Source organism: Lepidochelys kempii, chromosome 6, assembly GCF_965140285.1.
Source record: "Lepidochelys kempii isolate rLepKem1 chromosome 6, rLepKem1.hap1, whole genome shotgun sequence".
Classification (NCBI taxonomy): Eukaryota; Metazoa; Chordata; order Testudines; family Cheloniidae; genus Lepidochelys; species Lepidochelys kempii.
In genome coordinates this window covers 5245992-5363549 of record NC_136385.1, presented here as the reverse complement: position 1 = coordinate 5363549, position 117558 = coordinate 5245992, and the positions used below count along the sequence as shown (strand labels likewise).

The window sequence follows — 117558 nt, the reverse complement described above, 5'->3', positions numbered from 1 at the left end:
ACTGCTAGGATGGCATCTCCTCCTGGTCATTCTGGGAAATAGCTCACTGGATCCACACCCGTTCCTGCAGTTGCTTGCCATCTCTGCACCTTTCTCTCTGGATTTGAAGCGCCTCTGTTGCTCCACGAGCTGCTGCCTCTTTGCAACTCAGCCCTCCAGCCAGATAGCTAGATGCATCTTCCAAAGACTCCTTCAGCGACCCCAAGCGATATTCCTGTTCACTGCCTTATAGTACCAGTCCTGCAGTGGCTGGCAGGGGAACCTCAGCCCACCTGTACTCTGGCTCACTCTAGCCAGCAGTCAAGGTTTGTTCCTTTCTAGACCTTACTGCCTTTCCCTGAGCTCTGTCCTACTTTCCTGGCTTCTCTCCTCCCAGGCTAAATGCACCTCCCTTCTCCCAGGATGTGACTGTAGACTCTCCCAGCAACCCCCTTCTGCTCCCAATTTCCTGCCTTTATAGTCCCAGCCCAGCATCCTCCTTCTGAGCTGGGCTCCCTTAGCCCCCTGATTCCCCTCAGCTGTGGCTTGTTGGGTTAATTAGCTCCCTACTCACTCTACATTAACCCTGCCCCTCAAGACCCCAACCCTCAGGTGGGCAGGTACCTTCTCCCCTGGAGCAGTCACGGCTAGGCCCACAGGTCATCCCGTTCATTCTCCCCGTCTCCTACCATGAGAAGCAACTTGCTGTTTTCCTCCCTGGCATCCCCTGAATTTCTCTCTCAGGAACTCTGCGTCTTCTCACGATACTCGCAAGGCCAAGTTGGCTTTCACTTTCTTCTGTAGCCCTGGCCCTAGCTCTGTGGGCTCTCTCTGCACCCCTTCTCCCAGGGTCTGAGTTCCTGTCTTGCCCCAGTTAGTCTCCGTATTGGTCCCTATATCCTTCAGCTTGGCCTCTGAGGGACTCTTTCGAGTTTCTCCTCTCCAATTACAAGTTTCTCTTCTCCTTTTCGTGCCCTTCGGCCTTCACCACCACCTCAGTGCACCCTCTCTGGGTATCTGGCACTTCCTTCTGGAAAGCTTACACCCAAATAAATTTGTTAGTCTTTAAGGTGCCACAGTGACTTCTCGTTTTTTAAAAAAATTACTGGGGTTTTTACTCGGCAATATGTGTGTTGTGTGTGTTTTAAAATGGTTTAAAAGGGTGGTTTTAATGTTTAAAATGTTGTTTGTGATTTAGGGGCATATGCAGGAGATAGACATGGGTATAGTGAGAAATATTTGTTCTAATGACTTTGAGTTGTGAGAAAGTATGATCCATAGTGTTCTACAAACTCCTGAGGTTTTATTTAATTTAATATTAACTATAGCTCATCATCCCCACCCACCCCTCTTACTGTGGGTGAATGTCCATCTTGACTGGCTCTTTTCATAGAATCATAGAAGATTAGGGTTGGAAGGGACCTCAGGAGGTCACCTAGTCCAACCCCCTGCTCATAACAGGACCAACACCAGCTAAATCATCCCAGCCAGGGCTTCGTCAAGCCGGGCCTTACAAACCTCTGAGGATGGAGATTCCCCCACCTCCCTAGGGAACCCCCAGAACACACAGATTCACAGACAGATTCTTGAGCTGGAGAAGCAGGTTGTTTATTTGCTTCTTCAGTGACTGATCAGTCCACCCAAACAGGGCACAGAATAGGGTTAAATGCAAGCAAGCCCCTGCCTTCAGGTGTGGGCCTTAAATACCTTGTTACAAAGTTATTCATGATATGTTGTACAAACACTTTTCTGCAGAACACTAAGATTAGTTGGCTGACTTAGTTGTTTACCTGATTGTAGTGCTGACCCAGGTGTTCACCTGATCAGGTTGCTGGCTGAGCTTTTCCCCTGGCTGTTCTCCCACCCTGCCAGACAAGCAAGCATCTTTTCACATGTCCCATCACCTAATGTATACATTCTACATATCGCATATCCTACAGCCCATCACACCTATTTACTGATCATTTTTCTAACCCCAACAGGATCAAATATCTAACCCTGATGGAACGTTAAGAAAACATGGGGGTATGGTTTCATCGGGCCTTAATTTTTTCAGTAGGTTATGGTTATACCATGCAGTGCAACAGGGCTGAGTCCGCTCTCTTGTATTCAAACGTGCCTCAAACATTCATATTTTATGCAGCCTATAGGAGCTTTCTTGTTTATTTTAAACACGGTTTTGTTTTATTTCCCCCGGATTTTACTACACTCATTTCAGCTTTTTGCTGTAAATAGGTCTCTGGTCTCAAAGACACAATAGCTGGGTTTTCACTAACTGTTTTTATCTAAGTGTTTTCCTTTTTCAATATTTTCTCATGAACTGGTTCTGGAGGTTAGCACGTAACACCCATAAGCAGTACACGTAAGTTCTCTACTAGTACAATTTCCCCTTGCCTTTAGGATGTTTACAATAACCGATTTTTACTTGTCTTTGATTAAACAGTTTAGCGACGTCATGCATACTTTTCAGAGTAGCAGCCGTGTTAGGCTGCATCCGCAAAAAGAACAGGAGGACTTGTGGCACCTTAGAGACGAACCAATTTATTTGAGCACAAGCTTTCGTGAGCTACAGCTCACTTCATCATGCATACTGTAAGTGGGACACCGTTTCTCAGTAGCCAGGCCCTCACTGCCATGGTTCAGAGATGGTTTCCGCTGTCTGGTGGTGTAAATGGTTAATGTGCTTTTAATATATGTACTTACCATGCAATAGGAACCAAGTTACTTGTAACACAATCTATGCTTTTGTTCTCATTTTCCCCAATTCTTTAGAACAAATCGACCTGCTTTTGCAAAGACATTTATTTTTACTTCCTTATCTTGTGCATTACTAGTTTTCCATAGTAAAAATAACGCTTCACTGCTAAAACAGACGCTCAACAAAATCTTCTGTGGTGTAATGCTCTCACCCACTGAGCACTCGGTGTTAGCCAAACAGTAACAGCCTTTGTATCCAAGCTTTTCAAAGTTAATTGGTTTGTGGTAGCAAATCAACGTTTGTTCAATATTTGAAAGCACACCGTTAATGGCCATTCCTTTTTTTTTTTTTTAACAGAACACAAAAGAAAGGAATGTACAAAATGAAGTTTAAATGCAGTTTGTTGGGGGTGTGCTCCCACCCTGTCCTTGAGGGGGGAAATTAGGCCCCAGGAACCTATAGGCAGCACCTGGAGGAGGAGCAAGGGAGCAGGGATTGATTAATCAGCCATGAGGGTCAGGTGGACAGGACCGGGGAGGGGCCTGTACAAAGCCAGGTAGCTGACAGCAGAAAGAGGCTGCAGGGAGCTGGTCTGCAGACATTCCCTGGGTGTTGGGACTCTAGAGGGTAGCCCACTGTTACTTCCTGGGAGTGAGCTGGGAAGCTGGTAAACGCAGAGAGAGGAAGCCAGAAAGGTAGGAGATGGCTCAGGGGATAAGCAGCAGTGAACAGGAGTGCAGTCCTTCGCTGCTGATTAGAGGGCCCCTGAGCTGGAACCTGGTGGAGAGGGTGGGCCCAGGTTGCCCTGTCAGCCACTGGGGACATGGTAGAGACCAGGCAAGGGACAGTGGACTGCCTGAGACTATTTGCATGAAAAGACTCTGTTACACTCCCCCCGCCCCCAAAGGGGAACCATGTAGTGACCTGGCCATAGGGCGAAGTCACAAAGAGGAGGGTGCGGTTCCTGGAGCGAGAAAGGTCTGCGGAATGAGAGGGCAACAGGAGAGACACCAGAGCAACCAGAAGGAGGTGCCGGCTGTGGCGAGTGCTCCCTGTGACTTGCAGGCTGATGTAAACACTGTGAGGGTATAAAGAATGAGGAGTCCTTGTGGCACCTTAGAGACTAACACATTTACTTGGGCATAAGCTTTCATGGGCTAGAACCCACTTCGTCAGATGCATGGAGTGGAAAATACAGGAGCAGGTATAGATTCATGAAAGGATGGGGGTTGCCTTACCAAGGGTGAGGTCAGTCTAATGAGAGAAATCGATTAACAGCAGGATACCAAGGGAGGAAAAATAACTTTTGAAGTGGTAATGAGAGTGGCCCATTACAGACAGTTGATAAGAAGGTGTGAGTAACAGTACGGAGAAATTAGTATTGTATAGTTCCCATTGACATCCGTGGTACTACTCAGCGTAAAGGTGATGAAATCAGGCCCTGCTATATCTTCTGCGAAGTGCCTGGCTCATTTGGGGGCACTATAAAAAGAGTAAATTCTCCCCCCCAAAAAACTGTATTAAGGTTAAGAAAACAACCTGCTGGCTGATTGTGCTACGTCCCTCTCTAGACGCAGGGTCAAAGAGAGAGTACCAGCCTGCTCCTGCTGCTAGTTAATGAAGTTGCTCCTTTACCTCACGTGGTAGAGCGCTGTGCTGTGGGTTCAGAGGTCTGGAGTTCAAAAGCTGCTGGATGAGCCATGTTAGCAGTTGTTAAAAAGGATAACCACTGCTGAGCCATCCTCCCTGCAGCACAGCACCCCCTAGGGGCGCACTGGGGTCAGCACTGACTGAGAGGGGAGAAAGAGTAACCCCCTACTGAGCCTCCCACAGCACAGCACCCCCTAGGGACCAGAACTGATTGTGTGGGAGAGCATCCCCTACTGAGCCCTCCCGGCAGCACCCCCTTGTGCACCATTAGGCTCGGCTCCCTGTACTTCTAACAGGATCCAAACGTTCCTTAGGGTCACTCATCCAAGCCTTGCAGCCATTTCGCTCATGAGACAGACCCACCATCCTAGGTGCTGTAAGAGGAGAGCACCACAGCTGGGACTTTCACCGGAGCCCAGCCAAATCTCCGACACACCATTGAACCTGCCGGCTGAAAAGATCAAGGAAAACACCCACACAGCTGATGGACGAGTTCTCTGTATGAAAACCAGGCAATTGTTTTATTGACCGAAAACATGGAATGCAATATCCTGGCCAGTTGGTACGACGCTGAAAAGGCTCCAGGTTTCCTTGGCCATTGGGAGCTGGTAATGCTGCAGGGCAGTCTTCATTCCAGCATTAGCCATCTCTTTCACTGCGTCACATCAATTGTGAAGGCTTGAGCTCAGCACCTGATGTTACCGAAGGTCCATCTCGTCTCCTGGAAACAGGGGAGTGAGTCAGAAACAGCTGCATAAAGGAACGGAGTTCAGGTGGCTTTTATGCTACTTGATCTGGAAGTTCTCTGGTGTCTTTCACCCCAAGGATCTCAAAGTGGCTATTCCATCCATCTTTGGGTCTCCATCCCTTGAGCTTGCCATCAACAGATATCACAATGATTAACAAGGAGGTCGGTGTCTTTATCCCCATCTAAAGATGGGGTGATTCTGGCACAGAGGGCACAAGTGATTTTCCCAAGGTGACCCCTCAGGACAGTGGCAAAGTTGGGAATAGAGCCTGCGCCCTCATCCTCTGCATGATCCACTAAGCCACGCTAGCCTATTGTATTGCTAACCCCTAGAGACCAGGATGCCAGTCTATGTACCTCTCTGCTCTTCAGCCAAATCTTGCCGTTAAGTATGGGTTGTGATGAAGTAGGAAGTTTTGGTAATATTTTTTATGAAGCAGATGTGTGCCTCAGTTTCCCCTCTCTGCTGCATTGTTACCTAGTGGGTGAAAAGGGACTGTTTGCTCTCAGGGCAGGCTCAGATCCAGGTGTGAATGGTGCCTCGCTGGCTGGGGCCTTAGGTCCCACATGAATGCAGCTCTTCAGAAGACAATGGCAGATCCAATCCCAGGGACATTGAAACCTGGCTATCAATGACCCAGAGAGATATGGACTTCCTGCATCTCCACGGCGGGGGGGCTGAGCTGTATCTCCCCAGCTTGGGAACAGAGGACTGGGGGGGGGGGGGCAAGAGCGAGGAGAAAGTTAAATGTGGGCTGCGGGAAGCAGTCGGGGGCACTGCCTGGAGTCTGACAAAGGAGATTAGAGTCAGGGACAGACAGAGCTTGAACAATGAGGGTTCACTACAGCTTGGCTGGGCTCTGGCTACCCAGAAGGGCCTATGCTTCAACCTTCATTTCTCTGTGCTAACCAAGGACTTCCTAGGCTGTGCCCCAGCTGACTAGTAAACCCTACTGTGACAAGGCTGGCTGAGTGTCACTGCAGGTGGTGGGGTGCACTGCTCCCTAATACTGTACAAGTCTCCCTCAGGGGTCCGTCTCAGTGGGACCGGCTGAATGGAGCTCGCGGTGCTGAACGACCAGAGGTCCAGTCTATGGAGGCGGTGAAGCCACATGGTGGCTCGCCCTGGAGATGGATTTAGACTGTTCTCAGTGGTACCAGATGACAGAACAAGGAGTCATGGTCTCAAGTTGCAAGGGGGAGGGGAGGTTAGGTTGGATATTAGGAAAAACTTTTTCACTAGGAGAGCGATGACGCACCGGAATGCGTTACCTAGGGAGGTGGTGGAATCTCCTTCCTTTGAAGTTTTTAAGGTCAGGCTTGACAAAGCCCTGGCTGGGATGATTGAGTTGGGGATTGGTCCTGCTTTGAGCAGGGGGTTGGACGAGATGACCTCCTGAGGTCCCTTCCAACCCTGATATTCTATGATTCTCTGACCTCTGCGGGGTCTGGCTCACTGAACAGGTCCTCCTAGAGACTGTTCCAAAGTGAGGGCCATAGCACCGACCCTGTGGATCCATGACAGGGGTGCCATTTTTTAAAGCATGAAAAAGACTTCTGAGTAAACATTCTGTTGAAAAATCAGTGGGATTCCTAAATCACGCCAGTATTTTCAAAAGCCCCCATCCACCCACCCATCCATCTCCATACACATCCCTCCCTCTATCCTCCTATACAACTATCCATCCACCTGTCTATCCCCATACGCACCCCTCTCTCTGTCTAGCTGTGCTGGGGTGACACGTTCGTTGGGTATTTATGTAGATATACACACAATCTATTACATGCACAACTGTTATTATTATAAGATAAAATGTAAGTTGTTATTATGAGACACTCCCAGAAAATCGATTGTGATCTCGGTGACCCCAGTGTAAATCCGCGGTGACCCCGCCGAGGCCAGTGGCGTCAGGGCTGGATTCTGATCTCAGTTGTAAAGAGAAACGCAATGCAAGCTGGAACCTGCTCCAACCCAGTTCCAGTCGCTATGTGGACAGTAGCGTAACCATGCTGGGAACTGGAGCGCTAGCGAACGGGGTTAGTAGGAACCATTCGGCCGTCTGCACGGCAGAGGCCAGAGTTAACCCAGCTGTGGCGCGACAAGACCGGGGAGCCTACGATGAGTGAGCTGAATAAGCAGCTTCAAAACAGCCGCCACCCGCCGGCTGTGGAAGGCTGGGCTGGGTGGCAGCACCTCCCCTGACATCAGAAGCTGGAGGGCCAAAGCGCTGAGTGTGGTCGGGGGGCCTGTGTCGGGCCTCAGGCCTGACCTGAGTCAAGGGTTACTGTGTGTCAAGTTTTCAAAAAGGGGAACTGAGGGAGGAAGGTGGAGGGGGGACAGGTTGGGGGTACTGGAGGGGGCACCTGCAGTGAGGGTATTCACTGGAGGGGTGGGCAGTGTTGCTCCCTGTCATGGGGGCAGGACGGCTGGCGCAAGTCCAGCGTGCAGCGAAAGCCACCAGATAGCACCTCCCTGCGGGAACCCGCTCCCCGGGGCTGGGAGCCGGGGCCTGGGTGGGCCCCAGAATCGGTGGTTGCACCGATCAGCTGCAGATGCAGGGGTGGGACCAGTCAGGAAGTGGACCAACTGGGGCTCTTGCTGAGCTCCAGCATCTGCTCTGCAAAACACCTGGACATTTCCTGTTATCTGAAAAATCTGCCCGGACAGAGGAAGGAGCCTCAAAGGCAATGTGCAGGAAAACCCGGACGTCTGGTCACCCTACCTGAGTCTCCAGCCCTGGACGAGTCTGGCCTGTGCTCCCTGGGCATGGGGGCAGCTATACCTGCTTGGAGACAACAGGGAGCTCACTCAGAAAGGAATCGGAGCAGCCTCTGCCCCTCCTTCATCCCTGCTGGGATCCCGCCTGACGCTCTCCACGTCACCCGGCTATCTGTTGGATTCCCCCCCACACCCCTAGCCTGCACGCCCCATGCCACCCGCCTCCCCCGCTGCCCAGATCACTCCCCCATCCTCCCATCCCAGCCTGCCCTCCCCACACTGCCCACCTCCCTCGCTGCCGGGATCCTTCCCTTCCACAGGAGAAACCCCTCAGTCTTTGGCCAGTTCCCCATAGCACAATCTCAGCTTTCTACGGCAGCTGGGAGCTCGTGGACAGCCAGCCTCTCCGTGCAGTGAACCCAGAGGGATTTTAGGGCGCTCCATAAATGACATAATGCACTGGGGTTGGGGGTGGGGTCTTGAACATGACCAAAAACCCGTGTTACTGTCCCATCCCCGACACAGCTGGACAAATGTCAGCCCACCTGTGACTCTGGTCCGGATGGTGCTGGTCGGAGCTGGGGTCTGCTGGGCACCGCCTGTAGCTGCAGCAGAGAAGGAGGAGAGAGGTTCGTCTCTCAGGGGTGCACCCCGAGCGAGCCGTTCCCCCACAGGGACGGGGATTTGGGAGCTGGCAGGAGAAGGTTTGGGGTGACCCATAGCTGAGTCGGGGAATGTTGCCATGAGGAATCAGTGGCGGGGAAGGGGAACAGAAAAAAAACTCCCCCATAGAAAGAAGAATGTTTGGTTCCTTGTTGGACTGATGAAGCAAGAAAAATAACCATTTCTTGGACGCAGGACTCCTCCCTCCAGGTGTGAGCAATTCCACATCCATGTATTTATCCCCCATCCCTCCTTCTCTTCCTTTCCAGCACCCCTATCTTTTCCTATCTCCATATGAACAGATCTTCCCCTCTGTGTCTCTCACCCCCCCCCTACACAATTCCCCACTGTGGAGCCGTGATCCCCACTGGGTGTTGGGGGGTTCATTTCCCGTTTGGGAAAGGAGAAGGAAGAGATGGGGGCTGGGCTGGTACAAGCGAACCGTCAACTACTGGCCTGGCCCTGTCTGGATCGAGTTGCCTCCGTGATACAGTGGAAGACCCTAACTCCCTTTGTGGACCTAGAACAGGAAGTTAGGTGTCTAAACCAGGGGTGAAAGTAACTGAAAGGTGTTTCTGGTATGAGGGCCTGGCTCCGGAAGGGCAGGGTCTCGGGCAGAAGGGGCGGGACTGGGGGTCAGCCTCCCCCAACCAGCTCTTCAGTGCTGCCTGGCCAGTGCTGCCCGGGGATTTAAAGGGCCCGGGGCCCTGGCTGCTGACATGATAGCAGCGGTGGTGGCCGGGAGCCCTGGGCCCTATTAAATTGCTGGGCCCCAGGGAAGCTGCCCCGTTTGCCCCCTCCCCCCTCCCACATCGCTGCCCCCTCCCTTGGCGGCCTTGGGCTTTAACATCCGCTGTGTACGGGCCTGTACCGGTGACCATTTTTTACCGGTACACCGTACCAGCTCACTTTCCCCTCTGGTCTCAAGCCCTTTGGATCTGTGATACCCGGTGGCAGCCTGGCCTGAGAAGGGGCTGCACAATTCTGCCCCTGGGGGGGGTTGTGCTAAGGAAGCCAGCAGCATTGCTCATTTTTCTGCTTGGCAGGCCGATAAGCAGGCAGCTCCTGTACTTGGAGACCCATCAAGACAAGATCCCCCTTAGGGAGGGGGCGATCCCCCCTTAAAAGCCCCTCACTCACCCTGCCCTGTGGCCTGGAACAGGTTGTGTGTCAGGTTCTTCTTGTCCATGTCCTCCAGCACCTTCCCGGCCACTTCCACCGCGTAATCCTCCTCGTAGTAGCTGACGAGCAGGCGAGTGATTTCTACAGTGTCTGCTTTTTCAAGCTCTCCCCATCTGATGGGGTTATAACCTTCCTTGGGCTGGAAATTGTTCAGCTTGTCTTTAAATGTCTTCAAGTCCGACTTGCCCAGTTCTCTAATGGTGTCGAACAGGTGGTCTCTCAGGGTCTTTCCCATGCTGGCTCTTTCCCCCGAGACAGCAGTGTCCCAAAAAGGAAAGTGAAACAAATTTCACCACTTCCACCCTTCATCCAGCCCACCCTCTTCTTTTCTGTGACACTGGGCTGTGCTCAGTTGGAAGATTAACAGTTTTGATCTGGCTCCCGATTTTTGTGACCCTTTTGTGCGGTCAGGGGTTTTGCTCCTCTGGGGGGCACCAGGGGGCTCAGCCTCAGATTCACTCCTGTTGTCTTGTGTTATTCAAACACTCCTGGGCACGGAGATTGGGAGGGCAAAGGGCATCTGTGCCCTGGCTGGGAAGGAAAGCGGAGTTGGGGTGAGGGGCGGAAATTTGGCAGGAAGAGTGGCAAGAACAATGCACACACACACCTCCCTCCAGAGAAAGTTGCACACACAGAATAACACACAGACACACCACACCACACTCAGTTACATACAAACACAACACACAGGGACACGTACACAGTTACACCACAGACATACCACACAGAGACACACATGCATCCTGACGCACACACACTGACAGATACACACACTGTACTCACACTTGCCACAGACACTCACACATGCACACAGACTTGCATGCACAATTCTGCACAGACACACCCAAATACCAACACAGATACACACTGACCGATACACCCCCTCCCCCGAATCCCCATTTACAGATCAGAAGAAAGTGGAACATCCCATTCCTCCAGCAACAGGAAATGGGGTGTGCCAATAAAATCTTGAAGCTAGTCTTAGTCACTTATGTAAGGGTAGATGTGGCCTATTCCCAACAGTTGACAAGAAGGGGTGAATACCAACAGAGGGAAAATTACTTTTTGGAGTGCTAACGAGACTAACAAATTTATCTGGGCATAATCGCATCTTCTTGTCAACTGTTAGGAATAGGCCACATCTACCCTGATTGAATTGGCCTCATTAGCACTGACCCCCACCCCCCACACACTTGGTAAGGCAACTCCCATCTTTTCATGTGCTGTATATTTATACCTGCCTATTGTATTTTTCACTCCATGCATCTGATGAAGTGGGTTTTAGCCCATGAAAGCTTATGCCCAAATGAATGTGTTCGTCTCTAAGGTGCCACAAGGACTCCTAATCCTTGATGAAACGTACAAAGCCTCAGCTAAGAAAAGGAGCAAAGAAATTTGTTATACACTGGTGCCATCTACTGGATATTGAAGGAATGAGCGATCCAAAATCTGAGAGCCAACAGCCAAGCAGAAAATACCTCCATTGAACCCCGAAACAGGATCTAAAAACCATCAGAAGTTGCTGACTCCAACAAAGAAGCTGCCGTAACGTGGACACACTCCTCCTATCCAGGGTGACCAGCAGTTTGGGGAAACCATGAGATTTCATTTCAGAGATTGTTCTTTCTTTTTATGGCCCAGGCGAGGTCTACACTAAAAAGTTAGGTCGACCCTGCTACATCACTCAGGGGGTTGAAACATCCATATCCCCGAGTGATGTCGTTAAATTGGCCTAACCGCCAGTGTAGAAAGCACTAGGTAGCGACTACCTCTTGGGAATGTGTGTGTGTGGATTAACCCCTCCCATCTGTGTAGTGAGTGTCTACACTGAAGTGGTAACTGCTAGTTCCCTTTTTGCGGCTGCACTCTCTCTAGTGAGGCCTTGAGGAACTGTATTTTGGCTTCTCCTCCTTGGTACACCCAAGTCAATTGAACTAAGACTCTCACAGAAAATGTTTAAGCATCTGCTTTTGATGCTTTAAACAAGTCCCTTTCAAAGCCAACATGAGAAACAGCAAATGCCAGACTCCTCAAGGTGCAGCCTGTGAGACATAACTTTACTCCTTGGAGAATTACTTTAGGTGCAGAAAGTGTGTTAGAAATACTGGAGAACTGATAACTGTTGATTATAGATCTGGGTCATTCATGGTGAATTAATAAACTGGTTGGCTGGTTAAGAATAACCCAGTGTCCTCATTTGAGACATTCTGACCGAGGTCGAAGTAGATCTGAGAAGGACCCAACTTTAAAATCAGAAAGCCAGTACTCCCAGGATGCAGTAAAAAAAGGGTGAGCCAAACTAAATTCCAGCCCTAAACTGGCAATACTGTTTATCCAGTAGGAAAATCTAGTTTGTTAGATTTTCAGATGAAATCTAACTGGCACTTTGGCAAATTCAAAAAATTGACCCCCATGCCCCATTCACACTTACACATCTCCCTGCTATCCTGGCCCAGACCCATGGCCCATCTAGGCCAGTATCCCACCCCTCCCTGCTTGGCTGTGGGTGATGATCCCTAATAATAATTTTCCCTCCGACCCTTTGTTGTTCAGTCTATAAGCTCTTCAGGGCAGGGACCGACTCTCACTGTGACTCTGTGCAACATCTGACCCACTGGGGGCCCTAATTTCGGTTGGGGTCTGTGCAGCACCAGGAACAACGGGGTCCTGATCTTGGTCGGGGTCTGTACAGCGCCAGGCACAACTGATCTTAGGCTGATCTTAGTTGCAACCTCCAACTGCTACCATAACAACCAATAATAATGAGATTCCTGTAATGCACTCACATGGGTGTGTGCCAGAAGAATAAATTCACTAATGCTGGTACAGTGCCCAGTAAATAAGGTGTCCGGGCCCTTATAAAGATTTAGCTGATCCCTCACAGATTGTTTGGGGGCCATATGGCAGATAGAAGCCCAGACACACACGTGCACACAGGAGGCAGAGGGGACACAACCATGTTTTATTGGAGACCGTATCTGGGTGGATGCGAACATGCTCAGATCCCAGCACTGCCTGTACAGATCCCGGAGGCTTGGAACCATGTCGGGTCACTGCCCGTCCCAGGGAGCTTGGAGCTGGGCCACATGGGCTCCGAATGTCTGGAGGAGCAGTGATGGCATGGGGTATGGCTGCGGCACTTCCAGCTACGTGGGCATGGCCAGGGAGTCTGTGGTAATGGACACATGCTTGGGCATGATTGAGATGCTTTTGGTAATGGAAGCATGAACCTCTGGTGATGGGGGGCCATGATAATGGGACTTCTGTTGATGGTAGCATGACAAGACATTGTTACAGAGCTTCTGGAGATGTAGCACGTGGTTAGCTGTGGTTACAGAGCGTCTGACAACATAGTTATAGTGACGTTGGCCATGGTTGAGGCACCTCCTGCTCTGGTGATGTCAGGCATAGCGAGGCGTGGCAGGGCACGGCTTCTCTGGGGTGTGGCCGGCCGTGGTTTCAGCACCGCCGACCAGGTGACATGGTTGGGAGTGCCTGTGGCTCACCTGGCGACATGGGCATGGTTGGGTGTGGCCGTGATGCTGTGGGGTGAGGTTATGGCACAGCTGGTGAAGTAGGGCCGGCTGGGCATGGTCATGGCTCTTCTGGTGATGTGGGGTGGGGTTGGGTGTGGTTGGGGCACCTCCTGCTCTGGCATCTTGGGTCAAGGTTGGGTATGGCTGTGGCACATCTGGAAGCATGGAGCATAGCTGGGCGTGGCTACAGCACCTTTGGCAACATGGTTACGGCACTCCCGGCTCCGTGGGGAGAGGCTGGGCGTGGCTACAGCACCTCCGGCTCTGCAGGGCGCTGTTAGGAGGCCTCCGGCTCCGGCGCGTAGATGACCAGTGGCTGGCTGTTCTTGCCCTTGTCGTGCCAGCAGACGTCGAAGAAGGGGTAGACGGTGGTGGTGAAGCGCGTGTGGAAGGCGAAGAGCTGCGCCAGGTTGTCCTCGTCGCTGGCGTCGTAGAACCCCAGCATCCCGTCCTCGAAGCTGAGATACAGCCCAATCCGGCTGGGCTTGGTCTCCACCCGCAGCAGCCGCGGCTCCTTGTGCTCCACGTGGGCCTCGTAGTTCTTGCCTTCCTTGCAGCCCACCAGCCAGAAGCCGCTGGAGGGCAGGGCCTGGAGCCGACCCTTTCGCCCCGTGTCAGCCGAGATGATGCCCAGCGCCCAGCGCGGCTTGTCACCCACTGTCACCTCCCAGTAGTGCTCGCCACCAGAGAAGCTCTGGCGGCTCACCACACAGTTGGACTTGTCGAAGCGGCCTGGGTCATCAGAGCTCACTGGCTGCTTGTGTTCCACGCACTCCACCCGCTTGCCGTCCTCCGACACCACCAGGTTGGGGTGGGCCGTGTCTGGGTCAAAGGTCAGGTTCTCCAGAGCTGTTGGGAGGGGAGAGGGAGAAAGGAATGGGGCACCACGTGGGATCCTGGAAAGTTGGCCCAAAATTCCACCCCTTGTCACCTCCCACCATCCCCATTTTTCCTAATTCTTCTTTCCCACACAGCACCCCAAGCATCCCCCTCAAGGGAGGCCAGAATCTCAGGTGGAGTCAGAGGGTGCCCGGCACACTGGGGCCTAGTGAATAGAGCACTGCACTGGGCCCTGGACTCCTGGGTTCTATTCCCGGCTCTGCCACAGGTCTGTTGAGCTGATCATGTCACTCAGGGTCTGTTTAGCACCTGGCACAACTGGTGATTGCTGTGCAGGGTAAATGAGAATCAAATATGTCCTTGGATATATACAGGGATCCCTCACCCGATGCTGAGATGCAGCTACCTCTGGGGTGGGGCACACGGGTTTGTTTAGCAGCCATACTGCAATCCTGCACTGAAAGTGAAGGTAGAATTTAGAGAACAGAATAGAGTCACCATAGCTGGGATTTTGCCAGGACATTGTGGTTAACTCGCTGACTCTTGGAAAAATGCCAGGGACATTTAAAAACCATGAATGGCCAGAGCATTGGTACGAAGTCTCATTTGAAATGCAGCACAGCTCCCCCATGCACCGTGCTGGGGCCCTGGGGCCAGCCCTGACAGCCAGGGGAGAGCGCTCCCTACTGAGCCACCAACCTGCTCTCTGCAGCACAGCGCCCCCTAGAGCTGCACTGAGGCAGTGGGGCCAGCAATGACAGAGCACCCCTTACTGATCCATCTCGTGCAGATGCCCTACCTGGCATCAGTGAGCGGAACATCTTCCTCCACACCTGGAACTTGAAATCATCTGTGATGATTGGTAGCTGGATGTCCATCCGGGCAACCGGCGGGGACTCTCCCAGAATCTTCTGCAGCCTGCGGGGAAGGAAGAGCCAGTCAGGGGGCCATGTGCTCAGGGACGGGAACCAGGAGGGATGAGCGGTCGGTGTATGGAGTTCAGAGTGGGAGGATAAGAAGCAATGGGGAGGTCAAGACTGTGTGACTCAGTTCTTGGATCCATTCATCTGGCAGGGAATGTTGTCTTCCCGAGACCTGGGTGTGTGAGGCTCGTGTGCAAGGGGAGGGGTGGGAGCAGACCTGGTTTGAGCACACAGTAAGAGAGGCACTCTGGATTTGTGCAATAGGAGAGGCAGGCTGGCCTCATGGTTAAGACACTGGCCTGGATCTCAGGACACTTGGGTTCAATTCCTAGTGCTGCCACAAACCCACTCATGCAAGTCACTGAATGGCTCTGGGCCTCAGTTTTCCCATCTGTAAATGGGGCTAATAATCCCTTCTTTGCCTAGCATGTGAGCTCACTGAGTGTCTGAGCAGCACCTGCCATAAGCAGGGCCCCCGATTTTGGTTGGCGGGGGGAGGGGGAAGTCTGTGCAGGACCTGACACAAAGGGGGCCTTGATCTTGGTTGGGGGGTTTGTGCAGCACCTGGCACAACGGCGCCCCCTGATGTTGGTTGGGGGGTCATGCAGCTCCTGGCACAGTGGGGGCCTCCATCTCAAGTGAGGTCTGCGCACTGCCCGGCATAATGGGGCCCTGATGTTGGTTGGATTGTGGAAGTGTTACCCTAATGTGAGGCACTGTACGGAGGGGGAACGTGGGGCGGGAAGGAGTGTGCCAGAAATACTGACACTGCAGTATGAGGCAAGGGATGAGCTAGTGTGCAAAGGGAAGGCGGGGAAAAGGGTGAGTGTGCAAGAAGGCCTGAGTATGGCCAGGAGTGCGTGTGCAAGGGGAGAGGGGTGTGTGAGAAGAGTGAGCCAGAGCACAGGCGTGTGAGAGGAAGCCGGTGAGCGAGCAAGGCCTGGGGCAGAGGCTCCCAAGGAGACAGCTGTGGGCAAGTGTGTCTAGAATGCGGTTTCCAGTTCCAGGCATCCTGTTCAAGCACAATGAAGCCAGAGTGGACCAGGTGCAGCGACGGGCAATGGGGGCCTGCAGGGCCGACGGGAGGAGAGGAGACCGGATGCGCTTGGCTGGGTCAGCCTGGCGAAATGCTGGCTGAGGGGGTCTGATCGCTCCCTACTGACGCGTTGCGGGAGGGAGCAGAGCTCTAAGCGATGCTGGTGCCAGAGGATATGGGGACACACTGGGCAGGAAGCAAGGGAAGCTGGACAGGAGAAGAAGGTTTCTGGCCATCGGAGGAGGGAGGGTCTGGATCGGCCTCCCAGCAGCAGCTCAGGAACTGAGCTGGTTTGAGGATGGAGCTTGATCTGTTTCTGGCTGAGCTGACAAGGGGGTTTCAGAGAGGCTGCGAGAGCAGCGACTGGACTTGGTGACCCAGTAGGGCCCTTCCGGTCCAATGTCTCCAGCCCTGTGGGGCGGACTGGGGGGCGGGGTAGGGGGAGGAGCTGAAGGAGAGCAGCAGAGGAGTGGGAGCGCTCACCTGCTGGCCACCAGGCAGTATTTCTGTGGAGAGGAAGACGAGGGTGAAGATTAGCACCTGGCCCACAGTATCTCCCCATTCCCAACCCACGCACCCACCCCACTTCTAACCCAGCCCCCGTGAACCACAGAGGCGACGGCATCACGTTAAAAAGACAGACAGAGTCGGGGGTGGGTCTGACAGACACAGAGAGCTGTGGGTCAGAGAACTGCATGTGTGGGCGGGGGTCACCCCCAGACCCAGAGGAGCATGCGTGTGTTGGGGAGGGGAACAGACACAGGGACCTGGTGCGTATGTAAGGGGGACAGAGGCACAGGGATGTTTGGGGTCACAAAAGACAGACACAGGGATGTTGAGGTTGGGGGGTGGCAGACAGACACAGAGACGTTTGGAGGGGAAACAGACAGACAGACAAAGGGATGTTGCGGGGAGGGCAGGGTCACAGACAGACACAAGGAGTGTGGTGCAGAGCCCTGGACTCTAAGGGCTTGTCTACACTTAAAAGGCTGCGCCACCGTCGTGCTTGAGTGACGATGCTATCTACCCAAAGGGGAGGGCGTCTCCCATCAGCGTAGGCAATCCGCCTCCCCGAGAGGTGTAGCTGTCTCGGTGGGAGAAGCTCTCCCGTCAGCAGAGCGCTGTCTACACCAGGACTTTATGTGGTATAACTGCGTGGCTCAGGGTGTGGATTTTCCACACCGCTGAAGGACACAGTTACATCGGTATAAATTGCTAGTGTGGACCAAGCCTGAATTTTCCCAGGTAACAACAGTCCAGCGCAAAGGGGGATAGAAAATAGTTTAGAAAACACAAAAGACAGATTGCATTCAAATCTGCTGACCACCCCCCCCCCCCCCCCGCCCTGCTGGCCCACCAAGGGCGTGGTTCAGGTCACACCTGGTAATCAAGGGGAGAAAGGAACTGGAAATCAATGAACCAAAATTGGTGGCTTGGAAATTAGGCCTAACTGGAGGCCAGAATAATGAAGGGAGGTGCTGTTTCACCCACCGCTCCCATCTGGTGGGGTGGTGGTGTTGTCAAAACGGGATGGGTGGCCTAGAAGGAAGAACCAAGTTTCCCCATCATGGTTGCCACCTACATCATCTGCTGCAACCCAGGGGTCCACTGTATCACCATCCTGTCCTGATCCTGAGGGAGGTTCTGGCCAGACAGAGGGACCCAGATGACATTGTCACCTCTGCTGGCTAAATTCTGAACACCAGCTGGGATGTGAAACTAAGGTGCCAGGTGTCACCTCCCTTGTGGGGCTTTTTCCTTCTTCCACCTTAGTCAGGTGGTAACAGACAGACAGACACAGGGAGCGGGGTCACAGACAAATTGAGGGAGGGGTGGGATCACAGAGACAGAGACACAGGAGGTGGGGGGTAACAGACAGACACAGGAAGGCAGGGGTGGGGTCCCAGAGACAGGGGTCCCAGACTGACACAGGGGGCAGGGTTACAGACACAGGAGGTGGGGTCCCAGGCAGACAGACAAGCCTGGGGTGGGGGTCAATAGGAGGGTGGTGAAGCACTGGAATGGGTTACCTAGGGAGGTGGTGGAATCTTCTTCCTTTGAAGTTTTTAAGGTCAGGCTTGACAAAGCCCTGGCTGGGATGATTGAGTTGGGGATTGGTCCTGCTTTGAGCAAGGGGTTGGACTAGATGACCTCCTGAGGTCCCTTCCAACCCTGATATTCTATGATTCTATGAGTCACAGACAGAGGAAGACAGGGGTGGGGTCACAGAGACAGCCAAAGACAGGGGTTAGGGGGTCACAGACTGACAGACACTGCAGATGGAGTCCCAGACAGAGGCAGGGGTTGGGGTCCCAGACAGACAGACGAATAAAGGGGCAGAGTCCCAGACAGACAGAAGCGGGGCGGAGAGGGGGGTCTCTCCTCACCCTCAGGAACTCGGTCTGGCTCTCCTCCTGCACCTCGCCCAGCACGGCCTCCATCTGCTTGAGCTGGTCTAGGTAGTGGCCCATGGTCTTGTGCTCATCCTGCAGCACAGCCGTGGCCTGCTTCTGCACCCGCTCTGCCTCCCGGCCCAGGGAGGCCTCCAGCACCTCTAGGTAGGTGCGTATCACCCCCAGCTGCTCCGACACCTGCTGCTTGAACCGCACCACCGTGTCCTGCAGCCGGGGAGGGATGGATGGTCACTGCCTTGTCACGCCCCCACTATTGCCCCAATTCCCCCTGGGGTCAGAGCCCCCCTGTAACTACCCCCAATAGCACCTCCCCTCCAGGATCTGCTCCCATCCCTGGGGTGGGAGTCCACCAGCAACCTCCTCCCCACATATGTCTTCATGAACATGGAGGATGCACAGATTGCTTTGTTTCTGTAGGGTCTCCTGACATTGCTAGATCTACACATGGTTTGTTGCTGTGAATTTCTCATGGACACTTGGGTTGCACACACTGCTTTGTTATTGTAGGGTCTCTAGTGAGGACTTAACTTTTGGGAGCAGCTTGTCTGAAAGGAGAAGAGAGTGTAACTCCCGGGTGCTGGCAGGTAGGCCAGTGGGATCCCTTTGAACTAACAATGCATTCACCCACTGTTTCAGACACATCACAGATCCCCTTCCACAGCACTCATCCGAATCTCCTGAACGTGTGTACACACACACACACCCCCAAAGGGCCCCTGCTGTCTCACCTCCACCTCTGCTATCTGTCTGTTCAGCAGAGTGATTGTTTTCTCCTTACGCACTTGCGCCTCCTGCAGCTGAATTTGCTGCTGGGGAAGTTGTTTCTGAAAGAGCAAGAGAAAAAGATGAATCGAGTGGTCTGATCCAGGGTGGCAGGGAGGGGGCGGGACACCGGGCTGGATGGGCCCATGAATCTGATCCATGGGGGGAGCAAAGGGGCAGGATACCGGGCTAGATGGGCCCATGGGTCTGATCCAGGGTGGCAGGGAGGGGGCGGGATACTGGGCTGGATGAGCCCATGAATCTGATCCATGGGGGGAGCAAAGGGGCAGGATACCGGGTTAGATGGGCCCACGGGTCTGATCCAGGGTGGCAGGGAGGGGGCGGGATACTGGGCTGGATGGGCCCATGAATCTGATCCATGGGGGGACCAAGGGGGCAGGATACCGGGCTAGATGGGCCCATGGGTCTGATCCATGGGGGGACCAAGGGGGCAGGATACCGGGCTAGATGGCCCATGGGTCTGATCCATGGGGGGAACAAGGGGGCAGGATACCGGGTTAGATGGGCCCATGGGTCTGTTACCTTCATCCTCTGGTGGGCCTCGGCGGCCGTGATGATGTTGTGTCCCTTGTGCTTGCCCAGCGAGGCGCACACCCCGCAGATGACCTGCTGGTCCTGCTCGCAGTAGACGCTCAGGGGGTCCATGTGCTCCTCGCAGTGGTCGTGGGGCACCTGCCGAAAGCACTGCACCAGGTGCTCCATCTGCTGGTTGATGCGCAGCTGCTCCACCTTGGTGGGGGCCTGGCAGGTGGGGCAGGCCGCAGCCCGGGACAGGCACTCCAGGCAGAAGGTGTGGCCGCACTCAGCCGTCACGGGGGCCTTGAACAGCTTCAGGCAGCTGGGGCAGCTCAGGTCCTGGTGCATGCCCTGCATCAGGAGCTGCTTGGAGTTTGACATGGCTGGGCGGTGGGGTGGGCTGGCAGAGAGGGGACAGAAGGTAACTCATGTATCCCATTCCCCTCCCCTGAGCCAGCCAGTCCTGGAGGCAAAGGGGGGAGGGATAGCTCAACGGTTTGAGCATTGGCCTGCTAAACCCAGGGTTGTGAGTTCAATCCTTGAGGGGGCCATTTGGGATCTGGGGCAAAAATTGGGGATTGGCCCTGCTTTGAGCAGGGGGTTGGACTAGATGACCTCCTGAGGTCCCTTCCCACCCTGGTATTTCTATGATTCAAAGCCCCCTAGAGGCACCAAGTCCCATTCCCTGCCCTCCCCCCTGCTTGGGATAAAGTAGTCATTTCCCTTCCCCCTGGGCTGCCTCCTCCTGTGTCTGGCCTATGCAGCCTGACCTACTGGAGGAATGTTAACCCTGCGTGGTATCTGCTGGGCCCATGGCTGCAGGGTGACCAAATACCTATAAATAGCTGGCTTGGAACGGATATCGCAATGGGAGCCGAGCTCTGGGGCCGGCAGATTCTCCAGCTGTGGATCACTGCCTCTCCCTGGGAGCCGTGTCTGATTGTGTTGCACAGCCCTGATTTTTTTGTCTTGATGCCGTTTTGCTACAGTGTATTCCACGGCACCCAGGCATGGCAGTGAATTGCACGGGATTTACGGCTTTGCAGCTGTGTGCTGTGTGGCCGCGAGTGTGCATGGCATTCTGTTCCCTCTGCTGCAGTGTGCCGTGCGTGGCCGGGCATTGCCCTGTCGTCTCATTAAGCACAAACTATTTACCGCAGGGAATTCCACGTGCATTGATTGGCACTGCATTGCATGGTGTTTTGGTGCAGTGAGGTGCATTGTGTTGCAGTCATTGCCCTGTTGTGATGGAGTGCAGGTAGGACAAGAAGTAGTTGGCTTAAGCTGCAGCACGTGTGTGGAGGGGGGTTACATATGGGCAGTTCTCTGGCCTGTGTTATCCAGGGGTTCAGACTCGATGGTCCCGTATGGAGTCTATGAATCTCATGCTTTGCTGTTGCTATGATGGGGAGCAGCCTGCAGGGCTGAGCCCTCCCCAGACCGTGCTGCGTGCCAATGTCAGGACCACATCTGAGGACCAGTACAGGCCATTTCCCGAGTGGGATGAGGGGGTTAGGCCAGCCTGGCTTTCCGCATGTCCTGCCCCACAGGCCCACATTGCGGCTGGGAACAAGGGGCTAGAGAGGCACTGGGAGGGGGTGAAGTAGAAGGGAGGGAATAGACTGATCCCCAATGGGTAGAGATGGGCGAGACCCATTCCGGAGGGGCCTGACACGCAGCAAAGGGGGCCTGGATGGCTTCTCCATGCATTGGACACGGCGGGGGCGGAGGGGAAGGGAGTGAGACAGACGCACAAACAGAAGAGAAGAGATACTAACACACACACAGAGAGAGAGAGACACTGAGGAACATTTTTAGCCTCTGCCCAGAGAGATTTGGGTTAAATAACCAGCCCCCTCCCCAGCCAGCTCCCTTCTCTGGCCTGCCCCCCTCTTTCCCTGCCACATGCTCTTCCCGCATACAAGCTGTCCCTCTGCTACCATCCGGGCTCAATGTCAGCACCATGGGGTTAAAACGACGGGCAGGAGAGAGAAGAAAAAAAGACGAGACAGGGAGACAGACTCAAGGCAGACGGACAGATGGATGCAGACAGAGGTCTCACTCTGAGTATTTCTGATCCCTGCCCAGAGCTAAGTAACTCCAGCTTGCGCCAGCTAAACCCCGGTGCTCTCCTAGAGGGCAGCGGCTGAGCCCACGTCCCCGTCAGATCCTCTGGCCTTGCCCACGCAGCCTGCCCCGTTCTACACCGTTTAGAAAGACAATGCCTCCCTTCAAGTTTTCCCAACCACCCTCTAAGCCTGGACCCTGGCACCCTGGTCGCATTAGGCTGCATCCAGCCCAAGGGGCACTGAAATATACCCACAGCCACCGCTCCGGGTGGGAGAGAAAGAAAGCAGCATCTTACTGAGATCGGAGGAGACGGATTGGGGAGCAGGGTCTGGCTGGAGGGCGATGAGGTGCAGAGATCGGATGGGCACCGAGGAGCAGCTGACTGCTGGGATGGGCTCAGCTGCAACGCGACTGCCCCACAGCCCCTCCCCACCTCTATATATAGATCAATAACCGGCTGCTGTTCTGGGAAGCACAGGACACTGGCCAGTTTTTGTCTGCAGAGCAGGAGGGGGAGGGAAGGGTGACAGGTGACTGGCTCAGGCAGCTGTTGGCATGGCTCTCATTCCCCAGCACAGTCTCTCTGCTAAGGGCGAGCACCCTGCACTGCCCGTCCGGATGCCTGGGTCCCATTCTGCATCCCGGTCTTCCCCTGCACCCCAGGGCCTGGGTGTGCTAAACTGTCATCCAGGATGCCTGGATCCCATTCTCCATTCCATTCCCTTCCCCCTGGGAACCAGGGGCTATGGGGGAGCACCCTGCACTGCTGTTTCAGACACCTGGGGACCCTCATGCCTTCTGGCTCTGGGGGCATGGATCAACTGTGATTTGGGGTGGGGCGGATCTAGCAGTCCAGCTCAGTCCAGCCAGCTGCCACGATCGGATTTCCCAACCAAGATATTGCAGAGAGTCATGGCAGCTGCTGACCGTGCCTGGTGTGTGAGCTTTGGTGGACACCCTGAGATCAGCGCAGGAGTGGTGGGGGTGAATGGAGCTGTCTGTACTTGGGTGTAAGGTTGCTTACTTTCTAATTTCTGAAAGCCGGACACTACAGCAGGAGTGCTGGAACATCCCCCTGCCCCACCTGTTCCCCTGAGGCCCCGCGCCCTGCCTGCCCAGCCTCTCTCCCAGGCCCTGCCCCTTGCTCCACCTCTTCCCCCAAAGGACAGTGCAACTGAGGCCAGGGGGAAGCAGGAGCTTTGAATGCGTCTCCATGACTAAGTGAGGTCTTGGGGAGGAATTGATAGTGCAGCCTGGCGAGGACGGAAGGATCAGAACTGGAGTCCTGAGCTCCCTGTAATGACCCTGGATGCAGCCCCTCTGACAGCCTGCATCTATCTCCCCTAAAACTCTTTCACCTGGTTTTTGTGGCTGTCCTCCAGCGCCTGGTAGAGCCACCCTGCAGTCCCTGTTCCAGCTCAGGACGAGTTCACACAGCTTCCGCATCGTCTCTGGATTTGTACTCCCAGATTTAACGTTTGAGTATTGCTAGTCATCTAGAGTGCCGCCGTATAATTTATTCAGAACACTGCCTGCTGCAGTCACCCGCTGGCTCAGCTGTTCTTAGTGCCTGTGAACAAAATGCATATCTGAGGAGAAGAGAGAGAATGAACTGGGGTTTTTTAACATGTTTGCTAATATAAAATCTTCCCTAATGAGTTTCACCACAGCACCTTGCAGTCTGGATATTGAGAGATTGCTCATCCAGTGTCAAAATGCAGCCACCTCTGGGGTGAGGTATGGCAGCAGTACTGTACAACATGTGGACTAGAGAAGACATTAATAGCGATTTCACCATCTGATTTCTTTGCTTCTGAGAGGAGAAACTGGCCTGTGTGACAGAAGAACTGGATTTAAAAACTGGCGTCTCAGACAGAGCCCCCAGTTTTAAGAGAAAAGGAAGTGTCAAAGCTGCTGAACTGGGAGAATTCACTCCACACTGAGGTGTCCTAAAGATGTTAATGGAGCCTGTTCCCACCCTGTGATCTGCTCCTGAGAAAATCCATGATCAAGAGAGAGCAAGGAAGATCTTATAATGAGGCTCGGAAGGATTAGATTTTCATTCAATAAAAGTGGATTTCATTGCACACATACAAACTGACAAAAACCTGTTTCCATTGATGATAATAGAAATTTACAGGCAGGGAAAGTAAGAAAATGCTGCTTGAGAACGTATTAGGGTCCGAATCCAGTGATTCAGACTTCTGAATGGGCCTGGTCTCAAATGGACTAGCAAATGAACAGTAAAAAACAGGGATGTCAGACTATTTACTTTGTATCTTTTGATGTGTGATATTGACAATTTGTGTTTTAACACTCTGAAAAGCTTTCCCTTTTCAAATCTCAGCGTCTCTTGTCACTAAATAATTGTCCAACCCCTCCCCCGTAATTTCATGCAACTGAAGGACAAGGACAAGGAGTAATGGTCTCAAGTTGCAGTGGGGGAGGTTTAGGTTGGATATTAGGAAAAACTTTTTCACTAGGAGGGTGGTGAAACACTGGAATGCGTTGCCTAGGGAGGTGGTGGAATCTCCTTCCTTACAAGTTTTTAAGGTCAGGCTTGACAAAGCCCTGGCTGGGATGATTTAATTGCTTAATTGTCCTGCTTTTGAGCAGGGGGTTGGACTAGATGACCTCCTGAGGTCCCTTCCAACCCTGATATTCTATGATTCTATGAAAATTTAAGTCAGTAAAAACCTAAAAAAGTTTAAAAGAAAACCGATATCTGTTGAAATGATAAAAGAAATAAAAACTGGATTCTGCCAAGCCTATTCATAACACACTGGGTAATGTGTGTCTGTGCTCTCCTGCCCTCTGCTGGTAGGAATCAGAGCTGCTCAAATGTGTACCATAGACTCTGTACACTTTACAGCTAGTTGGGGGAGGGGGGGCTTTACTCCAGGGGTTCAGGGCCTGGGTTTTGGTAGCAGGAGGATGTGAGCTCTATCCCTGTGGGCATTGTACAGTTTCAAGCAGAAGGCTAGCAGGGATGTTGTGGTTGGCCACAGCTTTATGGCAATAATCTTGAGTTCCAAGCTCTTAGAGGATATTTCCAATCTTGCTCCTCTCCTCTCCCACCTAATTGCCAGACCCCTCACATGGTTCCTGCCTCATGACAGGTGCTGGCTCGGGGCTGCCTGCACAAACATCTCCCTTCGCCGGGCTGAGTCTGCTCTGACATCATCATCATCATCGTGACAAATCCCAAAGGGACGCAGCCTCCCCACGGATCGAGCGCCATCTGGATCAGCCATGCAGGATACCAGAACCACCCTTTTGCAAGGTTTCATTGGTCATTTTCACCTCAGTGGCACAGAAACCCTTACCTGGTCTGATGACAACCTCCCAGATCAGCTTCCCATCGTTTTTCTCCATCAGGCTGAGCTCCAGCTCCTCCTAGACATCCTTGGTGTGGGTTTCTTGGCCGGCCAAGGAGCTTCTGCATGTGTATTCAGACATGGTAGTTCCCACAGGGAAAACAGAGACCATATGAGGAAGGACCCCTCCTGAGCAAGCAGGGCTGGGTAAGGGGGTAAGGCATGTTAGTCAGAGCTAATAGGGGATGTTTGGGTCCCGCAAAGATTCTCCAGCCAGCCCCCATCTATGTGAATATATTGAAATGTTCGTCCTCCATCACTTCCTCCTCCTCCAGTACTAGAAGTATTATTTATTGTTTGCATTACCAACCACCTCCTGGGAAGGCACGGCCAGGGCAACACACAGACCCCTTTGCCCCTCCTCCCCCAGGTCCCCCTTCCCAGAGCGGCGCGGGGGCAGGGCAGGCAGGCAGGCAGGGAGCCTGCCCTGCCCCTGGTGCATGCCGGGACGGAGCCGCTCTAGGTAAATGCTGGGGGGGGGCCTACGGGGAGCTGACGGGCCACAGAAAATAACCCCGCAGGCCGCGTGTTTGAGACCTCTGGGTTAAAGCCTGCTTATTGCTTTGCCCCACCCAGAGGGTCAGAGTCCAGACTGTTGATTGCTGTTTGCCCAAGCCAGGCTGTCTGGACCAATGACTGCTTGCTGTTCTTTCCGATGATTGCAATCAGCTGTGAAGAGACAGCAAGGCCTCCCTCTGAGCCTGAGAGGGAAAGGACCATTACAAGCACCCATTAACCCTTAACCAGGGGGCAGGGCTACTCAGGGAGAACAGGGGTTTAAGAAACCAGCTCTTAAGCGACCAGAGGAGCTAGCAAATACAGAGCTTTGCAAGGGAGTTTAGAGAACCAAATGCATCTGATTAACATTCTCTAAACTTAGGCCAATAAACTCTCCCACCCCCCAAAAACCCACACAAAACAAAAGCAAAAAAAGCGGCAGGAGTAAAAAGCATGCAGGCAGAAGTCTAGCAGCGGAGTGGGGGCTATGCAGTTTATTGTACTGAATGCAGCATATGCCTTGTAGGCAGATGGCATGTGTGTTCAGGGAGCTGATGGCCTTCAGGCTCTTGAGACCAGAGTGGCTGAATTGGAGGAGCTAAGGGCAACAGAGAGGTGCGTAGATGAGACTTTGTGGGACACAATAGAACGGTCCCACCCCCAAGTCTGACAGCTTCTGTGCTGTTGAGGAGGATGAAAGTCTTGGGGAAAGAGAACATCAAACTGGAGCGGAGGGAAATGATCCCACAGTTGAGACCCTCCTTCACATGATGTCAGGGTATCCTCTTGCACTAAGAGGGGAGGGAATCCCAGTTATGAGGAAGAGACAGGTAATAGTAATGGGGGATTGGATTGTAAGCAGTGTCAGGATGAGCTCCACCCTGACATCTGGTGGTGAGGTGTGGCAAGTTGTGGAAAAGAACTTCAGGGGCCGATCTCATTTGCATAGGCACACCCACCACGCCTAGAATGAGACCATAGCTGCCCAAATGGTCACTTTGGCTGCTGTGGGATCCCCAGTGTCTCTGTTATTGGGGCAGGAAGAATAAATTGTTATTACCCTGATTATGGGAACTGTGCTTGGAACTGTACGTGGCCTTTTGTTACGATGGAGGGATTCACCATCATCTAAGTAGCACTCGCTAGGCAAGGGTCATGGGTTCCAAAACTGTGTGAATGGAGAGAGGCTGGGGACAAGTATTAATACTTGGTGGCATGGGCCCCTTGGTGAGGGCCTTACATGCTAATTGCACTTCCTCCTCTCTCCACTGTGGAATATCAGAGCTAATTTTGATTTCATTAGAAGTCTAGTTATAGGCTGCTGAGCTCACTTTGGGCTGACAGTGCACCAGCACTGGGGCTCCCCTATTATAAGCTGAATTCACCTAAGTGCTGAAATCACTGAGTGTTGTGTTAAGTAGTGGGGGAGCCTGAAGATATATTGTGGAGCAGTTTGCGGGATGGCTGGCGAAGCAGTTCGACACGGCGCAGTGTGTGGATGGCAGGAGCTGCTTGTGGGCCGTGGAGCTGAGCGAAGGAGTTCGTGGGGCGGCTGGCGGAGCGGAGCGCAGCTGAGCGAAGGAGTTCGTGGGGCGGCTGGCGGAGCGGAGCGCAGCTGAGCGAAGGAGTTCGTGGGGCGGCTGGTGGAGCGGAGTGCAGCTGCGCGAAGGAGTTTTGTGGGGCGGCTGGCGGAGCGGAGTGCAGCTGCGCGAAGGAGTTTTGTGGGGCGGCTGGCGGAGCGGAGCGCCGCTATGGAGCGGTCAGCTTCAGATCACGTAAGGTGCCTCTTACCCCCGTCCCATTTCCACCCAGGTTGGGAGGTAAAGCTCCGCCGATAAACTTTCAAACTCTGGGGCTGCCCTGACCAGGGACAGAGACTTTTGGGGCATTGGACTTTTGGGGTTGCTGGACTCAAGAACCAAAGGGAAAAGGGCATGCCCCAATTTGCCTGGGGTGGGGTTGTTTTTGCTCATGGGTTGTGTTATGAATCCTGTTGGTGGTGTTTCCCCAACATAATGCCACATTGTTTCTCTCTGTTATTAAAAGACTTTTGCTACACTCAGACTATGTGCTTGCGAGAGGGGAAGTATTGCCTCTTGGAGGCGCCCAGCGGGGGTGGTATATATTTGTCCCAGGTCACTGGGTGGGGGCTCGAGCCGGTTTGCATTGTGTTATTGGAATGGAACCCCTAGATATTGAACCCGGCCCTTGTTGCTGCCAACTCTGACGGGCAGAAGGGTTACAGGATCATTAGAAATATAGATTTCTGGGTTTGTGATGATTGGGACAACTGCATGGTGAATTACCGGTGGGTGTGAAGGTTGCAGCTCTCTTAAGACATCTAGACAGTCTTTTGTGCAGTGCTGGGGAAGAGCTGGTGGTCATGGTACATGTAGGTTCCAGTGGCTTAGGGAATGGTAGGAGAGAAATTCTGGAGGCCAAATTTAGGCTGCTAGTGTTAGGGGCAAATTCCTAAAGCTATGTTTGTAAGGCTATTAGTATTATGATTTATTATGTTTGCATGGAACCCATTTTGTTATCTAAAATGGAGGACTTGGTCATGTGATCAGGAGGGCAGTTGGAGTGTTTTCATAGAATCATAGAATATCAGGGTTGGAAGGGACCCCAGAAGGTCATCTAGTCCAACCCCCTGCTCGAAGCAGGATCAATTCCCAGTTAAATCATCCCAGCCAGGGCTTTGTCAAGCCTGACCTTAAAAACCTCTAAGGAAGGAGATTCTACCACCTCCCTAGGTAACGCATTCCAGTGTTTCACCACCCTCTTAGTGAAAAAGTTTTTCCTAATATCCAATCTAAACCTCCCCTACTGCAACTTGAGACCATTACTCCTCGTTCTGTCATCTGCTACCATTGAGAACAGTCTAGAGCCATCCTCTTTGGAACCCCCTTTCAGGTAGTTGAAAGCAGCTATCAAATCCCCCCTCGTTCTTCTCTTCTGCAGGCTAAACAATCCCAGCTCCCTCAGCCTCTCCTCATAACTCATGTGTTCTAGACCCCTAATCATTTTTGTTGCCCTTCGCTGGACTCTCTCCAATTTATCCACATCCTTCTTGAAGTCCAATGGTCAGTAGTGGCCCAAGCAGTAAACAAGTTCCAGTTTTCACTGGATTTTCCCATGGATTCTGTGGAACACCCTGCTGTCCTCTCGTCAGCCTGCCGCCCTGTCATCTGGAGCCAGTGAGAAGGACAAGTCATCGAGGGGTCTCCTCTGAGTCCCTCTCCTGAGGCTCTGTACGAGCCAAAGGATCGAGGTCCTGAGTGACCATCAGAAGGGTTTCAGAGTAGCAGCCATCAGAAGGGTGACATTGTATGTTTACTTACCTTGTGTGCTCCATGGGGGTCTAGTTTGGGTCTTGGCTTCAGGCCACAGATGTTCTGAGTTACTGTACCTATAGAGAGAATAAGTTTCTGTTATTGTTTTATGCATTTTTCCGGTTCCTATCTAGGTACCTCAGTTTCCCCCAAATAAACCCAATTTCTTTGGTTTCTATACACCTGATTCCACTTGCCTCATCCCAGCAGAGGGAGGGGAAGGGAGGTTACATCAGGAGGACTAGCTTGGCTGCCAACCAGGTGATCGATACTGGAGCTCGCAGTAAAGGACTGTGGACCTATATTTTAGTGGGGGGTTCCCTGCAGCCTTTCTCTATTTTATTCCTTGACCTAACACTAGGTAAGAGATTGAAGTCCAGGACCTCCAAGGTAGCGTTCTCGGAGATGCTCCCAGTCCCACGCGCAGGGCCGGTTAGACGGGCAGAGCCACGTGGTCTCAATGCCAGGATGAGACGATGGTGTAGGGAGGAGGGGTTTAGGTTTAACACCTTCCTTCTTCACTTTTTCCACACCAGTCATGATTTTACAGCCCCCAGGCCAGCCCCTGATTGGACAATCCAGCCTCCCGTTATGCAAATAAGCCCCCCCATCTTCTGAGGCTAACGAGGGCCCAGGTGACCCCGTGGGGCGAGGGACCTCAGAATGTCCCTGAGGTGACAGTTAAACTGACACAACGGACTCACCCCGGGGAGCTGAGCTGGGCGGGGTGGGGGGTTGAGAGGAGCCAGGAAGGGATTTTTTTGGGGGGGGGACCCCCAGGGGAGTGGCAGTTCTAAAGGGTCCAGGAGGAGGGTCAGCTGAGAAGGGCAATGGGGACGGTGGAGGGATTCAAGCACAAGATTGGTGGGGTGGGTTATTTGGTTGGGGGGCACAGGGGGACAGTTCAGGGGGGCTGAGGGGCAGGACTCCAGGGGAGTGAGGGGCTGGAGGGGGCAGTTTGGGAGGTCTGAGAGGCAGTTTGGGGGCAATTTAGAGGCAGCTCAGGGGGGCTGAGGGGCAAGATTCCAGAGGGGAGTGAGGGGCTGGAGGGGGCAATGGGGGGGGGATTGAGGGGCAGGAGGGGAGCAGAGTGTGTTTGAGAGGCTCATGTGGGGGAGTCAGGAGAGGCCAGGAGATGGGAGGGGGCAGAGTTTGAGGATCACTGAGGAGATTTGGGGGGGGGGGTCACAGTTCAGGGGGTTGGTGGGGGAGGGGCAGTTCTGGGTGTCTCTCCCCCCAGGTGGGGCTGTGGGACACAAAGAGGCATCACTAACCAGCAGGGACTTTCCCGGCTGCTGGGAGGCTTCCCAGCCCCAAATCCTGGGGGCGGGAATGGACACAGGGGTTGGACATTTTCCTCTCTCCCCTGAGATGGAGATGGGGCCTTTCCCTGGCCGGGCTGGGCTCCTTGGGGCTCCAGCGGGGCTCCAGCAGGGCCCAGCTCAAGCCTTTCCCAGGCCCCCGGCCCTGGGGGCTGCCACTGCCCCCTGCAGCCTGTCCCATCAGCCCAGCAGGGCCCCTCTGCCTCGGGTGTGTGAGGGGGGGACTCTCATAACGGGGCTGTTTACTCTGCAGCCTCAGCCCCTGCTGAGTCCCTGCCCCAGGGGAGCTGCTGCCCCACACCCCTCAGGCCGAGCTGCGGGGGGAGCCCTGAGCAGCCGGCGAGAGGGAGCCGGCTGAGACCGTAGGCGAGATGGAGCTCCCAGGTGAGATGCAGGCGGGGCATGAGTGCGGGAGGGAGGGAGGAATTAATGGATACCTAGGAAGAGACAATCAGCTTGCACAAAAATCGATAGAAGCGGTACTAGGAAAAGGCACTTGTATTCTGGGGAAAGAGTTTCCAGATAGGGAGTTACACAAGTATTGCCAAAGGGGGGTGAATTCACACCTTGCCTTATGCTGGTATAACTTCCCATAAATATATATATATATATAAGCCCTTAGAGAGGTGTGTCTGCCTGGCACAAAATATTGAAACATGGAGGCAGGTATCTTGGCATCTTTCTCAGTGCTGGTCCCCCTAGATCCAGAGAAGGCGCTGGCATTGGGAAGGGCCCCACAGCCCTTTACTTCCTGTGCTTTCACAGGCAGAGCATCAGGGAGGAACAGGCGTTTCCTGGTGGGGGCTGTAGGGGAGCCAGGTGCACATTGCATAGCTGACCTGGGTGGATGCTGGGGCCTTGGGGGTATCTGGTCTCTCAAGCCCTTCTTCTCAGCATGTATCACACACAGGGGGCGCTGTGTGCCGGGGCAGTGCGTGTGGCGGCACTGCGGCCCCTACAGTTGTCATTGTATTTAAAAGCCCCGTGTAGGTCACTATCCGGCACTCTGAGCTGCCCTGTGTATATGGCCAGGGCCTATTGACCTGGGCAAGGGAAGATCAAGCAGTCGGCACAGATTAGGCCCTTATGGGGTAAATGGCCAGTTTATTCCTCCCCCCGCAGGCTAAGAAGCTCTGGGCTGATGGGACAAAGGGGGAAATGAGGAACAAGCAGCCACCAAAGGGCCAGTTCCTTCCCTTGGGGAAATTGCAGCCATGGGGGGAGGGCGGAGAATGGGGAAGTGACATCAGTCCCGTTTCCACCCTGTGTCCCAGTCACACAGAATGCTCAAGGGATAGGTAATAAGACTGAAAATATCATCTTGCCTCTATATAAATCCATGGGACGCCCGTATCTTGAATACTGCGTGCAGATGTGGTCGCCCCATCTCAAAAAATGTATTGGAATTGGAAACGGTTCAGAAAAGGGAAACAAAAATTATTAGGGGTCTGGAATGGCTGCCATATGAGGATAGATTAATAAGACTGGGACTTTTTAGTTTGGAAAAAAGACGACTAAGGGGGGATATGATAGAGGTCTATAAAATCATGACTGCTGTGGAGACAGTAAATAAGGAAGTGTTATTTACTCCTTCTCATAACATAAGAACTGGGCAGCAGGTTTAAAACAAAAAAAGGAAGTATTTTTTCCACACAACGCACAGTCAACCTGTGGAACTCCTTGTGAAAGCCAAGACTATAACAGGGTTCAAAAAAGAACTAGATAAATTCATGGAGGATAGGTCCATCAATGGCTATTAGCCAGGATGGACAGGGATTGTGTCCCTAGCCTCTTTTTGCCAGAAGCTGGGAATGGATGACAGGGGATGGGTCACTTAATGATTACTTGTTCTGTTCATTCCCTCTGGGGCATCTGATATTAGCCACTGTTGGAAGATGGGATACTGGGCTAGATGGACCTTTGGTGTGACCCAGTATGGCTATTCCCAGAGCTGGAATGACTGGGGATTAATAGGGATAACAGCTTTTCTAGTGCCCCCTTCCCCAAAGCTGAGGGAGGGAGGGATTCCAGCTCTGTGAACAACAGATGGGCAGGGGTATTGGAAGTTGAAATCCCTGTTGGAACAGAGTTAAGGATGTAATGTGGTCTGTGCTGTATGGTGTCAGGGTTGGTGGTGAAGTGTGTCTCGTGGTACAGGAGTCTGTTAGATGCCATGGCTTTTCATGTCCTTGATTTGGAGGTTTTGTGTTAGGCCTGGTACATCATCAGCTAGCTTAACTGATACGCAACATAGTGCTTTTCTGTATGACTGTGTGTGTGTGTTGTGTCTGTAGATGGGTAACATAAAGAGCACCAATATGCAGTATAGTTCATAAATGTGCAGATTCAAGCAGGTGCACTGCAAAAAGATTCCTGTTTGCAGCTCAACATGCCCTAAAATATCTACCAAAACCTCCAGCTTCCTCCTGACAACTTTTGCAGTGCTGCTGTGTGTGTCAATACCAAACTGGAGGCAGTGGGAGCAGGATATGATTGAATTAAATATTACAATATGTAACCTGAGGGGTGTTGTTCCGACCGGGTTAGTTGTTTTCATATTTATTAACAGTAAAAACCTCTATTTTTGAAATTCCCCTGAGGCTGCTGCAGAATCCCCAGTCCCCTGTACCAGACAGCCTCAGAAACCATGGTGCCTTGCTAGAGAATTTAGGCTGAGCTCGCTGAGGAGAACACGTGGCCGTGATCGGAATCAACACATTGGGAAGAGAGCAGATTGACAAAAGAAGTAACTCTGCCACGTTTGCTCCTGGAGGAAAAGGGCAGTTTTAGGGGATTTTTTAGTGCATTAAATACAAAAACAAAGAATCCAGTCAGTACAGATTTTTCCACTGACCCCTGCCTTATTCAACATACTGGCTGCACAATGGGGTGCTCTGACATAGATCCCAAGGGTCAGATTTTGCCCTTCCAAGGGGCACAGCCCAGAAGTCACAGTCCTTGGGGTGATAGGGCAATGACGGCTTAAACAAATTTTGCACCCTCCCAATTCTGGGCTGCCCAGGGGCTGAAACAGCTTATGGCATAATTTAGGTCCATGGAGCTGCTCTAAGTTATGGCCTCCCCAGCCTTGATTCCAGCATGACCCCTACTCAGCTTTTATGAATTTACTATATTCTCCCCTGGCCAGCTAAGGGGTTTATGGTCCCCAGACACTCGTAGGGTGACCAGATGTCCTGATATTAACAGGACCGCCCTGATATTAGGGGCTTTGTCTTATGCACTCAACTATCTCCCCCACCTTGCCCCAAAAATCAGGTGTCCCAATTTTTCACACCTGCTATCTGGTCACCCTATACACTGGTGGCAGCATATAGGGGCCCACAGAAACCTTCTCCAGCACTTAAGTCCTTCCTTAATATACAGTCTAGGGCCCAGACTCTCAAAGGTATTTAGGCACCTAACTCTCATTGAAATCAGTAGGAACTAGGCACTTAAATGCCTTTGTGAATCTCCTACCTTACCAAGTGCCATTCGAGAAGATGCCATGTTAAACTGGCCCATGGATTTTAATATTTGGGTGTCTCAGATTAATGGGAATAACGACTCAGATCCCGACATTAAACACAGAGTTCGCAAACACATTCTCGGGCCACATAGAGCAATAACCAGGAAGTGCAGGAGGCAGGATAGGGCAGGGTGAAGGGAGTGTACTGTTACTGTGCACGGAAGCTGGATTCTCAAGCCCTTCCTGCTTCTCTGACGAGCAAGCGCTTCCTGCTCCCTGTCCTATGTGCAGCAGCAGTTTTCTGACTCTGTCTCTGCTGTTCTTGGCAGTTTGATGTGCCTTTGTCTGAGGTGGTAGCATGGCGAGGAAAGCCCTGGAAGAGCTGGAAAAGGCACAGCTGCAGAGTGTCAAGGGCAAATGGAGTGGAATCCAGCGGCAGGCGGGATATTACAAGCCCACCGACCAGAGCAGACGAGAGAAAGCAGATGCCAGCGCCCCCACTGACCTGAAGATCAGCTCCTACGGGAAGGACTATGGAGCAGAGGTGCTGAGAATCGAGGCACAGGGACCCACGTCGGAGATACTCATTCCCACACCGACAGCTGGTACGGAAGGAGCCAGAGAGAGAATAGCTCCCAGCAGGGTCAGAGGTACTGGAACAATTTGTATAGTGGGGGTACTGAGAGCCACTGAACCAAACTGTAAACCCTGGATAGAATGGAAGCCACAAGCCATGGGGTGTAGCAGCACCTCCAGCACCCTTAGTTCCAGCACCTATGAGCAGGGTCCCTGCAGCCTCCCTGCTTTCTGTTACACCCATCCACCTAGCTTGAGAAATAGATTCTTAGATATTAAGGTCAGAAGGGACCATTATGATCATCTAGTCTGACCTCCTGCACAATGCAGGCCACAGAATCTCACCCACCCACTCCTGCGATAAACCTCTCACCTATGTCTGATCTATTGAAGTCCTCAAATCGTGGTTTAAAGACTTCAAGGTGCAGAGAAGCCTCCAGCAAGTGACCCGTGCCCCATGCTACAGAGGAAGGCGAAAAATCTCCAGGGCCTCTTCCAATCTGCCCTGGAGGAAAATTCCTTCCTGACCCCAAATATGGCAATCAGCTGAACCCTGAGCATATGGGCAATATTCACCAGCCAGATACCCAGGAAAGAATTCTCTGTAGCAACTCAGATCCCACCCCATCTAACATCCCATCACAGGCCATTGGGCCTATTTACCGTAAATATTTAAAGATCAATTAATTGCCAAAATCATATTATCCCATCATACCATCTCCTCCATAAATTTATCAAGTTTAATCTTAAAGCCAGATAGATCTTTTGCCCCCACTGCTTCCCTTGGAAGGCTATTCCAAAACTTTACTCCTCTGATGGTTAGAAATCTTCATCTAATTTCAAGTCTAAACTTCCCGATGACCAGTTTATATCCATTTGTTCTTGTGTCCACACTGGTGCTGAGCTTAAATAATTCCTCTCCCTCTCCGGTATTTATCCCTCTGATATATTTATAGAAAGTATCATATCTCCCTCAACCTTCTTTTGGTTAGGCTGAACAAGCCAAGCTCCTTGAGTCTCCTTTCATAAGACAGGTTTTCCACTCCTCAGGTCATCCTAGTAACCCTTCTCTGTACCTGTTCCAGTTTGAATTAATCCTTCTTAAACATGGGAGACCAGAACTGCACACAGTATTCCAGGTGAGGTCTCACCAGTGCCTTGTATAATGGTACTAAAACCTAGAAGTCTATTTCCTTCCCTACTCAGATGAAGTCCATCCTGAGAGAACTGTCCTCTGTCCATGAATGCCCCCCAGTGGCCATACATCCCAAAGCCCTCCTTATAGCACCACTGCCTGAGCCATCTGTTGATAGTCATAATCTTGTCACACCTTTGTTGCCCTTCTCTAGGAACAGGCAGAACCCCACTAAAGATCACCTGAGCCTCGATTTCCTTAAGCGTCTTCCCCAGCCTAGCATAGTCTCCCTTGATATGTTCCAGCGAGAATCTAGCCGTATCATTTGTTCCCACATGAAGGATAATTAGGGGATTCTTTCCTGCTCCCTTTAGGATCCTTTTCAACCTCAGGTCTACATCCCGTATCTTAGCACCTGGCAGACAGCACACCCTTCTATTTTCTGGATCAGCTCTGGTTACAGGCCTGTCTATTCTTCTCAGTAAAGAGTCCCCGATCATGTAGACCTGCCTTTTCCTGGTGACCATGCTATTCTCCAGTCTATCCCCTGTTCCCTCTGGCTGCAAGTTCTTTCTATTCCTATTCTCTCTTGTAATGCTCTTCAACCCATCCTGTATCCTCCTGGGACTCATATTTAGTGTAGCTTCCATTGACTCTTCCCCTTTTCCTATAGGACTAGTTGCTCTTCTCTTCTTCCTCGCCCTGCCACCCTCAGTGATCACCTGCTGAGCCCCTTCTTCATTTTCCAACTCTGCAAACCTATTCTTGAGCTCTTTTTCTCCTTCACTAGCCCGTCTGTTCCTCTGCCTGGTTCTCTTAGTCACATGCTTCCACTGTCCACTTTTCCTCACCCAACAGTCTCCCCTCAGAATTCTTCAGTCCTGCTTCTATCTGCAAGTCTGAGCTTTTCCCTTCAGCTGCCTCATGTCTTTGCTCCATAATCCACTCGAACCCCCTTCTAAACTCAACCAGATTTTCCACCTGCATCTCCAATCCTCGGATCTTTTCCTCCATCAGCTCTATCAGACGGCATTTGATGCAGACAAAACTCTTACCAGGTAGCCCCTCGAGGATCATATACATACCGCAGCTTCCACATCCAGTCATCTTCATTGTGTCTTCCACTACATGGGTCACTCCCTCTGCTGCCTCTGTATCTGTCATAGCCTTCCCACCTAAATCCTGTTAATCTGGGAAACACAAACCACCGCAAAACACCACCACTCACAGCAAAAACAAACCCCACACAAGTACCACAATACGAACTCCCCTTTCAAACTCCCACTGAAACGCCCCTGTTTACAGCTCTGTTTGCTGGCTCCTGTGCCGGTGCAGCTGTCTGAATGAAAGGTTTCAGAGTAACAGCCGTATTAGTCTGTATTTGCAAAAAGAAAAGGAGTACGACCTTTCCCCTCTACTGGGAAGCGTTAGAAGTGCTTGGAGTTGGCAGCAGGGAGCCAGGAGATTACATCTGGGGGAAACCTGATTTCACACATTCTAGTAAATATCACAGAAGATGAGAGATTGGCCCAAATGAGATTCTGTGAGTGAATCTAAATCCTGACATCCCATCTCAGTTATTCCTCAGTCCTTACTTAGGCAAAGCTCACAGTGAGGTCACTAAGTAACAGCTGAATAAACCTCTCTGGCCTGGACCCCATGTGTTTAAAATACTTCCTCATCCACCCACCCCTGCTGAGGAGACAGCTTTCACATTAATTTTCTCTGCTTCCCTCGGATCCTCCCATGGAGCCCAGTTTACCTGCTGCTGATTTGCTCTTGTTTAAGAGCTTGTGACAGCTCCCCTCTGTAGAGCCAGGTTCCCTCTCCCTTCTATAGGGAACTACTGATTTATTTTAATAACATTTTGCAGAGCACGAACAGTGAAGCGACAATGCCAGAGCACAGTGCACTAGGGACTCCCTCCTTGCCACCAATCCACCCTCCCTCAGGTCTGGATTAATCACAGTAAAAACCAAAGGAGGAAAGAGAATGGATTCTGGATCCCAGAGCAAGGGGGAGGGTCCCCCTGGGCAGGTTACCTTGGAATTTGTTTACATGCAAACTTGCAGGAGTTTAACTAAACTGATTTATTTAAACCACTTGGCTGCCCCACTTCCCAGACAGCAGTTCTAAGGCTCTGTCTACACAGTCCATGGCAGTGCTTTAATGTGGGCTGTGTAGTTGGGATCTATCACTGGGAAAGAGCTCTCCCGGTGGTATAAAAATCCCCACCACCGTGAGGATAGCTCTCCCAGCGATCGAGCGCTGTCTATACTGCCACTTTGCAGCACTGAAGCTTTTATCGCTCAGGGGGATATTTTTTCACACCCCTGAGCGACAAACATTTCAGCGCTGAAAGTGGCTGTGAAGACGTACCCTAAGAAACCATAACCCGATGAGCCTGTGTTACGCTGGGTGTTTTGTGTTGATCGGTGCAGATGATGAATGAGGGGTGTGCGCTATGGTGAGGGAGGGGCTGTGTGTTTGGGGTTATTTTGCATGCTGGTTGTGTTGCTGTGTGAGAGGTGGTGTTGTTTTGTGTCTGGGGTTTGTGCTGGGGAATCTGTGCTGCGATTGCTCTGTGGAGTTTATGTTGATCTGAGCATGTGTTGAATGAGAAGGGGTGTGTGTATGGCGCTGGGCTTTGGGTGGGCTACAGTTCTCTTCATTGCCGTTCTCCAGTGCCTTAAAAAATCCCAACTCCCATAGAAAAGCAGCTTGAGACCCAGAATTAAGTCTTTAAGGATTTTCAGCAAGGATTGCACTGGGTTAACTTCCCCACCTTGAAATCCCCAAATATCCCAAAAGGAATGAATTTAAGTACCCCCTTTATAAAATCTTTATGATAAAGAAACATAAATAATAAAACAAATAATAACTTAGTTTTTATAACATAACATGGCTATTTGATAATCCACATACATTATCTTCACAGTTATACATAAACATAAATAAAGAAAACAAATTAAATCGAAACAGGCCAGTGCTCACAGAAACACAGCGAGGAGAAACTCCGAGTTCCCAAAACTTAGGTTGAGTTCACCTGAGCCTTAGGCTAAGTCTACACTGCAGAGTTCAAGGGCTCCCACAGCAGTGCTTTGATGTGTGAGAGTGGTCCCAGGCAAGCACTGGGAGAGAGCTCTCCCAGCGCTCCTGGTAATCCACCTCCACGAGGGGAATAGCTCAGACCACTGGGAGTGCGGCTCCCAGCACTCTGAGCCTGTCCACGCTGGCGCTTTACAGTGCTCAGGGGGGTGATCTTTCACACCTCTGAGCCTGCAAGCTAGAGCCCTATAAAATGTAAGTGCAGACAAGCCCTTAGATCACCAAATGTATACAATCTGCTGAGTCAAAAACATCTTCCCTCCATCTGCTTGTAGCAATCTTCTCCTGGAATCCATGCAGCCTCTTCCTCTTCTGAAATCACTGTTAGCCAGTCAGCAAACTGCAACTTATGTGTGCAGACCAGGCCTAGATACTTACAAAGCACAAGCCACTTGTAAGGTGGTTGAGGGTCTCTCCCCGTCCATCAGGGTGGGCTACAATCCCTCCGGGAGCAACTCAGTTCAGGGGGAAATTAGTAAGCGGTTAATGGCTCTGGCCTGTAGCCAAGCTGAGCAACACAGCAGTTCAGGGGAAATCAGCTCTCTGGTGGGAGCAACAGCCAAACCCGTCTGGAATCCTAGCTCAGGCGGGCGCCAGACAAATGCAGGCCTCCTGGCCTAAAGATGTGGAAGCGGCCAACCCTAGGGGTGGGGTGACCGGGGCAGGGGGACACATGCCCGCCCACTCCACTGTGTCCCAGCACAGGGATCTAACAGTGGCGGAGCTGTCCGCCACTGGGTCAGTGGGGAATTCTGGCCACAACATGCTGGCCAGCCTGTAGACAGTAACAAAGCTGAACCCTATTCGGCTTCCCTGGGCTTCTTCCTACACTCCCAGTCAGGGGGTACCTGGGTTCCAGGGTCATCGTTCATTTCGCTGGGGTTCATCTCATAGATGGCAAGTGGCAGCTCCTCAGGTCCCCAGTGCCTGGCAGTTGCAATGGTCTCTCTAGGTCTCTGGCGCTGTGGCAGTCTCCGTCAGCTCCAAACTCCAGCAGTGGGGAAGAGACGTCCTGCTCTTCTGTTAGCTCTCCTCCAACTGAGCTAGAGGGCCTATCCTTTATAGTTCCAGTTCCTGTCCCGCCCTGCTGGAAGCAGTGTGGTGGCCACAGGTGTCCCAACTCTACCCACCAGGGGGTGGTCACGGGTCTCTCCCCATCTGTCAGGGTGGGAGAACATGCCACCTTGCTACACCCCACCCTCAAGTCCAGCCCCTACTCTCTTGGGCTGGTATGGTCCCCCTCCCCCATCTACCTTTGCATTCTCCTTAACTGCACTATGTTACACGGTAAATGCAAACAGTTGAAGGGCGAGGTACCACCTCATTAGCCTCGCATTAGTGTCTTTCATAGTCTGCAGCCACTTGAGGGGGGCATGATCCATGACCACAACAAAGGAGACCCCCAGGAGGTAATACCGAAAGGCCTCCCCAGCCCATTTAATTGCCAGGGCCTCCTTCTTGATGGTTGAATAGTTGCGTTCCCGGGGAAAGAGCTTCTGACTAATGTAAAAGGACGGGGTGTTCCCTTCCATTGCGGGTCTGAGAGAGGACAGCCTCGTGCCCCACTGCCAAGGCATCGGTCTGAACCACACATCTATGAGAGAAATCATGGCTATAACTCACTGGTTCATGGCAGAGATGGTCCTTTAGCATCTGGAATGCTTTGGCACACTCGGGAAGCAGCTGACACATTGTGCCTGGTTGTTAGGATTTCTGTTGGGGGGTGGGGAGAGAACAATCGAGGTGAAGTTGGGGATGAAGTGGTGGTAACAGCCCACCAGCCCCCAAAATTGCCTCACTTGTTTCTTTTGTGGTCATTGTTCTTGAATGGTCTGGACCTTTCCAACTAGAGGACGAACCTTCCCCCGTCCCAGGACGTATCCCAAATAGATGATCTCCTGGTAGGCAATTTGACATTTCTTGGGGTTAGCCATCTGTCTTGTGGATCAGAGGGTCTGTAGGGGTGCTGGTTTGGGTGCTCTTCCCAGTAACAGTTATAGATCATTACATCATCCAGGTAGGCTGAGGCATATTCAAGGTGTGACTAGAGTGGGCGATCCATCAACCACTGGAAGGCTGCAGGGGCCCCATGGAGTCCGAAAGGCATGCGGGTGAACTGGTAGAGCCTGGTGGGGGCAGCCAATAGGGTCTTTTCCTTCGAGATCAGGTCCAGTGGGATCTGTCTGTATCCCTTTGTCAGGTCCAGGGTGGTAATAGAGCGTGCTTCGCCCATATGGTCAAGTTGGTCTATCCGGGGCATTGGGTAGGTTTCAAATTTAGAAATGGCACTAATTCTCTGGAAATCAATGCAAACCTGGTAGGTCCCATCTGGTTTAGGGACCAGAACAATGGGGCTGTGCCACTAGCTTTGTGTCATTTCTGTGATCCCTAGCTCCAGCATTGCCTGCACCGCTTGTTCCATCACATCCTGCCGGTGGCGTGGGACGGGTGGTTTCACAAACTACCTCCCGAAGTGTGTGTGTGCAGGTGATGTGCTGGGCCTGCAGGATCTGCCCTGGTGTTGCCATGAATGTTCAGGAGAAGGCCTCCAGTAGACATCCTGCTTGCTTTTGCTGCTCAGGAGTGAGGGTTTCTCTGAGGAGGGGTTCCCCTTGTTTCATCGGAGTGGGGCCCTGGGGCCCTAACTCTGGGTCAGGGGGATATGGGGTTATTAGCAGACTTTCCTGCTCATGCCAGGCCTTCAAGAGGTTTACGTGATAGACCTGGCATTTCTACCGTTGCTCCGGAGTTTGAGGAGTTCAAACTGTCAGCCTGGTGACAAGGCCATGACGAAGTCATCCGCCAAGTGGGACCCGTTAATTATGGCAACGTTCTTCACGTTTATCTTTCTTAAAACATTCTCACTCTCATTCGCACAAACAAAGTATTACCTAGCTGCAGCATGGCATAAAAATCACTTTTAGTACCAGCTACTTCTAACACTAAAACTTTTTATCTCGTACAAGGTCTTTCATAGCATTCCATTCCTTTTAATTTACCTTTATCCTAACATCAGAAACTACAGCTAACCTTCGTGGCCAGTCTGAGGCCCACACATTAGCATTTTAATCAAAGGACTTACACTTAAACTAAATTAATCTTAAAACTTCATTCTATTACAATATTCATAATTCTTATACTAATCATTAGTATTATTCTTGAGTGGGTCATATCTTACATAATTATTTTAAAGCAATATACTGATAGGCAATTTGATCTTGTGGTTGTAGTTTAACAAACATTTTCTTTATCCAGCAACACATACGACACATTCCCACCAGCCAAATGCAACATAATATTAATACATCAGCAATGGATGAAACATAATAGACAAAATGCCCTTAGAAGTAGGGGACCAGCCTGTAAAGATATCGTACCAGTGATAGGCTGTTATTTTCTTTTTAGGTTTGGCAATTTTTAACATATCTCCATTTGCATGTAATATTTGAACAACGCGTTTCCCTGTGTCTTTTTGTCTTTGCTGTAAAAACCGAGTCACTTCTGTTTCTGCAAATAAGTGGCATGATTTTACTGATCAATCTAGGCCAAGGGTAACAGAAAAATTAATCAAAGCAGCAGTTACTGTGCTTTGTACCTTTTTATCTTTGGTAAATAGTAAGTATGGTTGCTAGTATATAGTCCGCTGGCATTGCATCTACATTCAGCCACTGGGGGTTGGCTAATGCTTCCATCTTCCCAAAACACATTTTCCCAGGATGCAACCTATACACATTGTCCATTTTATAACACACGCGTTACATTTTCAATTCATCCCAAACACATCTTCCTAATGATGTATTTATGCTACATGGTTCTGTAGTGACAAGCAAGAAAAAGCATACCCATTTTTGAGGGCTCCATTCTGTACACCCTCGAGTGTCTCATAATTTCTTCTTCTTCCCAACCCACTGACCTACAACCCGGGGTTACCAAAAAAATCCCATGGTTAATTTTGGAAGTGGGCTTACTTTCCATATTTCTGCCTCTACAGACTGTTGGTGAGCAATTTTAATAATTGCACCCAATAGCAAATTAGATTTTACCATACTAGAAACGTATTGCATCCATTCATATCTATAGATATTGAATGACAATCTTTTGCATTGTTTTAAAAGATGTGCTAGTACGCTAACATTTCCAGATACTACCCAAAACATTTCATGTTCAAGTGTTGCTAAGCTAAGAATTCGCATTTCGGTACACCCTATGGCCAAGGCAGTTTTATTTTCTAGTTCTACTTGTATTATGTCTCGCTTTGCTCAGCCACCTGAGGGCTGATGTGTTTTTATCCATGCTTTCAAAATAGGAAGGGAGTAGGGTATACCTTCATCTTCTATTTCTGACACGTTTAGCCATGTCCAATCCATACCAATTTTTATTTCTACCAACAGGGGGTTTAACAGTACCTTTACTAGATTAATTTGGGTGATAAACAGTTTAGGTTTCTTTATTTTAACTGGGGTGCCCTTTTTAAATGTGTAGTCCCTGGTCCAGGTTTTAGTACATGTGTCCAGGAACCATAAATTTAAATTACCATTGGACAGTAGCCCGCAATTGCCGTTAACCTTGTTCCTGATTTAATGAGCCTGTCCCACTCGTATGGTAATTGTGGGTAGCTGGTGATCCACCTAGTATCCCCCAAAAAAACTTTTATCTCAACCCCTATTTTCCAGTGATTTTGTATTCCTGTAATATTTAGAAGGTGGACCTTAAGTCCCACCTCACCTTTCCAGGTGTACACACTGCTACTTCCTAGTGGTTTTAGAACCTGACTGGTGTTTTTATTATACAATTTTATAAGTATTACCGGATCACTTGGGGACCCATGACTGGTTAATAGAGAGTGAATTATTCCTTGCATATTGGTTCATGAGGAGGGCTGCATCTTCTCTCATGAACACTAGAGCTATCTTGGCACTGAAAATCTTCAAAAGCAGACAGAGCCAGATCTTACACTGCAATCTTATTTTCTGTGGAGTAAAATTGTGGTGGTTAAGCAGTGCCTTGTGTTTTAATTTCAGGGAGTTCTTTTCTGTAAAGAGAGTTCAAATGTGATTTATTATTTATGCAAACAGTTTAATTTGTGCAACACGTACCCATTTTGGCGTTCCGTCCTTCTTAATGTGGTATATCAGTGGGCAGAGGCGATCCACTATGGAATATGGTCCTGTCCATTTTGATTTTAATTAGTGGCCCCTTTTTTCCAGCTTCAGGTTCATTACTTGATTTCCTGTCTCCCACAATGCTGATTCACATGTTTCTGTTCTTGGATTTTATTATTCCTTTGTTTAACAGCCTGATTGACTCTGTACCGTAATGTAGTTTTATTTTCCTGTAGCTGTTTAAGCCATTGGAAGTAGTCATGCTGAGTAGCATTAAGAGGCTCCCCTGGACCCTTGTCTAGGTGACTGGGGTCGATCATTAGGCGTGTAGGTTGCCCAAACAGAATTTGGAATGGGTGTATTTTTGTTCGTAGTCTATTGCTAATGCGTATGGCCCCAAGAATTACTGGCAGTTTATCAGGCCAATCTTTACCTGTGTGGTTTAGTACTTTGCACAGTACCTCTTTAATAGTTTGGTTCATACGTTCCACCTGGCCTGATGACTGGGGTCGGTAAGGTATGTGGAACTTTTGTTTAACTCCTAATGCCTATATCATGGTTGTAAAAACTGCCCCTACGAAGGTTTCCCCATTGTCTGAGTCTCTGACTTCCAGGGTTTCGTATCTGCAAACTACTTCATTTAAAAAAACAAACAAACAAAACTTTTTGGCTACCGTATATGGGCAGATCTTTTCCTCCTCTCTCAGCTGGGTAATTTGCATCAACACAGATGTTGCTTTTTGGATCCAAAGCAATCACTAGCTCAGGGACTGGATTCTGTTTTAAAAGCATTAATTTCCACCAGCAAGTCAGAACTAGAGTTCTGATTATTTTCCACTTTCAACTTCTGCTTCAGGACACCCAGCAATCTGAAAAAGAAAACATAACCTATTGTAAAAAGAAAAGGAGTACTTGTGGCACTACAGAGACTGCTCAAATAAATTGGTTAGTCTCTAAGGTACCACAAGTCCTCCTTTTCTTTTTGCGGATACAGACCAACACGGCTGCTACTCTATAACCTATTGTGGCTCTTTTTGGAGCCCTAATAGGATTTTAATTAAGTAATATGTTTTATTGACATTTCTCTTACCCCTTATACGGTGTATATGGTAAATTTCATGGGTGGGGGGGGAATGCACATTTCTTCCATAGTTAACTTCTATAACATTATATTAGCCATATTAATTTTAAAGTGTAACTGTTTAAAATTTTTATGTATCCTTATTCAAGTGACAGTGTGACTACTTAGAGCCATGTTAAGACTTAGTGTTTTTAACATTGCTTCCTTTGTACATTCCACCCATGCCCTTGCATCAGAGATGCACTGTCTTTTAACTTTTTATTCTTCTCCTGCAGTTCTTAGCTGCTATTTATTATTTAAAAAGGATCCAGAATCTCTCCCCATTCTTCGGGTTCTGGCTGCTTTGCCCACATCTTCTGGTCCTTATTTAAAAAGACTAAACTTTATAATATGTCCCCAAAGGATTAAGTGCAAAATACTAAAGGCAAACCACACTAGTTGCCTGTGTCCAGCAAAAGGGTCTGTCAGTGTAGCAACTTTGAATAAAATATTCAAATGGATTTTTAATGGCATTATTAAATAAAAAAAAACCCAATTCATCTTAAACCTACAAAACAGACTTTTACAAACCAGGAATGTTGGTTTAGGTCCTTAGAACCTTACATAATTACACAATATATTTACTTTTACATGACTGGGTTTTATTATTGAACCCAGAATTTTCTTCTTATAACACTACAACTGTTGTTCTTTCATATTTTTACAATTCCCACCTGTCTATTTTTTTTCCTAACTTCATACTATTAATTTCTGCAAAAGCTATTGTTATCTCTTTACTTTTTCTTTAAATCACTTACTTCTGCATCCAGTTTATTATATCTTAGCTTCATTATATTATTCTCTGCTGCCACAGCTTTTAAAGTTTTACTGGCAACATAGTTTTGTAATTTTATCTCAGGGGCCTGAAGTACCCCTTGTATCTGTACCTACTCCTCCTGCTGCTACAATGCCCCTCTGGGCATCCAGTTTATATTTCAGCTTTTAATCTGTTGCCTGCAAGCAGAATGATTGCTGCTTGCCTGGGCCTGATCCTGTTTTTCCTGCAGGATTGTTCTGACAACTGCCTGAGTGTTTCGCCTACTCCTCCTGCTTCTTGCTTTCTTTTTCTTAAACATTTTGCCAGTAATGCTTCAGAAACCAAGGCTTCTTTATGGTTCCTTTTTCCCTGCCTAGCAGGTGGGATAGAAAACACTAAGCTTCTCTCCCCATCTCAGGAATCTATAGCCGAAGGTATCTCCACCAATATAAATCACACCTGTGAATTACACATCCTAAATGGGTCAGGGGAGGGATCCTAAACCTTTCCTGTTAGCTAGAAGTTAATGGCTCTGACCTGTAGCCAGGCGGAACAGCAGTGAGTCTATCTGCCCAGGGCACTCAATCCGGGCAGGGTTCCTCTGGTAAGCTCTCCAACTGAGCTACAGGGCCTGTCTTTTATAGTTCCGGTTCTTGTTCTGCCCTTCTGCTTCCAGTGGAGCAGCTGTGTGTGTCCCAGTTCTGCCCACCAGAGGGCAGTCAGGGTCTCTCCCTGTTTGTCAGGGCGGGAAACCATGCTCCCTTGCTACCCTCTCTAGGATATCGGTGCTATTTCGGTTTCTCTTTCTCCACACCCACTTATCACTCCTTCATTCCCACTGCCCTTTATTCCCATCTGTCTCAATCTCCCCTCCCCTAACCTCAATCTTTCTCCTCCCCTTCCCCCCAACAGCCATTCCCTTGTAGTTCACCCCTCTGACCACCTACCTAATAGCTTTGCCCTGTTCACTTGGTTTCCCCACAAATTTTCTTCCCCTCTTCAATCAAACATCATGATACACAACCCCCAAAAGGGACAGTGCAGCTGGCATATCCCCCCGGCACAATGGAGAGGGGAATGTGATTTCTGAGGCACAATCTGTCCCAGCCCCTACTCAGGCCTCTGGCTAAACAGCGCCGGGGAACATAGGTGCAATCGCCAAAAAAATGTTGGGTGCGGACAGGAGAGTCATTTTTGGATGGAAAGATTGGGGCGGAGGATTCAACGTGGAACTAGTTCTACAGATGAACTCATTCCCCCTCCTCCTGAAAGTTTCCCCTTAAAAATATCTGTATGTCTGCATGTCCATGCCTGTATTTGTGTGCAGAGCTCTGTTTTCCCAGTGTCCCCCGTCTCTGTCCTATGCGCCTTGTCCCTCAGCTCTTTCTCTGCTGCCTCCCCCCAGGAGAAGGCAGCATCTGGGCTTCCTCCTTTACCTGCATTAACCCAAGGGTCAACATTAACGGGGTGTGTGGGGCCGGGAGAGGGAATCGTCTGGTTCAGGAGAGCATTAATTGACGATTAACAGCAGGAGGAGTAATATTTACTTTTTCCCCTCCAGCCACTGGGCCAGCAGAATTGGGGGGGAGGAGGCTGGGGAAATAAACTGGGGAGGATGTGACCATGCCAGTGGTTGCCCGTGTGGCACAAACATAATATATAATCATGACAATTATTAATTTGGTATTTTTTTAAATGACTTCTCAGGGGAACATTTTGCCAACCAGCAGAAAGGATTTTTTGCCTATGCCGCGAGTAGCGATGTCTTGCCTCAGCTGCCCATTCAGGCACCAGAGAACAAGCCACACCAAATGATCACAGTTGAGAGAACTGACCCAGAGAAGATGCGGAAGCTGTATGAGTTGATTCCAAACTGGGACTCATGGTTCAAGGGCATGTTCTACTGGGCACTGAAATTAACAAACAGAGCCCTCGTCGAAGAGCTGGAGGGTAAGTAAATGACATCTGGGAAATCAGCTCCCTGTGTGACCCAAGAGGGTTCACCCCAACCCCATCCCAATGGGGACACTAGCTTGTCTCGCTGGCTTTTATCCCTTGCCCATCACTGGTATCTGAGCTGGACAGTGGATATTTAAGCAGCTCCCACAATACTGGTGTAGCCCCTCCCCAAGCCTCCTCCCTCCTGTTCGCTAATTGGAGCGGTTTCTCCCTCCACCTCGCATGGGTTGGGTCCTGGGTTCTTTACTTTAGCACCTGGTGCCTCCACCCTAGGTGACTCCTCTCCATGCCTGAGACACAAGGGGTGCTGCTGTCCTTCGGGAAAATAACTCATACTTCTTTTCTATTCCCAAGGAATACAACCCCGTACATGAACAACACATTAATACAAACCCCAACAAATGCAATACCACACTCAAAAAAGAAAAATATAACACAGGGGACTGTATTGGGGAGAAGAAACAAAGGCATTAGAGGAGGAAGGATTAAAGTTAACTGAAATACTAAACATCAACACTATAACAAATTCCCCACCTCCCTGCCTTCCCATTGCACACAACCCTCAGCTCCCTCCCTAGCACCTTTCCAGGCAGACAGCATGCGCAAAATCAGTTCTGCGATGAGTGCTGTAAGTGAGGGCTGGGATGAATAAAAGAAAATGCATCCGATGAAGTGAACTGTATGCTTATGCTCAAATAAATTTGTTAGTCTCTAAGGTGCCACAAGTCCTCCTTTTCTTTTTGCGAATACAGACTAACACGGCTGCTACTCTGAAACCTAAAAGAAAAGGGTTTCCTTATAGTGTTTTCCCCCCTGAGCGGATCAGAGTCCTCTCCTGGCTCCCTGGGCTAGAGTCCTGGGGAGATTTCCACTGGCTCTAGGTAGCCAGTGCCAGGTTGGTTCTGTGCTAGTCCCTGCACGGCTGGCATGCCCAATCACATATTAAATCCCCAAATAATTCAAAGTCCCCTTTGTGTGTGGGAAGTGGGGAGTTGAGTAGAGACTCCAGATGCAGGCTGTGCTGCTCCTCCTCTCCCACCTCCAAACTCAAACAGCCCAAACATGAATCAAAAACAACTCCCTTTGTCTCTGAGTCAGGCTGTCCCTTCCCACTGAGGGATTGAACAGTCCTGGCTTCTCATTGGCCCAGCAGACTATTTACATGAATCACTTGATCTCTTGCTCCCCACTGGCTTTTGAAGGAGTTTTGTCTATTCTGTCCCTGCCCTGGACCCTAAGCAGGGTGAGAAATGGTGCCCAGAGGCTCTGGAGCCATTGTTGCTGTAATCCAGAGGGCAGGACCCCCTAGAGGCTCAGTTTGGTGTTCCAGGAGCTAGCAAACGCCAAAGTGGGTTACTCTGGATGGCGTACAGTGTAGGAGCATTTGCTTCATGCGGGAGATTCTTTCAATATGTGGTGCTGTCAGGTCCGTTCCAGACAGAGCCTTCTCCAGCCGTGCAATCCAGGGCTTGGCTTCACACGAAGGGCCAGGGCTCAGTTCTGCAGGCAGCTCCTCATTCACATCCCTTCGAATTATGCATGGGGTGATTAGGCCCCAGGGGGTTGCTTTGGCCTGTTGTTCAGGTTAGGGATATTTGTAACATTCACTTAGATTTCAAACCTCTCCCTGGTACTTGCTATCCATCTCCTCATGTGGGCTGGGTCCGGGGTTATTTTTCTTGGCTCTTAGATGCCTCCAATCAGGGTGACTCCTTGCTGTGCCGTATACACAGGGGTGCTGCCCATTGAGAAATCAGTGACCATGCTCCGAGCAGCAAGGACCATAAAGCTCAGTACACAAGGGACAACAAGGCAATTGAAACAAACCCAGCAAAGGAATGACACAGCAACAATACCAGTGGCACAGAGCGGGGACTGTACTGGAGACATGAACATAGGATCTGGGCAAGGAAGGGGCTAAGGGTAGCTAATAATTAATAAATAAGCCATTTCTTCACCTCCTAACCACAAACTCCTCTAACCTAACTCCCTCTCTGTACTATCCTGAGGCGGGGGGGGGGATACCTAGGGTTGCCAACTTTCTAATCGCACCAATCTGAACACCCTTGCCCTGCCTCTGCCCCTTCCCCAAGGTCCTGCCCCCTGCACACTACATTCCACCTTCCTCGGTGGCTCACTCTCCCCCACCCTCACTCACTTTCACTAGGCTGGGACAGGGGTTTGAGGTGCAGAAGGGGACTCCAGGCTGGGGCCGAGGGATTCAGAATGTGGGAGGGGGTTGCGGGTTGAAGCAGGGAGTTGGGATGTAGGAGGGGGTAAGGGCTCTGTGGTGGGGCTGGGGGTGAGGGATTTGGAGTGCAGGAGGGGGCTGTAGGCTGGGGGGATGGGGCCGAGGGATTTGGAGTTCAGGAGGGGGCTGTGAGTTGAGGCAGGGAGTTGGGGTGTGGGAGAAGGTGAGGGCTCTGGGTTAGGGTCAGGAATGAGGGCTTTGGGGTGCAGAAGGGGGGTCTAGGTTTGGGGGGCTCAGAGTTGGGGCAGGGGGTTGGGGTGCAGGAGGGGATACAGGGTGTGGGTGTGGGTTCTGGGGTGGGGCCAGGGATGAGGGCTTTGGAGTGAAGGAGGGGGTTTTGGGTTTGGGGGGGCTCAGGGCTGGGGCAGAGGGTTGGGGCGCAGGCTTACCTCTGGTGGGTCCCACTCAGCAGTGCAGCGGGGCTAAGGCAGGATAATCCCTGCCTATCCTGAAACCGCATTGCGCAGGTGCACCCCGGAAGCAGCCAGCAGGTCCGGCGCTAGTAGGTGGGGTGGGAAGGATGAGGCTCCGCTTGCTGCTCTTGCCTGCAGGCCCTGCCCCCCAGCTCCTATTGGCCGGTTCCCAGCCAATAGGAGTGTGGAGCCACTGCTTGGGGTGGGGGCAATGTGCACAGCCTCTTGCCCCCCACACTAGCGCCGGACCTGCTGGTCGTTTCCGGGGCGCAGTGCAGTGCAGTGCCAGGACAGGTAGGAACTAGCCTGCCTTAGTGTTGCAGCACCGCTGACGGGACTTCTAACTTCCTGGTCAGCGATGCCGACCAGAGCAGCCAGGATCCCTTTCTGACCAGGTGTTCCAGTCCCTAAGGATGCCATGTGTCCTGTGATGCAGCGTCGCAGTGCTATGGCACTGGCCAGCTTAAACAAATGGTCCCCTTACTTTTTCTTCACCGTGGGTTGAGGCAGGGTCCTCTCCTGACTCCAACCGGGCTTGCTGCTTCCCTGGGCTGAAATCCTCCTGGAGTCTGGATTGGCTGTTGGTAGCTGGTGCTGGGTGGGATATCCCTCTGGATGCTGGTCATTGCAGATCTGGAGCCGCCTGATCTCTGCAGCCCCAGTCTCAAGCAGCACAAGAACGCCCTTAAGGGGAAGGGGAAATTCAGCAGGGACTCCTGAGCCACACCATCTCTCTCCCAGGATGCAGACTCAAACTGACCTTTCTCTCCTTTGTGTAAAGTCAGGCTGCCCCTCCCTGGCTAGTTTGCTGGGGGCTGTGCTTTGTCATTGTTCCAGGGGTTGCTCCTGAAGACACCTCCCTAACTTGCCCCAGCAGGGATTTCTAGTTTCTTCTGTCCCCACCCCTGACTCCAGGCATGCTGGGAATGGGCTCAGAGGCCTCTGGTAGTCATTGTAGTCCTTTGGGTAGTGGTCCCTCCATGTGTAGGCTGGGGCTCCAGGAGCTGGGAAACTCATGGGAGGCTCCATACCAAAGGGACCGTCTCCATCCCAAAGAGCTCACAGTCTCAATACAGAGCACAACCAGGGCTGTGGGAAGGACCAGAACACACAGGCCGAGTGGTGGGTGACACACACATGTTAGTGCCACAGGCTTTCCTTTTGGGTTAGTTTTTGGGTAGGGGAGGAAAAGGGAGCTGGGGGGGGGGGAACAGAGTGAGGGTAGAAAGAGTAAGACTGAAGGGAAATGACTGGGAAGGAGGGGGTAGGAGCAAATTGCCAGTCAGCAAGGGGGAGAGCATGTCCACAGTAAAAACTGGAGGAGGGGGAGTCTGATGACATCACCACTGTATGAAGTTCTGTGTTGTTGAAACTGATGCTGTAGTTTCTCCTGCCATCAGGGGTAGCCCTGACTGAATCAATTTTCCCCTCTCTTACCCAAAGGTGCTGCTGACAATAGTCCTTTTCAAAGAACTCTCCCATGACACAGGTACTGGGAGCTGTCAGATCAAGGGCAAGAGTTAGTGCAGGCCCTGGAAGAGCAGTTACCACTAATAGCCTTAACTCTGCCCCTTCTCTCACACATCCATCCCCATTCACTGAAGGCAAGGGCATGTCTATAGGAGAATCACAGTCAGGAGATTGCCTAATTGCTGTTCTCTGCTGATTCGGTCTGGAATTCCATGAGTTGTCTGCCACACTCCCCGTCCCAGCAGCCAGCATCTGCCCCCTGCATTTCCTGTCCTGAACTCTAGCTTAACACTGTTGTGCAACTGTTAAATGGCTGTTAAACACCACCCCAGAGATGGCTGCATGTCGGTGCTGTGTGAGGGTAGCAGATGGCTGGATTCAGTGGAGAGCAGGTGGCCCTATTCAATGCAGCTGGCATGTCCCCCTGCATGATGGGAAGCTGAGGGAGGGATTGCAGTTCTGAGGCATGATCCATCCTGGGGCAGAGAAGCTTTGTCCCAACCCCTTCTCAGAGCTGTGGCTAAGGGTATGTCTACACAGGGATAAAAATTTCATGGCTGACTTGGCTTTGTGGGGCTCTGGCTCCATGGCTGAGCAATAGTTGTGTAGACATTTGGGCCAGGGTAGAGTGTCCCAGAGCTCAGCCTGGAGCCCAAATATCTACACAGCAATTTTTAGCCTCACAGCCTGAGCCCCATAAGCGTGAGTCAGGTGACCTAGGGCAACCGCATCCGATATCCTGTGTAGACCTACCCTAAGTGGCCCCTGGACCAGCCCTGAATAGTCTGGCCACTAAACCCAGTGATTCAGTAGGGTTTTTCATGTCTTTTTACTCAGGGGGACATTTTGTTGAGTGGCACCAAGAGCAGCTGATCAAACGAGCCTCCTTGGTGGATGAAGTTCTCGCTCTGCTGTATGGAGATGTACTGGACAATGAGCAATACATGGAAATCTGTACTGAGCCGGGGAAGATGCGGAAGCTGTACGAGCTGGTGCCAAACTGGGACACAGAGCGCAAGGACCGGCTCTACCAGGCACTGAAGGAAACAAACCGAGCCCTCATCGACAAACTGGAGGGTAAATAAATGGAATCAAGAAAATAATCGTCCCTGGCACCTCCAGGGCACGACACCCCAAACCCATCCCAGAGGGGACACCAGCTTGTCTCTCTGGGGTTTTATTCCTTGCCCATCACTGTGCTATTGGGACTTGTCCAAGTATCCTGCCTGGGCATGAGTATCAGGTAGTCCCGATAGTGTTAGCCCTTAGTTGAGTGCCTTAGTGACAGTAGGCCCAGATCCTCAAAGGCATTTGGGCTCCTAACTCCCATTGAAATCAGCAGACTTTAGAAGACTAAATACCTTTGTGGATCTGGGCCACGAGTCTGTTTATAGAAAGGAGCATTTCTAAAAACTCCAGCTGTTCCCTGACCCAGCCGCCTCCCAACTGTTTCACTTACCTCTACATCCCTTTGCTGAAATCACCCCAACCTGACTAACCCCTTCCATTGGCTCATCTCATTACAGAGGTGCTGACAGCGACTGTTGCATTAACGAAACAGGATAATGGAGAAAATAATGTTAAAACAAAATTTTTATAGAATGATTGTGATGTTTTGGGATTCACCATATGCCTTGTAACCTGGGTGTCTTGTAGCTGTGTAAAGCTCTGACACCAATAGCCTGCCAGCAGCCCACAAGCCTCACCCTGGCTTTGCCCAAGACGGTTATTCCTTGCAGGCTGATTTTAGTATCCTTTCATTCCCAAATTTTCTCCGAAATTATCCTACTGCAGGAACCAGTCCCTCTCACTGGGCCCTCACAGAGAAAGTGTGAGGGTCACTGCCTCCACAGAGAAAATAGAACACTCCCAGTTGCACACACTGTATTGGACTTACCCAGCACTGATGATTTATAACAAAAGCAAGCCAAGTTTATTAACAAAAGGTCATGGATTAAGTGATACCAAGTAAAAGGGATAAGGTAATCTTGAGGGAATTCTGTGCCAAAAATTAAAAATTCTGCTCACATTTTAAAATTCTGCATATTTTATTAGTCAAAATAACACAATATAATTACACCCTTTTCAATTATTTGCTGACAAGTATTTTGAAATAAATTACCACAATAATTGAAAAGGGTGTGATTATATTGTTGTTGTGTTACTGTGTTCTTTTGACAAATATTCAGAAGTTTGCAGAATTTTAATTTTTTTAATTTTTTGGTGCAGAATTTTCTCAAGAGTAGCAGAGTTCCGTGTGGCACAATCTGGGTGTCGGCAGCTTGGTGTGGGTCCAGGCGGGATCTGGATGTACAGGAGCTTGTTGGGGTGTTCTGGGTGCAGGGGGAGTGGGACTTGGCAGGGGAGTCCAGATGAAGGTGGTTAAGTCTCAATGGGGGGCGTCTAGGTGCCGGGGGAGTGGGGCTTGGTGTAGGGGGGCTCAGGGTGCAGCTGGTGGGGGCTCAGCTGTTGGGAGTCTGGGTGCGGTGAGCTGCTGATGCAGGGGGTGAGGCTTGGAGGAGTGGGGGTTTGGGGAGCTCGCTGTGGGGGTGTTTCTGCGTGCTACTGATGCAGAGGGGGCTTGGTGGGGGGGGTTCCGGGTGCAGGGGTGGGAAGAAGGGTCACTCTATGGAGAGTTGCTCCCCCTGTCCATCCAACTCCCCCCACACCTAAAACCTGCTGCTGAGCCTCACCCCCACACCAGGAACCCCAAACCCACCTCACCTCACCACACCTCTCCTCCTGCACCCAAGCTCCCCGTCCACCTTTCCCAGTACTCTGGAACCTCACACATGCTCTGTGACTTCTCAAAGATAATGGTTTGTAGGTTGCTTCAGCTAGTTCCTTAAGTACCCTAGGATCAATTTCATCAGGCCCTGCCAACTTGACTTTATCTAACTTATCTAAATATTCTTTATTCTCTTCTCTCCCTATTTTGGCTTGTGCTCCTTCCCCCTTGTTGTTAATATTAATTGTGTTGAGTAACTAGTCACCATTAACCTTTTAGTGAAGACTGAAGCAAAATAGGCATTAAACACCTCACCCTTTTTGATGTCATCCGTTATTAGCTCTCCTTCTCTACTAAGTAGAGGAGCTATACTTTCCTTTGTCTTTCTCTTTCTCCTAATACATTTAAAGAACTTCTTCTTATTGCCTTTTATGTCCCTTGCCAGGTGTAACTCATTTTGTGCCTTAGTCTTTCTGATTTTGTCCCTGCACATTTGTGCTATTCTCTTGTACTCCTCCTTAGCAATTTGTCCATGTTTCCTTTTTTTTGTAAAATTCCCTTTTGATTTTCAGGCCATTAAAGAGCTTCTGATGGAGGCATATTGGCCTCCTATTATTCTTTTTATCTTTCCTTCACCTTGGGATAGTTTGCAGTTGTGCCTTTAATATTGTCTGCTGCCACATAGAGACTGCCAGCTCTCCTATACCCCTTTGTCCTCCGTTATATTCATTATTGTCTGGGGAACACATTGGGGAAAAGAGAAATTGAAAAGCCTTGTATTGTTTCCCATATAGAGGACACAAATAAGAGGGGTGTCATATGGAGGCACTACGTGGAGCATCCTCCTGCTACAGGCTACAGCACAAGTGCATCTTCCTCAGTTTCCCTTTTGCAGAGTTCCCAGTAACTCCACACCAGGTTCTCTTGCCTCATTAATACCCCTCCTTTGGGCTAGTTTATTCCAAACACATTGTGCAAATAGTCTGAAATATAAGTCCCAAAATATAGTCAATTTATCACCCCAGTGCAAATAGTCCTTAAAATCCCAAGACATCGCTTCCACTGACATGACACATACCACATTCCAGCATTTTCCCCCACACCCAGGCTCTGTCCATTCTCTTCTGTCCCTCTTCTGGGACACTCACATGGCCCTTCCAGTTGAAGTGCAACACCACTTCCCCCAGTGGAAACCCCCATAGCCTGTCTGCTGGGAGATCATACTCACCAGGGAAGCATCGGTTAATGCCCTGGCCCTCTCACACTTCCCCTGGGTCCAGATCAGAGATGTCAATGGGTAAGCCCCTCTGCCTCTCCCCTGCCTTCAGCCATCTCTGACCTTGGCTCTGGCTCTTCAAATTAGATCCAGCAGGCAACCCCCTCTGCTGCTCTCCTGCCTTCAGCCCTCCATCTCTGGCTCTCTGTCTTGGGAAAGTCACCCAGCAAACCCTCTTGCAGCTCTTGTGACAGATTTCTGTTACCAATCTGCCTGAGGTGTCAGGTGATCAGGCTGAGGCCGCAGAATTGTGGGGAAGGGGATGAAGGAGCACACCAAGTGTCTAAGTTTTAAAGCTTTATTAATGAAAATAATAAAATAACAGCGGAGAGTGCAGGGTGTTCCCCACATCACTCAAAGGAAGGAAGAAGCGTTAGTGTCCCAAGCCCTAACCCACTTTCATACTCACACACGCACTACCTGAGGCTGGCCAAGCCTGGATGTAACGTAAGAAGAAGGGGTGGGGGGAGGGTGGACAACTTGCTTTGGCTCTCAGGAGGGTTTTTAAGTCCTGGGTTCTTTTGGGGGTGGCTCATTCAGGGACCTCTGTTCCACCTCTGTTCCTGGTGCTCTTTGTACCAGTCCAAACAGGCTTTCTGTGGCCTCCTCAGTTTTCCCAAAACACACCGGCCCCAGGGACAAGAAAACAGTTGTTTTCCCCCTGCTGGCCTTCACTGTCTCACTCATTTTGGTTGCCTCTGCAGTCCTGTTCAGCTGAATCCTCCTTTCTCACGGCTGGTCGAGGTGGAATAGGCACCGGTCTTTCTTGGCAGGCAGCCGAGAGTCAGATGTGTGCTGCGGCCTTGAGTTGGAGTCAGCGTGTTATCTTTGAGCCCAGCAGAAGTGTGGAGTTAACCCATTCTCTTCTCTCTTCCTTCTTTCCCCTCCCGCTTCAGCCTCTCGTAACCTGCAAAGGAATCTTCCACTCCACACTCACACCTTTAACCCTTCCCAACATGCCTTGCGATGTTTGCAACAGCATTCACAACATACAATGCTGATCTGCCTCCCCAGGGGACTCCCTGAGGGAGGGGGCCATTGGGTTGTGACACTCTCCTGCCTTCAACCTTCTCCAGGAACCATGAATAATCTCCTGGTTCTGGCACTTTTCCTTTTCCTCACTGACTCACCCCAGATCTCCAGCTTATACAGACTACCCCTCTCTCAGATTCTCCCTGATCCTTTATAGCTTCAGGTTCTGCTCTGCCCTCTTAATTGACCCTACTGGGAGCACCTGATCTGGCATAAGGTAGATGGACCTTCTTTGTTTACATGGGGCAGCCACTCTATGACAGGGGACTTAATAAAGTCTGTAAAATAACTCCTGAGATGGAGGCGGATATTCCTGGCCCTAACAACAGAACAAGGGTTGTTGTAGCCATGTCGGTCCCATATATCCAATAAAAGATATTACCTCACCCACCTTGTCTCTCTAAAAGAACAAGGGGACAGTCAACGAATAAAGGATGGCAAATTGATAACAAATAGAAGGAAATCATTCTTCACACCAGGTGTAATTATACTCTGGAACTCCTTGCCACAAAGAGCCATTGAGGCCAAGAACTTAGCAAGGTTCTCCAAAGGGCTGGACATTTCTATTGATAACAAGAACATTCAGACATATTAATGCTAACATATTTTGGGAGGGATGTCAAACCTCATGCTTAGGACCTAAGACAATCTCTGGCTATAAGTGTATGTCTACACAGAAAGTAGAAACCCCTGGCAGCGAGTCTCAGAGCCTGAGACTACAGACTCATGCTCATGCTACGGCTCTATAAATAGCTGTGTAGATGTTTGGGCTCTGAAGCCAACTGCCTATGCTTCACACTCCAAGTCAGAACGTCTGCAAGCTACGCAAGCCCCATGAGCCCAAATCTGTAGACCCAGGATCTGAGACTCACTGCTGTGGGTTTCTGCTTGCTGCATAGACATAACCTTAGATATCAGGATGAGACTTGGGGTACAGGGCTAATTACCCCACATCTGATACTGCAGGGCTTTCACACCTTGCTCTGAAGCATCTGGTTCTGGCCACTGTCAGGGACAGGACACTGGGCTAGATGGACTAGATCCAGCCTGGTGGTTCCTACATTCCTCCTGGCCTGTCCCATTACACAGGCTGTGGCAGTTGCTGCTGTGTTACCTGAAGAAAGGCATGGCCCAGGAGGTTAAATGAATGACACTGTCAGAACATTAAACAGCCAGTTGTGGCCTGGGGGTCTGTCAGCACAGAGAGTTTAGTTTTTTATGGTGACTTACCTGGAGCAATTGTGTGAAGCACTGTACAGATAGAGGGGAAGAGACAGTCCCTCTTCTGAAGAGATTGCATCAGCACAGACAGGAGGTGGGAGAAGGGAAGGATTATTCTCTCCATTGAACGGGACGAGAACTGAGGCCCTGAGGGGTGGAAAGACTTGCTTGAGGTCACATAAGAAGCTTGTATTAAAACCAGGAACTGACCCCAGGTATCATGTGTCCCAGGGGAGTGCCTTAACCACAAGGCCACCCTTCCAGAGCTGGGTAGATGCTCTCCTCCTGCCGTACTGGTGCTGGTTGGGACAGTTAGCATTAGTCACCTGACATAATACTGGAGAAGGCTGAGATAGAGGGAGGCTGGAGAGGGGTGAAAAGGGGAATGTGAGGTAAGGGGAAAAGAGCAGGAACCTATCACTGCACATCTCGGAGGCTGGCAGATCTGGCCAGTCCGACACCAATGGTCCAATGTCCTCACTGCTTGTGTTGAGGCCTGGATGTCTTTGAGTCCACAAAGCAAAGATCAGTCCTCAGTGCGGTTTGGGGGAGAGAAATGAGAGAGAATTGTTCTTAATGGATGGTAGCATTCTTTGGGGGCGGGGAACACAAACCTCAGGCATGGCCCCCTGCGTGCTGGGGAGTTGCGGGAGGGACGGTGACACCTGAGGCATGATCCATCCTCGAGCTCCCCTGTTCAGGGCTGAGGCTAACTGGCTCCAGGGAACAGCCTGAAATGGCCTGAACAGCTTGAAATTGTTTTTTAGTGCCGCTCTCTCCAGAGGAACATTTTGTGAAGCGGCACCGAGAACAACTAATTCAACGAGTCTCCTCAGTGGACAAAGTCCTGGGCCTGCTACGTGGGGATGTGCTGAACTATAAGCAATACCAGAGCATCTCATCTGAGAGATCTGACCTGGAGAGAATGCGGAAGCTGTTCGAGCTGGTGCCAAGCTGGGACACACTACACAAGGATCGGCTTTACCAGGCACTGACCAGAACAAATCGAGCCCTCATTGAAGAGCTAGAAGGTAAATAAATGGAGTAAGAAAATAACCTCCCTCTCCATCCCCATGGGAACTGCCCCCTGAGCCCAGCCCAGAGGAGCACTAGCTCATCTTTCTGGGTTTTTCTTTGAGTAGATGCAGCCAGGTATTCCACTTAAGTGTGTGCACACCAAGCATGCCGGAGCAGGAGAGTTTTGTCTAGCAGTACTCATAGAGGGGTGGCACTCACACCTCATGGCCATAGTCCCTCTCTAGTTATATGAGGTGACACTGCCCTGACCCACCTCAGTTCCTTCTTACCACCCATAGCGGGAGTCGGCACTCTTTGTGATTTCAAGCCTCACAATCCTCTATTCAGTGACTTTTTTCTAGCTGACTGTAGTTCATTAGTATCCTAGCGTAGTGCTATTTGGACTTAGTGTTAGTTGTACTTTAAGTGTTCCCTGCTGATGCTTTCACCAGGATTTAAACATTGTCCGTCGTGTGTGGGGGTGATCCCCAATAACGATCCCCACACCTGGTGCTTGTTGTGTCTACGTGAAGCCCATGTCAAGGAGCAGCTTTCAATCTGCAGATCGTTCATGAAACAGACTCGTGAGATACCGCTTTTCAAGCATTTTCACTTTCTGCTTGTGTTGGGAGCTGTGGAGGAGGTTCCATGGGGTCACTGAGTTCTGAGTTTCTAGTCTCTGTATTTTCTGGTGCCCAAATCCAAGGGAGGGGTAAGACCTGTTCTCAACCTTCGTGGCCTTAACAAATAGATAGATTATAGGACAGAAAATATCAATTTGCCTCTATATAAATTGATGGTACACCCACATCTTGAATACCATGTGCAGATGTGGTCGCCCCATCTCAAAAAAGATACATTGTGATTGGAAAAGGTTCAGAAAAGGGCAACAAAAATTATTAGGGGTATGGAACAGCTTCCTTATGAGGAAAGATTAATAAGACAGGGACTTTTCAGCTTGGAAAAGAGACAGCTAAGGGGAGATATGATTGAAGTCTATAAAATCATGACGGATGTGGAGAAAGTAGATAAGGAAGTGTTGTTTACTACTTCTCATAACTAGAGATCACCAAATGAAATTAATAGGCAGCAGGTTTAAAACAAATAAAAGGATGTATTTCTTTACACAATGCACAGTCAATCCGTGGAACTCCTTGCCAGAGGATGCTGTGAAGGCCAAGACCATAACAGGGTTCAAAAAAGAACTAGATAAATTCATGGAGGAAAGGTCCATCAATGGCTATTAGCCAGGGTGGGTAGGGATAGTGTCCCTAGCCTCTGTTTGCCAGAACCTGGGAATGAGTGAGAGGGGATGGATCACCTGATGATTACCTGTTCTGTTCATTCCCTCTGGGGCATTTGTCACTGGCCATTGTTGGAAGACAGGATATTGTGCCAATGGACCTTTGGTCTGACCCAGTATGGCCGTTCTTATGTTCTTAGGTAAATATATCAGGTACATGAGGTTCCTAATGGTCACTCTATCAACTGTCCTCCCAACATTGTCTGAGAATGGCTGGTTTTGCTGTCTTGGACCTTCAGGGCACCTACTTTCATGTGGCAATTTTGCGAAACCACAGAAAATTCTTTGAGTCATCTTAGCGGAGCACCATTTCCAGTACACGATGCTTCCCTTTGGCCTCGCTTGTGTTCCTTGGGTTTTTACCAAGTGGATGGCCATTGTTATGGCATGTCTTAGAAAGAAAGGGATCCACATCTTCCTGGATTTGGATGACTGGTTACAGAGGAGCAGATCCAGTGAGGAAGTCTTTTCTCATGTCAACGTCACACTGCACCTATTTGACCATCTGGGTCTCGTCCTAAACACCAAGAAGCCAGCTTCGGTTCTCACTCAGAAAATAGAGTTCATTGGAGCTCTATTAGACTCTATATGAGTTTGAGAGCGTTTCTGCCAAGCAACCGTTTTCAGGAGTTTTGCCACCTCTGTTTCAATCTGCAATCTCAGCTTTTCATGACAGTTCAGATGTGTCTGAGGCTCTTGGGCCATATGTCTGCTTGCACGAAGGTGATCCAGTTCGCAAGGCTGCATCTTCACCCAGTGGTGAGCTGGAGCCGGTTCGCACCGGTTCACGTGAACTGGTTGTTAAATTTTGAAGCAGTTTTGGAACCGATTGTTAAAAATTGTTACGGCTCCCTGAGCTCCCGGCCGGGGAGGCTCCCCCGGCCCCTCCCCCGCCTCCCCCCCTCTCGCAGAGCCTCAGCGTGCCGCTCCACTGCTGCCAGCGCTCTGGAGCGCTCCTGGGCAGCTCGGCAGCTCCTGCCGCTTTCAGCAGCCTGGTAAGGGGGTGGGGCTGCGAGCTCCAGCAGGCGCGCGGCATCCATACACGCTGCCCTGAGCAGCACGGTAAGGGGGCTGGGCCGGGGCTGGGAGGAGGGGTTGGGTAAGCGGAAGGGAGTGGTTGGAGGGGGCGGAGGTTCTGTGGGGACAGTCAGGGGACAGGGAACTGGGAGGGCTGGGTAGGTGTGGGAGTTCTGGGGGTCTGTCGGGGTGGTGGTGGTGGATGGGGTCGGGGCAGTCAGGGGACAGGGAGCGGGGCAAGTTGGGTAGGGGGTGGGGTCCTGGGGGGCAGTTAGGGTGGGGGGGTCTCTGGAGGGGGTGGTCAGGGGACAAGGAGCGGGGGGGGTTGATGGGTTGCAGGTTCTGAGGGGGGCAGTCGGGGGCAGGAAGTGGGTGGGGTTGGATAGGGGGCGGGGACAGGCTGTTTTGGGAGCCACAGTCTTCCTTACCCAGCCCCCGATACAATTTTGCAACCCCGATATGGCCCTCGGGCCAAAAAGTTTGCCCACCCCTGGTCTAGTTTATTATTTTATTAACAGGGGTCGCATTTGCCTCATTCGTTATGTTGATATGCGTTTAATAAAGCAATACTTTGTTTCTATTGCAATAAACATGTACAAATGTTTTTTTTTTTATTGTTAAGTATGACTCCCAATGACTCAATGCATTGCCACTTCTTATGGAGAAAGGTACAAAAAATACATACAGTGGCACGTCCTTTAAATCAGAACTTTTTATAGGGAACTGGTTGTTAAGATTTTGGCAGCTCATCACTGTCTTCACCCCCTCTAAATGTGGCTCAGGGCAGTTTACCATCTGACTCTTCACTTCTTGGACACATTGGTCCATCTTCCTTCACTGGCTCTGGATTCCTTACACTGGAGCTGGTACTTATAGAGAATGTTTGTTTGTCAGGGCATTCCTTTCATCTGGCCCTTACCAATCAGGACTGTTGTCACTGATGCCTTCCTGAGAGGGAGCACATCTGGGGTTGCTGAAAATCCAAGGTCTGTGGTCAGAGCTGAAGTCCTCTCTGCATATCAACATGCTGGAGCTTTGGACCATTTACAATGCATGTCGTATTTTTTAGGTCCCTGTCAGGGGCTCAGTGTTTCACGTATTTACCAGCAATACCACTGTGGCAATGTATTAAGTGAACAAACAAGGAGGAACACACTCCAGGGTGCTCTGCCAAGAGGCAATCCGATTGTGGCAGTTTTTCATCAAGGAGAGTGTCACTCCAATAGGTGACAACTTCCCTGGGGTTCAGAATCATCTTATGGACCATCTCAGCAGGAATTTTTTGCTGAGTCACAAGTGGCCTCTGGATTATCTTTGTAACCTGGGACATTCCAGTGATCAACCTGTTTGCTATAACAGGAAATGTCACTTGTTCTACTCTCAAGGTAGCCTCAGTCTGGGATCCCTGTCCTATGCCTTCCATCTCAGTGGTTGAGTGATGCTCTTCTACACCTTTCCCTCAATTCTGATCATCCCACGGGTCATCCTCAAATTGATGGTGGATCAGGCTAAGCTCATCCTTGTTGTGCCCAGCATATCTGAAGCAGTGCTGGTTCTCTGACCTTCTTGCGCTGTCAGTTCAGCCTCCCATACTGCTTCCTGTCAATCCTGACCTACTCGTTCAGAATCATGGTAGCATCTTGTACCTCGCATCTCATGGCATGGCTGCTGCATGGTTGAATGAGGAAGAAGAGTGATGTTTGGCAGCTGTTCAGCAGATTCCACTCAACAGTAGAAAGCCCTCTATCAGGATGGCCTATTCAGCAAAATGAAAACAATTTTCTATGTGGTCATTAGCCTGCAGAATTCAACTGATGCTGGCTTCCATCCAGGACATCATGGAATACCTGCTGTTCCTTCAGTCATCGGGACACGTGCTGAATTTGTTGAAAATGCAGTGATATTGGCGTTTGATCCCCCTATTCAGGAAAGATCAGTCTTCTCCAATCCCATGGTAGCAAGATTCTTAAAAGGGGCTTCTTTGTCTACATTCTCCAGTCTGAAAGCCGGTTCCTCTGTGGGACCTTAACATGGGCTTTACAGTGCTGATGGGACCTCCATTTGAGCCCCTAGCAACTTGTCCCTTTCCTCTCTTGCGTCAGAAAACTGCATTCCTGATAATGATAACACCCGCAAGGAGAGTGTGTGTGAGTTGCAGGCTCTGATGGCAGGGCCTCCTTACATGCAGTGCTCCACGGGCAAGAGGACTTCATCCCATTTTTTTGCCTAAAGTGGTTTCTAAGTTTCATTTGAATCAGGCTGTGTACTTACCTGTATTCTTTCCTAAGCCATATTCATCTCCAGAGGAGCAGCATCTCCATACATTAGACACCAGGTAATGTCTAGCCTTCTATCGAGACAGGACTTCTTTGTGTCTTGCCTGGCCTGTTTATGTCATATGCAGATCATATGAAGGATCAAGCAGTACATTCACAGACGATTTCTAGATGAATAACACCCTGCATCAAGACTGTATATGAAATAGTTTGGCTATTCCCCCTCAGTGGGTGCAAGCTCATTCAACGAGAGCACGTCAAAAGCTTTCCTCTGTGATGTTTTCATATCGGACATTTGCAGAGTTCCTACATGGTCATCCATACATATATTTACCAACTCTTATGCCATTACCACATCTTCCAGGATGGATGCAAGCTTCAGAAAGGGGGGTCCTGGTAGACTCCAAGCCCCACCTCCTGAGGAGGGTATTGCTTGTGAGTCACCTAAGCAAAATACAGAGCTGCATCTACTCAAAGAGGAAGAAATGGTTACTTACTGTAACTGCTCTTCAAACCATGATGCATACGTGTATTTCACAACCCACCATCCATCCCCTCTGCATCAGGGTCTCATTTCTGAGTGTTCGGTGCGTAGGAAATGATGTGGGTTGGGTCTGCACCGCCTCAGGTAGGCAGAGGAGGGGCGAGAGGCATGATGTGCAAGCACCACCCCCCTACTGACACTGCTAGGCAAAGTTCTCCAGATCTGGCATGCTAGGTGTGCTCACACTTAAGTGCAATACACCTCTGCATCACATCTCAAAGAACTATGGTTACAGTAAGTAACTGTTCCTTTGTACACCTCGGCCCTCACTGGTTTCAGGACTGAGCAAGGATTTTAAAGCAACCCCGTAGGGCCAGGGCAGGAGCTGCAGCTAAATTACAAATCACCCAAGGGGGTTAATCCCTAGTTTAACTGCATTAGTAACCACAAATGTATTTACAGAATGGCACCACTTCTGCAATTTCCAGCTGGCCCCCAAGCTGGCCTCCTCACCTCTCTCTGTAGCCCTTCCCAGAAATCACCCCAGCCTGCCCCGCCTCCAGTATTCCCCCTGGCTCATCCCTTTACACTGTGCTGGGAGCTGCTGGAACAATTAGTGCTGAACCTAGCAATGTGGTTAGCCCAGACAGCCTTAACTCTGCCCCATCTCCCCCCACTCTTCACTGAAGCCAGTGACATTTAAGAATGAACTTCACAGTCTTGTCCTTAGGGGAGAGAGAGATTAAAAAGTCATTGGCTGATTCACTTAGGATTCTGTGAAAGGTCCTGCCCATAACCTTCCTCCCCAATAGCTAAAACTGTTCACTGCTGTTTTAAATTGTGCTGTGTTGTTGTGCGGTTGTTAGAGTTGTCAGGTCCTGTCCCAGAAGTGGCTGCATGTCAGTGCAGGGAAGTGATCCCCATCTGTACTTCCTGTGAAGCACTTTGAGATTCCCCTGGGTAAGAGGAACTGGAAAAATAAAGAAGCTTTGTTACCAAGGACCAGATTGTGTCCTGTCCCTGCAGTGTGTGTGTGTTTGGGGGGAAAAGAGAAACTTTCAGTCATGTGCCCTGCACTGGGAACAGTAAGCCCCTGCGCTTAGTAGAGCAGAGAAACTATTCACACCATGTGCTCCAATGGAGGGACCATGAACCCTGAGCCACCATCTGTCCTGGGGGCAGGGCAGCTTTGCCTCAATCCCTGCTCAGGGCTCTGGTAACTGTCTGAAATAACATGGTGGTTCAATTCAGCAATTCCAGACTGTTTAATTTTGGAATGTCTTTCTCTTCAGGGGAACATTTTGTCAAGCAGCACCGAAAGCAGCTGATACAGCAAGTCTCTCGGGTGGACGAGGTCCTGGCTCTGCTCCACGGAGACGTACTGGATGATGAGCAGTACCGGAGCATCAGAACTGACCCAGGGAGAATGCGGAAGCTGTACAAGCTGGTGCCCAGCTGGGACTCATGGCGCGAGGACCACCTCTACCAGGCACTGAAAGCAACAGACGGAGCCCTCATCGAGGAGCTGGAAGGTAAGGAGCTGTAATGAAGATAACAACCTCCCCCAGCTCTCCCAGAGGGTGGCACTGGTGCATCTCTCTGCATCTTTATCCCTTGCCCATCATTATGGTATCAGGGATGGACAAGGATTCTAAAGTAGTTCCTTAGTGCAGGGCAGGAGCTTTGAGTGAGCTGTTAATGACCCAATCTGATTAACTCTTCATTAACTGTTCTGGGGCCCCAGAGAGAGGGGGAGAGTTCCCCCATGGGTGGGTGACTGTGGGAGCTGGATCGGGGCTTTCATGGGCTGGGGAAGGAGGCCACCAGGATGGGGGTGGTTCCTATGGCTGGGGGAGAATCATGCCCAGTTTCGCATGCCCACTCTGGCTCTGAGATCTCTGTTCCACTAACCCAATCCTCACTCTCTGTACCCCACTTGCTCTCTTTCCTGCAGGCGCTGATGGCTGGGACCAGGAGTTATCTGCACTAAAAACCAGTGCAGGAGCTACCGGTGAGTCAAATCACCTAGCAGGATTAACCCTTGGTTAACTACATGGAGGGGCTGAGCATATTCACCCACAGAGCAACACAGCTTCTATAACCTACCAACAAGAGACCAGGCCTCCTCCCTGCTGCCCTGTCACCCTAAATCCTCCCCACTACATCCACCCAGTCCTGCCAGGGAAACACAAGGAAGGCAGCATGGGCAATTTCAGGGACAATTTCAGGGGCACAGAGGGGCTGTTTCCTCCATGCAACCCTGAGGCACAAGAAACACCAATGTGGTGTTTGGAGGAGGTCAGGCTCTGGCCTTGTCCCCACTGCCCCATGGAGCTGGCTGGGTTCAACAGAGAATCGGATAGCCCCATCCAAAGGGATCATGCAGCTGGCATGTCCCCCTGTGTGCCAGGAAGCTGGGGGAGGGGCTGTGACTCCTGAGGCATGATCTGTCCTGGAGCTCCCCCGGGGCAGGGACAGCCCCCAATAGCTTTGCCATTAAATTGAGTTATTCATAGGTTTTTGTGCCCTTTTCCTAGGGGAACATTTTGTTGAACGGCACCAAAAGCAGCTGATCGAACGAGTCTCCTCGGTGGACAAAGTCCTGGATCTGCTCCGCAGGGATGTACTGGAGCCTGAGATGTACCGGAGCCTCAGAACCAACCCGGAGACCATGCGGAGGCTGTATGAACTGGTGCAGACCAGGGACAGAAGGTTCAAGGACAGGCTGTACCAGACACTGAAGAAAAGAAACAGAGCCCTGGTTGAAGAGCTAGAGGGTAAATATATTGAGTAAATAAAATAATCTGTCCCTGTGCTCCTGGGGACAAAAAAACAAAACACCATAAGCAGCATAGCATACTGGAATAAATAGGATGCACAGACTATATATGACAGGTTTCAGAGTAACAGCCGTGTTAGTCTGTATTCGCAAAAAGAAAAGGAGTACTTGTGGCACCTTAGAGACTAACCAATTTATTTGAGCATGAGCTTTCGTGAGCTACAGCTCACTACATCGGATGCATGCCGTGGAAACTGTAGCAGACTTTATATATACACAGAGAATATGAAAAAATACCTCCTCCCACCCCACTGTCCAGCTGGTAATAGCTTATCTAAAGTGATCACCAGGTGGGCCATTTCCAGCACAAATCCAGGTTTTCTCACCCCCCCCCACAGATTCACTCTCCTGCTGGTGATAGCCCATCCAAAGTGACAACTCTTTACACAATGTGCATGATAATAAAGTTGGGCCATTTCCTGCACAAATCCAGGTTCTCTCACCCCCCTCCCAAAAACCACACACACAAACTCACTATCCTGCTGGTAATAGCTTATCCAAAGTGACCATTCTCCCTACAATGTGCATAATTAAGGTGGGCCATTTCCAGCACAAATCCAGGTTTTCTCACATCCCCCCCACCCCCATACACACACAAACTCACTCTCCTGCTGGTAAAACCCCTTCAAAACTGACCACTCTCCAAGTTTAAATCCAAGTTAAACCAGAACATCTGGGGGGGGGGGGGGTAGGAAAAAACAAGAGGAAATAGGCTACCTTGCATAATGACTTAGCCACTCCCAGTCTCTATTTAAGCCTAAATTAATAGTATCCAATTTGCAAATGAATTCCAATTCAGCAGTTTCTCGCTGGAGTCTGGATTTGAAGTTTTTTTGTTTTAAGATAGCGACCTTCACGTCTGTGATTGCGTGACCAGAGAGATTGAAGTGTTCTCCGACTGGTTTATGAATGTTATAATTCTTGACATCTGATTTGTGTCCATTTATTCTTTTACGTAGAGACTGTCCAGTTTGACCAATGTACATGGCAGAGGGGCATTGCTGGCACATGATGGCATATATCACATTGGTGGATGTGCAGGTATACGAGCCTCTGATAGTGTGGCTGATGTTATTAGGCCCTGTGATGGTGTCCCCCGAATAGATATGTGGGCACAATTGGCAACAGGCTTTGTTGCAAGGATAAGTTCCTGGGTTAGTGGTTCTGTTGTGTGGTATGTGGTTGTTGGTGAGTATTTGCTTCAGGTTGCGGGGCTGTCTGTAGGCAAGGACTGGCCTGTCTCCCAAGATTTGTGAGAGTGTTGGGTCATCCTTTAGGATAGGTTGCAGATCCTTAATAATGCGTTGGAGGGGTTTTAGTTGGGGGCTGAAGGTGACGGCTAGTGGTGTTCTGTTATTTTCTTTGTTAGGCCTGTCCTGTAGTAGGTAACTTCTGGGAACTCTTCTGGCTCTATCAATCTGTTTCTTTACTTCTGCAGGTAGGTATTGTAGTTGTAAGAAAGCTTGACAGAGCTTTCTGACAGAGGCATGCAGGTAGGAATAGCGGTCAGTAGGTTTCCGGTATAGGGTGGTGTTTATGTGACCATTGTTTATTAGCACTGTAGTGTCCAGGAAGTACATCTCTTGTGTGGACTGGACCAGGCTGAGGTTGATGGTGGGATGGAAATTGTTGAAATCATGGTGGAATTCCTCAAGGGCTTCTTTTCCATGGGTCCAGATGATGAAGATGTCATCAATATAGCGCAAGTAGAGTAGGGGCTTTAGGGGACGAGAGCTGAGGAAGCGTTGTTCTAAATCAGCCATAAAAATGTTGGCATACTGTGGGGCCATGCGGGTACCCATAGCAGTGCCGCTGATCTGAAGGTATACATTGTCCCCAAATGTGAAATAGTTATGGGTAAGGACAAAGTCACAAAGTTCAGCCACCAGGTTAGCCGTGACATTATCGGGGATAGTGTTCCTGATGGCTTGTAGTCCATCTTTGTGTGGAATGTTGGTGTAGAGGGCTTCTACATCCATAGTGGCCAGGATGGTGTTATCAGGAAGATCACCTATGGATTGAAGTTTCCTTAGGAAGTCAGTGGTGTCTCGAAGGTATAATGTCACGGCTAACCTGGTGGCTGAACACCTACAAGATCTCTGTCAAGCTTTCTTACAACTACAATACCCACCTGCAGAAGTAAAGAAACAGATTGATAGAGCCAGAAGAGTTCCCAGAAGTTACCTACTACAGGACAGGCCTAACAAAGAAAATAACAGAACACCACTAGCCGTCACCTTCAGCCCCCAACTAAAACCCCTCCAATGCATTATTAAGGATCTACAACCTATCCTAAAGGATGACCCAACACTCTCACAAATCTTGGGAGACAGGCCAGTCCTTGCCTACAGACAGCCCCGCAATCTAAAGCAAATACTCACCAACAACCACATACCACACAACAGAACCACTAACCCAGGAACTTATCCTTGCAACAAAGCCCGTTGCCAATTGTGCCCACATATCTATTCGGGGGACACCATCACAGGGCCTAATAACATCAGCCACACTATCAGAGGCTCGTATACCTGCACATCCACCAATGTGATATATGCCATCATGTGCCAGCAATGCCCCTCTGCCATGTACATTGGTCAAACTGGACAGTCTCTACGTAAAAGAATAAATGGACACAAATCAGATGTCAAGAATTATAACATTCATAAACCAGTCGGAGCACACTTCAATCTCTCTGGTCACGCAATCACAGACATGAAGGTCACTATCTTAAAACAAAAAAACTTCAAATCCAGACTCCAGCGAGAAACTGCTGAATTGGAATTCATTTGCAAATTGGAAACTATTAATTTAGGCTTAAATAGAGACTGGGAGTGGCTAAGTCATTATGCAAGGTAGCCTCTTTCCTCTTGTTTTTTCCTACCCCCCCCCCCCCAGATGTTCTGGTTTAACTTGGATTTAAACTTGGAGAGTGGTCAGTTTTGAAGGGGTTTTACCAGCAGGAGAGTGAGTTTGTGTGTGTATGGGGGTGGGGGGGATGTGAGAAAACCTGGATTTGTGCTGGAAATGGCCCACCTTAATTATGCACATTGTAGGGAGAATGGTCACTTTGGATGAGCTATTACCAGCAGGATAGTGAGTTTGTGTGTGTGGTTTTTGGGAGGGGGGTGAGGGGGTGAGAGAACCTGGATTTGTGCAGGAAATGGCCCAACTTTATTATCATGCACATTGTGTAAAGAGTTGTCACTTTGGATGGGCTATCACCAGCAGGAGAGTGAATCTGTGGGGGGAGGGGTGGAGGGTGAGAAAACCTGGATTTGTGCTGGAAATGGCCCACCTGGTGATCACTTTAGATAAGCTATTACCAGCTGGACAGTGGGGTGGGAGGAGGTATTTTTTCATATTCTCTGTGTATATATAAAGTCTGCTACAGTTTCCACGGCATGCATCCGATGTAGTGAGCTGTAGCTCACGAAAGCTCATGCTCAAATAAATTGGTTAGTCTCTAAGGTGCCACAAGTCCTCCTTTTCTTTTTGCAGACTATATATGGTTACAATAAACTACTTAAGATACACACAGAGACTTCTCATAGGCATGTATACAGCTTTCAGTATGCGGTTACAGTAGAACATTGAATCCGCAATGATAAAATACACAGAACTCTATACATATGTATAAGAAAACGTTACAATATTATATGTAACGAAAAACATCTACTTCTTAATACTGACACTCTGTGAATGTTGGCCAGACAATTACAGAATGGGTGGGGTGGATCGCACTCAATTGCAGTCATCCAGCTTTATTAGCAGACACACCCAAGCAGTCTTATAAAATAGAAAGGAAATTAGACTTACACTCCTTCACCAATCCCTCTGCCTCACCTCAGTTCCTTCTGCTCTGTCTGCCTTTGCTACGATCTTACTCTCTGTCACTGCTGCTTCTGCCCAGTTGCCTTCTCCACTGCTGTTGAGCTTCTCCTGTTGCTTCTTTCCTGGTCTCTTCCGCTCTCACGCACCCAAGGATACCAGTCTGTCAAAGCCTCATTATATTCAGTTTCTGGCCTCCTCTGATTGGTTCACCTTTCAGGCTTGGATTAGCATAGCCTCCTCTGCTCCTCCCTACGTGGGTGGCAACTGTCCAGCCATCACTTCAGCCAGGCAGGCGGTCGAGCTTCATATGCTGGTTCTGAACCCACTTATACAGTTTTTGTTAAGGGCAAAGTATATCTACACCTCATCTGAGGTTTCCCTCTAAAGTGGTATCTGACTTCCATATTTACTTACCTATGTTACACCAGTCTCAAATAGGTAAGAGGAGAGATATGAGAAGGGCCTTGGCATTTTACATTGACAGGTCTAAACAGTTCCATTTGTCAACCCAGCTATTTGTTGCAGTCACAAAGAGAATGAAAGGTCTCCCAGTCTTGTCTCAGAGAACTTTGTCATGAATAGCCTACTGTATTTGCTTATTCTACCCCCTGGCTGAGGTAACCCTGCCAAGCAAAGTAAGCATACATTAAACAAGATTGCTTATACATGTTTCTATCCAGGATATTTGTAGATCAGCAACTTGGTCTTCATTCCACATGTTTGCATCCCATTATACCATCACTGAACTGTCTAGGGAAGATGCTAAATTTGGGCAAGTTATCCTCCAGTCTTAGTCAGATAGATTGCCATCCCTCTCCCTGCTTTTATGGCTTGTGAGTCACCAAGATCAAAATGCATATATGCCATCACTTGAAGAAGAAAAAAATGGTTACAAACTTGTTCCATAATTATTCTTTGAGATGTGTTGCACATGTCCATTCCACAACCTGCCCTTCTACCCCTCTGCATTGGAGTTTTGTGGCAAGAAGGAAATGATGAGGGCAGGTATGGCTCAGCCTTTTATACTGGCATGCAGTGGGTGAGTGATGTCAGAGGATGATTAAGTTGCCCTAACGGATACCACTGCAGGAAAAATTTCTGATGACTGTGGATGGCGGAGGCACCCATCAAGAGTGTAATGGAGATGTGCAACACCTCTCAAAGACCAACAGTTACAGAACAGGTTAGTAAACTTTTTTTCCTTTAACAAGGTATCACCATGCATAAAAACAAAACACAGACAAATTCCAAAGAATGCAGCACAATCCATGGTGTGGAACTATGGGTGAGCATGCTTATAATTCATGTAAAGGAAGCTGACCTGAGCTGGTTTTTCCTATGCTCTCCTGTAGGGGGAGCAGAGTGTCTCATTTTTCTAGGTCTTCTAGCTCTGAGGCTCACAGAGAACCTTTAACTCAGTGACTTCATGTTTTTAACTCTTTCTCTCAGGAGAACATTTTGTTGACCGGCACCGAGAGCAGCTGATCCAGCGAGTCTCCAATATGGACAAAGTCTTGTTGCAGGTCACAACAAAGCCTGGGCAATGCGGGAGCATCAGAACTGAGGACACTGACTCAGAGAAGATGCGAAAGCTGTATGAGCTGGTGCCGAGCTGGAACAGAGAATGCAAGGACCGACTCCACAAGTTGCTGAAGGAAACGAACCGAGCCCTCATCAAAGAACTGGAGGGTAAATGAATGGAATCAAGAAAATTCCCTCCCACTGCACTCCTAGGGACCTGCACCCTGAGTGCATCCCAGTGGGGTATTTAGCTCATCTCTCTAGGTCTTTACACCTCAAGCACCATGGTGGTATTGGGGCTGGCCAAGGATTTTAAAGTATCCCGAGTAGGACAGGAGCTGTAACTGATGTATAAATTGCTATGGGGTGTTAACCCTCACAGAATAGTGCTGCTTTTACAAATCCTAGCTGTTCCTGGAGCCAGCCTCCTCCCAGCTGCCTATCCTCCTTCTGTGCCCCAAACTCAAATCACCCCAACCTGCCTTCCCCTTCCAATATTCCTCCTGGATCATCCCAATATGCAAGTGCTGGAAGCTGCTAGAGCAAAGGCAGAAGTTAGTGCTGCACCTCGATACGCAGCCTTAACTCTGACCATCTCCTCAACTCATCATCGGCCCCAGAGACATATCTGAGATCAATATCACTGTGAGGGACTTATCAATTTCTCTCTACCCTGCTGATGCAGCCAGGAGTCCAGCAAAGGTCCCATCCCCACTTCCCAACAGCCAAAACCTGCTCTCTGTCATTCCCGTCTTAAGTTCTTGTGCTGTGTTGTTGGGTGGTTGTTAAAGAGTTTCTGTGCCCTACCTCAGAGGTAGCTGCATTTCTATAGTGTATAAGTGGTCCCCATCTTTACTACCTTTGTAGCTCTTAGGGAGTCACCTGGATAAGACGGACTAGAGAAATAAAGGAGTTTTGTTACCTGGGCCTGCATGCTGCCCTGTCCATGTAGCGCGCATGGGGAGCCCGAAGGGACCTTCTTTCCTTGTGCAGGTGCCAGGCACAGCACTGAGAGGAGCAAAGGGGGCTGCTCCCTCCATGTGACTCTGGGGAACAATCCACCCCATAGCACTGGCAAGGAACAGGGACTCTGGCTCTGCCCCCCGGCCCATAGAACTGGGTGGGTGTAGTGTGGAAGCAGATGGGGACCAAAGGGATTGTTCAGTTGGGCATGTCCCCCTGTGTGCTGGGGAATGGGGGAGGGGCTGTGACCCTGGAGACTCAATCCATCCTGGAGCTCCTCCTGGGGACAGTGCAGCTTTGCTCCAGACCCTGCTCAAGGCTCTGAGTAAACAACCCCAGAGAACAACCTACCATGGGATCCGTAATTCACAGCACTGTTTTATGTTTTGTTTTTGTTTTTATATGTTCCCTTATTCAGAGGGGCACTTTGTCGACTGGCACCGAGAGCAGCTGATCCAGCGAGTCTCCAATGTGGAAGCTCTGTGCAGGAAAGTGCTGAGCACTGAGCAGTGCCAGAGCATTGTAACTGACCCCCTGAAGATGTGGAAGCTGTACAAGATAGTGCCGAGCTGGGACACATGGCAAAAGGACCGGCTCTACCAGGCACTGAAGGAGACAAACCTAGCTCTTGTTGAGGAATTGGAAGGTAAGTAACTGGTGCAAAATAAATTGAAGTTCCCCAAGCCCATCCCAGTGGGAGGGCTACCTCATAGAATCAGAGAAGATTAGGGTTGGAAAAGACCTCAGGAGGTCATCTAGTCCAACCCCCTGCTCAAAGCAGTACCAATCCCCAACTAAATCATCCCAGCCAGGACTTTTGTCAAGGCTGACCTTAAAAACCTCTAAGGATGGAGAGTCCACCACCTCCCTAGGTAACCCATTCCAGTGCTTCACCACACTCCTAGTGAAATAGTGTTTCCTAATATCCAACCTAGACCTCCCCCACGGCAACTTGAGACCACTGCTCCTTGTTCTGTTATCTGCTGTCACTGAGAACAGCCTAGCTCCATCCTCTTCGGAGCCCCCCTTCAGGTAGTTGAAGGCTGCTATCAAATCCCCCCCTCACTCTTCTCTTCTGCAGACTAAATAAGCCCTGTTCCCTCAGCCTCTCCTCATAAGTCATTTCCCCAGCCCCCTAATCATTTTTGTTGCCATCCACTGGACTCTCTCCAATTTGTCCACATCCTTTCTGTAGTGGGGGGACCAAAACTGGACACCATACTCCAGCTGTCACCTCACCAGAGCCAAATAGAGGGGAATAATCACTTCCCTCGATCTGCTGGCAATGCTCCTACTAATGCAGCCCAATATGCCGTTAGCCTTCTTGGCAACAAGGGCACACTGCTGACTCATATCCAGCTTCTCATCCACTGTAATCCCCAGATCCTTTTCTTCAGAACTGCTGCTTAGCCACTTGGTCCCCAGCCTGTAGCGGTGCATGGGATTCTTCCGTCCTAAGTGCAGGACTCTGCATTTGTCCTTGTTGAACCTCATCAGATTTCTTTTCGCCCAATTCCCCAATTTGTCTAGATCACTCTAGACTCTATCCCTACCCTCCAGCGTATCTACCTCTCCCCCTAGCTTAGTGTCATCTGCGAACTTGCTGAGGGTGCAATCCATCCCATCATCCAGATCATCAATAAGGATGTTGAACAAAACTGGCCCCAGGACCAATCCCTGGAGCACTCCTCCTGATACCAGCTGCCAACTAGACATCGAGCCGTTTATCACTACCTGTTGAGCCCGACAATCCAGCCAGCTTTCTATCCACCTTATAGTCCATTCATCCAATCCATACATCTTTAATTTGCTGGCAAGAAGACTGTGTAACAAAAGCTTTGCTAAAGTCAAGACACATCATGTCCACCACTTTCCCCATATCCACAGAACCAGTTATCTCATCATAGAAGTCAATCAGGTTGTTCAGGCAGGATTTGTCCTTGGTAAACCCATGCTGACTGTTCCCGATCACTTTCCTCTCCTCCAAGTGCTTCAAAACAGATTCCTTGAGGACCTGCTCCATGATTTTGCTGGCATCTCTCTAGGAGTTTATCCCTTGCCCATCACTGTGGTATCTGGGCTGAACAAGGTTTACAGATTCCCCCTTTGGTACCAGGGAAGGAGCTGTGAATGAGTTATTAATGGCCCAGTAGAATTAACCCTTGGTTAACTGCACTAGTGACCATGGATTTGCAGAATGACACAGCTTCTAAAACCTCCAGCCATTGCTGGACCCACCCTCATCCTAGCAGCCTCTCGCCCTCTAAACCCTCTTTCCTAAAACCACCCCACCTTGCCCTACCCCTTCCAATATTCCTCCTGGATCATCCCATTAGACAGGTGCTGGGAGCTGCTATTGTGTTAGCTGGACAAGGGCTGCGGGCCCAGGAAATGAAATGAGTGGCTCTCTTCACCAGGAAACAGTCATAGCCTGGGGTCTATGAGCTGAGAGCTTAGCTGCCATGGTGAATGCACTGTCAGAGTCACAGGAGGGAAAAGAGCTGGACAGCAAAAGTGGGGAAGGGCTTAGCTGTGTGTTTCTGGAGTTCACAGGAATGAAGGTGGGCAGGTCAGCCACAGACAAGTGCTGCTCTGAGCCCTCAGTTGCTATCCGCCCATCATGGCATCTGACTGGTCTCTGGTCAACCAGTTGTTGCTGTGTAACTGTTCTTCAGCTGCTGCACCTCACCCCACAGGTAGCCATATTTCAGTACAGGATGAGCAATCTCCATCTCTACAGTCCGTAAAGCATTTTGAGATTCCTCTTCATAAAAGGGATGAAAGAAATTAAGGTTCTTCTCTGAGGGGCTCTGTATTATTCTCGCTTGTGGGGTTTGGCTCCTCAGCACTGGTGTGGTGTGGTGTGGTGTGGCTCCCTTGCATCCCCTCCAAACCCTGCTTCCAGTCATTTATAATGTCCTTTCCCCTAGTTCCTAGCACATGAGGGGCTCTCCGAGTAGAACAAACAGACGAATGAAAGGTCCTCTCCCCTCTCTTCCCCTTATGAGAAAGGGGAATCCGAGTGAAGACAAAGAAAGGCAAATGTCCTTCAGGCAGTCTTTCTGGATTCAGCCCTTTGGGCTTGGTCTAGCCGCAGCTCTATTGTCTTTAGTGGGGTCTACCTCCAGCCTCTCCTCTTGGGCTGTCCTGCTTCACAGTCGGTCTGTGCAGCTTCGAGAGAGGTGAGGCCTGCAATGGTCTCCCTCTCAGCTGACCTGTCTCTGTTCGCAGTCTCTGTGGGGGAGCAGCTCTCCTCCTGTTCATCACCTCTTCCTGTGGCAGGTTTTCCCTTTTTAAGCTCCCCCAGTCAGGCAGAACAAGCCTTACAGTGCACCTTGTTAGTGCCCAACAGGCCCAGATGGCTCTTTTGTCTCTTCTCCACTGGAGCGAGAGCACATCACTTCACAGCTGGGCAGTAGAACTGCCTTCAAAAACCCTGTCCATTGCGGGTCGGGGGACAGGAGGGCTCCTTTGTGGTGCTTATGTCATGTCCTGCTTATAGTGCAGAGAGCCAGTTGGGTGAGACTCAAACCAACTGAGACTGAGGTGATGTGGTCTGATTGGGAGAAGCAACAGGAAGAGATGGTGGGGGTGATTCCTGCCCCTTTGACTGAAGGTGTGCACCCACCTTTGGCTGGTTGGGTTCACCATCTCGGAGTCTAGTTTGAATCCCGGCTGTTACTAGGAGGCCAGGGAGCAGCAGCAGCCAGGTTGGCTTTTTCCATCTAGACGGCTGGGAGGCTTCAGCTCCTCCTTCTGGACACAGACTTTGCCACTGTTATCCCTGCCTCTGTCCCCTCTGCATTAGAGCTACTCAGGGCCTGCATCTGGTGCAGAATCTGACAGCCCACTTGCTAAGCAGGGGCCATTTTGTGAGCAAACCTGCACCCTACAACCTGCACTGGCTGCCTGTGGGTCTCTACATTGATCTTGGTTTTGACCTATAAAGCCCTAAATGCCTTTGGACTACCCTCTACCCACCTCTCTCCCTGTGGCACACTGCTCCTGTTACGGTCAGCAAAGGAGACCTTTGCTACAAGAGAGAGGGTGGCTAGCAGGGCATTCCCTCTCAAGGCCCCATCCCTTTGGGACTCATTGCAGGTGTCTGGAGTAGCCCCAGTGTAATGGCATGGAGGTCAGGTCTGGATGTACAGGATGGGCTAGGGAGTTTTTATTGTAGTGTGTATAAATCAAACTAAATAAATGATAAAATCAGTAACTGACTGTTTTTTTTTTTTTTTTTGGTGCTGTCCTTCTCCCCAGGGAAACATTTTGTTGACCGGCACCGAGAACAGCTGATCCAGCGCGTCTCCCATGTCAACACAGTCCTGAATTTTCTCCATGGGAAGGTGCTGAACAGGAAGCAATACCAGAACATCAGAACTAAAACAATGAACCCAGAGATCATGTGGAGGCTGGAGTACCAGGGCTTCCTCTGCCCGACATCGACAGCAGCTAACAGAGACCTCATTGGAAAGTCACAGAGTAAATACATGACACCAAGAAAACATGCTCCCTCTGTGCTATGAAGGGGCGGTACCCAGTGCTCATCCCAAAGAGGCCACTAGCTCATCCCTCACCCATCACTGTGGTATTGGGGCTGGGACATGTGTGTTCAAGCAGCCCCCTCAATACTGTACAATGTGCAGCTGTGTGGAGCGCGGGGAGATTATTTCAATATTTGGTGCTGTTGGGTCCATTCCAGGCAAAACTAGCTCCAGCTGCACAATCCAGAGCTGGGCATCCCTCACCCCGACAGGCCAGGGTTTTGTTATCCCATCAGCTGCAAGCCCCTCCCCGTCATGGCCTGGGGAGTGATGCAGACACAAGTGATGGGGCTCTGATTTGCCCTGTCTCACAGAGGAGCTGTTTGTACCAGTCACATCAGCTCTCAAACCCCTCTCCGCTCTGGGGTGAGGGGCTCTTACATCTGGGTTTTTCTCTGGGCCCAGATCTAACTCCAAAGGGGTGTGGGGTGCGGGGGGGGGGGCGATGTGGAGAAACTACACTAGAGAGCAGCAGTGATTGGTGAGCACAGTAAGTGATGAGGCTGCAGGTACCTCCCGCTCCTCTCACCCCGACCTCCTGCCCTCTCTGCTGGGTGAGCACTGTTTGATAGTGAAAAACTGGGACCCGGGGTTGGGGAGGGGGAGAAAATGGGGAGAGGGCTTCCCTCTGCCTCCCTGGGACCCTCTACAGCAGCGTGTGCAGTGGGAGTGTCGATAGTTGTCCCTCTCTGCCCCCTTCACTATTGTCTCCCAGACCCAGCTTCTCTCTGCCCCCTCCCCCCGACTCTCACAGCTCTCCTTTTATAAGGTCTGGCAGGTGAGGGGAGAGAAGGGACTTGGGGTCCCATGAGGGAGGGGTCTCCCCCACAGGGTGGGAGGGGCAGCTCTTGGGGGTGAGTGAAGCTGGCAGGGTCCATGGCCATTGGGGGTGTCATGTCCCCTTTTAATACCCCTGCTCCAAGGGCTCTTAGGCTCCATGAGACTGATGCTGTCTGTCACTCTTTCTCTGCTTCTAGCCCTCCTTTCCTCCCTCCCTGAAAATCAAGGTCCATCTGCTAACACTGGGTTCAGAGTTGTGGGTAAGTTATTGCATGGCTCCATTAACCCTTTGTTAACCACACACAGGGACAAAGCAGGTTAGTCTGCAGAATAACTGTGTTCCTAAAACCTCCCATTGTCCTGTAACGGGTGGCCTGGTCCCCTCGCTGCTGCCTGATCGTCCCTGAAAGCTTCCCATTGTGACCTACCCCTACTAGAACCCTTGCTGACTCATTCCAGTATGTTGGTGATAGCATCTGTGTGATCAGAAACTAATTTTGTCTCTGGAAATGCCATTACCCCAGACAGCCTTAACTCTGCTCTCTCACCATGTCCCTGAATCTCTCCCATGCTCCTTGCAAGGCAAGAGTGTGTCAATGTAAAGTGTCAGTATCCTATTAGGTAACTTCTCAATCTCTCTATCCCAGCGGTGTCAAATACCCAGCCTGCTTTGTATATTTGAAACCCCTGATGATTACCATGAATACCATTCCATGGCCATTGGTGATTCCCTGTTCTGTTCATTCCCTATGGGGCACCTGGCATTGGCCACTGTCAGAAGACAGAATACTGGGCTAGATGGACCTTTGGTCTGACCCAGTATGGCTTCAGCCCTAGCATTCCAACACATCTAGCATTTGATACTTTGGAATCACCCTCAAAAAGGATTATTCTAGTCCTACAGGGTTTGCAACCAGAAACCAAGAACAACAAAATCAGGTTGAATCCACCCCTGGGCAAGCAATTCTAAGAAAGCTGACAAACTATCAACTTCCCCTTGAGGGATTTTCATACTCGCCCTGCTCCAAACTCATTGGTAGTGGCAGCTGCTGTTCAGAGAACAAACTGAGGTAAATTCCATTCTACCCATTCTGATAGAAAGGGCCAAAAATTAGATACCCTGGGTAGGAAAGTTTTCTCCTCTGCTACATTGAGCATTAGAGTGTCCAACTACCAGGCAGTAATGTCTCGGTATCAATACCACCTAAGGGAGATGATTGGTCTATTTGCAAAGTCTCTGCCAGAAAAGCAGAGGAAACTGGCCAGAACATCCATTTTGGAAGGCCAGCCAGTGGCAAAACATGATTTAAAGGCTTGTTTGACTTCTGAGATGCACCTTCCAGTGTGGCAGTTTCAGCAATTACACTAAGATATAAGTCTTGGCTTCACTCTTCTGGTCTCCCTCCCGAAAACAGAACCAGGGTGGAAGATCTTCAATTTGAGAGGCATGGATTATTCAGTGCTGGAACTGATGAACTTCTAGAAAAGATAAAGGACACTGTGTCTACAGCTGGATTGCCTAAGATCTCTAAGTCATTGAGGAGGAGGTTTGATGTGCCAATGTTCAGGTATCACAGGCAGCAATACCAATTGTCTTTGTCTTATTTAGTGAAAAAGAAACAATATCAGCAGAAACCCCTTGCTCATCTTCAGCAGAGAAGGGAAGAATCATAGAATATCAGGGTTGGAAGGGACCTCAGGAGGTCATCTAGTCCAACCCCCTGCTCAAAGCAGGACCAATCCCCAATTTTTGCCCCAGATCCCTAAATGGCCCCCTTAAGGATTGAACTCACAACCCTGGGTTTAGCAGGCCAAAGCTCAAACCACTGAGCTATCCCTCCCCCCCGAGACTTATAAGCCCCATCCTGAAGGGAAATTAGTTTCATCATCTACTTATGCACCAGGTCTCAGATTTGACGAGATCCTTGAAAACCTCTGAGCAATTTCTACCCAATCACTCATTTGCCTGCCTCCCCCCCCCCACACACCTTCAGAAACCATCTTTCTCACTCCTTCAACACTTGGAGTGCCATCACTATGGACAGATGGATTCTGGAGATTGTCCAAAGGCTTTTCCATTCAGTTCAGTACCCCTCCCACCCCCAACCCTCCCCTTACAGTATGGGCGAGACAATAATGATGTTCAGACCTCCTAAAGATATCATAAGGAGTCTGTGTCTCCTAGCAACCACATATTTATTGACCCGTAAGAGTGATTGGATTTGCCACCCAGACCCACCGTAATGGCATATGGCAGCATGGACCACAGGAGTCTGTTCTGCTCAAAAAAAGTTCAAGACACTTTCTCAAACTCCAAGAAACAGCCAACCTGCAGGTGTTATGACCTTAAGTGGAAAAGGTTCTCTTAGCTCTGAGCATAAACCCAATTTCAGCTCCTGTTCAACCTGCATTGGAGTACCCACTTCATTTGAAAAAAGAAAAGGAGTACTTGTGGCACCTTAGAGACTAACCAATTTATTTAGTCTCTAAGGTGCCACAAGTACTCCTTTTCTTTTTGCGAATACAGACTAACACGGCTGCTACTCTGAAACACTTCATTTGAGATGCTTAAGGCTTTTCTTATCCATGAAAGTGGCATCATGTGTTAATTGACAATGAGATTGTATTTAGTCATGACTCTGTAAATAGATTCCTGAAGAGACTAATGAATGTCTACCCTCCAGTCAAGGAACCTACACCAACACGGGACCTCCTTCTCATACTTAGCTCATGAAACTGCCCTTTGAGACTTTGGGAGGTGAGTTAAGACAGTCTTCATTGTGGCCATTCTATCTGCTAGAAGGGAAGAGTTACAAGCTCTTATGGATGACCCACCATTTATAGTCTTCCACAAGATAAAGGGGTTCTTCCCCCTCACCCTAAACTCCTCCTCACAGTGGTAACAGAATTCTATCTCAAATATTCAATTCACTTGCCAGTACATTTCCTAGCCCTCACCCTCAGTCGGGGGAGGTGAAGTTACACGCATTACACACTCCTACGTGGCTCTGTCCCTCTTCCAAGAGACCACCAGAGCAAAGGCGGCTTCCATGGCCTACCTTAGACATGTCCCAACTTTAGAGATCTGCAGAACTGCCACCTGGAGCTCTGTTCACACCTTCATGGAACACCACTGCCCTGATCTGGCATCCAGATTGGAGCCAAATTGGTAAGGCCATATTACTATTACTGTTTAACTAGGACTCCGCATCCCACCATCCAGAGACAGGAGTGCTGCTTATCAAACTGTCCCATGAGAGGGATCGTGCTGAGGCCACTGAAAGAAGAAATTAACGTTATTCACCTGGAGCTGGAGTTCTCAGAGATGGACTCTGCACATTCCTACTCCCTGTCCACCTTCCCCACTTCCTTAGGGTACTAGTTACAACTTTGGACTTGAGGAGGTGGTGGAAGGAACCAAGGTGACTGGAGCGCCAGGCCCCCTTTCCTAGCCAGACCCTCAGCACATACAGGCAGGGCAAGAATAGGGCAGGAGGGTGCTCCAAAGGGCACTGCTGTCCACCCTCAGAACTGTATCGTTGGCGTATTCCATGAGTGGGAATGTGCAGAGTCAACTTCAAAGAACTCCAGTTTGTGCACGTGCATGGAAATCTTTCTATCGTCTTTTAGGTTTACAGGCTGAGAGCTCTTCCTGGGCAGGGGACTCTGCCTTGCCATAGGCCAGTACAGGGTGCTGCAGTGATGGAAAAATAATAGTACAATGAAATTTTCACCTACTGCCGTCCAGTTTCAAACCTCTGTTTTCAAGGAAAGATGTGGGCAAAGTGGGAGGTAGTGTTGCCTAGTGGATAGCACACTGGACTGGAACTCTTGGTTAATCTGTTTGGAATCACTCCAAGTTTAGATCTGTGTAATTGAGATCAGAATCCAGCCCTGACTTCACTGACTCAGTGAGGTTGTTCTGGATTTACACCAGGTTCACTGAGGTCAGAATTTGGCTCAGATTGTTTGGAATTTTGTCAGTTTCCATTTTTCTTTTCAGGATGCATCGATGAAGACAGTGACTCCGACCCCAATTCTGCTGCAAAGACAGAGGCAGCAGAAGGTGGGTGGTGCTGATTGTAGCTCCACCTCTCTCTCTCTCTCTCTCTCTGTCATGCACACTCACCTATCGCAGCCACATGCATTTCTGCTCTCACAGTGCCAGTGGGTCCACTTTATTCCTTGCAGTTACCATTTGGTATAAGCAATTCGGCTTGTGCACAGCCTCCAAGTGCAGTAGGCTCAGGATTCTCTTTCACTTCCTGTCCCAAACTGCTATTTGTGCAGCATCACTGGGTGGCCGTTCGCCAGCTGCTGTGCCCCACCCCAAAAGTGGCTACATTTCAGCACCAAAGTGAGCGATTACTGTGCAACACTGCTGTGCATTTGTTAACCAGCTGCCCCAACCCCAGAAGTAGCTGCATTTCTGTGCTGCCAAACTTCTGCCATACTGCACAGACCCATAGGTCTGATCTGGGTGACAGGGAGGTGGGAGGATATTGGGCTAGATGGGCCTGTTGGTCTGATCAGGGGCAGCAGGAACGGGTCAGGATATAAGGCTAATTGACCCCATAGGTCTGCTGTGCCCCACCCCAGAGGTGGCTACATGTTTATCCCTGGAAAGCAGTTTGGGATGGAAGGCGCCTGGGAAATAGACAATAATGACATTATTATTATTATTATTATTATTCACTCCCCAGAGATCATCTGGAAACAGACCCTCCTGCCCTCCACTGGGTCTGCGGCTGGTGCTGCAGGTGAGTGAGGTTCAAATTGCCCAGAGTTGCAGGTGGTTTGATGGGCCTCGCTCATGGCTGAGCAGAAAGAAACAAAACGTCCCCTCCACCTGTTGTTCTGACCATCCCCTGATCCGACCCTGCCACCACTGCCCTCATCACCCGCATCAGGTTTAATCTCCGGTGCTTGCAGGATCACTCTGGGCTCTCCCCTCCCTATTCTGCCCCCACCCCACATCCTGCCCACTCTTCTCCCCTTTATGCCTTGATCCTGTCAGGGTTCCCTCCCCACTCTGAACTCTGGGGTACAGATATGGGGACCTGCATGAATGACCCCCTAAGCTTATTTCTACCAGCTTAGGTTAAAAACTTCCTCAAGGCACAAATTCCCTTCCTTGTCCTTGGACAGTATTGCTGCCACCACAAAGTGATTTAGACAAAAATGCAGGAAAAGGGTCACTTGGCGTCCCTGTTTCCCCAAAATATTCCCCCAAACCTCTTCACCCCTTTTTCTGGGGAGGCTTGAGAATAATATACCAACCAATTGGTTACAATGTGAGCAGAGACCAAACCCTTTGGTTTTTAGGACACTGAAAATCAATCAGGTTCTTAAAAGAAGAACTTTATTATAAAGAAAAAAAGTAAAAGAATCACACCTGCAAAATCAGGATGGAAGGTAACTTTACAGGGTAATAAAAAGATTTAAAACACAGAGGACTCCCCTCTGGACTCAGCTTCACAGTTACAAAAAACAGGAATAAAACTACCTCTTAGCATAGGGAAAATTCACAGGCTGAAACAAAAGATGATAACCTAACTCATTTCCTTGCCTCACTTACAATTTCTATAATTCTTAGATGGATTATTCCAGGTATATTTTCAGGAGATGTTGTCCCTGCTTGGCTTCTCTCTCCCTCCGGAGAGGGAACAAACAAAGAAAGCATAAACAAAACCTCCCCCCGCATATTTGAAAGTATCTTCTTTCCTTATTGTTCCTTTTAGTCAGGTGCCAACTGGGTTATTTGTGCTTCTTAACCCCTACAGGTAAAGATTCAGTACAGCTGCTCAGGAGGGATTTTATGCTACCCTTATCTGTATGTTTATGACAGTCCCCCTCACTGAACCCATCTATCCTGTGCCGCCCCACCTTCTCCCTCAACACAGAGCCCTTCCCCCAGGCCTTGCGAGCCCAGTGGCCCCTGCACAGCAGCAGCATCAGAGCTGGGTTAATGCACAGAACAGATCCATCCATGGGGGAGTTTGCCGATGGAAATGCCCAGATCCCATTGCTGTGCACGGGGGATGGGGGCTCATTATCCAATGCTGTGAGAAGGTGAGATGTGAAAGGGCCTTTCCCCCTCTCTGCTGCAGGAGAGACCAGCCGGAGCAAGGATTCCAGCAGGGACCCCTGGGGACAGGACAAATGTGACTTGTGTCCCAGAGAGGAGGTAAAGGATTGTGGGATCACTCAGATCCTTGTCTGTCGGTCCATCTATTGCCTCACCCTTCTCTCTATCTCTTCCCCTCCCTCTCAGCCATACCTCTGAGAATTACACCACTGCCCAGACCGGGGCATCTCTGTCCCCTGGGAAATGCACCAAGGGAATGACTGACTGTGGGGCTGGAATCCAGCTGGTCAGAGTCCCCCCTGCCAGCCACGCTGCCAGGGTCCCAGGCCATGGAAACAGCCCCCAGCTGAACACTTGGCCACAGCTGCTCAGATTCCCTCTGCAAAGAGCTCTGCAGTGGGAAATCCCCAGTGGGGCCAAGTTAATGCCAGTTCCTGTGTTTTAGGATCCTCCAGAAGAAATACACCCTGAGACTGTTCGGGGCCCAGATGGGAACCAGGAGATGTACAGGTAAGAGCTGGGGCTGGGAGTTCGGTGTCACCCCCTCTGCAGCTGTCTGTGTCTGGGAGCGCAGGCCAGCTCCTATCACACTGAGTGCGCAGCATCCCATGGGGTGGGCTCAATGTCCTGCGATGCCACGCAAACAGCCTGGGACACTGTTTTCGCCTTCCTCTGTAGCATGGGGCACGGGTCACTTGCTGGAGGAGTCTCTGCTCCTTGAAGTCTTTAAACTACGATTTGAGGACTTCAATAGCACAGATATAGGTGTGAGGTTTTTTGCAGGAGTGGTGGGTGAAATTCTGTGGCCTGCGTTGTGCAGGAGGTCAGACTAGATGATCATAATTGTCCCTTCTGACCTAAATATCTATGAATCTATGAACCTTCTGTTTGTTAGCACCTCCATAAGTGTTATTTTTATAACCTCCCCCAAAACCACCATCACAGACCTGCACAGCAACGTGGTCTACAGTTTTCTCCAGTCCTCAGCTACTTTCCCCTGGGAGAGGAAGACGAAGAGATTTTGCCACCCTGAGCTCTGACTTCTTCCCAACTCTGCCAGCCCCCCCCCCACCCCGCTCTGCACTTCCTTCCAGTTCTTCTTAACTGTCCTCTCAGCTAATGGGATACTTAGCTATGATTTTGTAATTATAATTAGCAATATTAGAATTGGAAAAGTTGCAGAAAAGGGCAACAAAAATGATGAGGGGGATGGAACAGCTTCCACGTGAGGAGAGTTCAAAAAGACTGGGACCTTTCAGCTTGGAAAAGAGACAGCTAAGGGGGGACACGACAGAGGTCTATAAAATTGTGACGGGTGTGAAGAAAGTGAGTAAGGACATGTTATTGACGCCTTCACATAACGCAAGAACTAGGGGTCACCAAATGAAATTAACAGGCAACAGGTTTAAAACAAACAAAAGGAAGTACTTCTTCACACAATACACAGTCAGCCTGTGGAACTCCTTGCCAGAGGATGTTGTGAAGGCCACAACTATAACTGGGTTCAAAAAAGACCTAGATAAATTCCTGAAGGATAGGTCCATTAATGTCTATTAGCCATGTTGTTCAGCGATGCAATCCTATGCTCTGGGTGTCCCTAGCCTCTGATTGCCAGAAGCTGGGAGTGGACAACAGGGGATGGATCACTTGATAATTGCCCTGTTCTGTTCATTCTCTTTGAAGCATCTGGCACTGAATACTGTCAGAAGACAGTACACTGGGCTAGATGGACCATTGGTCTGACCCAGTATGGCCATTCTTATGTTCTTAGCTTATCAGCCTCCAGTCTGAGTAGGTAATGAAGTACTCCACTCCTCCATCAGGTCTTTCCTGTGGGAACTGATTAATGCTTAAGTGATTGGAGTGCTGGGCCAGCAACTAGCTTTCAGTCTTCCAGTGAGACTGACTCTCCTTAACTCCTAACAGGGATGGAGTCTGAGAAGGTCCAAGTGTTCTCATTATCACCCAGCTTTTGTTGTTGTATATAGAGTAATCCTGATATCAAAGCACAGGGCTGAGCTGGAGCTAGAGTTAAGGAGATAAATGTGAGGGCACCTGGGGTCAGTTGGAAAAGGTAGTGAGATGGTTCCAGCCAGTGCTGTTTAACCCTTTTCTCCCCATGCTCTGCAGGGTTCACCTCCCAAGGGCAGGCTCGTTCCGTTGCTCTGAAACTGAACTGGGGTTTGAGGTGATAGCAGCCGTGACCATCCAATATGGATACGACTCCTGGGATCGGCGAATGAGCACATCTGAAAAGCAGCAATGGATGGTGTCCAGCCCTTTGTTCAACATCAGGGTAGAACCACCTAGGGCCGTGGCAGCCGTTCACCTCCCGCACTTCCTGTGCCTTGCAGGTACGGTAGTAAAATACTGCTACAAACGGCATTCTATAGCTCCTTTCAGCCACACAGGAGATTTCCATAAGCCAGGTTTTTAAAGGTATTTAGATTAATAGATTCCAAGGCCAGAAGGGACCATTGTGATAATCTAGTCTGACTTCCTCCATAGCACAGGCCAGAAAAGTTCCCCAAACGTATTGCCTATCTTTTAGAAAAACATCCAATCTTGATTTTAAAATTGCCAGTAATGGATAATCCACCACAAAGCTTGGTAAATTGTTCCAATGGTTAATTACTGTCACTGTTAGACCTTTCTCTGCTGGACTGAGGAGCCCATTACTACATATTTGTTCCCTATTGGGGTTCTTATAAACTATGATCAAGTCAGTTCTTTGTTAAGCAAAATAGATTGAGCACCTTGAGTCTCACTATAAGGCATGTTTTCTAATTGTTTAATCATACTTGTGGCCCTTCTCTGAACTCTCTCCGACTTATCAACACCCTTCTAAATGTAAGGTGCTACATTTAGGGAAGAAAAACCAAATGCACAAATACAAAATGGGGGATAACTGGCTTGGCAGCAGCACTGCTGAGAAAGATCTGGGAGTGGTGGGGGGTCACAATCTCAACATGAGTCAGCAATGCGATGCTGTTGCAAAAAAAGCAAATGCAATTTTAGGTTCCATTTACAGAAGTATAGTATGCAAATCACGGGAGGCGATAATACCGCTCTACTCAGCACGGATTAGGTCTCAGCTGGAGTACTGTGTCCAATTTTGGTCACCAATGTATAGAAAGAATGTAGGAGCAGAGCCATGACAAAGATTATTCCAGAGCCATGGGTTCAGTAGGAAATTGGGCAAAGGTCATTTGATCTTTTGGGACAGGAAGCAAGAAACACTGGTTTCAAAATGCTGATCTCACACTGGGGAGAGCAAATGAGCAGTGAGCTGTCTACAATGGACATTTCCTCCAGAGCAGGGAACAGAGTCCTGACTCTCAAGCCCTGATCCAGCCATTAGGCAGCTAGGGGAACAAGACAGGTAAAATCTCACGTTCTTTGTTGTCCTTCAACAGCAGCAGAGGTTGACATTTCTCAGCTTCAAGTGGCCCATTTTGTTGACTGGGGGATGATCCTGGAAAGTCCAACACGGGTGAGGCCGTTCCACGCCGTGCTGGAGAACCCCAGCTTCTCTCCAATTGGACTGCTTTGGAAACAGATCTATTCTAAGCTATTTCCTCCAATACACACCCTGGTGCTGCTTTATCGGTCCAGCAGGGCTGCAGATGTAACCCTCCACCTCTACTTGATACCCAGTGATCTCTCACTAGTACAGGTAAAGGAGAATACAATAATAATATACTGTAGATATACATTGTCCAGATCCACAAGCTACACTTGGGCTGAGAAGAAGGAGTGAGTTGCAACATCCTCTAGCATGCACTGTAGTGAAATAACTGCACAAACCAGTGCAGTGATGTGTGCTTCTGAGGGCCGAGTGACTCCAAACTCACTCCCCAGAGTGTAATTCTACCTCGGAAATGTTAGAAAGGATTTCCGTTGAATCTGAGTGAGTTATGTCCAGTCCCATGTGACTGGGATGGGACATGCTGCCTACCTGGGCCACACAGATAAGGAAGACAGCTTAGGCAGAGAGCTCTGGAGTTCTGGGCTGGGTTTATATATGGGAAGGAAGGCAGCCGGGTATGGCTAAACAGCCAGATGGCTAGACAATTAAGCAGCTACACAGAGGAACGAGTGCATCACATGCAGCCCTCCCCTCCCCCAGGGTTACCGCCTGTGCATTGCTCTATGTGTACATAAAGGCTTTCTCACATGCCTCTTTGAAGCCCCGTGTGAGGACCGAAGAGACTGTCTGTCTCAGGCCTTTGGAATCGTTCAGGACTGTCTTGGCCTCTCTTTGCTTCTTGGAGAAAGAAGGCCTGAGATGCTCATTATGTGAAATAAGGCCTGCTGCTGTCCCCACCCCACATCCCTGCTGTTTATGGTACTGCCATCAGGGATATCCTCCAGTCTTAGAGGTTTTTAAGGCCCGTCTTGACAAAGCTCTGGCTAGAATGATTTAGTCGGGGTTGGTCCTGCTTTGGGCAGGGGGTTGGACTAGATGACCTCCTGAGGTCCCTTCCAAGCCTAATCTATGATTCCATATATAGTCTGGTCTCACCTGGCTTTGTTGGAGGCCCTCTGGAAGGTACAAAGCTGGTTGCTGTCAGTTCTTAGTCCCTTAATTTAATATGGATCCAGCCATGAAATGAAGATGGGGAGCAGATTTGACTTTCCTTATTGGGAGCAAAATCACACTAAAAATGCAGGTTCCTCAAGGTTACTCCTCACTTGCAGCTTTTGTAATGCCACTGCCCCTGGGATCACAAAGACTCTTCTCCCCGTTGGCTGCGATGTAGCAGTTAAAAAGGAATCTGGACCCTTTCTCCCCTGGGCCCATCCATCTCTCTTTGGATCTCCAAGGAATAATGGTGCTTGTACTTCACAGGCAATTGAGGACAATGAAATGAAGTACCAGTCAATAAGGGTGCGCAAGCCTTCTAAAAGCAAGCCCCTACGCTTCGGCTCTTGTTCTTTTGTATCCAGTCCCTCAGAAATAGAAGTGACACCTAAGGTATGTAAAATTTAAACTCTCTGCTTCCATTGAGGATTAACAATATTAAGGTCTGCTGTGATAACTGGGTCTGCAAATTTACCATTATTGCGAGCTCAACTGTAAAAAGTGAGTGTAAGTTCATGAAGCGTCAAAATAACCCATAACAATCAGTACTGATGGGAAAAGGTACAGAAGGGAGACAGACTGAATTAGTCCAAACAAAAAGGCCCTCAGGATCTAATGCAAGGACTGTGTTAAGATCATGCCTGGTAAACAAGAAAATGTGGGACTAGAAATCAATGAACTAAACTTGGTGTATCAGATAGATATTCATAGATATTTTATTTAGGCCAGAAGGGACCATTATGATCATCTAGTCTGACCTCTTGCACAATGCAGGCCACAGAATTTCACCCACCACTCCTAAAAAAGACCTCACACCTATATCTGTGCTATTGAAGTCCTCAAATTGTAGTTTGAAGACCTCAAGGAGCAGAGAATCCTCCAGCAAGTGACCCGTGCCCCATGCTACAGAGGAAGGCGAAAAACCTCCAGGGCCTTCCAATCTGCCCTGGAGGAAAATTCCTTCCCAACCCCAAATATGGCGATCAGCTAAACCCTGAGCATATGGGCAAGATTCATCAGCCAGATACTACAGAAAATTCTTTCCCGGGTAACTTGGATCTTACCCCATCTAAAAACCCATCACAGGCCATTGGGCCTATTTACCATGAATATTTAATTACCAAAACCATGTTATCCCATCATACCATCTCCTCCATAAGCTTATCGAGTTTAATCTTAAAGCAAGATAGATCTTTTGCCCCCACTACTTCCCTCGGAAGGCTATTCCAAAACTTCACTCCTCTGATGGTTAGAAACCTTCGTCTAATTTCTAATCTAAATTTCCTAGTGGCCAGTTTATATCCATTTGTTCTTGTGTCCACATTGGTACTGAGTTTAAATAATTCCTCTCCCTCTCTGGTATTTATCACTCTGATATATATATAGAGAGCAATCATATCTCCCCTCAACCTTCTTTTAGTTAGGCTAAACAAGCCAAGCTCCCTGAGTCTCCTTTCATAAGACAAGTTTTCCATTCCTCGGATCATCCTAGTAGCCCTTCTCTGTACCTGTTCCAGTTTGAATTCGTCCTTCTTAAACATGGGAGACCAGAACTGCACACAGTATTCCAGGTGAGGTCTCACCAGTGCCTTATATAACGGTACTAAAACCTCCTTATCCCTACTGGAAATACCTCTCCTGATGCATCCCAAGACGACATTAGCTTTTTTCACAGCCATATCACATTGGCAGCTCATAGTCATCCTATGATCAACCAATACTCCAAGGTCCTTTTCCTCCTCCGTTACTTCTAGTTGATGCATCCCTAGCTTATAACTAAAATTCTTGTTATTAATCCCTAAATGCATGACCTTACACTTCTCACTATTAAATTTCATCCTATTCCTATTACTCCAGTTTACAAGGTCATCCACATCCTCCTGTAGGGTATCCCTGTCCTTCTCTAAATTAGCAATACCTCCCAGCTTTGTATCATCTGCAAACTTTATTAGCACACTCCCACTTTTTGTGCCCAGGTCAGTAATAAAAAGATTAAATAAGATTGGTCCCAAAACTGATCCTTGAGGAACTCCACTGGTAACCTCCCTCCAACTTGACAGATCACCTTTCAGTAGGACCCGTTGTTGTCTCCCCTTTAACCAATTCCCTATCCACCTTTCAATTTTCCTATTGATGCCCATCTTATCCAATTTAACTAATAATTCCCCATGTGGCACAGTATCAAACGCCTTACTGAAATCTAAGTAAATCAGATCCACTGCGTTTCCTTTATCTAAAAAATCTGTTACTCTCTCAAAGAAGGAGATCAGGTTGGTTTGGCACGATCTACCTTTTGTAAAACCATGTTGTATTTTGTCCCATTTACCATTGACTTCAATGTCCTTAACTACCTTCTCCTTCAAAATTTTTTCCAAGACCTTGCATACTACAGATGTCAAACTAACAGGCCTATAATTACTTGGATCACTTTTTTTCCCTTTCTTAAAAATAGGAACTATGTTAGCAATTCTCCAATCATACGGTACAACCCCTGAGTTTACAGATTCATTAAAAATTCTTGCTAATGGGCTTGCAATTTCTTGTGCCAATTCTTTTAATATTCTTGGATGAAGATTATCTGGGCCCCCCGATTTAGTCCCATTAAGCTGTTTGAGTTTCGCTTCTACCTCAGATATGGTGATGTCTACCTCCATATCCTCATTCCCATTTATCATGCTACCATTATCCCTAAGATCCTCTTTAGTCTTATTAAAGACTGAGGCAAAGTATTTGTTTAGATATTGGGCCATGCCTAGATTATCCTTGACCTCCACTCCATCCTCAGTTTTTAGCGGTCCCACTTCTTCTTTCTTTGTTTTCTTCCTATTTATATGACTATAGAACTTTTTACTATTGGTTTTAATTCCCTTTGCAAGGTCCAACTCTACTTGACTTTTAGCCTGTCTCACTTTATCCCTACATATTCTGACCTCAATAAGGTAGCTTTCCTTACTGATCCCTCCCTTCTTCCACTCCCTATATGCTTTCTGCTTTTTCTTAATTACCTCTCTAAGATGCTTGCTCATCCAGCTTGGTCTACAACTCCTGCCTATGAATTTTTTCCCCTTTCTTGGGATGCAGGCTTCCGATAGCTTCTGCAGCTTTAATTTAAAATAATCCCAGGCCTCCTCTACCTTTAAACCCATAAATTCTTCAGTCCAATCCACTTCCCTAACTAATTTCCTTAATTTTTGAAAGTCAGCCCTTTTGAAATCAAAAACCCTAGTTGCAGATTTTTGTTAATCCTTCCATTCAGTTTGAACTGAATTAGCTCATGATCACTTGAGCCAAGATTATCCCCTACAACCATTTCCTCTATGAGGTCCTCATTACTCACCAAGACCAAATCTAAAATGGCATCCCCTCTAGTCGGTTCAGCAACTACTTGCTGAAGGAATCCATCTGCTATCGCATCTAGGAAAATCTGAGCCCTATTATTATTACTAGCACTCGTCCTCCAGTCTATATCTGGGAAGTTAAAGTCTCCCATGATCACACAGTTTCCATTAGTATTTACTTTATTAAAAACATTAAAAAGGGCTCTATCCATATCCAAATTAGATCCCGGCGGTCTATAGCACACCCCAAGCACTATCCCAGGGGAGGCTCTAATAGTTTTCTTCCCCAATTTAATTGTTGCCCAGACAGACTCAGTCATATCCATTTCATCGCTTCTTATTTCTTTACATTCTATCTCATCATTGATATACAATGCTACTCCACCACCTTTACCTTTATTTCGGTCTTTTCTAAACAGCACATACCCTTCAATACCTGTAGCCCAGTCATGACTACTATTCCACCAGGTCTCTGTTATACCTATATCATCTGGTTTCACTTCCTGCACCAGTAACTCTAGTTCCTCCATTTTGTTACCTAGGCTCCTTGCATTAGTGTACAAACATCTTAATTTTTGCTGTTTGGCCTCACTCACATTCTGTACCCTATTAGGCACGGTTATTTTACTACCAGTATAACCTATTCGACTTGTATCTACACTGCCCTTCCTCCTACCTACAGCTGTATCCACTCTTACTTCATTTTCTTTCCACTCTATGCTAAATTCTGGCGTGGAGATTACCTGGACATCTCCCAATCATCTCCCCCAAATTCCTAGTTTAAAGCTCTCTTAATCAGTTGTGCCAGCCTCCATCCTAGAAGTCTATTTCCTTCCCTACTCAGATGAAGTCCATCCCGAGAGAACTGTCCTCTATCCATGAATGCCTCCCAATGACCATACATCCCAAAGCCCTCCTTATAGCACCACTGCCTAAGCCATCTATTGATAGTCATAATCTTGTCACACCTTTGTTGCCCTTCTCTAGGAACAGGCAGAATCCCACTAAAGATCACCTGAGCCTCAATTTCCTTAAGCGTCCTCCCCAGCCTAGCATAGTCTCCCTTAATACTTTCCAGCGAGAATCTAGCCATATCATTTGTTCCCACATGAAGGATAATTAGGGGATTCTTTCCCGCTCCCTTTAGAATCCTTTTCAACCTCAGGTCTACATCCCGTATCTTAGCACCTGGAAGACAGCACACCCTCCTATTTTCTGGATCAGCTCTGGTTACAGGCCTATCTATTCTTCTCAGTAAAGAGTCCCCAATCACATAGACCTGCCTTTTCCTAGTGACGGTGCTATTCTCCAGTCTATCCCCTGTTCCCTCTGGCTGCAAGTTCTTTCCATTCCCATTCTCCCTTGTAATCCTTTTTAACCCATCCTGTATCCTCCTGGGGCTCATATTTGGTGTAATCTCCATTAACTCTTCCCCTTTTCCTATAGGACTAACCGCTCTTCTCTTCTTCCTTGCCCTGTCACCTTCAGTGACTACCTGCTGAGCCCCTTCTTCATTTTCCAACTCTGCAAACCTATTCTGAAGCTCTATTTCTCCTTCACTAGCCCGTCTTTTCCTCTGCCTAGTTCTTTTAGTCACATGCTTCCACTGACCACTTTCCTCACCCAGTCTCCCCTCAGAATTCCCTAGTCCTGCTTCCATCTGCAAGTCTGAGCTTTTCCCTTCAGATACCTCATGTCTTTGCTCCATAATCTGCTCAAACCCCTTCCTAAACTCTACCAGACTTTCCACCTGCATCTCCAAACCTCTGATCTTTTCCTCCATCAGCTCTATCAGACGGCATTTCATGCAGACAAAACTCTTACCAGGTGCCCCCTCCAGGATCATGTACATACCACAGCTTCCACATCCAGTCATCTTCATTGTGTCATCTGCTACATGGGTCACTCCCACTGCCACCTCTGAATCTGTCATAGCCTTCCCACCTAAATCCTGTTAATCTGGGAAACACAAACCACACCACCACCCACAGCAAAACCAAACCCCACACAAGCACCACAAGACAAACTCCCCTTTCAAACTCCCCTGTTTACAGCTCTGTGCTAGCTCCTGTGCCGCTGCAGCTGTCTGCAGATAGGCCTAATTGAAGGACAAAATTATGAGAGGATGGGCTGTTCCCCTCACTCCTTTTTGGGGTCCTTAAAGAAAGAGATTTGGGGAGAGAAATTTGGCTACAGGAGTGAGCTCCACCTTGATAGCTGCCACTTGCCCCGTCTCCTGGGACCCGGACCTTCTGCATCTCCATCCTGAAAGATGTCCAGACCAGACCAGCCCAGGAAGAGGAACCCAGATGACATCGCCACCTCCACTGGCTTCAGCTGAATCTCGAGTACTACCTGGGATGTGAGACTTTGTCTCTCTTCTCCCCTCCCCCATGTGTTCTTTCCCTTCCCTACTTTATTTCTTTTCTGTCCTAGCTCTCTCCTTTTTCCATCTGTCTAATGAAAGTCTGGCTTGACCAGCCAAGTCTGGAGATTTTGAAACACTGCTGTAAGCCTGTGACCAGAAAGATGCAGCTTCTAGCTATTCCGTAGACAGCCGGACTCTTGTATGAGTTTGCCAGGTCTCGGACAGGCTGATCAGACAATGTGCTGGGCCTATGTTTCTCCAGCAATGAAGTAGCCAGTGAGAGTCAGCATCAGAGACAAAAGCATTTTCTTTCTTTGCTGTTCTTTTCTCTCCCCTTTTCTGTGTGCTTGTCTTGTCTTGTTTTGTCTTACTGGAAACAGGATCAGACTTTAACAACAACAGTAACTATGACAACTCCAGCCCCTCTCAGCTAACTTCACTTTTCCCCAAAGAGCACAGTTATTACCATCTTTGATACCATCTGAGACATCAAGGTGGTTTTTCCTTCTAAAAACTCTCTGTAGCGCACAGGAAAGGGAACAAGGGATGTTGTTACAATCAAATCCTTATTTACTACTTTACATTTCAAAGACTTCAACTGTTTTTCCTTCTGTTCTGTATCTTTAATCAGAGGTTATGGCACAGGATGTAGAGGATGACTCAGTAGGGGGTGCTCTCACCTCACAGTCAATGTTGACCCTACTTCCCTGATACAGTGCAAGGGGGCTCTGTGCTGCAGGGAGCCCTGGATGACAGGAGGCCAGTGGAGCTATTGACAGGGATGGAGAAGGCAGAGACAGGGAAGGGGTTGGAAGGGGAGGTGAGGAGCTGAGCTCAGTATGAACCGGCTGCAAGAGATACCAGAGGAGGCAGGGATCTGGCAGAGTGGGTAGAGAGGCTGACCTGGGAATCGTCAGCACAGAGGTGGGAGCTGAATCTGCCCCTCTTATGCTTTCAGTGGGACAGTTGGAGTGAACCAAGAGGGGCTCAGTCAGTCTGAGGGCAGAGCGAGCCCAGGGGCAGGAAGTGAGTGAGAAAGGGATGAAAGTTATATTGACGGCTACTGTGTTCCTGGTAATGGGAGGTCAAACGCAGAAGGCCCCTCCTCCTCTGAGAACTCAGGGAGGATTATTAAGGATACATAAGGATTTGGGGAGGATTGTTGAGGATCCACATGCATCGCCCACTCCTGCTCTGCCGGCTCAGGTGGGCTCACCACAAGGGGGTGACTTCTCTTTGCTGCAGGAGTTGGAGTTCTCCAATATGGCAGTTCATCCCCTGGATCCAGACATGGAAATCTACACCAGAGACTTGGGGGGCAAATTGGAGCTCAGCCTGGTGGAGAAGAAAACACAGCAACAGATCTGGGAGACAACTGTGAGACCAGGTGGGTTCAGCCAGAGATCCTGGCAGAGGGCAGAGGATTGTGCAGGAAGCCCTCTCCCAGCATCTGCTTGTAGTTGCTAGGGCCAGCCGTGTGCACACAATAAGGCAGGACACATGTGCACAGCCACCTCCTACAGCCCATGGGAATGTGAACTGGGGCTGGGCTGGGGAGGGAGAGCAGAGGAGCAGGTTTGGAAATGCCCATTGAGATCACGTCACTCTAGTCCCCAAACAGAGGCACCCAGCACTGTGCTGCAGTCACTCTGCCTACCATGGCCATGGAGAATCTCACAACAACCGAGGGGGAGAGAATGCTCCAATTCTTGCTCCCAAACTCAGCCCTTGCCTCTACAGCTAGAGCAGCTCCATCAGGGATCGGGTCTGTGACACTTGGCTGGGAAGTTGTGATTCCACCTAGGAGAGGGCAGGGAGCACAGACACACCAGCTAACTCATTGCTCCCTGGCTGGCCTCGCACCCAGGGGTAATGTCCATCCAGCCAGCCTCGCTCCCAACCCAACATCAGACCCAGAGTGTATCCAGCCTATAGGTGGAGACTACACCCAACTAGGACAGTACATTGATTGATGTCCCCTCATCTTTCATTGCTCAGGGTGGTATTATCAGAATCTCCTTCCTTAGAAGTTTTTTAAGGTCAGGCTTGACAAAGCCCTGGCTGGGATGATTTAACTGGGGATTGGTCCTGCTTTGAGGACCTGAGGTCCCTTCCAACCCTGATATTCTATGATTCTATGATTAACTGCATTAGCTCCTGACCTTGCATTCACCAGCATGAAGACCCATATCTCTTTGCACAGGTGCCCTGCGCTCCTGAGAATTATCACTGAGCAGAACTGAATCTCTCAGCATTGTTTTGTGCCTATTGCACCCATAAGTGCATCATCCTTTCCTCTTGTCTCATCTCTCCCTGCTCAGCCCAGAGGAATCAAGGGGCTCAAGTTCTCTCAGCCATATGGCCACCCCAGGTCCTCCATAGTCCTAGCACACGCAAACATTGTTCAACCCTCTCAGCGATATTAAGGTACTCATCAAAAGGACATGACTGCTGTCTAAACCTGTCAATCCCCTGCTCTAACTATCAGCCCACACTCCTTCACATGGCTAAAAGAAGAACCCAGGAGTCTGGTGCCTTCATTCCAAGACCATCTTTCCCTCCCTATTCACAAACTCAGCATGGTGGGTGCTGTAAAATGGCCTGATGCTGGTTGGTGCTGAGCTCCTGAACTCCCATTTGGAGTGGTGAGCACTTAACCCTCCTCAGGATCAGGCCGTAAGAGTGAATTAATAAGCCCCCCTCTTAGCCTCACGGTGAAGAGATCCATGGAAATTACTGCTCAGGGCAGTAGCTACAGAGATACAGAGTTAGTACATGGTAATTAGCTGCACTGCCATGTGAGTGGCTTAGCCAGTCAGATACCAGATATCGAGTGGGATCTCTCATGAGCAGCACGAACCCAGTATCTGATTCCCTCTTTCCTTCTCTCTTCCAGGGGATGTGAAGCTTCCTGGCTCCACCCCAACACGAGCAGGTCAGTACGAATTCATGGAGCTTGTGATCCCGGTGTCTAATCCCAGTTGTTCTCTCAGAGGCCCAGATCCTCCTGCCTGCAGCACAGGGGTTTGCGTGGAGAAGCTCCATTAGGTCCCATCAATTCCCTGTCCACTTAGGGGCCAAGGTAAGGATCCCAGGGCCCTGCCCAGTGGCGAAGAACCATCGGTTCTTCTCCAGATCATCTTTAAATCCCAGAGGATAAACTGTGGGGGGATCATCCTGCCTTGGACCAGTGTGAGGATAGGCTAGATGGGACCTGAGCAACCTTCTCCACCTTCGGTGCCAAGCTAGGATTGTAGGATTCTCCTCTACTGTGTATTTCTCTGGGGTTTGATCAGTTTAAATGTCAATAGAGCTTCCCTCGAGGACACCATTCCCCTGTCCCCTGGATCTCTCCGTTAGGACATGACTCTGGATACTAGAGAACTAGCTGGTCTAACACCACAAGAGAGTTAAAATATTCAAGAAACAGTGGTAAGTTTACTGCCCATCCTCTCTGTAGGATACGTAAAATATCTGTTTTTCAGATGAACACTGAGGGGTTTTTTACTGAAATGTTTGTTAGTCCCAAAAGGTTCTTTGAACTTTAGCATCAGTGACGATTCATTTACAAAAGTCATGCCAGGAAATGTATCACTTCTCCTATTTGAGATGTCAGTTATCCAATCAGTCAAGTGCTCCTTGAAAGAATAATTTAGCTGGCTGCAGCTACTAAAATGTCAAGTAGTTAACATTATTGACATTTATCCCTTTACGGTTCCAGTATTAACATACTATTGAGTTGAACTGGGGCATTTCACACCTCTCTGACCTATTTTTTAAGTTTCTCTGTAGACTTGGACAGATGCCATTGCATCTGTTTATGTGAGGGTTGCATTAAAAGATTTTCTTTACAACTATAAAGGCTAGCTGGGGAGTTGTTTTTTAGTTAAAATAATAATTGATGGGGCCACATAATACATTGTACATGGGGCCTTAGGAAGAGCTTGTCAACCACCATTGTGGAGGACTGATTACTCTACAGGGCAAGAGGAAGGTGGGAGCTGGTATGTCCCTGTCCATCCATCAGTGGCCAGCCTCCAGGAAATCAGTTGACTTCATGTCACCAGTTCTCATTGTCCCACTTAGCTCTCTGTCCTCTGAGCCTCTGATCCTAGGGAGAGGGGGTGAGGAAGAGGAGCTGGGAGAAGGTGGAGAAACAGAGGCTGAGGGATGAGGGATGCACTGGAAAGCATAAAAGTAGAGACATAGTGACAGACAAGGCTCTGTTTTCAGCAAACATCCGAGACAAGATGCCTGAGACCTTGAGAGATGCCTTGCAGGAGACTCTGGATGAGCTGGGGAGTGCAGATATCAAGAGATTCAAGTCCAAATTGAACCATATGAAGCTACCAGAGGGGTACAAGAGGATCCCCAATGGGATGCTGGAGGAGGCCAACTCCCTGACCGTGTGTGACCTGCTGGTACAGTACTACAAGATGGATGGGGCTGCTGAGGTAGCCATTCAAGCCCTAAAGGGAATCAACCAGAATGAGCTGGCAGGAAAGCTTGAGACGGATACCAGGTGAGTGAGGGTTGGGTGGAGCTTCCATTTACTCCCTCTTGGCTTCAATTTCCATCTCTTCGATCTGACTATTTCAGGACATCAGGCTGTGGCCTTTTCCTGGAAGGGTTTTTATCTTTCTCTCCCATGCTCAGCTCTCCAGGGTCTGAGGCCTTTGCAAGAACTAACAGACATTACAGTAAAATGATCAGTCTCTCTCCTCAATAGTTGGCATTTTCAGTAGAGCATTCTCTTTCCGAAAGCACCCCTGTCTTAGACAGATCTGGGGTCCTCTTCCATTGTTACAAATAATTCACACACAAAGCCAAAAGCTTTACAATGTGTGTGCACTGAGCGGTTCCTTCCCCTCCCCATCCCCTGGTAAGACAGGAGTCACATGGGCCCACATCTCAAAAGTATTGGATGTCAAATTCCTGGTGAAATCAATGGGAATTAGGAGCCTAAATACTTTTGTGGATCTGGGCCATAGTGAGCAGCAAGATGTGCTGAGTGCACAGGACAGCTCCATCCAGTGGAGTCCTAAATCTCTATTATGTTCTGCAGGAGAATTCCAGCTGGCACTGATTCCATATGTAGCCGTTTTTCTGCAGTGCAGTTGGGATCGCCCATCTGAAGATGAGCGCACTCCCGACAGAAATGAACTGATCACAGCTGGTCCAGCGAGGTCTCTCCATTTGTCTGAAGAAATGTTAGCGAGATTCAGTGCGAGCCTTTCCATGCAATTACAACAGCACGTCCCTGAAGAAGCAGAAGTCGCATATCACCACAGCACAGCTCCCAGGGCTGACCCCGGAGCAGGAATCTGTTTCCCAGGCAGGAATTCCTCTGGTGCTGATCACAGTATTAGCTGAGTAAGTCACAGACATCAACTGAGGGGGCCCCCTGATGAACTAGGGAACTATTATTCCCATGTCACAGCATGCACTGGTTCTTTGGGGGGCTGGGGCTCAGCTGCAATGTGCTAACCTTAGCCCACCTTCCCAGGTGAACGGAGTGACGCCCAGGACCATATGATGGGAGCTTGTGACTAGAAAGCAGTCTGCGGAGAGCATAAGGGCAGCCTGAGCTCCCTCTGGGAGAGTCTGGGGTAGGGAGCCTGCTGCACTGATGGCACCTGATAACTCTCTGAAGCCTGCAGAAAGACCTGCAAGGAGCCAGAGCTTGTTGAGGCATTAGCCTCAGCTGGCAAGGCTACCAAGAACATTGAGCAGGAGACTGGGCTATAAAAAAGGGGAAACCATTTTAAACTGAAAGGACTAATTGATCCAGGGGAAGAGGGCTGGAAGGCTTGGACTTTTACTTTCTGATAATGAAGAACATTAGGGGAGCAGCATTGTGAAAACAGCCGCTATGGTGGCTTGTTTTAGGTAAGATTAGAAGGTAAACTGAGACAGTGGCAGGCCTGAAGCTAGACAGGGTAAGTCCCTGTCTGGAGTGGCTCATGACCGTGAACCAAATGCCTTAAACTGGTGGTATGTTCTAGAATTAGATTTTACCAAGCCAGTAACAAATGTGAACTCCTGGATCACCATAAGAGTCTTACTATGGAGTCCCAGACAGTCCCCTTAGACTCTCCAGGCAAACTTGACTTAGTGATAAATGATCATTTACACCAAAAAACAGACAATATTCTGGTTGCTTTCAGTCCCAACAGACCTGTCCTTTACTCCAGCTCAATTGGTACCCTAGATCTTACACCAAAAACAACCCCTGCAGCCAATACTGTAATAATAAAACTGTAGATAGTTTAACTAGGAAAGAGAAGTAAGAGAACTAAGCACAGGTTAAAGAAAGCAAACATATACAAACCAATGAGTCACCTCTAAATCCTAAGAGTGACAGAGTTGTAGTGAGCGACTATTCCAAGTGTCTTCCAGGGCAGACCCATGAGGCAGCCACTGGGGATCTCTGGTTTCAGTTTGGTTTCTCTGGCCCTTTGAGAATTCAAACATCAAAGAGATGAAAAATCTTCATGCCACCTGTTTTCATTTCTATCTTATAGCAGATGGGAAGAGGCCTTCTGCACATACTTCTCCATGGGTGGATGGAGCAATTAGCAAAGCTTTTGTCTTATAATGGCCCACCTAAATTTTGATAGCCCTCCTGGATGGGTACAGGGGTAGGGGGGACAATTCCTGGGCCTGGGTTCACAAGTCCAGAGAAAACATTTTCCAAGTTATAAAGCAAAACTTACATATTGTCTTGTAGCATGGAATACAGACTTTACAAGTGAGATTAATGCCTCCAGCCTCCTCTATGCAAATAAGCCCCATCCCCATCCCCTGGGGCTAACGAGGGCTCAGGTGGCCCTGTGGTGGGAGGGGCACTGGAAATGTCCCTGGGGTGACCTGACACAAGGGAGCCGGGGGCTGTGTGTGTGTCTCAGATTGAATGCCCCTTCCTGGCCACCCACTAGGGCAGCTGTGAGGGGGATCCAAGCCTCTGTACTCTCAATCCCCTGGGGTGCATTAAACTTTTGAGACCTGAATGGAGTCCTGCCGCTGCCCCAATCTCGGGCCCCCTAGGCCAGTGGCTCTCAACCTTTCCAGACTATTGCACCCCTTTCAAAAGTCTGATTTGTCTTGTGTACCCCCAAGTTTATACCTCACTTAAACTTACAAAATGAGACATAAACATACGGAAGTATCACAGCACACCATTACTGAAAAATTGCTTTTACTTTTTCATTTTTCAAATAAATTGATTGGAACATAAATATTGTACTTACATTTCAGTGTGTCGTCTATAGAGCAGTGTAAACAAGACATTGTCCATATGAAATTTTAGTTTGTACTGACTGCGCTCGTGCTTTTTATGTAGCCTGTTGTAAAACTAAGCAAATATCTGGATGAGTTGATGTGCCCCCTGGAAGACCTCTGCATACCCTTTATGGTACGTGTACCCCTGGTTGAGAACCATTGCCCTACGCCCCGCCCCCAGGACAGAGACGTGCTACCTGTCACCCCCCTTCTGAGCATCAGAGCCACGGTGCAGCCGCCCAGCCCTGCTTCACACAGCGCTGATCCTTCAGCCTGCCCCCTACTCAAACACCCCCTGTCCCGGAACGGCACCCAGAGATGTGAAGCTTCTGGTCTGCACTTCACTCCCTCGGGCACACAGCCATTGTGAATCAGTCAGTGCGCATGTGTGCATAGACACACACATGCATTTGTGCACACTCACACATACACTCTGTATTCAATCTATCAACTTTATAGGATTAAACAGAAAGCGCGTAAGGCCCAAGAGAGCACAGACCACACAGAACAGTCAGCCATCCCAGACACAATGTCTGGCGCTAGTTCACCCTTCACTTGGGAGCCCTTGGGGAGCATCTATATTCCCTCAGGCAGGCAGGGTCTTTTACCCCACTGCCTACCGCCCTGCAGCAGCCTGCTTCATCTGACTCCAGTACAAGATGGCTCTCATCCCCTGTGCCTCCCTTTATAGATTCTTGCTGGGGTCACCTACCCACCTGCTGCTTTTGGTCTCTTTGGTAACTATTTAAGGTTGCCAGCTTTATAAATGCTGGAAACTGGACCCCCCCCCGAGGCCCCACCCCATGTTTTCCCCCAATTCCCTACCCCTGCTCCGCCTCTTTCCCCAAGGCCCCGCCCTTGTCTGCCTTCCCCCCCCCCCCCCCCCCAAGGGCCACCCCCATCACTGGCTCCTCTTCCTCCTCCCCTGTCACTCACTGTATCGGCTCAAGCCTGCCTGCAGGTAGGAGGCAACCCCAGCTGAGCAGGGGCTGGTGTGAGTTAATGGCCCGGCACTTGGCCCCACCCCGCAGTAACCAGACTTGTGGTTCAGGTGCCATTTACAGTTGCCAGGTCCTGAAACCCAGACACCTGTCAACCCTAAATGGCATCCGACACAGAAGCCAAAAATCAGACTGTCTGGGTAAAACCCAGACAGGTGGCAACCCTACCCTATCCCCTTCTCTTCCCCTGCCCTACCCCCTATCTCCTTCTTCTCTCCGCTCCATCCCCTTTCCTCTCCCCATTGTCCCCACCCCATCCCACTCCCCATCCCCTATCCCTTTCTCTTCCCCTGCCCCATCCCCTCCTTCTTCCTCTCCACAACCCATCCCCTTTCCTCTCCACACTGTCCAGTGCCTCATTCCCACTCCCATCTCCTCTTCCCTGCCCCATCCCCCTTCCTTCCCCACTGCCTCTTCCTCCAACCCCATCCCACCCCCTTGCCCTTCTCCCCCCATGAGCACTCACCATTGTATGGAAACAGGACCCAGCACACACAAAAGAGGATGATAATGGGCACTAGGACCCAGGAGGCAGCGTTCTGGAGCTGCCACCCTCAGCTGTGGGGAGGGGTGGAGTGAGCCAGCACAGCATGGGAAGGACAGAGGCCCCTTCCCTCCCAACAGACTGATCAGAGTAAGCCCTGCTTGGCACTTGCAGAAATACACGGTTGGGGGGGGGGGGGCAATGCTTCCCTGCAAATTACACCCATGGCTGGCGTGGGTTGATAAACTTGTACCTCCCCCACACCCATGGACTGGTAACTTGACTTTTGGTGTCCGGTCAACAGTGCTGACTGGACACTGCTGGGTTCCCTTTTAGACCAGACTTTCCAGTCCAAAACCAGACATCTGGCAACTCTAACTAACTTTCCAGTACTTCCAACCCTCCTCCCTTCAGACACAGATGTTTAACTTTGGAAAGACCATCACTGGGTGCTGATCACTCACCATTGTCTCGGGCCTGGCAGAGATGTGACACAGCCCTGCTAACTCACCTGGGATCCCCAGGCACATAGGCTTTCCATGACGCAACAATGTCACAATACAATTTCATCAAATCAGCCACTATTCAGAAGTTTTACAGGCAGAGCCCCCAGTTCCTCACAGAGGGCAGGGGAGCTCAGCATGTCCTTGGGTTGCCAGTTAAAACAACACAGTGAAATTACCCCAGGGAGCCTGAGGGAGGGAGGGGAATCAAAGAAGGGTGTAGGGTCAGGGAAATTTAGGGATGGGGCAGTTCGGGGTGGGGAGTTATGGACAGCAGGGGTAGTTCAGTCCAGGGGGCACAAATGGGCTTCATTAACCAGCAAGAACTCACCCATCTCCCCAGTGACTTCCCAACCCCAGACGGTGATGGACATTTTCCCTTCTCCCCTGAGATGGGCCTGAGGCCTTTCCCTGGCTCATCTGGGCTCCTTGGGGCTCCAGCAGGGCCCAGCTCTAGGCCACAGCTCAGGCTTTTCCAGGCCCTTAGCCCTGGCAGCAGCTTCTCTCCCTGCACCCCATCCCATCAGCCCAGCTGGGCCCTTCTCCCTGGGTAGGGGATTGTCATAAATATAGAGAGAAGGGTAGCATAAAATCCCTCCTTGGCAGCTGTACTGAATTGCCTTACCTGTAAGGGTTTAAGTAGTTCAAATAACCTAGCTGGCACCTGACCAGAAGGACCAATGAGGAAAGAAGATACTTTCAAATCTGGGGGGAGAAGGTTTTGTTTGGGCTCTCTCTTTGTTGTTCCCTCTCCAGATGGAGAGAGAAGCCAAGGAGGTACAACATCTCCTGAAAATATACCTGGAATATTCCATCTAAAATTATAGAAACTGTAAGTAGGGTAAGGAAATGCGTTAGGTTATCTTTTGTTTTAGCTTGTGAATTTTCCTGTGCTGCAGAGGTAGTTTTATTCCTGTTTTTGTAACTGTGAAGTTGAGTCCAGAGGGGAGTCCTCTGTGTTTTAAATCTTTTTATTTATCCTGTAAAGTTACCTTCCATCCTGATTTTGCAGGTGTGATTCTTTTATTTTTTTTCCTTATAAATAAAGTTTTTCTTTTAAGAACCTGATTTGTTTCAGGGTCCTGAAGACAAAGGGTCTGGTCTGTGCCTCATTGCTAAGGCAATTGGTTGGTATATTATTCTCAAGCCTTCCCAGGAAAGGGGGTGAAAGGGCTTCGGGGAATATTTTGGGGGGATAGGGATTCCAAGTGACCCTTCCCTGAATTGTTGTGTAAATCACTTGGTGGTGGTAGCAATACCATCCAAGGACAAGGAAAGGAATTTGTGCCTTGGGGAAGTTTCAACCTAAGCTGGTAGAATATAAGCGTAGGGGTCTTTCAAGCGGGTCCCCACATCTGTACCCCAGAGTTCAGAGTGTGGGGGGGAGACCCCTGACATGGTGGCAGAGTGGTGGGATCATTTTGAACCAGAAGCACAGACCTCAGGATTTTAAAAGGACACTTTTCTCCTTTTGGCTGCTTGAAAACCAGGGAGGTTTTTTTTTTTAAAGGGCACTTTTTTTTTTAAACTGAGAGCAGCTGGAGTTTTTTGTTTTTTGCCTGAGGGCAGAGTAGTTAAGCTACAGCAAGGGTATTCACAAGCTGTTTTTTCCCCCTAGCTCTTGGGATAGGCTACAGTAAGGGCAGGAAAGTTAGCAAAAATGACTGACAGTGAGGTCCAGAAAAAACTGGAATTAGCCAGATTGGAGGCTGAAGAAAAACAGAACAAACACGAAAGACAAATGGAATTAAAGCACTTGGAGTTGGAAGTGAGGGAGAATAAAGAGGTGAAGCTCTTGGAGACGAAAATAGAGCCGGAAAGGGCTAAGCTGGGTCCAGCAGGTAACCCTAACAGTCCTTCACCAGGTACTGCTCCCCATTCCAAGAAATTCCCCACATACAAGGTAGGTGATAATACAGAGGCCTTCTTAGAAAATTTTGAAAGAGCCTCCCTTGGGTACAACATCCCTACAGACTAGTATATGGTGGAGTTGAGGCCACAGATCAGTGGACCCTTAGCAGAGGTGGCAGCTGAAATGCCTAAAGAACACTTGAATGAGTACAACCTTTTAAAGAAAAAGGCCAGAATTAGAATGGGGCTAACACCTGAGCATACCTGTCGGCGGTTCAGAGCCCGAAGGTGGAAACCAGAAGTAACATTTTCCTGACACGCCTACCACATTGTCAAAAATTGGGATACCTGGAAATCAGAAGCAAGTGTTAAATCTCTGGAAGATCTGTCTCTCCTAGTGTAAATGGAGCAGTTCTTAGAGGGTATTCTTGAGGAAATAGAAAGGTACCTCCTAGATGGGAAGCCCAAAACTGTAATCGAAGCGGGGGAGATTGGAACCAAATGGGTGGAGGTGGTGGAAAAAAAGAAAGCTAGTAGCAGTTGGAGCAATTATCAGAAGGGACACCCCTAGACCACACCCTACCACTGGGGCCAGCCCAAGGCCCCACCTACTCCCCAAGGAAAACACCAGACACCTAATCGTCCCACCATACCATTCTCCAGCAACCCACCTCATCTCAGTGACCAGTCAGCTGGGCGATGTTTTAAATGTAATGATCTGGGGCATGTAAAGGCCAACTGTCCGAAGAACCCCAACACATTACAGTTCATGGCACTAGGGTCACACCAAAGGTCCTCAGGCCCAGATGCCTCCCAGATACCCTCAGAGGGAAGGGAAACTGTGAGAGTGGGTGGGAAGAAGTTTATTGTGTGGAGGGACACTGGAGCACAGGTGTCAGCTATCCACCAATCCTTAGTGGACCCCAAATTCATCAACCCAGAGGCCCAAGTGACAATTCAACCCTTCAAGTCAAACTCTACATCGCTTCCAGAGGGATCAAGCCCAAGTCCACAATCCAGTGAGGAACTGACGTCTCCAGCATCGAGGGAACAGTTCCAGGCCAAGAAGGAAGGAGGTGAAAGCCTCCAGGGAGATTGGACGGCGGCACAGAGTAACCCACCACCTCTCAGTTCTTCTAATCGATCCCAGTTTGTTGAAGAAAGAGGACTTTTATACAAGGAAACTCTTTCTGGTGGGCACCAGGAAGACTGGCATCCTCAAAGATAGTTGGTAGTTCCAACTAAGTACCGGGTAAAGATCTTGAGCTTATCCCACAATCATCTTAGTGGCCATGCTGTGCTGAACAGGACCAAAGACCATTTGGGGAAGCCATTCCACTGGGAGGGAATGGGCAAGGACATTTCTACTTATGTCCAGTCTTGTGAGGTGTGCCAAAGAGTGGGAAAACCCCAAGACCTGGTCAAAGCCCCTCTCCAGCCACTCCCCATCATTGAAGTTCCATTTCAGCAAGTAGCTGTGGATATTCTGGGTCCTTTTCTGAAAAAGACACCCAGAGGAAAGCAGTGCATACTGACTTTCATGGATTTTGCCACCCGATGGCTGGAAGCAGTAGCTCTAAGCAACACCAGGGCTAAAAGTGTATGCCAGGCATTAACAGACATTTAATGGCCCTCATAGTTTGGCCCTCCGACATCCTTATGGATTCAGGAACTAATTTCCTGGCAGGAACCATCAAAAGCCTTTGGGAAGCTCATGGGATGAATCACTTTGTTGCCAACCCTTACCATCATCAAACAAATGGCCTGGTGGAGAAATTTAATGGAACTTTGGGGGCGATGATACGTAAATTCATAAATGAGCACTCCAATGATTGGGACCTAGTGTTGCAGTAGTTGCTCTTTGCCTACAGGGCAGTACCACATCCCAGTTTAGGGTTTTCACCATTTGAACTTGTGTATGGCTGCGAGGTTAAGGGGCTATTGCAGTTGGTGAAGCAGCAATGGGAGGGGTTTACGCCTTCTCCAGGAACTAACATTCTGGACTTTGTAACCAACCTACAAAACACTCTCCGAACCTCTTTAGCCTTTGGTAGAGAAAACTTAAAGGTGCTCAGGAAGAGCAAAAGGCCTGGTATGATAACTATGCCAGAGAATGTTCCTTCGAAGTAGGAGACCAGGTCATGGTCTTGAAGGTGCTCCAGACGCATAAGATGGAAGCATCATGGGAAGGGCCAGTTACAGTCCAAGAGCGCCTGGGAGCTGTTAACTATCTCATAGCATCCCCCACCTCAAACCTAAAACCTAAAGTGTACCATGTTAATTCTCTAAAGCCCTGTTATTCCAGAAAATTAAAGGTTTGTCAGTTTACATCCCAGGGAGGAGACAACGCTGAGTGGCCTAAAGGTGTCTACTACGAAGGAAAAAGTGCTGGTGGCGTGGAAGAGGTGAACCTCTCCATGACCCTTGGGCGTATGCAGCGATAGCAGATCAAGGAGCTGTGCACTAGCTACGCGCCGACGTTCTCAGCCACCCCAGGACTGACTGAACGGGCATACCACTCCATTGACACAGGTAATGCTCACCCAATTAGAGCCCGACCTTACCGGGTGTCTCCTCAAGCTAAAACTGCTATAGAATGGAAGATCCAGGATATGCTACAAATGGGTGTAATCTGCCCCTCTGGCAGTGCATGGGCATCTCCAGTGGTTCTAGTTCCCAAACCGGATGGGGAAGTATGTTTTTGCATGGACTACCATAAGCTAAATGCTGTGACTAAAATGCCAGACAACTATCCAGTGCCACGCACAGATGAGCTATTGGAGAAACTGGGATGGGCCCAGTTCATCTCTACCTTGGACTTAACCAAGGAGTACTGACAAGTATCGCTTGATGAACCCACCAAGGAAAGGTCCGCCTCCATCACCTATAAGGGGCTGTATGAATTTAATGTGCTCCCTTTCAGTCTGCGAAATGCACCTGCCTCCTTCCAGAAACTTGTAGATAGTCTCCTAGCAGGATTGGGAGAATCTGCAGTTGCCTAACTTGATGATGTGGCCATCTTTTCTGATTCATGGGCAGAACACCTGGAGCATCTCCAGAAAGTCTTCAGGTGCATAAGGCAGGCCGGACTACCTGTTAAGGGTAAAAAGTGTCAAATAGGACTGAACAGAGTGACTTACCGTGGACACCATGTTGGTCAAGAAACTATCAACCCCCTACAGGCCAAAGTGGATGCTATCCAAAAGTGGCCTGTCCCGAAGTCAAAGAAACAGGTCCAATCCTTCTTAGGCTTGGCTGGATATTACAGGCCATTTGTACTACACTACAGCTAAATCGTCACCCCACTGACAGACCTGACCAAAAAGAAACAGCTAAATGCAGTTCAGTAGACTGAAGAGTGTCAGAAGGCCTTTAACCAGCTTAAAGCGACACTCATGTCTGACCCTGCGCTAAGGGCCCCAGACTTTGACAAACCGTTCCTAGTAACCACAGATGCGTCCGAGCATGGTGTGGGAGCAGTTTTAATGCAGAAAGGACCTGATCAAGAATTCCACCCTGTAGTGTTTCTCAGCAAAAAACTGTCTGAAAGGGAAAGCCACTGGTCAATCACAGAGAAGGAATGTTACGCCATTGTGTATGCTCTGGAAAAGCTACACCCATACATTTGGGGACGGCGTTTCCACCTGCAAACCGACCATGCTGCACTGAAGTGGCTTCATACCATCAAGGAAAATAACAAAAAACTTCTTCGGTGGAGTTTATCTCTCCAAGATTTTGATTTTGAAATACAACACATTTCAGGAGCTTCTAACACTTCTGATGCACTCTCCCGTGAAAGTTTCCCAGAATCAACTGGTTAAAATCATCCTTGAAATGTGGGAAATATTGTTAATTTTTATATTATCAGTAGTATATCTAAAGGTGCATGTGTCTTATTAACTCTGTTTTCTCCCAAAGCTCCAGGAAGAAATCCCAGCCAGTGTGGAATAGGCTGTCCAGCATCATCTGTGATTTGTGGGGTGTGTCATAAATATAAAGGGAAGGTAACAACCTTTATGTATGCAGTAACATAACATCCTTCCTGGCCAGAGGTACAGAATCCCCTTACCTGTAAGGGGTTAATCAGTTCAATTAACCTAGCTGGCACCTGACCAGAGGGACCAATGGGAAAAGAAGATACTTTCAAATCAGGGGGCTGGGGGGGGAGTTTTGTTTGTGCTCTCTTTGTTGTTCCCTATGTTCTCGGTGCCCTCCTGGGCAATCCCTTTGAACTGCTAGTGACCTGCTAATTCCTACACTTATCCAATAAGGTTGCCTTTTTAGTAGCTATCACATCAGCATGAAGGATGGGAGAGTTGGGTGCCCTGATGGCACACCCACCTTATACCTCATTCCTCAAGGACAAAGTCATCCTATGCCCGCACCCTAAATTCATACCCAAGGTCGCCTCCCTCTTCCATCTCAACCAGGCTATTTACATACCTGTATTCTTTCCCAAGCCGCATGCTGATAACAGGGAGGCGTCCCTTCACATGTTAGATGTCCGCCGAGTGCTGGCGTCCTATAGAGAGAGGACAAAAACATTCAGAAAATCACACAGGCTATTCGTATCCACAACAGAACTATTAAGAGGCCATACCATTTGCAAACAGAGACTTTCTAAATGGATCTCTAATTGTATCAACCTATGTTACCAAAATTACAATCTGCAAGCTCCTTCCAGACTTCGCACACACACCACTAGAGCTATGTCCACATTGATAGCCTTTCTCAAACATGTACCCATAATGGATATTTGTAAAGCAGCTACCTGGGCCATACTTTCACCAAACATTATGCCCTGGAACAGCAGTCAGCTGCAGCCGCTCACTTTGGTCTATCGGTGCTCTCCACCGTATATACATCAACTCCAAAGCCCTCCTCTCCACCGAGAGGCACTTCTCTTTAGTCACCTAAAGTGGAACACCCACAGGGACGCTCCTCGAAGAAGAAGAGAAGGTTACTGACTTTGTGCAATAACTGAGGTTCTTCGAGATGGTTGTCCCTGTGGATGCTCCACTACCCACCCTCCTCCCCTCTGTTTCTGAGTTTTGGCTTGATCCTCTGGGGTAGAGAAGGATCTGGGTGGCGGTTGGCTGAGCTCATGGGGTAGCCGCTCGGAGCGGCATGAGACAGCTGCCGCATGCGCGTGGCCAACCTGGGCACTGCTACCACACGTCTCCAACTAGAAGTGCAGGACACCAAGACACCTAACGTGGAGCACCCACAGGGACAACCATCTTGAAGAACTTCAGTTACTGCACAAGGTGAGTAACCTTCTCTTAAAGCATTTGAAGTGGAAACTATGAAATAAGGCTTTCCTTTTAACACCATCCCTTGTTCCCTTTCCTTTGCTCTGGAGAGAGTTTTTGAAGGGAATCTCTCCCCGCATCTGACTGCTTTTTTAGATTTGTTTGCAGTGCTGTTGTAGCCATGTTGGTCCCAGGATATTAGAGAGACAAGGTGGGTGAGCTAATATCTTTCATTGGACCAACTTCTGTTGCTGAGAGAGACACGCTTTCAAGCTCCACAGAGCTCTTCTTCAGGTCTAGGCCAGTTGTTTCTTTTCTTCCATCGCCATGGCATCTGTGAGCCAAAGCTGTTCTTGAAGTTGGCACAGTCTATATTTCTAGAGATCCTTCCTGGTTTCTTTGACACTTCCATTGGTGATTGCACTCATCTCTAGAGGATGCCCTTGGGAATCATGCCGTTGGGTGTGGATAGAGAGTACATCTTGACTGACAGTCTTGGACTTGTTATGCTGCATGAGGACCCAGGCATTGTACAGTTGCAAGCCCAGAGGGTCTGGTCTCTGCACATTTCTGAGCAGTTCCAGAGATGGTGAAACTCAAGCAAGTGTCATAAAATGTCTCTGTCACCTCTAGGTCTCCTTTGGGTGTGACCTCAGGTGGTTCAGGATTGCATTTACATACTAGGACACTGATGACTGTACGGCTCCAGTCAGTGCAAGAGTTTCCTTGCACTTAGTTGTCCGTGTTGGGTAAGGTGTGAAGAAGGTAACACCAGACCATTCCTCCCTTTTGGATGTGCACCATCACTGGGAAGGTGCAGCCACCTGCAGAACCTTTCTTGCCCAGAGGATGCTATTAAACGATCTAAGTGTTGGCTTCCTACCTTATCAGGAGGTCTGCTCTTACACCCGGGGTCACCTTCAGTTCAGATGCAATGTAAACTCAGTGTGTTTATACCTCTCAGGGGCCCCCTTGGGGAGAGGGTGGTGTCCCGTTCCTGTTTCAGAGGCCCCTTTCTGGACCACAGAACTGCTGTGGGGTTGCCTTGGAGACAGGAGCGCAGACCTCTAGTTGTACTACTCCGGATATCTTCCCCCTTACCAGAGCACGGGGTGATGGGGAGGGAGACATTTAAAATAGTCACATACAAAAAAAAAACCCACCTCAGGATGCTTCTGCAGCCCGTGAAAAGCTGAGTCCAAGGCTGGGACCCTCCAATTTACGGAGCCGCCCTTCACCAAGCCTGACCAGCCTCTCAGGTATGCTGGGTTGGGGCTGATTGTGTCCAGAGAAGCTCTTTAACCCCTTCCTCACCAGGATGGGAATCTGCCCCACCACGGTCCCCAGTTTGAAATGCCAGATCACCAATGCCTATGAAACCACTGGCAGTGATGGGGCACTGCCGGCGGTTTCTGTTGGGAATAGCACTGGGCCTTTCTTCTTGAAAGTCCTGAAGAAGATTCCATTCATGAGAATGTCACAGAGGTGAGAACTTATCAGAACCAGCAGATCCTGCACAACAGGGTCCCTATTTTCAGTTGCAGCCCCTATGTGCTAATGTAATTAAATAGCAATGTTAGGGCCAGGGCCAGGGCCAGTTCTGAACGCACTGATCACTTTCTGCTTTCACAGGAAACCCTCCCACCCTGAGCCTGGCCTCAGAAATGCCAAGAGACTTGATAAATTTCTCCTGCAAACCTGTCAAAAGGGCAAACCATCATCAGCTGACAGGACAGCTCATGAGATTCGGTGGCTTGATTTCAGACAACAACATGTCTTACACAGCTGAAGACCAAGGGTAGGTACAAAAGTCCCAAACCAAATAGCCAGTGAATGTTCTCAGGTAGCTGGTGTCTGTGTATTTCACACACCCAGGCAAACTTACCCCAGGAGAACTTTGGGTAAGTCAGGAATGAGATACAGGCCTTTCATCTCTAGGATACTGGATCCAATCCAGCCCCAGGGCTGGGGACTGGTCGACTCAGGGTGGTGGGAAACGGAATACAGGACCTTTCCTAGCTAGGGGGTGCCGGCTCCATCCAGCTTTCCATAATCACCTCACAGGGGGCTCTCGGAAGCAGCTGGTGCTGGCCCCGTTGATGGTTTATGGATCACAGGTGTGATCTAGTCTGGCAATTTCTATGTTCCTACATTTTCTCTTGTCAGAAATATGGCTGGGAAACCATTTAATTCTAACCTGGGGTCTATGCAGTCACACAAGGGATGGACTTGGCTCCTGGTCTCCCACCTGCCCCCACAGACCTGCTGTATATTGCAGCCCCCTAGCACCGGGCTCTCTCTAACCTGGAGAATCTCTGAGCAGAGATCCCTGCAAATCGGGCTCTGCTGCAGCTGCCACCTCTCTCCAGAGAGAATGGCAGGGCCCTGCCTGGGAACAATTAACTAGCCAAAGAGCAGGTAAAGATGCTGAGCCCCCAAAGAAAGAGGGAATCTACTCACCAGCTCGGCTTATACACGAGTGTCTCAAGTTTTGAGACCAGCTCGTTGTGGTTGATTCCTCTGAGGATGTTGATGGCCACCTGAAGAGCCGCCCCCGTGGTGCAGTAATTCACGATCAGGTCACACACCACGAGGCAGTTTGCCTCCTCCAGCTTCCCCTTGGGAATTCTGCTACAGCCCTGGGGCACCTCCGGAAGGTTGTTTAGTTTGGACTTGAATCGCTCAAACTCCTCTTTCCCCAGCTCATCCAGAGCCCTCTGCAGGGCATCTTTCAAGGTCTTAGGCATCGTGTCTTGGCTATTTGCTGAAAGTGGAACTGAGCTCTTCACTGAGTCTCTCTTTTTATCTCATTCTCTTGCCCCTTCCCCTTTGTCCTCTTTCCTGTATTTTTCCACTTCACCCGTCTGTGTCCTTGCCCTCCCCACTCTGGACTTTTCCCCTCTGGTTCCCCCTCCTACCCCTGCCCCACATCCTCCCTGCCTCTCCCCAAGGGCTCAGACTCCTGGGACTCAGAGTTGAGTAGGGCAATGAGAGCTGGTGGCTACAGAAGTCAACCCATTTCCTAGAATCATGGAACTGATTGGGACAGATCAGGCCACTGACAGTCTGTGGATGCATCAACACATTTTAATCACAGAGGGAGAGGAGAGAGACACTTTTAGCAAACTTTCAAATTATTGTAGAAAATCCTCCCTTCTCCTTTAATTTCTTCTCTCTTCCTCTTCTCCCCCACAAGTTCCTGGCACATACATGCACACATTTCCCTCTCCCCCCCTCCAGAAATCCCCAGCATGTACACACACATGCATGCTCACACACTTCTCCATCCAACTTCCTAACTATTTCACTGATTTATTTAGATATAGATGAGCAGAAATAAAAGAGAGGCTCATCCAGCATCCCAGCATCTGCCAATTTTTTTTAAAGATACACGAAAATTCCCAGTTCCCTGACACCAACTCTAATACTGAGTGATAATATAAATGTCTGAAATTAATCAACCACACACACAATCCCCAGAATCCCACACCCAGTCTGGCCCAGTGTCTATCACCTCACAAACTAGGGAGAAAAAGTACTTCTTGAAGCATGCCCCATGTTACGTGCATGGCACACACACACAGCAAAGTTACATAAAAATATACAATACTCTTGCTAGAAGGCTGCAATGTAGCATGACTTTATTTCTTAAAATTCATAATAATAACACACAGAACCAAAACCAGAGAGAGACAAAGCAGGCTGCTCCCTAAGGCAGAGGAGTACAACACACTGCATCTTGATCTAGGCTGGCTTTGTGCAGACTGACTCAGATGGTACCCTCCAGAGCCCCCTGCCTGCAAGCAGGACCAGAAAAACCCTTGAAACTTAGCGCATTTCTTCACTACTGCGGTAAATTGGCACCACTGCCATCAATGTAGTGGCATCGATTTAGTGGGTCTGGTGAAGACGTGCTAAATCGATGGGAGAGCATCTCCTGTTAACGTCTGTAATCCACCTTTACAAGAGGCAGAAGCTGTGAACCCGGGACAGTGTCTCTCGCTGTCATAGCATAGCGTGGACACTGCTGCTGGTCAATCTAAGGTACGTCAACTTACATTACGTTATTTACCTAACTGAAGTAACATACCTTAGATTGGCCTACAGTGGTAGCATAGACCAGGCCTTGGTGTGACAGTTTATAATTTTAATATGGTTTTCAATACACCACATCCTGCAGTCTAACAAACTCGAGCTGTTAACAGACCTTGCTTCCTCCTTAGTCTTTTTCATATTAAAGGTGCCTCCGCTGATAGCAATTGCAATTACTTTTTCTGCGGCAATCCTGTGAACACTGAGCACTTTCAGAGCATGGTAGCAGGGTCCACGTGGCCAGTTAGTTTGTGGCAGGCTACTGCATAATAGATCTACACCCCAGTTTGCCACACACTAATTGTGTGCAAGCCCTGGGAGTATGTAGCACTAATTTAAGGGTAAAAAGGAAATCCCAGGAATCATGGTGTGGCAGGGTGCTGCTGGAGAAGCCCTAAATCTGCTCCTGGCACTCCAGCCCCAATCCATTCTCCCTGATTGGGGCTGGATGAACTGCCCTGTGTGTGCCTGGTAACTGACCACACCTGCCAGCCTCATTAGCAGGAGCTATAAGGCTGGAATAAGGAAGTGAGAGAAAGGGTGGTGGAAACTAAGAGCAGGAGGTCAGGCTCAGAGGGAGTAGGGGACCCCTAATCTGTTGCTGGTGAGGCCTTTGGTAGGCCAAACAGTTGTAAAGCCTCTATATAGTTGGAAACTGGTGATGGGAAACTGATCACGAATAAAGAACACAGGTGTTGCACCAGACTGAAGTGCCCCTGATTCAAGGAGAAGAGGGGCACTGGGGTCGAATCCAGAGGGGTGCAGTGTGCACCCCATTACAAATGGAAAGATCTGTTGAAGGAGTGATCAGAGAAATAGAAGAGGACAGTGTCAGAAAGCCCTGTGAGGGTGAGATATCAAGAAGAGGATGCCAGTTTTTAAAGCCGCAGAGGCTGAGGTGGGATGAGACTGACATAAAGGTCCTAAGATTTGGCTAAGAAGACCTCATTGGAGACCCCAGTGAGCGATTTCAACTGGGAGGAGACATCAGAAGCCAGACTGGAAGAGATTCAAGGTTGGACCCATCTCTCCATCTTTCTAACACTGACAAGAAGCCACTGAGACATCCTTAGTAAAATGCCAGCTTCGCACCAAAATAACCCTTCTCTTTTACCCTCCACGCCAATAGCAACATCTCCCAACTAGCCTCAGCCTGGCTAACGCCAGCTCTTGGATGAAAGGCAGATGAACTGTGGAAAATATGAAGTGATAATGGCAGGAAAAGGCAAATATGTTGAATACCTAGTAACCCCATTGTGATGGAATACACCCTGTATTCACACCCTTCACGCTATTGTAATAAGCTTTACACAAGGTATGCCTTGTAAGGTGTCAGTTGGAAATTCATAATTTGCTGATCAGTATTGTCCTGAAAAAATAAGTGTGGCAACATTGTATTTAAGATTATAATATTCCTCTGTATGTTGTTAAAAATATGTGTTCAGACTCATGTAGCACCAAACTGGTCAAACAGACCAGGATATGTGCTTGCCTTAATTTGCATTTAAGCAGTAAACAGAGTCATCAAGCAGGAAGGGAAAACAAGGCAGTTCAAACAGGTGGAAAAAAACATGCTTCCACATAGACTCTTTGTCTCCTCATTCTCAGCTGGAAATGTTTTTCCAGATGGGGCCGGAACTATAAAAAGGAAGGACAAAACACCCAAAGAGACCCCTCTTTCTCTTTCCATGCCCACTGCATTCTCTGCACCTGAAAAGAGAAAAGGAAACAGCCATTAGATTTTGGGGGAGGGGGTTCCTGCCCTGAAGAGTTTGTTCAGTAACCTTGCTGGAAGAATGTGGTGAGAAATTTTGCCTGAATCTAATATAGTTTGTTGTTAGTCACAAGTAAGCATTTTATATTTATTTTTCTTGTAACCATTTCTGTCTTCTATGCCTCATTACTTGTACTCACTTAAAATCTCTCTCTTTGTAGTTAGTAAACTTGTTTTATTGTTTTATCTAATCCATGTGTTTAAGTTAAGTGTCTGGCTAACTCTCTATTTAAAATAAGAAGCTGGTATGTTATTCCCTTAAAGGAATAATGGACTTGAAATATTTGTACTGTCCAGGAGAGGGCTGGGCAGAACAAGGATGTACATTTCTGGAGGGAAATCTGGGACTGGGGGTGTGTTGGGGTCATCCTGCAGGATAACTCAGGCTGGTGAGAGTCAGAATGTAGCTGGCAGGCTGCAGTTACACACAGACACTCAGGGTGTGGCTTGCACGCTGGAAGAC

General features: G+C 49.3%; 3 protein-coding genes across 13 annotated transcripts; 1 reads left to right on the top strand and 2 right to left on the bottom strand.

The window, feature by feature from the left end:
- Positions 1–4814: 4814 nt before the first annotated feature.
- LOC140912358 (pyrin domain-containing protein 1) lies at positions 4815–10047 on the bottom strand. Of its 2 annotated transcripts, XM_073346623.2 has the most exons (4): positions 9598–10047; positions 8340–8399; positions 7799–7858; positions 4815–5048 (listed from the first exon to the last, which is right to left on the bottom strand). In XM_073346623.2, the coding sequence occupies exons 1-4, from the start codon at positions 9872–9874 to the stop codon at positions 5026–5028; spliced, it is 420 nt and encodes a 139-aa protein (XP_073202724.1). In that variant the 5' UTR covers positions 9875–10047; the 3' UTR covers positions 4815–5025. The 2 variants fall into 2 exon arrangements, with proteins under 2 accessions (XP_073202724.1, XP_073202725.1); XM_073346624.2 differs by lacking the exon at positions 7799–7858 and having other exon boundaries at positions 9598–10041.
- Positions 10048–12580: 2533 nt separating this feature from the next.
- TRIM72 (tripartite motif containing 72) lies at positions 12581–37678 on the bottom strand. Of its 4 annotated transcripts, XM_073346620.2 has the most exons (10): positions 36549–37678; positions 28974–29041; positions 25084–25277; positions 23116–23327; positions 19694–20087; positions 19117–19212; positions 18362–18592; positions 16458–16480; positions 14815–14933; positions 12581–14024 (listed from the first exon to the last, which is right to left on the bottom strand). In XM_073346620.2, exons 5-10 carry the CDS (start codon positions 20066–20068, stop codon positions 13453–13455), a joined length of 1416 nt encoding a protein of 471 aa, XP_073202721.1. In that variant the 5' UTR covers positions 20069–20087; positions 23116–23327; positions 25084–25277; positions 28974–29041; positions 36549–37678; the 3' UTR covers positions 12581–13452. The 4 variants fall into 4 exon arrangements, with proteins under 4 accessions (XP_073202721.1, XP_073202720.1, XP_078709239.1 ...); XM_073346619.2 differs by lacking the exon at positions 36549–37678 and having other exon boundaries at positions 23116–23346; positions 28974–29511; XM_078853113.1 differs by lacking the exons at positions 25084–25277; positions 36549–37678 and having other exon boundaries at positions 28974–29511.
- Positions 33992–104326, top strand: LOC140912354 (uncharacterized). 7 transcript variants are annotated; one of them, XR_012159273.2, is made up of 23 exons: positions 33993–34402; positions 47258–47500; positions 52481–52720; positions 58668–58931; positions 65290–65529; positions 65952–66008; positions 66535–66774; positions 72117–72356; positions 73570–73797; positions 77415–77636; positions 78676–78738; positions 82482–82544; positions 83182–83238; positions 84589–84665; positions 85012–85076; positions 86697–86920; positions 87983–88242; positions 89419–89544; positions 96103–96244; positions 97754–97792; positions 99091–99379; positions 99923–100230; positions 100364–104326. XR_012159273.2 is itself a non-coding variant. In XM_073346611.2 (22 exons), exons 1-22 carry the CDS (start codon positions 34111–34113, stop codon positions 99113–99115), a joined length of 3513 nt encoding a protein of 1170 aa, XP_073202712.1. In that variant the 5' UTR covers positions 33992–34110; the 3' UTR covers positions 99116–99207. The 7 variants fall into 7 exon arrangements, 6 of the variants coding, with proteins under 6 accessions (XP_073202712.1, XP_078709237.1, XP_078709238.1 ...); XM_073346611.2 differs by lacking the exons at positions 99923–100230; positions 100364–104326 and adding an exon at positions 97179–97284 and having other exon boundaries at positions 33992–34402; positions 99091–99207; XM_078853111.1 differs by lacking the exons at positions 99091–99379; positions 99923–100230; positions 100364–104326 and adding exons at positions 97179–97284; positions 98169–99082 and having other exon boundaries at positions 33992–34402.
- The last annotated feature ends 13232 nt before the right edge of the window (positions 104327–117558 follow it).

Bases quoted from the DNA above. Each gene is read 5' to 3' on its own strand.
- LOC140912358 (XM_073346623.2), bottom strand. From the start codon at position 9,874: ATGGGAAAGACCCTGAGAGACCACCTGTTCGACACCATTAGAGAACTG. The intron at 8,400-9,597 runs GTGAGTGAGGGG...TCTCTGCTGCAG, and splicing joins GTTCCAGGCCACAGGGCAGG to CTACAGGCGGTGCCCAGCAG. The intron at 7,859-8,339 runs GTGGGCTGACAT...GTCTCCAAGCAG, and splicing joins CATCCGGACCAGAGTCACAG to GTATAGCTGCCCCCATGCCC.
- TRIM72 (XM_073346620.2), bottom strand. From the start codon at position 20,068: ATGTCAAACTCCAAGCAGCTCCTGATGCAGGGCATGCACCAGGACCTG. The intron at 19,213-19,693 runs GTAACAGACCCA...TTGCTCTTTCAG, and splicing joins AGGCCCACCAGAGGATGAAG to AAACAACTTCCCCAGCAGCA. The intron at 16,481-18,361 runs GTGAGGAGAGAC...TCCTCTCCACAG, and splicing joins GCCAGACCGAGTTCCTGAGG to AAATACTGCCTGGTGGCCAG.
- LOC140912354 (XM_073346608.2), top strand. From the start codon at position 34,111: ATGGCGAGGAAAGCCCTGGAAGAGCTGGAAAAGGCACAGCTGCAGAGT. The intron at 83,239-84,588 runs GTGAGTGAGGTT...TCTCTGCTGCAG, and splicing joins GTCTGCGGCTGGTGCTGCAG to GAGAGACCAGCCGGAGCAAG. The intron at 88,243-89,418 runs GTAAAGGAGAAT...TGTACTTCACAG, and splicing joins GTGATCTCTCACTAGTACAG to GCAATTGAGGACAATGAAAT.